Raw genomic sequence first — 144179 nt, forward strand, 5'->3', positions numbered from 1 at the left:
GTAGTTGTAATGGTTGGCATACAAAGAAGCTCTAAAGAGCTTGAAAGAAGCAAATGTTTCAGCCTTATGTCCTGGATTCTGCGGCCTATACTTGGAACAAATTTTGCATCCACTTCGCGGTTCACTCGTTTATTTCGGTTTCGCTGCCTCTGTCTCGTGGTCAGCAGATTATTTTATGGCATTTTTGTTTGTAGCTTCCAGTTATAAATTTAGTTTGAAGTGTAAAATATGCCAATTTGAATGGGTGTCTGCATTTGGAGTTAATTTAGCAAAGAGAATATCCTAGTTCATTTTTATTTCTATAGGTGACGCGACAACTGCTAACATGTTTTTTTAATATTGGGGGTAAATATTGTAAATAATATTTCCAAAACTACAGATTAAGCTAAAATAACAGTAAAATATATAAAATAGCCTTAAGTCGCAGTTTTAGCAAGAAAAATACAGCGCTTTTGATGTTTATTTTCGGTAGCGAACGTTTTGGTTTACCATCCATCGCGCACTCGCACGCACTGCATGTCGCCGCGCATGTCGTCTGCGTTGTGAGGGTTGTTTTGTGATCGACACTTTGTAGCCTTGAGCATTTATACCGCGAACAGTGTTCACAACTGGCTCCGTATCTTCAGATGTAGGCAGTCCTGTTTACCTTATCCTCTAGTTACCCTTGTTTCACGCGAAGCAACGTGCCACCGCCCGTAAACAAGGCCGAGGTTGCGCATCGCTCAGGTGCACTGATCGAGGTGTGTACAATCATCAAGCGCGCGCCTATCGAAGGTGTGGCCGTAAGCTAGCATCAGGTATCGTCTCATTTCTGCTGCAGTGGCCCGACTGAACCAAGCCGTTGGCGAACGCAGCCTTAACCATGGAATCGTCAGCCCCGTCCCAGGAGACATCCGATAAACCAACCGCCGAGCCGCTCCTGCCTCAACAGGACTCGCAGGAGCGTCCTCCGACTCCTCCGGTGCCGCAAGAGCGACCCGCATCGAAGCCACAGGAACCGGCGAAACAAGCTCGCGAGATATTGCGAACTACGTTGGGATCGCTGGTGTACAAATTCGCCAAAGGGATCGTGATCGCGGGGAGCTTGTACCTTATGGGCTGGCTGAACCTGAGCCCGGCGTGGCTCCTCATAGGGGTCGGCTCCTACGTTGCGCAGAAAAACTACATCGAGCAGAAGCGGATCCGCAGCGGCATCATCAGTGCGGCGCAAGAGAAGGCCAGCATCCTAGCCACGATCGAAGACCTGCCCGCATGGGTGAGTCAGTTTTGCTATTATTGCATGCATGCCTGCTCGCGTGCACCGTGCTGTCAGACGCCTTATACAGGGCTGCGCCGGTGGGCGTGTTTGTATGCTCCGATGCAAGGCAACCTGCGGGCGGCCGAGAGACAGATTGATGCTGCGTCAACAATAGCATGCTCTCTACTCGCCTGTCATATCCGCTGGCCCACGTTACCGGACGCATTGTTTATATAGCGCTGCGATACGTGCAGTTGCATCTGACGAAAGCGCACAGAGTGCGTCTTGAGTATAGTATATTGACGTGCACTTCTTTTCATCTTATTGGAGCTAGACCAAATCAGGGAGCTGTGGTGATCAGAATGCTGAAGAAAAATATTTTATTAAATAGCAGGTGAAATAGCATAGGATTCTTGGAAGCATTCATTAGTGGTATAAAATACCGAGAAAAATTATTTTTGAGATACCCTTCTATTGCACTTTTTTATTTTGCAGTCAAGCTAGGACCCTATTCAAGCATCGACATGCAGATGCAAAGGCTTAAACGATATTGCAAGGAATGAAAAATTACCTGACATATAAATTTGCATATCGTCATATGCCTGCATGCAGAGCAGGCCCTATCAGCTGCTTTCGTTTTCCAGGTTTTTCTCATTATGCCTTATGAACGTCGCGTGAATAAATAAAATTGATTGATTTCCAGATATTTCGCATAAAGGTAATGTTTGAGAACAAGAATCGTCAACCTGCATTCGATGCCATAATGCTTTCAGTGGTGAACTTTCTGATAAGGGTCTGAAACTTAACTACTACCTCACATTCTGCGCAGTGTCCAAATTTAGAAAGTTTCCGTACCTTTGGTCATGGCGTTTCGAAGGCATGTCTTTTATTTCCACGAGTGCTGTAATCTTTGCAGCTAAAGTGTATGCAGGATTTTCGCCAGGTAGTACATCCGGATCGTTTGAACATCGTCTGAGGGCACACCCCTCCTTATCCAACCTGGATAGCAGTCTTTAACAGATTCACAGCAGCCTTGCAGATCTTAAGGATTCACAGCAGTCAAACAGATCTGGAACACTGCTGTGAATCTTAGATGGCTATCCAGGTTGAATGGGGAGGGGTGTGCCCTGCATGTTTAGGCAATGCAGATGTATATGGAGAACTCGAGGGGTGTGGTCATGCATTATAGATAGTGCAGGCACTCTCAATAAGTGTGGGGTGTAGCTGTTGGAGTCACTCCTTTTCCTTAGAGAAGGCAAAATGTCTGGGAGTTCTTAATACTAGTGCACAGAAAAGGTCTGGTAATATGTTTGAGCTAAAGCAAATTTAGTTCCCATGAGTTACCGTGCGGTTAGCCAGTCGCAGACCTGCCTTTTTGGACATCGTATTAATACGATAGCATTAAGGGTCCCGTGCCGCACAAAACTCGGCACCGGCATCATTGGCTGTGGGGGAAAAATCCATGGAAAACCCTCAGAGATGCAACCTAGAGGCAGGTGGGCCACCTAGGTCACGACCCTGTGATGTCATCACAACCTGCACTCTGGATTGTGAGCAAACTGCCCACCATGGCAAGTGGCAGTTCAATTAATGATCGGTTACAAGAGGTTGCTTGGGAAGAGCAACCCAGGCCTCACAAGCCCTACCAGTGGCAGCACCTGCCATCGCAAGGCAGTGGCGCATTGCTTAGCCACTGCACCATTGCGCCAGGAGTGATACGAGGACTCCCAGGGATCTATGAACGTAGGGTAGAGAATGACCAATCCCGCATATATGAGCATTAACCATTCAGCGCTCTCGCGTCATACCCTTAACGTGGAGCTTAAGTGTCTCCTCCAGTTCAAAAACCATGGGGGCCTTCTTAACCACATTCTTAAATAAGAAAATGCGAAAGCAGTTGGTTGCCTGTCATGGTGTCTGCAATTAGTGTCTGATGATCTTATGATTTTCCCACCAAAACTCCATTTGGAACTGGTTCCATTGCCCTTATATGGTATGCATGAGTCATCACCTTCTACAATGTTCTAGAATACAACCAGCGAATCCACCCACTAATTTCCCTAATTCACCTTAATCCATTTTCAGCGGTGGGCCTACTTCCAAAATTTTGGGGGTCCCTTGGAATTTTTGGGGGTTGGCCAATTTCCAAATTTTGGGGGTCCTCAGATTTTAAAATTTGGCAGTGCCCTATGATTGGTCCACGGGTGGTTGCGTTTTATTGGTGACGTCATGGCCCTCTCAGTCTTATTCATAGATTGCGCGGAGTCCTCATACCACTACTGACGCATGGTGGGCAAGTGGCAATAGCATTGAATTTATTTGAATTAATTTTATTGCCACATGCCACGGTGGCCAGACTGATGACATAAGGTCATGTGACCTCTATGGACCAATCATTAACTGCCACCTGCCAGGGCGAGCAGTTGGCTCACAGTACGATGGGCCTGCCATGCAAAAGTGGGCAGGTGATTTCAAACTTGGTGGTGCTCCTTGATTGGTCAGTTGGAGTCACATGACCCTGATTGGTCAATCAGGGTCACATGACTCCAATTGACCAATCAGGGAATTTCCTTATCGTGAAAGCAGAAACTGCATGACGACAACCTAAATGCTATCGCATTAAAAGGTGATGGCATCATCGGCGTCATTGGCCGTGAGTGAAAAAACCACAAAAAATCCCCAGAGAAGCAACCTATAAGCAACCTATAGGTTGCAAGTGGGCCACATAGGTCACATGACCTTGTGACATCACAACCTGCCCACTTTTTCGGCAGCCTGTGGCTCCCCGCATTCCATGCAGTGGAAACATTCCATGTAGTAGAATTTTGTCTCTATCATTCAGTTTTTGAGTGCATGCACTGGCTGCAATTAAATTCATTGTCTTTCTGAGCTCCATTGTTTGGTGAAGTTTTGAAGCTTACTGTAAGTTTGCTGATTTTTGAATGGCAGACATTCTGCCTCTTAGAGTTAACATCCTGTGCATGGACAAGGCGCCATGAATTATTTTAAACAGAATGTATGCAGTCACCTCGCTTTTTCTCAGGAAGCAGATTAAGTGAATGGAAGTTATTGTGTTGTATAAATTAAAAGTATCGGAAACCTCATTTTTGAGAGTATCTCCTGATGCACAGTTATAGCTGAAAGTGTTTACGACACGCTAGCTTTATTGGAATTCATTCATAGTGCATATAGTTATTACAGATATTTTCATTGGTTGATTCAACATTCTTTTTCGCAGGTGTTCTTCCCTGACACGGAGCGAGCTGAATGGGTCAACAAGGTTGGTGTCGGCCTCATAACAGTATTCGGGAACTTTGTGTATTCATAACTGAAGCCATGCATGTTCACAGGTTGCACTGTCACTTGTGAAATCATCGTTTCTATTTGTGCTGTTTTTTTCATGTCAGGCTTAAACCTGTTTTGTCTTGCTGCAAATTTTCATGTGGGCTTTTTTTCATGAACAACTGTTGTCACTGACTCTCATGGTGAAAACTGATAAGGAATAAATATTGCCAGCACCACTTTTTTGACCTCATCCAAAGTGGAATGCAGTACAATTATGACTAAGCCGGTCACTGTCTGAATAAATTAAGATTAAAATTTCAGATTCTGTTGCCAGTGTACTTCAGGTTAAGTTATTTGCGCAATGCATCTGCATTCAGTATTCTTGCACTGGCTGGGAGCTTCTGTAATGTTGAAAAAAGTCTGTGTGATAAAGATGTAAATGGCACGGGAAAGTTTCTTAAGTTTATAATTTTGGTAAATGTTAACTGATCAGTATAGCAGTTTTCTTGTTCGCAGCACTGCTTATAATAAGGTCATTTTCTAATGTAGTTTTACTCCAGCTGTCTATAAAAAAAGTGCCATGTGTGGTATACCTGACATTTAAATGTGCGTTTAGTTTAGTTTTGGTGCAAGTGGTAGTTTAGTGAATTAGTTTGTTCTAATTGCATAAGGTCACAAGATATGCAAATGAGGACTTCCTGGACTGTTGACCTCTGTGCATGCATGACAGTGTCTGTCTACAGGTACTCTCGAAAACAGATGACTGTATTTTACCAAAACCTGCTAGCTCAATTCACTCTATTCATTGTCCTTCTTAGTCTTTTTCTTTCTCAAAAATAATACTTTGTTTGTTCAGGAGGCCAGACAAAGCAGTGGGTGTCATATTCTTTTTTGAATGTTATTATGGACCGTTTCTTGATATTAACATTGCAGAGGTTTCAGTTTTGCCATGGAACTATGTGACACGATGTAGTCTCACAGCCTTGCTGACATCATAAAGTTTATTATACAATCTACATTTTATCTCTTCCCTGGCACGGAGGTTATGATGGAAGTTGTGCTATGTGCCTTCATTTTTCGCAGTGTTGTATTATTCTGCTTGCTTCCGTTTTCATTTTTTGAGCGTGGAATTAATGAGTTGTTCGTTCAGGTGTTTATTAGTGCGAAAGCACTCATACACTCACCGACAACGACCAAGAAACTTATCATCTTTGGATCTCGTGATTTTTGGATATTGTGCTATTGCCTAGCAACAGCGACGCCACGTTAAGTTAAAAAGAAATCACATTAGTATCCATGACTGAGAGTCGAACCCGCGGCGGCGTGAACAGATCAGCTTCAAAGGCCGTTGCGCAAGAGCCCTAGACTATCGCTGCAGCCGAACACGCCTTGTGTTAAACTGCAGCACGCTCACACACTGTGCACTGCACATCATCATCTTCATCAACTTCTGTTGCAGCGCAAACAGATCAGATCAGCTTAACCTTAATCGGAGCTTAACCTGAGTCTAATATCGTCGCCAGGTGTGCCAACGACCCAGCAAAGCAAAATCATGAGCCAATCAGGATAAACACAGCACATCTACTCAGTATAACAATGTTAAAGCTTTTTTTTTTTTTCGGCACTTACCAACTGCAATAGTTTAGTGGCTGTGGCATTTGGCTGCTGAGCCAGAGTACATGGAATCAAGCTTTTGCCATGCCAGCTTATTTTGATAGAGGTGACATGAAAAAGTGCCTCTGTGCTGTGCAATGTCCATGTATTTTAAGGAACTGTAGATGACCAAAACTAATCTAGAGCCCTCCACTGCGGTGTATTTCATAGCCCGTGAATAGCTTTGGGACATGAAATCCTATGTTCCATAACATGCTGCAACTCTTTTTTTTTTTTTTAAAGGTTGATGATCCGAGTGCAATATTTTATTTTGGTGCCATCATCTATACACATTCTTATGTATCTCTTTTCAATCTTAAATTAATGAAGTAATTTTTGATCCACCATCAATAAGCAGATAATAAAATTGTTAATAATATTTTCATTACCCAGACTAATCCATATTTTCTTTTTGTTGTTTGTTGTATTGTATTGTTTTATCATTCTGTATTTATTTTGGTCAGTGCTCATCGTCTGTGTTGCTTTACCATTTGCCTTCCATTCTGTTTATTTACTGGTAACAACTTGTGACTTTAGTACATCTGTTTGATTATTGCAGAATTTCAAATGTCTACTAGTTTTATGACAACTTCAGCCTTTGTCTCACAAGCTTCTTGCACCTTTGACTGCCCATTTGTGGGCAGTACACAATAAATTATTTTCATTATTGTGTCCCATTCCACTAGAAAATGCATTGTATATATTTGCCAAACTCTTTGTTTTTCCAGATCTTGGGCCAGTTCTGGCCATTTGTCGGGGACTATGTGAAGGACCTCATTCTTGAAACTATTGAGCCGAGCGTGCGCTCATCTTTGCCTGCATATCTGAGCAGCTTCAAGTTCGAGAAGATTGATCTGGGTGATGTGGTGAGCATTTTTCTATGAACTCGCCTCAGGGTTTCTGGACAGTTTCTGTGCCTTTCAAACTTACATGCCTGCAGCTGTAAGAGCAGAAGGGCCTACATTTTAAGAACTCAGCTGAGCGGAGGTTTTTGGTGGCTTATTACATCTTTCTTGCTCTTTTGAAACTTTCTTGCTCTGTTTACAGTTTCCTGTCCTAGTAAGATATATAATGCTGGCTGAGTCAAACTGTAACCTTCTTCCTTTGACCATTCAGTGGAACTAGGTTTGCTGTCGTATAGCGCAAGAACTAGTTTGACACATCACACACCTCCTGCCTTTCAACGCAAGCATGAATGGTGCTATGGGTATACGTGCAGCAAAGCAGATGGTAGATATTATTGATGGAACCCATTGTAACAAGCAGCAGTAAATGTAAAAGGCATGTTCAGTTTTGTCATTTGTTGATTGTCGTGTGCCTTTAGTGCTTCAGGAAAAGTATTTTACCTGATCTTAAATATGTTTGTTTTGTCTAAAAGTTTTGGTCAATGAAGTATGCAGGTTGTTATTTCTTATTATTTAATAAGCACAGAGTCGAAAAAAGGTTGCAGCAATATTCAAGGTTTGCTCTGCAGGCACATTTTTGACTCAGGCATGGCGAAATGATTGCTTCTACCTCTGTGGTAACAATATGTAATGAATAATTTATGATACACTAAATGCTAATGCATGTCAACATGGTAATGTCAAAAAATCAGTGCGCAGCCAAACAGTTTAGCTGCTATAATGGAGGTTTTGTAAGTATCAAAGCTTTCTCAGACAAGACACTCTGCAGGGCAGCTTACATTCTTGGGCATTCTTTATATATAGCTTATCTGTCTGTGCACTGCCTGGTCACAGAAGACAAGGCTGGAAGCATCTTACTTTGTGCATTCTAACTGTGCACACAGTTAGAATGATAACAGGTCACGATAAGGGCACAACAGATAACAGTCACTGCGGGGTGTAACTGTCACTGAGCTCCAATTCTGGTGCATGGTTTCATGAGCACTATTTGAGCAATGGGATATAGTTTAGTAAAGTCAGAAATATATGTGCCAGGCTGTGAAATTCCACCTAAATGTAAGATTTACAAGAATTTTGATGATCTGTAATTGCATATATTTAAGTATTGCATGTATAGATACTGCCATTGTATTGCATTGTCTTTTGAGGTCAGCATGTAGCGAAATTTCGTATCTTTTCTTTATTGAATTTTTAATCACTCTTGTAAAGGCCCTTCCTTGGGCTGACAGAACAAGCAAACAATTTATTTATTTATTTATTTATTTATTTACCTTATTGGAATTTACCTTAGCCTTATCGGAATATTAATGTGAAGATATATCAGTTGATGTGATGTAATAGTGAGGGTCTGGGCGTGTTATACAGTCAGAGCTGCCCTTTAGTGATAAATATTCATGCAACCACTAGTTTTAATTTCTTAGCTTCAGACGTAAAGTGACCTCTGCTGACTTAATTTTATGCAGGGACAGCCTTTTCTTCAGTCATAATGCTTAAATATTTCTGCACCTTTGTGTTGCTTAAAGATTACCCCTTTATGCTGTTGTAGCTCCTCTAGTTTTAAAAGGCTCTTCACCTGCAGGGTTTCTGATCCTTGTTTTTTAGGGAAACGTGCATTATCCAGATGCAGTTCAGAAACCTATATGCAGTTGCAAAGGCTTTTTAACCTCTCTCACATCAGTATGGTAAGAGCAGTTACTTTGCCATGCTCGATAGTTTTTCCAGCTTGTGCAACACAAGATCCTTTCTGGCTTCTTCTTTACCTTCAATTTTTATTTTCTTTTTCTGACTTTTCCCAGCAGCTGCTGGCCTTAACACCTCCTTTCCATTGTGTTTGGGCTATGTAAATAATGTCGGCCACCTGCTTGTGCCAGCTGTCCCTGAATTTGTTCCTTTAAATAAATTATACAAACATGCTGCACTTGTTGGGGCCATCCACGTTAACTTTCGTGACTGTGACACGTGCTTTTTTTTAGGAAATTTGTCTCACTGCAATTCATAACACACGTGCAAACAGAGGAGAAATGTAGGAAAGCTAGCTTACAAATGTGGGATTAGGAGTAGGATTATTACAAGGTTTATTACGCTATTTTTTTTTTTTGTGAAGAACACATGAATGCAGCTATTATGTATCAATTTTGACACTGTGTTCACTTTCAGTGTCAGCTTGAGTGGTTACCTGATTAGTTGCAGATCTCTCTCAATATACTATGGTACCCCTCGCTTTGAATAAAATGTATGATGATGGGTATAAATAAGAAGCACCCAGATTTTGTGCTGCTTGGTTTGGGGATGGAAAGGTTTATGCCTGAATGTCAAAGAGCCACTATAGAATAACACATTTCTTTGTAGAGAGAGACCACTCTTTTTAATACCTGCATCCAATTTTCATCCAAACTTGACGTGTTTGCCTTAATTGGCAGCCCGCAACTGTAGTCAAAATGACGACCTCTGGGAGTGGTGATCATGTCACAATTCTCTAAAAATTAGCACAACTTAAAAACATTACAACATGAACATTTTATGTTGCACTAATTTTTATGCAAGAGAATGAAACACCAACTAGCCCAGCAAGAAGTTTTACTCATGTCACAAATTGCACTGTGATTGATTACTTATTTTAAAAGGGATTAAATGAAAGGAAGATTTATGTGGATGTGCTAGAAACACTGCTAGACTGTGTTCCACTTTTGGTAACAGTGGAGAGGTGTATCGGTGCAGTGAAAACAGGACGCCAATCCATAAGAGACGAGTACATTGTTATGGGTTTGAAAACTAGGGCAGTGGAGGATAGTATTCCCGGTGTCCACGGCTGCATCATGCAATACCTGTTGAGTGACCTTGTGATACATAGCAAAACAAATGGAAATGTCACATGGGCGTTAAGAGGCTGCTATCAACTCAGAGTTGCAAATGCGGAAGATTTTCACAAGATTGTTGCTATGAAACATGAAAGCGGAACAAAAGCAGGAAACACTAGGTAACGAACTGTTGCTGCTCACTGTAAGCATCTGCACACCATCTGGGATGTTTACTTTGGTTGTTCAGTCACCCAAGATGTGAATGCACCATTGGGACCCAGAAATTAGGTAACAGCTAAACAATAAAACATTCCTGTTCTCCACCACCATAAAAAAATCCATCAGCAGGTGTCTCTGGGAAAGGTGGCTTTTCGCTTCAGACACTGAAGGAGTCATGATTGTGTGTACCACCAGAAATGCTAGGCAGTCAATGCTAATTATTACTGGCACCTTATAGAAGAGTTGAAGGCAGCCGTTGGGAGGAAACATTGTTTAAACCTGAAGCACAACGTCATTATCATCTGAGATGGCACACCCTGCAACAAAGCTCGCCATTCCCTGGAAGCAACCAATGCCTGTGAATTTGAATTGTTACCACACTCTACTTATTCACCTCACTTTACACCATCAGACTTTCACTTGTTTTATGGCATGAAGAAAAGCCTGAAAGGAAAGCATTTTCTTAATGATGATGCAGTCGAGGCAGCTGTTGATAGGTAGTGCAACTCCTAAGAGGGAACTGTTTTCCTTAAAACCTTTGGGAAAAATTTGAGCGCATATGAGACACGTGCATGGGTATGCATGGAGGGGGAGTGCATGGAGGAGGTTTGGAACAGTCAAGTTTCATCACTACGAGAAAACCACTTGGCTTTTAGGTGCAGAACTCTTCATTTAACCCCCATATGCTTGTCTGCTTTTTGTTGACACCAAGTCTGCAGTTCGTTCTGTAAGGATGAATTCACTGAATAAATAGCTTATATAGTTTCTTTTCAAGCTCAGCAACCCTTAATTTTGCATCTGTAATCAGGTGCATGTGACAGTATAACAGGAACATGAATAGGGTAAGGAAAGCGCAAAATTTTGTACACACTTATTGTGTGGTTATTGCAGTAACACACTGTCAAACCAAGGAATTTTCTTTTCTACTGGGCTTTTATTCCCGCTCTTGTTGATATCATAAGAGCACATCAGAATTTCTCATCATTACAAATACTGGATTTTAAAATGGAGTTTAGGGTTGCTTTTTGTTGATTTTTTGCTTAAATGCCATATACTATCCTGGCTTGCTGCTGGTGCTTTGAGAGGAATTCTGACACGTTTGGTTGGACTTAAGTATGCAATCTGTGTGTAATCTCCCCTTTTCTGTGCTCCACAGCCTCCCAGGATTGGAGGAGTGAAAGTGTACAAGGAGAATGTGGCCAGAAGTGAGGTCATCATGGATATGGAGCTGTTGTAAGTTTTCCACTCTCGCTTCCTTTGTATGAAGTGTGGAAAGGTGATTTAATGTAACCAAATCGAACTTTGTGGCAAAATGAAAAGGTATGTTCCTCACTGGGGCTGGGAAAAAAACAAACTATGAGTGGTAAAGTTGAAGTAAAGAGTACAAACATAGTCTGTTAAATGGTTGAGCAATACAGAAACACAGCTGCGGGATGTCAGCTATTAACATGGTGAACTTTCTTTGCTCGGTAAGAGGTGGTGCTAGGCTGCAGTTCCAAAACATTTAATGTCTACACATGCTTTCAGCTACAGTATATAGACTTGCACTTTTTGTGTCTTTTTTTTTTTGTTCCTTAGAATGAATACCATGTGTCAGGCTATCCGATGGCTGCATCTGTCAAGTGCATCGTCAGAACTCCAGATGATATGCTCGGCTGTTTTCATAATTTTATGTTGCCCTTGTGGAAATATTCACATTGTGCTCACATAGACCGAAAGCCTTTTTTGCACAAGTGCAGTATTTTCGTGTGCACTTGTAACATAAAACTGCATAAATAAAGTACTCTATCAATACATGCCTGTGGAGCTGAGGCTTGAAGGCCAACAAAAAAACGAAGGGCACTGAGGATGGTTCACTGAGTAATGGAAGGAAAAATTGATGCATGTGAGGTTAGAGAGACAAGAAAGAGCTTGGTATGAGTTAGAAATCAAATTTGTGTTGATGATGTTGCAGCTGAAATTAAGATCAGGAAGTGTATTTGGACTGAATTATGTCATGTGTAAAACTGATAATCACCGGCTGTCAGAGTGAAGGGTGGATACTTCAAAAGAGAAGCAGAAATTGGGTTACCATGGTGCTAGAGGAGAGTTGTTAGAGCTCACTGGAGAGGCATCTTTCCTGTGGAAGTTTTCTACTGATAATCACTTGTCTAAACTGGATTGTTACCCCCTTCTAATTTCTGACCTGTTGGAACCATCTGAAACCAGCTGCAAAAAACTAGCAATGAACTATAGTAAACAAGCTCAGGTGGTCAGCTGTTTTCACCATGGTAGTAAAACAAAAAATTTTGCCAAGATGTTGACATTGCAAACAAAGATGTAAATGGCAGAGACATTTTGGTATTTTTCTAGTGTAATTGGTTGCTGCATACCCATAGAGCATTGCTTGGGAAAGTGCAGATAAGTAGAAAGTGTTTATACAGCCATACATGCAGATGAACTAAGGTGATTATGTAGCCTCCATGAAGTTCTAGGGGGGTTATAATGCTTTTTTGAGAATCTGGATCCCTTACCTTGCCTTTAAGTGTTAGCCCAGCTTGGAGCTCTTTGCTTTTGCATTTATATGCTCTCATGCCTCGTTAATATATAAACACTTTGGTTCCCGAGCCAAATGGTCTATAATGTGATTTGTTTACAGTAACGAACAGTGTAGAAAAAAATATTCATGAGTAACATTTAATGGTTACGATTTGCTTATGTGCATAACCATGAGCAGTGGATTGGGAATTTAACTATAATTTGGGAGTTGGGAGCATGAAACTTGCAGTACAGTTTGAATCCCTTAGTGGTGCTGGATACATGGCATGATGATATCTCTCTTACTGCAACTGTTTGCATCCCGCAAACCACTAGTACGTATCTGTACATAGTTGGCTGACAGTGGCTGCACATGGCTTTCAGTATGGCATATAAGCTGTAGAGAGAGCTTCCTTCGGAGTCATTTATTCAGTACGACAAATTGAAAGGCGTGTCAGCCATTCACCTCTGCACTAAAAAGCTTGAAACCAGGGCTTGGTGCATTTTCACCCTATCCATTGTTCGTACAGCAAGCTTCCATTTTAACGAGGTGTAAATACATTGGAAAAATTTGCTCCCCAGAAAAACTACCCATAATTCGTTGTCCATGAGGACAACGAGGCACGACTATAAAAATTTAAACTGCACGCCAGGATAGCAATAATCCAGAAGTTTCTGTACACCTATGCTCCATACTTTTGTAAGCTGCATTGAAAAAAGCGTCGGCTTACTGTTGGAGCCTGGAGTATCATGCCAGGCCGACAACCAGGCAGACCTCTCTTGTTCCATTAAAGTCCTCCTCCTTACTGTTGGAGCAAGCTGCAAAAATCATTGACATCTCAAACAGCTCTTGTACGAGCAGCAGTTCTTAGCAGTGCTAATGAACAAATTATCTTTCAAGTCATAAGTGACTGATAGATGTTTGTGGTCTAATGCAGAGATCGAATCAGTCCAGGGTACATGTGCTGACATTCATCCCTTTGCAGCAAAGCACTATTGCCGGAAGGCTACATTAGTAGGTTTCATGCTATTGTGCCATCAGAGGTTGACTTAATCCAAATCTTTGTTTTTGGTATCATGCTTCATATTTTTGCCTAACGCCTATTGTGCTATCTCGCCTCTCTTCCTCGTTGATATTACCTGGTCCCATGCCTAGTGCAAGTTTAATACCACTGACGTGTGCTGGTTTTTATATCAATTGATATATGGCCACAGCTAATTCATCTATATGAGATTATGTGTGCCTTTTTTCGCTTTGCTTGCAGCTACTCCGGTGACTGCAAGTTCAGCATTAAAGTGAAAGGGTTCAAGGCTGGGATTCGAGACCTTCAGGTATGCATGCACGCAGCAGATAACGTACATTTTTAACCTGTTCACGTTGCAGAAGTAATTGGAAGCCTATTTTTGCTTGCAAGAAACATTCTTAGTGACAATACATTAAAATAAATTTTTTAGAGTATGCGTTTAGCAGTGGTGCAAATTATTGTGCTTCACTAATTCTTTCATGCATAGTTCATGATGTCATCACCATATAGTGACAATTTGTTTCCTGAAGCAATAGGTATTGTCGTGAAACATTCTTTGTTCTATTTGTTCTTCTGTTATGTTCTCATTTATGTTCTCATTTTGTTTCTGCCAGCACGAGGCTTTATCATTTTTCTTGCCACATGAGATAAAACCAGATTTCAATGGAAAGATTGTAATCGTGCAAAAGTCCACAACATGTTTCCACATTATTCGAGATTGTTGTCGATGCTTCCTGTGCCTTGTTGTGAAAGTGTATCACCTTTAAATTGAGTGCGATCCAAGGCAAGAATGATTCTTAACTTTGGCGCCGCCAAGAGCACTTACTGCTGTCGCCTGTGCCAAATTGCTCAGTTCTTGGTTGGCACAAGTCAGGTCAATAAAGAGTTCGTTTCATTGTTATACCAGCCTGCCCCTCTTTTGTTCACATAATCCAGGACTGTAGTCATTCTACCCTTGACAATATTATAACATATTTGGCTAAACTGTGATGTGCGAAACTGTGCAGCATTAGTCTTTTTGTTGAGCACTGGGATATTCCTGGCTTTATAACAGAGCTGTGAAAACCTTCTTTTTTTACATTTCACTCTTTGAGTATGCATTAGCAGTCTGCAATTTCAGCTGAATGGCATAATTCAGGAAACGTCAGTAGTTGCATTTGCAGCTTTGCTGCTCTAAGTCACTAATAGCCACGCCTGTTAGCATTTCTGTGCTTGATGGGGATGAACTGTTTAGAACTTACATCTTCGTATCATGTAATAGTTTTCATATCGCTTTCCGGTATGTAAGGCGACCATATGCTGGAATCCATGTTTAAACACCTTGCTCCATCTTTGTCCTTTTTTCTCTCATCTTTCATCTAATTTTAAGTAGTTATTGTTTGCAGTCGCCCCCCAAAAATTTAATCAGTCATTTAAGTTATGATATATGACACGGGCAGCAGTTTTTCTTTCTAGACGCAGTTGATTGCTCACAAATTGCTTCAATTATAAATCATCAGTCAGGTGATTAAATTAGTCGATTATAAAATTAGTTTATGGGTATTTATTACTTTGAGTTGTGCTTTGTGCATGGTGAGTCATTCTTCAATCAAAAAAAGTGGCAGTGGCTGTAATGGAAACATCTTATTGTTGGGGTGTCAGACCTAGGCAGTGTAGGTGAACATGCTTTCTACACTAATGATGGCTTTGCACTCTGAGTGACTTTTATCTACCAGCATCTTATTTCCCTGTGCCTCCTAGATACATGGCCACTTGCGAGTTGTGATGCGGCCCCTTACCAAGCAGATTCCCCTGGTTGGCGGTGTCACAGTCTTTTTCCTCAGACCCCCCGTGAGTACAAAAAAAAAAAAAGCTGACCCATTCATCAAAGCGTACCTCTGTATTGCTTGTGCTGGGCTTTCTTTTTCATTTATGTGTTTATACTTGTTATTTCTAGCCGATATTGTTGGACGTGGCCCTCTTTTGAGGGCTGCATTCTGAAGCAATATTTTTCAGAAATCACTTTCAGGGAACGCTGTTTGGCTTCTGCGACGAAGCTTGACATGGCAAAATAATTTGTGGGTGGTCGCCATATCCTGGCAGTGGCAGTTTTAATAGTAGCAGACTGATTTTTTGGACTCCGGTAATTCGGACTAGTGCTATATTTTAGACTGCGGTGTGGAACTGTCATGCACCCCATAGGAACCTGCACATATCCATGACTAATATTTCGGGCTGTGTAGTCTGAAAGTTTGATTTTTCAGACTAAGGTTGCTAGTGGGCATCGCATTGAGGAATGCGTCATTCTGGATTGAATGTTTGGTAGGATTGGCTTGGATAGGCATGTTGATTTCTGTGCCCTATTGTTGCCACTCAAATTAACCACACACATTACAATTTTTCTTTAGACCGCGGGCACTGTGGCCTGGTGAAGCAGCAGCAGTGCAATAAACACAGCCTACAAAGATGAGCATGCGTTCATGCTGATAAAGCAATAGAGTGAGGGTCCATTGCGGTTGAGACACGCCACCACCCTTGGAACTTATGAGCGGGCAAATGGGTGGGGAGGGGTCTTCAGAGCTTTTTCCCGCATGTTACCTCTCTTGGTCTACACGATCATCGTTACCTGAAATTGAACTCTGCCCTTTCCACGCGCGGCGAGTGTCTCCTGAAGTCTCATGCAAAGTATGCGTGTGCAGAGCGGCGTCAAGGGGCATGCTGTACGGCGTTGTGGAGCAGAATTGCTCCTATGTTCATGTTGTGGTTCATGGAATGACCTGGAGGCCGTGGCAAACTGTCTTAGTATCATGCGGTGTGCTGTGGACACGTGAAGCTTGGAAATGATGGAAGCATGTCTCTAATATTATCACTTACGGGTTTAACATAGCAGAAAGCACAATTGACAATTTTTCGAAGCTGATTTTATCTTAGTAAAGGGATTTTTTGATGTTCACATATGTTTTGGACCGTTCTATTGGACTAACTATTTCTAGGGTCCCGCCAGGTCCAAAAAATCAGTCGGCGACTTTATGTAGATGACAGCATTGACATATGAATTGCAGAAAGGAACTGGTGTTCATTGAGTTCCTTTTGGAATAATCAAACAGCTGCCTTTCCACTGGTGATTAGTGCTGCTTTGTTGCTGCTTTGGCCTCATTAATGAGAAACAAAGTTGTCTATGCAACCCATTGCTCACGTGCAAGAACAGGATGTGAGGCTAATTCAAGACTGATTTCCCTGGAACATAGATCTTACATAGTGGAATGTAGATTGTGCATGTGCAATTAAAGACACGTGGTGTATCATGTGGAAGCAAATTTACTGCAGAAATGTGCTGATACATGTAAGTGGTGTTTCTTGCATCAGGGCACTTTGGCGGATGCTGCATCCGAATATTTTTAAGGGATCACCTAAAAATGCTGTGGCCGCTTACAGTAGCAGCAGTCAGTTTTGGAATTGACCTTGAAGAAAATTGACAGGAAACACAAGTAAGAACAAGGACAGGGTGGTTTGAGTGCTATAGGCAGTCAGGAAATATATTTCACAAAATTGCAGTAGTTGGTAGATTTAATCTTTGATTCATCTCTCATTTGGTTGGCACTTGTTTTGTGAACATGTTTTATGAGCTGTCCAGAAGTTCTTAATGGGCTTCTTGTATTCGTGCTTATTGCAGGCTATTGATTTCAACCTGACCAACCTAGGACAAGTCCTTGAAGTTCCAGGGCTCAAGTAAGCCTTTCTCAGTTTGCATTGTGCATGATTACACTATGTAGCAACGCCATTGCATCACACTTTCGATACATTTTGCTGAATCACAACACTCACCTTGTGTGGCACGTGTGCCCTTCTTATGCTGTAGTGACCTCCTGAAGAAGGCAGTTTCAGACCAGGTGGCAGCAATGATGGTGCTGCCAAACAAGTATTCAGTGAAACTTCAAGAGCATGTTTCGACCCAGTCGCTGCGGTACTCACTGCCCTGTGTAAGGAGTCAAAACTTTTCTTTCTTTTTTTTCACAAGATCCTCAAACTAGCGCGAAAATCTCATGGTTCATTTCTGCTGAAGCCTTCACTTTGACGTTGATTTGGTTGGTAGAAGCAAATAGTAGAGTAAAAAAAACATAATGTATTTTTTTTTATTTTTGTTACTTTTCTAGATGAGTGATTACCGTAGGGAGTGGTATATTTTGACCTGATTTTTTCTGCAGAGCGCTTGTGGGCCCAATTTCTTTTTTCTGATTGGCTAATTGAAAGTTGAAGCTTGAAATGCAAGTGCTTGTACAGTCAGGGACGAAAGTCTGTGGACCACGTGTTTCTCAGACAAAGCTGATAGCTTTATTACTAGCCTGCGGCTGGAGACAAGACTTGTGGAGATGAAAGAACATAATTTGACTTTCACCTCCACAAGTGTGGTCTCCAGCCGCTGGCTAATAGCAGAGCTATAGGCTTCATTTGAGTCACACATGGTCCACAGACTTTTGACCCCGACTGTACCTTACTTGTCATACCTGTTTCTTTAACCATAAAGTTTAAAGCATGAAGGCCATAGTAAACAAAGGCAGTGTTGCATTCGTGTTTGCATTTTTGTATAATACAGTGCAATGTTTGATTTCCTGCACTTAGGGGGTCCTTCGTCTTGAGGTCGTGGCAGCAAAGGACTTGATCAAGGCAGACGTTGGTATGCTGGGCTTGGGAAAGTCAGATCCTTATGCCATTATCACCAGTGAGTAAGCAGTTTCTAAATGTGTTTTTTTCTTTCTCATGTTCAGTAACCCATCTTGGTTTGTCATGTTCTGGCATTGTGTCTCTCACTCCATTTTCTTCTTTTATTTTCTTAATTGATGCCTCGAAGGCTCCAGTGTTACATGAGGAGTGGGTAGAGCATAACAGCTTGCAAATTTCTCTTCATTTCCTTGGGAGGTAGCCTCTCAGTTATATGTTCCACAATGGCTAATTCGAGGCTGCTACTGAGAATTTGTTTCCATTGAACTGCGCTAGGTTTATATTGTCAGTATTTTGAGGCACAAAAAGAACAGTCTCCCTTTTTCTTCAATGCAGGATTGTTTTTAATATTGCTATGCAGTGGCAAGTGAAAGAACAGGATGACTTCATGACAGGTTGAAATATGATTAAACTGGTGCTCCGTCTCACGCCATTCCCTGCTTCTCTGTGTCTGTCTGGTAGCTTTACCTCAGGGCTAAAAAAAAAAAATGTTATTTACAGTGAAGGAAGGAAAGGCATAATAGAGCTCAGGCTCTCCAGCTCAGTTGTGCTACAAGGGGGAGGTTGGAGGAGGGGAAGGGAAGGGGTGCTTGTGACTTGCGGTCACAAGCACACACAGAAGCAGTCACAAGCTTGCAGTCATGAATATGACTTCAAGCTTTTTTTCACGTTTTCACTTCTCTCAGGCCACTGGACTTTAGTGCCATTACGTGAAGTCTGAAATGAGTAGTGGAATAAAGGGCATGTTAAATTGAGGAACACCAGAGGCGTATGGTCGTTGACAACTAGGAAAGCACAAGAAGAGTTTGTGAATAAAAGCCCTGAAATGAAAGGTCGTTTTTGTACAAAGGCGATGTGGAGGAAAGTAGAGAAACATGCTACACACCAGTGGTGAGGACTGGTTTCCCACAAACTCTACCTGGTCATGTGCTGTGTTCTTCCAGTCAGAGTACTGTCATTGCTGCCTTCCCCACTATTTTTCTGATCATATACATGCATGTATTTGTAATGCTGTAATGAGGGTGTTGACCAGCGATAATGCTACTTAAAAAGCACGCTGATAATGTTTACTTGATCCCTACTGATCCCTACGGGTTAATGACGTCCTAGTCGAAATTGAGAGGAAGGAATGGACTTGGGCAAGGTATGTAATGCGAAGGAAAGATAACCGCTGGTCCTTAAGGCTAACTGGATTCCAAGGGAAGGGAAGCATGGCAGTGGGCGGCACAAAGTTAGGTGGGCTGGTGAGATTAAGAAGTTTGCAGGGATGGGGCGGCCGCAGCTGACATGGGACAGGGTTGATTGGAGAGGTACGGGAGAGGCCTTAGTCCTGCATTGGGCATAGTCAGGCTGATGATGACCGACGGTGGCCTTGAATTCCTTGCCATTGTTATGGCTTCTGGCGCATTAAAGGAGTACGGACACCAATTTTCGGTTATGTTTTCTTTCTTTGAAACAACGCGCAAGACATAAGTAAACAAATTGGCATGTAGAAATCACACACGCGTGGAAAACACTTCGAAACTTTCTTGTGCTTTGACTTCACGTCAGATGAGATGTAAAAAAACTATAATATTAAAGCTTTTTCTTTATTTAATGTAATCTGGCTCTTTTAACAGCTGGTGTAAGAGTTGGAGCGACTTAAAGTGACGAAGCAGTGAGTGTGTTGCAGCTTTTTGGGCCTCACCTGACCTGCATTAGACTGTTCCACTGTTCAAACTGGGATGGAAAGAGCGTTTGATAAGAAGTTCACTCATAAGATAAGTTCATTAAAAATTATTTACTTAGTGTGGGCAAATTCTATGTGATGTTTTATGTATACTAGAATCTTACACATCATTCGGAAGGAAAAAAAAAACGTAACTGGAAATTTGGTGTCTGTACTCCTTTAAGATGGACTTTGTTGTGTCACTGAAAATTAAATGTCGCCATTGACCTGCTTTTTTTTTTTTGTACGAGAGCGAAGGGTACTGTATTCAGATGTGCATTTTTAGAACATATATAAAGATTTAAATTGGAAATTGTGTATGCCGAGCTAAGCATAGTGGATGCCTAACATGATCCATTTGGCCTGCCCTTAGCTGTAGCTACCATCGACCATGCTGTTAGCACTAAGGAGGAGAGGCAGTGCCTCAGATACTAGGAAGAGAAAGGCACAACAGCTTTGATGCAGCACGACTGGAGGTGTTTCTGAAAAACAAAAGTCTGCAAGTGCTTTTTTGCGCATTAATATCTGCTGGCCTTCTTCGTTTTCACTGTGCATGTTTGCTACCTTTGGCTTTCAGTTGGGGCCCATGAATTTCGCACACAGGTCATTCCAAACACTGTGAACCCCAAGTGGAACTACTACTGCGAGGCAAGTCATACGTACTGTGAGCTTGGGCCAGGGGTGAACTGCTAGCTTAATTCAGTGCTGTCTCAAACACAATGAGCAGCATGCAAGCAAGATGACAAGAGGAGGGGACGTGCACAGACATTGTCCTCATTGGTGCCTGTGTTCATCTCCACCTTTTGCTGCCCTGTTTGTGTGTTGTTCACTGCATCTTAGCAACTTGCCAACTGGCCCCGCTCACCGCACTTCTCTTAATTGTTGCGACAGTAGTGTGAGTAGGTGTTTTTGTTTTGACTGATGATGAGATTGTTCTTTGGTTTCAGACTGTTGTCTACCAGATTCCTGGAGCCAGCTTGGATATTGAAGTGATGGATGAGGACCAAAGTAGCAAGGACGACTTCCTGGGCAGGTGTGCAAGGGTTTTGAAATAGAGAAGTGGGATTCTGTGGGTTTTTGGTTTTAAGGCATGGACGTAATGGAGCTGAAGCAGCGAAACTAAGTTGGCTGTTCAGCGGGATTTTTATGCTAGATTTAGGTCTCTCGCCTTGTATAATGCGAAATGCAGACACTGGGGGTTTAAGCCAGAGTGGAACGCAGGTTTGAGAGTTTCATCCGAAACCATTCAGTAATGTCAGTTATGACATAGTAAAGTGTTTGTTCACCGGAGACATTCTTTGTTTAGCATTATGTGGTGCTAATGGCTGCTGAGGGTCGACAGTGGTTTAAACTGAAATTTCATGTGCCTTACAGGCCTTGGTCAGCAGGCTTCGTGTTATGAGGTGAAGAGATGTGCTTTAGGTGTTACTTGCTACTCAGCGGTGAGATGTGCTGGAATCTGTAAAAGGGTTGACTTGACTGATTGTATGGCTGATATCTCTCACTTCAGGGTGTCTGTTGCTGTTAGCGACATCGAGAGCCAAGGGCAAGCAGATATGGCAAGTGTTCACCACACGTTTATCCTTTTTTTTATGGTTGCTCCATGCAGTGCCGTGCCATTTTTCAGTTGCACCTGGACACATTGAATGTGATGTGGATCTCAACTGGTGTTGTAAAATGTTAAAAAGTCATCAATAGGTGCATGTTAAGCGATGTGAGATTGTGTGTAAAATCTTGCACCTACGGTTGACTGGCATGGCTTGACTGCTATTTGAAATTAAAAATAAAATTTGTTGCCATGTTCTCAAAACAAAAAAGCTCCAAAAAAAATGGAACAAATTGGTTTTCCAGTTCCTTTTTATAATTTCCAGGTGCTTTTTTTGACAGGGTGTAACGCGGTAAATTCCATCTTGACTGAGACTGTACCAAGTCCACAGTTCTTTCTTGGCTGCAGGACAGCCATGCAGCCAGAGTTCCATGCAAGTGCAGTGCTGACATGTTGTTATGTGAGAGTGTTGTTGATGGTTTGCTGTGTTGAGTGCAGTGGTTGACCCTAAAAGACACCAAGTCGGGCAAGATCCGCCTGCGGACAACCTGGCTGAGCTTGTCAAGCAAAACGGACGACTTGGCTTTGGTCAGTTCCCTTCTCTAATCACTCATTTCTAAGTGTCTTGCAGTGAATCGGCATTTGTGAACGTACCATTCAGTATTGAGCGTGGCACCGTTTCCTTGTTGCGCATTTATCATACATCATGAGCTGAATGCCTGTCTTTACATTTTGCAGTTTAGTTATGCTGTGGGCTTCTGAACTCCACAGGGCCTAGCACAATAGGATGAACTGCCGGGAGGTTTTTAGCAAGATAGAAATAATGGACATGCATGGCCTGCTGGTTGCCAATGATCGCATTAGATTATATCTTCTTGGCTGGTGCAAATTAACAAGTACAAATTCCTCCTTCCTGCAGGCTTTCTTACTGATACTTATTGCCAACTCTCATTTAGATCGAGTGCATTAAAAGTGCTTGAGACTGGCTTTAACATTCTAGAGCTATGCCTGATCATCTCTTAAATGCTCGAGGTTGAAACATCGAGATTGAGCAATAAGCAGTCAGTGTTGCTTAACAACCAGTGTTATTTACTCATTCATTGCTTTAACATTGAAAGAATGGAGTCCTTTCATGATGCTACTACTGAGTACTGTTACTCGGATTAGTTGTATTCTTGGGTGTAGACTTTAAGGAAAACCCATGGCCTCTCCACATTGTATAATGTCTTTACTGTCAAACATAGTGTCAATGATTTTTCTGTTGAATATACTGCACAGCCGCCAAAAACACTAAGCACTCCTGACTTACTATAAGCCTTGAGCCCAGATAAATGCTGCTGCTATTTATTGTAAACATGGCTTACTGTATATTGGACTAAAAGTTAGCTTGGACAGACAATTATTCTAGCAATTCACTTTCCCCAGTAGCAAATCAATGAATTACTGCTTTACTGCTAATGGCTTTTCAGTGCCATAGAACAGTTTTTCTTGTTGAAGTTGAAAGAGTAAGTTCATTCTTATAGTGCAGCAGTTATGGCAGACTTTCTCATGTGTTTTAGAAATTCAGCGGTTTTCCTTTACTTTGCCTTGTGGATAATTTTATCTCGCTTGATTTCACAGACCTACACGGCAAAATTGGGATGTTTGGAAAGGTAAAGAGTTGAGTTGTTGTCAGCTACTGGTGGGGTTAACCTTGCAACCATTCTGCCGACAGTTGTTCCACTGTAGTGACATTTAAATATTGATTCCAAGAGTTCTGGCACAGATCTCTGACCTAGCACAGCTACCCCGACATGTGCGCAAACACCCAGAGTAGTCGATCAGTTGCGGCTGTCACCAAAAAGGCGGGAAGCTTCCCTATACATCTGGTTTTCGCGCGGTTAAATAATGTCTTGAAGTGAATCATGTCGCAGTCCTTGCGCTTTTGAGGAATGCAAGTACGACACACTACTCCTGCTTTGCAATCTGGGGAGCACATAAGGTAATAATCTAGATCCCTGCACACACCACATGATGTACATAGTGGTGACATTGCCAGACCACTTTTATGCATCCATGCTGGGGTGAGAGCAGAGCTCGTGCGAATTTGATGTAGCAGAGTGGCTTGAGGTCTTTTTAGTCCTTTGGTCACACGCAGTTGGTTTGGTGGGCAAATCACAGAGCCAAGGCATTTGGCTTTGCATGCACTGTATTGCTGTGGTGTTTCTGCGTGCAGCTTCAAGAAAACACACCCATCGATTTAATGCTCTTTGCATCTTTCTGCAGCAACTGGAAGAAGTCAGGGCCATCTCAACCAAGACACCGCTCTCATCAGCTGTGCTCATCGTATTCCTCGACTCAGCAAAGCATCTTCCGGTCAGTACGGCTATAGCAAAATTCATACACACTTAAGTGATTAAAATAGCTTTGCAGTGTGTTTAGCTGTGGCCACATTTTGACAAGCTATTTAGCTTGTTACAGCACAGCAGCATGTACTTCTGTAAAACGACTTCCATTCATGTGCACGCTGTAACAGTAGGTTTTTTTAAAGAGCCCTGACGACAAATTGAAGTTGAACTTATTGATAGATTACCAGATTCTAATGACGAAGTGACTACTGTCGCTAAAAAGAGCTTTTATGCACTAGAAAAGACCCATAAATGAAATACAGTTACCACCACCACCATCGGCAGCTTCCGCAAGCAAACTGTTGGGACACCTAGACAGTCTTTTTTTATCAGAAATCCCTGAGCCAAGGCTACACTGCAATCCACTTCCAGTTACTGGTCTTTGAGTTCCTTTCATCCATGACGTCATCAGTTTGAATCGTGTCGCAGGAATAAAGGTGTCCTATTTTTTATACTATTTTCTGAGCAATAAATTCTTCTTTTACTGCTAGACAAACATCAGCACAGCAGCAAGGAGCCATAGAGTCAATGTTTGCTAAGAAAGAAAATTGGATGGAGTTGGCATTGGTGCCCTATAACTTAGAAAATAGAAAAAATTGGAAGAGTGGAACATGCTATTGAAGGATGCTGCAAGTACTTAATTTTCCTGCACAGTTAAAAAGTACCTGTTGTTAAAAGATAACGTAGGCATGCTTTTAATAACAAGGATTGCTGCGTACGAGCTCATTAAGGGTCATTGAGCGCAGGGAATGTGTGTGATTTGAGTTGAGGTAGGCATAACACTGAGCGAGTAAGTAGCGTTACAATCCAGTACATATTTATTTATTTAGGAACATATATTACGGTCTTAAAAAGCAGGTGGACAATAAGCTTTCTAAACTGCTGATCTCATAGTGCAGCAGTTAATTTGCCTGTCACTTGTTTTGTGCACGTCATGCTGAATTCCTCTTCTAAGTTTTACCTTCATCCTGTATGCATGTTCTGCAGTTATATAGTTATATAACTTGTGATTCATCTAGCGTATTTGCTTGAAAATATCTGCATTCATGCATGAAAATTGATGGTGCAACTTGGGCAATATGGCTGTGATTTTTGCTGTGTAATTTTCAAAATTTTTTTCTTGCAATTCATATGGGCCTACTACTGCATCATTTGCTGCATGCTTTCTGTGGATGCACACATTATTGCTCACTACGTAATTTGTGATAGGCTCATTTGTCATGTTGCATGAGCTGGCAGATGACTTATCACAATACTAATTAAGGGGAGATCCTGCTTGTTAAAAAAGAAATTTATTAATGAAGTCACAATTCTGAAATCTTCAGGGAACATGTATTTTTGCATTTCAATTCCAAATATATAATTTAGTTTCATGTGCAGCAAGTCTTTGTGCACTTATGCAATATGTTATGCAATTTTTTGGAGAGAGCTTTTAAGAAGGCTCAGCGAACTTGCTGAAATGCATGCCATTAGTTTGTCTTGACACCTAGGGATGCAATAAGGGTAAAATTATCATCCTGCCTGTCGTAGAACTTGAGTTTGAAATTGCCTCTCCAATATCAGGGATGCCATCTTTTCTTCCCATTTCTGAAGTGGCAACTTCAGAACATGATAACTCAACTTCTATGACAGGCAGGATGATAATTTTACTGTTATTGGGCTCCTTATGTTAGGACAAACCAATGGACCAATGAATGCATTTCAAGAAGTTCCTTGCAGGGAAATTTCCTAAATGTTCTTTCCAAAAGACTTACATAACATATTGCATAAGTGCACAAGGACTCCTTTTGCATGAAATTAAATGGCATATTTAGAATCAGCTCACAAAAATACATGTTCCTTGAAAATTGCATAATTTTGACTTCATTACTAAAAAAATTTCTTCAGAGAGCAGGGTCGCCCTTGAATGCTTTTCTTGACATTAATATTGTGAGGCAGAAGAACGCACCAGCAAATTCACCTTTTTACTTCAGGTAGGCCGAAGCAGCAGCTACCGACTAGTCACAGCTTAGCAACACTTCGTCTTCTTCGCACGACCCGATGACCGATGATGATTACGCTGAGATGAAGATGAAGGTCACTCACAGTGCTTACAACATTCATGTCCTAGCTTGCACAGTAATTGTTCACATCCATACACCTGGCCATGCATTTTCTTAGGAGAAATATTGCATTCAGAATACAAGACGTTAGTAAATACCTTTAATACCGGAGCATCCATTGCCTGTGTCATGATGTTTGCCTTTATAATCTGGACTAGCAGGCTAGCTCTAGGGCTGCATACACCTGCAACATGTACTGTCAGTTATATTCTGGGATATATACAGGAGTAAATGTACTGTGTACAGTCAAGCCTCATTATGATAAGCACCGATGTAATGAATTATGAAATATAGCCGGATAGTTGTAAAATTTTTGTAGTCCCACTTTATGCTTTGTGGTGTTCTGCTGGAATGGAATGACAAAATCAATAATGTGAGAGCCATCATCACAAAGGTCAGAGAAAAGTAATTTTTACCTGTACAAAGTCTTTGCGATTTATAAATGCATCTATATGAACATCTTAGTTGTACAATATGCAAAAGTGTACAATGTGCATGCTTGCATTATTTTTGAAAGGCCACTTCACATTTCTCAATACCATTCAAGGTTGAGGGCAAGCATGTATGCTCTTGTACTGGGGAATGAGTTTCGCATCCTCGTGTGCAAATACCATGGCATGGTTCCCATTTAAATGTCTTTTGCATGGGCTGGTTTCATGTCAATTCTTGCATCTACTCTTGTAATGGACCTTTATTATGAGGTTGTGTTAAGTACAGCATTGATGTCTAATCCAGTATTTCATAGCTTCCATCATTTATCCAGTGACTGGTGGTGAGTACATAAAGAGTGCATGGAAACTGTGCAGAAAAGCTCTGGGAAACATTTTTTATTAGAACTTAGTAGTGTGTTGGGCTATATGTGTAGTCTTGTATGCAGTTTCGTAGTGCCTTGTACAGTTCAGTAGTGCCGTTGCCTGTGCCTGACTTAGCGTTTTCATTACCTAACTGTGCCTGTTGACTTTTGCACTGGTGTGCGTTTTCTGTTCACTTCAGTGTGACAGACAAGACTTCTGCTTGTGACAGCAGTGTTTGTGAATAACTGTCTTGGCCCTGCAGAGTGTCAGTATGATCCCTTCCAACCCTACTTACCCGAGGAATCGGTTTGCCAAGACACGTGTAAGTGTATGTCCAGGAAGTGAGTAAAGTCGTACTAGTAAGAGGAAAGGAATGCGTGCTTTGTGTTACCGTCGTTGCGGGGCTTTTGCGTGGGGTCGCTGGTACTGTACCTTGGTAGCCTTGCAGCACTGTGTTTGTATTGTGCTTGAGGTTGAGTGTGTTGTTGTGCGTGGTGCTGGCAGTATGGCTCAGGCGGGATGAATGCTGCTTCTCAGTTTATTTCATGCATTTCATTGTTCTTACTCTCAGACTCATCTCTCTCCTTTGCTATGCATATGTATCTTCTTTTTTTCTTCATTTGTTTAATTTTCTTGTGAGTGAGGCAGTTTTGACTAACTTATTTTAGTAACAAAAAAGCTAGTTTGATAATAGCCTTTAACCATTGCTTTTGTGCTAGATGCATGGACTTGCATGTTATTTTCATTTTGTCCTTCTTTTTGCTAATCCATTCTTCCTCTTTTTAAACGTAGGAGTAGGTGTCATGTACCTCAGAAGTAACTTATGTAGAGTGATCTTGGCTGTCAAGATTTAAATACAAGGTGCCATAACAGATTAAGGCATTTGGGTAGGCAGCCCAGTAGAGCCAAGGGCTGCTGTAATACCTATTTTCCACAACGATTTGCTGATAAAGGGCACAGTGCTGCCTGCACCAGTGATGAACAGTGGAAAGAATCAGAGTGGAATTTAATTGGGACTGAAATTTATATATCAGTTCGGCCAAGTAAGTCCAGAAGAGCCACAAAGTTTTATTTTCTTGTGTCACCTTGCTTCTTAGTTTCTACAAAGAAGGAAGGTGTACTCCAGTGCCCCTTTCACACACAATGCAAACAAGTATGAGTTACAAAAATTCATCAGCCAACTTAGCTTAGCTTATCTCATGACTGAGCACCTTGGCATTTAAAAGTTTAACGCTGTAGTTTTACTTTCGGAGAATAGCGATAAGCTTGTGCATTTGTAAAGCCGATGCAAGCAGAGGCATACTGCATTACTGTTTATCTATACCGTAAAGGCTGAATTGAAACCATAATTTAAAAAAAAATAACATGTTTTGTTCTTTGGGCATGGTTCTACATCATGATGCCAGCGAGTGACTTCGAAAAATGTTGGCTTATAGAAGTGCTATGACTTCATTGTAGGTAGGTGCGTGCAGATGCCAATGACAGGCATATTTATCCCAGGTGAAAATTTCTACCCAGTTCTAAATGGTCTGACTGGCTTATGGAAATTTCTTGTTTGATTTCAGCTGAAAACAGTTGATACCAGCTGGAATCTGGGAATTGTTCCATAAACCAGTGTTACCAGTGAAGATTTTTTTCGCCTGAATACAAACAGGAGCAGTGTGCTTTTCAGTCATGGCTACATATGATATATTACTTCTGGCCACTAGCATGTTGAAACTTCTCAGCTTTATGGAATTGTCGAAGCTGATGATCATTCTGGTTGGCAATTTCTTTGCTGTGCAGAGAAAGCTTTAGCGCTGTTATCACCTACCTTGCCCCTATTAAATAACAGAAAAGCCAATCTGCCTCTAAATTGATGAAAATGAAGCAGTCCTGCCATGTGCATTTGATTCTAAAAGCACATGAGCCACTTAAAGCATTATCAGGGCAGTGTTGAGACCATGATGTGGGGCTCATGAGTCTGTGCTGTTTACAAGCTGTATATAATGTTTAGTTTCAGAGCTTGCTTGCTATGTTTAGTTTCAGAGCTCCCCAGAAACACAATATAGGTGAAACGCAAATAAATTGCATTAATCTAGTGACAACTGCAGTCACTTGTTAAGTAGGCTGTGTGCCTATGGAGCACTAGGGCTGGAGGCAGTCAGTTGATGTTATCTTGTTATCACCATCACTGGCTGAGTTAAGTTCAGTGCAGCGAGACTAACATCATTTCTACCAGTGATCTCTCATAACTCCTGTCAGGTGCAAGCCAAGGAAGGCCACTGCATCCCAGAAAACTTCTTAACCTCATATTTCCTACCTGATTCTCTGTTGCCCTCGGCTAAGCTTTTCTTCCCTTGGTCGCCACTTCGTCAGCCTAATGGACCACCGGATTCTTATTCTGTGCATCTCATGTCCTTCCTAGGTCCTTTTGTCCTTCCTAACCTAAGCTAGGATTTCATCAATTCGCTTCTGTTCTCTCAACCACGCTCTTCTCTTGCTGTCCTTTAATGCTACACTTATCCTGCGATGAAGATCTGTGGCATGTTTGTGTGCAGCAACTGTGTTGCAATATGTTGTTACAAACTGAGCTGAACCGACCGGCTTCTCTCCTGGTGGTGGCCTTGGGTGCAGAATGCAAGCAGAGCGGCAGGTGAGCCCAGCCCCCAGGTGCAGCTGACGTTGGGTCACCAGGAGCGCTGGAGCTCCATCAAGCACAGCACTAACGACCCTGTCTGGGAGGAGATCTTCTACCTGCTTCTCAGCAACCCTGAGGTCCAGGAGATGGAGGTCAAGGTAGGCCAACAGCTTCTGGACATGGGCTACTGCAATTTTTGGAGCTTTTTACAGCATCACCTTCACTTTGCCATGCCTCATGGCCTTGAATTGCATGGCCTTTGCCGTGCAAAATTATTTCGCTGGTTTTGTTGAATTTCTTTTTTCCTCGCAGGTGATGGACAACAAATGTGGGCAGGTGTTGGGCCACTTGAGCTTCCGGCTGTCACGCCTTCTAAAAGAAGAAGGGCTCAAAGTAGATGAGCCCCTCATCCTGCTGGGCACAGGGCACCAGGCAAAGCTGCTGATCACCCTACAGCTACGCATTCTCGTCAGCAACAAGCGCAGGTACCTGAGGCGGCAGCACGCATTCATTCCATTAACCCTGAGGCAGTGTGGACGGCTGCTGCTCGAGCTGCTGCGCTCTGAACAGAGGATTGCTTCTGCACTAAGGAGCAGGCTTTGCAAGGGAGCTTGAAGGGGCTCCAAAGCATCATTGTCCCCTTTAAACCCCCTCACCAGAGTTTGTGGCTTCTGCTTTGCTGGAACGGCTTTTGTTGCTTCATCAAAAGTAACACATTGCCAGTGGCCGGTTTACTCAGGCAAGAAAAAAAAAAAAGTGTTAATGTGTTCATTCTTTGGAGAGAATGCAAAAAGGTGCAGAGTGGTGATGTATGATTGGACGAACGTGAGGAGCATCAGAACCTCTGTGCTGCCTTCCAGCATGCCAGCAGAGCCAGTAGAAGAGGGAGAAGCTGAGAGACAAAGAAACGGCAGCGTCAACACAAGGTATTTCAGTGCCCCTTTGAAGAAACCATCTGCTGGGTATTATGATGCTCCTTTGTAATAGTTCTTCTGTAATATGCGTGTTTCCTTGTTTTTATTAACCAGCAACATGTTAAAAGCATAATTTTATTCAAGGAGCTATGGAACAATTTTGAAGATTGCCAGTAAATGTGTTCAGTGCGTAAATGTGTTGAATGGAACGAATGCTTTTGAGCATTCACACTAAGTGTCAGTCCCTGAAATGAAACCGGCGATTTACTAGTAGTAGTACCCACCGCGGTGGCTCAGTGGTTAGGGCGCTCGGCTACTGATCCGGAGTTCCAGGGTTTGAACCCAACCGCGGCGGCTGCGTTTTTATGGAGGCAAAACGCTAAGGCGCCCATGTGCTGTGCGATGTCAGTGCAGGCTAAAGATCCCCAGGTGGTCGAAATTATTCCGGAGCCCTTCACTACGGCACCTCTCTCCTCGTTTCTTCTTTCACTGCCTCCTTTATCCCTTCCCTTACGGTGCGGTTCAGGTGTACAACGATATATGAGACAGATACTGTGCGATTTCCTTTTCCCAAAAACCAAATATTATTATTTACTAGTATTTTTTAAAAACCGTGAATTTTGAAACTCACGGGGTGATTGATCACCGCGTAGTGGCAGTTTTTGGAACTATTTTTCTACTAGAATGCATATGTCACGAATACCAGTAATGTCATGGTGAGCAACAGGGAGCCGTGCACTGCCATTGGCTGTAAGCATGATGTCATGACTACGCTGCCGGTAGGGAGACAGTCATCTGTTCAGTTGCCCATGCGTGTGCGCCGCCGCCTCCCATTGGCCCATGTTCTGGTCAAGTCCCATGAGCCCATTGTCGAATCGTTGCTTTGTCGCTGGCATCTGACAGCGGCTTTCTACATAGGGCATACTTGTAGTGTTTGATGCCTATCATGGTGGTCACTTGCAGAAGTCGCGCCTTGAGATCTGGGTCCATAATGCACTCGCAATGACAGCAGTGAAAGGTGCACAAGTGATTTCCCCACAGGGGAGTTAAGGGTGCGGCCACAGGAAGTAAACAAACCAAGTGTCGACGTGTAATGTATTCACGGAACGGAGCACAGTCCCAACCTGTTTTCTTTATATTTTTCAGGTGCACCTAAGTGTTCGAGTTAAGGGGGTAGAGGAGGAAAGCCATTTTTAATTGCCTATATCTTCGATAATGCAGCTAGCTCAAAAACACTTGCAGTGTGGTGACAAGTGCTGGAATACCTGTCACATGTCTGCTTTACTTAACCTCGGTAAATATTGTTTCATGGTTCCTTTAAATGTCGGGTTGAGAACATTAAGCTGCTTAGCCCTCAAGCCGAAAAATTAAGGCTGCCTTCAAGGTACGAGTTTTGTTGAATGGTTTGTGCTCACCTTTTTATACTACACGATTCCAAAAGCAAATTGCATGAATGTCATGAAGTAATCCTGCTGTGTGACATCACTGACAGATTTTATCGTCTGATAAGTGCAAGTCGCAATGCCTGAATTTCAGCCTGTTTGATTGATCATCTTGTGTTCATGCCATGTGCCTCCTATTCTTCATGTTAGCTATCAAGTAAACTAAAATAAGACATTCACATGTAACCTATCAGAAGTTACTCGTTTGTTTTGTCTTGTCATTTTCACTTAAAGCACATTCCTCATGATAACGTTGAGCCAGTTTATTTGAAGTGCTTGTATGCAAAGAGGATATGAGTGAAGTGAACTCGAGGTTAGTTTTATTGTGCTGCGGGGATGACATGACCTAGTTGGTTTCTTGTAAACCAATGGTTAACATGATGACATGTGTCACTGCCTTGTGGGCCTGCTGCAGCTGACAGGTCCAGAATGTTACAGCTGCAATCTATGGTCGCAAGTAGATAGCCATCAAAAATAAGGTCATTAATGGGCGCCATGTTTCATGATAAGGTTTATGGTGTGTACCCCCAATGTGTTCACTATGCGACATAAGAGATGATTTAAAACATCACATGCCAGAGTCTTAAACTGACCGTAAAGGCCTGATTAGGCATATAGTATGCAAAAAAGGCTGCTGATAGTGGCGTAATATAGAGAAAAGGTTGTGATGCTGAAGATGTGGTGACAAAATACAGTTGACTCTCAACAATTCGAACTCTAAGGGGATGGACCGAAAATTTGTTCAACATATGCGGAATTGGAATTAACAGCAGCATTTTTAATACACATGATGTTGATAGGACTAACAGTGTTAGTTTGTATAAACCTGATGTTCGATTAATGTCCAGTGTACATTTATATCTGAGGGAACTGTTTTGTTGGGATCAGGTTCAGCAAGCCTCCACATGCTAGCCTATAGTGTGCACTTGCATTCTCCTTGCAAAAATATTTTGGAATGGAAGCCAAACATAGGCTGAACAAATTGTTTCGATGTTTGCTAACAGGACGTCCACCTCGGAGCCTCTGTCCAGGCCAAGTCAGGGCAGCATGCGAATTCCAGATCATGAGGACGCCGCCCTGTCAGGCAGACCATCCGGCGAGGAACGGACCAGTCCCCAATCTCCCCGCAAGGTGATAGCTATGGCCTCTCTTCATTCAACTAGTGAAGCTGATGCATAATCTGCGCAAAAATTCACTTTTGGCTCTTCGTTGGTCATCAAATGATGGTGACTGGCAGGGCAAATGTGAGACCTTTGTGCTCAAAGCTCCAACATGGCTTCCATCGTGGATTCAGCACCACCACACAGTTAGCTGAGTTCTCATCACCTCTACCATTCTCTTGATGTGGGTGAATAGGTTGACTGCATATTCATACTTATCGAAGGCATTTGTACTGTTCCTCACTGCAAACTTGCAAAGCTTAATTCAATGCTGTTAAAGAACCATAAATTAATATCTGGTTTTCTTTCCCAACGCTCATAGTATGTATATTTCAATTCAACTATATGAGCAGTTATTGATGTTTCATAGGCATTCCACAGAGTTCCACTTTGGGTGCTCTTCTTTTTTCGTTATCCATCAGTGATCTATTCCTTCATGTATTTACAGGCCTGTATGCTGATGACTGTGTGTCCTGTAGTACAGTTAAGTCAACTCGCAATCACAACCTTCTTAACAAGTCTTTCTCAAGCTTTTGCCAATGGTGTGCTACGTGGTAAATGAACATTAACTTCTCCAAAACTGTCCTCACGTCATTCTTGAGGCGCACATCTAATGCCTTGTTTAGATATCCATTCAAATACAATTACCTAAGAAGAGTTGTGCAATACCAATACCTCGGCCTTTTATTCAAGCAAGGTGTTTAACGTTCTAAACACGTAGATCTGATTTCTGACAGAGCTGTCCAAAGATTTATGTACTTGTGCTGCACTTTGCCTGCTGCCTCACTAGATCCCAAGTTACTCACATACAAAATTCTGGTCCATCCGGTCCTATATAATATGACCGTGTCATTTGGAATCCCCATGATATCGTAAAGAAACAAACTAGAGTCAGTTAAAAAAAGGGAAGGCTGTCCATTTTATATTTCTCTGATATAACAGAGGCTTTCCGCCTTCTCATTTGTCTGATCTGGGATTCACTTCACTGTCATTACGTCATTGTATTGAAAGTTTAATGATCTAGCATATGTCAATTAACCCTTTTCATTTTCAGTCGCATGGCAAATATTTAAAATTTTTGAAGCTGTCATCATTAAGAACCTATCACAAACTGAATATTTCACCTTTCAATCCTCGTGCTAATGTATTGAAACACAGTTTTTTTTTTTTCGTGAACTATAGAAATTTGGAACTCTCTTCCTGGCCCTACTTATGGCCCTGCCTTCCAAAGAATTTCCAGATCCTGCAATTTTTAGCTGACATGTTCTTACATTGCGTTTCCTTGTGCGTTCATAATATTGCATATGCTCCTGATTTTTACGATTGTGCTTGTGGGTACTTGTGCATACTGCAGCCTCACCCGGGGCTGCAGTGTGTGGAAATTAAATGATAAATCATTAAATGCCCCCCTTACTGAGGCAACTGCTGCACATTTTTTGGTGGGAGCAGGGCTGCATTTAATGGCCAGCTATTACTGTTAAAATTACCTAATTTTGACTGCTCAGCAGTGTTTTGGGGCATGATGTACTACGAAGCTGAAGCTAGTTACAATAGAGCAAGTGTCCCATACTGTTATCACATTAAGGTTTTTTTTTGTTCTGAGCCTGATGCACTGACGTCTCAGCTGACATCAATATTACTTCCTGGCAGTACACGTGAGCAGTGTGGCATTTCATAGTTTGCTTATGTGTTGGCTAGGGCTTGCGCCTTTGACTCTGTTAGGCAGCAGGACACAGTGGTGATAAGCTTGGTAATGTCGGTCTGGAGACCTCTGCGGGAGAATTAGTGTTCAATTTAAACACTGTCTTGAACCAAACTTCTGCATGAATAGGACTCATTGTTGGGCTTAGTGCATTCTTTAAGACGTGGAAAAGTTGGTGCGAGTTACGCAAACACAAAGCAGGACATGGGACGAGCACAACTTTTGTGCATCTAAAAGTCATACAGTCTTGGAGCTGATTGCACATCTTACATGAGCTTTAAGATAATGAGGTTTTATATCAGCCATGATTGAAAACAACCCTAAAAGGGCAGCAGATGGGAACATTGGGCCATTGAAAGCAGGTGCAGTGAAGTAGTTTAAAGGTATTCTCAAATAAACATTTACCAACTCCTCTAGGAACCCATGCAAACATTACATTACCATAAGTTTATGAAATATGGAGGGAGGGGCCTCTTAAATTGTGACAGACACTTTTAGATTGCAAGTTGTACAAGTTTATGTCCTGCAATATTCAGTTTTCAATAGAACCCTTGGCCCAGAGTTTTGTAGGTCAGAGGTTGTATATATAGCATGATGATTCCCTGAGTGAGAAAAAGTGAAAATTTGTGCGACTGTCGGGACAACCTGTGCAAAAATGGCTGCTTCCTGCATGGTGCAGATGCAACCACCACAGGTGCCATCACTAGATGAGGTGGTGCATTCAACAGTGACACCTATCTTGGACAGCATGGCAATGGGAGAGAGACCACTTGAAGCTAGCCACAGAGATCCTCAGAGGTCAGCACAATTTATTGTTTATACTATACGGAAAAAAATTTTGGTTTTATGATTCTCATTCTCGCATGCATGATTTATTATAATGCGCTTGCTCGTTCCCTCCTTTTGATATGTTTGGTCCGAATCAGCCTCTTTGTTTGTGCACTTGTTCATATGTAATCTGTAATGTTTTGAAGTAAAATACAATGATGAAGTCATCTTGTATGTAATACTTAATACATGGTATGGTTCGCACTTTTTTGTCCCTAGGCAGCCTGCATAAAAATCACACTTGCTTACTGGTAAGAAAGCAGTCAAAACCAGCACTCTGGCTTCCAAATGATCTCTAAAATTTCCAAGAAATATTCGCGAATGAAACTTGAGGGCATGTTTGATTGGCTGACATGGCTTTGTTTGGTCTGCTTCTGCAGCACAAATTGTCTTTTGTGCTTCTGTGCTTCACATATTTCTGGTGTACATCACGTTTCGTGCTCTGCTCTGCTCTGATTTTAAGGTCAGAAAGGTGTTATTACTTATGCATATACTCAGTCAGCGAGAAAGTGCTTTGGCATTGTCTGGCACTACATTTCATTCTCACTTGCACCTTTTGCATAGGGAGGTGCTGGGAGACCCAGGTGCTGGCAAAATACAGCTGACCCTCCGCTACAGTGCACAAAGGAGTCGCATGGTGGTGGTTGTGCACAGAGCTGTGTAAGTGTGTTCCCTGCCGACCTGTGTTGCACTTGCATTCGTACGCTGCTTTTTCATCTATAGGTCTAGAATGAGTAGGTTAGAGCAAATATGTTTCATGCCATATTGTCATGCAACGGCGATGGCAGTCAGAGAGGGGCGTTGTAATGATGAAATACAAACTTAAATAATGTGAACAGTTGGGAGAGTTCATAGGTATCCATCTGAGAAGAGCGCGAGAAGACAAACACAAGACGAAAAAATTACGCAGGAGAGGTGCTACTCGCAACTAAGAATTTTATTGACGATAAATATGCAATCTTTTTTATTTGGCCGAACTTGTGCCCTCAAACAGAACTGAGCTCGGTAACAGCAACAGCAGTGTGTGCACTCTGCTGTCTCCACCATGCGTCAGACTGCTTGCCATTTTCATGTGGATTCAATTTAAAGGCAACATTGAACTTTGAAATAGGCCGCCTAAAACCGCTACAATAGTTTTGGCATTATAGAAACTGACACACGTTACCACTGCCATTTCAGAGTGCTCTGGTCACTTCTCGCGCAACAAAGTTGCTGATGATGCTCTGTGGCACGTGCGATAAACAAAGAACACGAGCAAAGAACAAAAAGGAGAACAAGCAGTGCTTCACGGCGATGTTGTTTTTGTAGCTGATGGTTCTATCAAGAACAAAAAAAGTGGATAATTCATTTCTAATGGTTATATTTGATTGCAGATTCTGGCATAAGTAAATAGATTGCTGGTTACTTCATAAGTTTATATTGAAATTATGGGGCAAGAATACATGGCATGGGAAACCCTCAGATGATGCAGCTGTGAGCAGGCAGACCAATAACCTTTGCATTAAAAAAAAGAAAAGAAGAGGTCTTGAGTGATGCGCTGGCTACTCCTGGCAGCATGAAGGCAAGCTTTCAGTACCATGCTTTGCTGTGGGATAAATGGCGAAATGGCACATGTACATTGAAGTGCCTGTACGTACTTAGAGTGCGTTGCAACGTTTCTCTTTTTTGGCTGCCTGATCTCACCAGCATACAAGGGGCTCCAAACTACCTGTGACTTTGTCAAGTCACACCACAGAGCAGAATTTCCAGTCCTGTATATCCCTACTTCATAATTGCAGCAGATGTCCGCTTATTGACAAAAACAAAAGCTCAGTAAAAGGAAAAGTCAAGGAGAATGCGGCTTGCTCAGCATACTATCTCTTTTTCTTTGCATGTTGTGCTTAGCCTCGCCAAAACAGATTCGTGTCTTCGGAAAGTTAATATCCTGTAATCTTTCAGGAATTTGGTTCACAAAGAAGGCGAAGACCTGCCAGACCCTTACGTGAAGCTGCAGCTGCTGCCTGACCGATCTAAGGAGAACAAGCGCAAAACCCAGGTCTGCAGGAACACGTGCAACCCTGTCTTTGATGAAACGTAAGCACCCTGTCCACCCGTGCAATCTGTAATTTTTAAACTGAACTTACCATTGTCAGAGAGCCTTTGGGAGATGGTTCGCTCATAATTTCCAGAATGCCATGTGCTGGGTTGTGAAAACTCATGCAAGATGTTGCCACACTGCATTGCTGCATTAGCGGGCTTCAGTGGAGTGAAGACCTGCTCACTTTTTTTTTAGTTAGCCAGGTATACAAAGTATCGAAGCTTGTGATATTGTGAGCTAACTAGATTTCAACAGGTATGATTACTGTTATCCTTAACGTCATCACCACGCCACCTAATTTAAGACAGCTGCGGGAAAGAGGGCTCTTCCTGTGATATCCACTCATCCCAGTCCTGTATCTGCTTTGGCCCTACAGATTTCAAGGCCTCATTATTCTACTTGATTCTCACCTGCCTCCAATGACACATGATGAATCCTGTTGTGTCTGTCAGCTAATGCCCTCTATATTTCTTCTGTTTATTTCGATGTTCATGAAAACAAACTTGTTTGCTTTTTTTCCATGCATGTGCACACCAGGATGGAGTATGAAGCTGCACTATCGGACCTAGATGGCAGCACGCTACAGGTGCTGGTCAACTCCAAGAGTGGCTCATCCATGTTTTCACGTGGCAAGACGCTGGGGCGCACTCAGGTCAGCTTGGCTAACTTGGACCTCACCAAGGCACTCACGGACTGGTATGTTGCACAGCTACCTTTATGATTCACACGTCTCTATGCTTCATGCATTCATCTAGAAAATGGTCAGTTTGATGGCAGAATCTTCTAACTGCACAGCTAATGCCAGCTAATGCTTGTACTTCTCTGCGACTTGTATTGTCGTCAGTGCGGTGTCAAGATTATATAACTATGCAAAAGCTGCTTGTTATGGGGGGTCACCATGCTGTAGACGATACAGATTTATAGTTTATTAATTCTGATCAAATCAGGTAAGTACATCATCCAGACTTGGCATTTAAAAAGTAAGACTGTCGTATGCTATCTCTGCGGAAAATTCCAGCGCGAATAAGCGAGCAGTTTAACCGAGAGAAGCATTTTACAGTGCACATTTAGCATTGCAACATTCTGTATAATACGGTGATGTGTGGGTTACTGTGCTGGATGTTGTGTAATGTATATAGAAAGGTCTGCGTTTATAAACATCACACATCAAGGATGTTGAGATGCAAAAACACTGCATTCTGTTGGTGCTATCAGTGTGTTACAGTCTGAATGCTTTTTCGTCCCGAAAATTTGCAAATATGCTAGTATAACCATTTGAAAGGAATATGCTGAAGACTGAATGAGGCAAGTGATCCTTTTCTGCTTTTTATCAAGCAGCTATAAAATAGCGCTGAACTGGGACAGGCATGAAGAATAATAAATGACAGCAGTGCTCAGTTGTCACTTGAAGCGTTCTGCCTTCAACAGGCTTGAGGCAGTTCTCTGACTAGCTTAAAAATACCTAAAACTCAATTTTAACTGTGTTTTCAGTGAGAGTTAGCTTTGTGCATTACTGGCCTTTTTCCAGGTACGAGTTGGAGCCGGATACATAAGCCAACAGTGTCCAGGCTATGATTCCAATGTCTGCCTTGAAAAGCTGAAGGCAGGGATCTGTTGCAGACTGAGACTAAGAAGCTCTCACGGATGAAAACTGTGTCTTCTCCATCGTGTTGATTTTTAGCACTTTTTTTTTTTTTTTGCTTACACTAGCTTGGCGCTGGAGCTTATGAATAGAAATCTGCAGTGACTTCTTAAAAGACACACTATTCGCTTATGATACAAGCAAAGCCCAAGCCTAGTAAACAGTAGTGCTTTTGAACTTGCCATGTGCTTTCATACAAATTGTAAGCAAGATGAGTATGCTTGACTGCTATGCGAAAGCTATACAGAGCTGACCGGAGAAATTGGATATTATGGCTGTAAATAATATGAGGCCTTTCATACTCACAATGAAACTTCAGCTCTTTGTCCTCTCTGTAAGGATAGCTTTTAAAAGTCTTTCACCAAGGTACAAAATTATGTGCTTCTTAAGAGCTTACACTGTATAAATATGGTTACACAAATATATAATGCAAGGAACACACAAAACCTGTATTTTCATTGTTTTTAAAGCGTTATTGCAGAATGTGTTTGCTGTGATTGTAAGGGGTCCTGAGGGAGGCAGACAGGGCAAGAATTCCACAGACTGTTTAAAAAACCTTTTAATGTGGTTTATATATTGCTCAGGAGGTTTTTAATTGCAGAGCTACTTAGTTATGAGACAAGAATTCTGAAAGGAAGGCCTTCAGCTTCTGCATTCTCTTAAGATTTGACCACATATTTTACTTTTTTTTTTTCTGTACTTAACGTCAGGCATGTTCAACTGTTCAGATCTAATTTAATCGTAGCTTGTACTTCTCCGCAACTTGTATCGTTGTTAGTGCAGCGGTCCTTTGCTTTCATTTTTCTTAGCATGCTGATTGTGTTTTAAATTGATTGTTGATTTGGCTGTGTGACTAGTAAGCCACAATGCACACTAAGCTCTTGTGCAATGGAGTGGATATAGTTCTTGTGGAATTTTGCTTCGCGTGCTTAGTTCAAGTAACTCAGTGAAGAATTGCTCTGAAGTTGGACCTGGTTCCTCATTGTGGTTCTGTATATTGTTGCATATAAGTCAATTTTTTTTTTTCTTAAACATCCATCTGAAATTGGGGGGATCAACCAATATGTGGCGTCAATCCATTTGTTGGGTCTAAGGTTTGGCAGAGTTGCGGGCAGCATGCTCAATTCCGGCAGAATGCATGCAGCTCCACGTGTAAAAAATAAAATAAAAAGGGGTCGTGAATTCGTGTGAAAATCATTTTCCCTACGAGAATACTCGGCTGACACTGGCGATTGCTTTCCCTGTTGAGTGGTAGACAGCGCGAGGGAAAACTTCCAGTAACTTCCGAAGTGTGCGTCGCGCTGGAATCCGAAACTACAGAGCCATTGGTAGTTAGGTGGTTCGATTTGCCACTAGTCGGCTGGCTGCATGAAAGTCTGGTAGGCAGGATGGAGCACTATTATCACCTTTGATTTTCATTTACCTCCGACTCCTGGCATTGTGACTGCATCATTGTGCATTTTTTTGCTTTGAGCTGTGCGTGTCGTGATGCCGTCTCGTGGAGAGAGGGCGGGTCTGTGTCAGCTTACAGTATTCAGAGTCAGCGAGAGCTATGACCTGGGGGGCTGACTTTTATTCGGAGTAGGCATATATGCAGCAATGTACGGTAATTTCTAACATTTTTAATTTTATTACTGTTGTGCTTTTTAAAGTCGTTTTTATTTGCGCACTGAATGTGTCTGGTACGGTCAGCTCGCATTATTCCATCCCTTTGTTACTACAGACTCTTGTCTGATTTATTAAAGGTTTGAATCATATCAGATTTTATAACTTTTTACACAGGCAGAAAATGATGGCTCAACGTGTGAAATAGTTCATATTTGTTAGTGGCACCTGGTTCGTATTCGTCTATGGTAGCCAGATTCTTTTTCATGAAGAGTGCTCCGTGTCGCCTGCAGATTAAGGTCACAAAGTAAATTTGGTAAGCCTGGACTGGATTTGGTGGCATATGTTGTTATGGCTTCAAATGTTTACCAATCAAATGGTCGGAAACTACTTGTCCTGGTTGCATTGTTAGAGCTGGAATGATGATATTGCTTCGCATCAGATTCTTACAAGTTCTATACGTGCTTAAATATGATAGCCTGACTTTTTCTTCAAATATGTTTACTTGGGTGGAACGGACAATGTCAAAGTCACATTGCTCAAGCACCATATCGCCTGAGGAAGCAAATGCCAGAAATGACTGGAAACACCGTTTCAATTAAGCAGTTCAGAATGCCCTCAAAGTACAGTGGTCCATCCAAAATATTGAAACTTTTCTTTCTGTCCTAAACAGAAGCACAAATCATCAGTGTGAATTAATACAAGCTGACTGTACCCGATTCATTCTTCTTTTTTTTTAACTTGCCATCATGAGCTGCCGAAGCAGTGGCTACTCTAATCCTGCTTTATGATCTTTTCTGCTTTTTAAGGATGTCGAGTTCTGGCATTTTTTTCTAGTCATTTGTTTTACAACTTTGTTTATTTGTTTGTGCTATGTTTGTTGTGTCTTTAACATGAAGTGACTCCAGCTTAAAGGCACAAACTAAGGAGGCATAAATGGTAGCAGATTGAATGTTGTTTGCTTTTAAAGCAAGTTGTGCATAAAGCCCATATGTGCAAAATGAAAAAGCACTGCTGTTTCTTTGATTTAAAGGACAGTGTTAAGTGGATGGACTCTCTACTTGTTTCAATTTTATTTTGCACACTTTTGCTGCTTTTTCAGCATTAGTGTCGGAAGTCGCACTGTACACATACCTCCTGAAGCAAATCTTGTTGTGGTGATTGTTATCACTTTATTATCATTGATATAATTTGATATGAAATGATGCATCACAGAAGTGCACAGCAAAGAAATGTGAAAAGGGGGAATGAGCAAATTTACCGAAAAGCTGAGAGGTTTTCTGCTAAATGATTTCATCAAGTGCTTGCCATTGGCTAAGAAAAACAAAAAGACAAGTAGAAAAGTAACAGCGATGACAGTCTTGTAGAGACAACGATTCATATGTGCACAAAGAACTGATTTTGTCCTTAGACTCTTAAAGGAGCTCTGTGACCTAAATCAAACATACAATGTTTATTCTTTGTTTGCCTAGTGTGGGGCATAGTGATTCATTGACTCCCAGTATGTATGGGCTTGAATTTATTGTGTAGTATTTTAACCTACTCCAGAAATGCTTGTTCTGGTTCAGTGGTGTCGAAAAATTGTACCAATTTCAGGTATATGTGAAGTGGCAAATGTCATTGGCCGATGCTTTGTTTTATTGGTTAGGAGTCAAGTTTGCACTCCATTTGTTTGTACTCGGCAAATTAACCTAAATAAAGAATGTAAATATGACAGCACTTCCACACAAAGCAAATTCAATAGAAGCAGTAAAGCTGTACAAAAATGATTACAAATTATGCTATCTGTGTTGTTTGCCACTTCACAGATTAAGGAGGTGCAGTATCTAATTTCATTGCTAGATAAGCTAAATTTAGTTTTTTGCCATCTTTTTTTCAATCTTGCACTTTTTGAGCAAGATAACGTATATTGTATGGGCCAATTCTGTATTCTTGCTGTGCCATCAGTAGTGAAAAAAAAGTGTCGTAGGACCCCTTCAAGTTCATACTGTCTTATGGAGTTGTGCTTTAGGTTCCCTAACCACGGTTACAGTTTCCTTCAGGACACTTTATGCTACATTTTCCTTAATATAAAAAAAGGATTTCCCCACCAATTGTCTGACACATTAATCCTGCTATTCCTTTGAAAGGTTGCATTTGCCTTTTGAGATTGCAAGGACAAGGCCCTTTGCTTCCTTTGTAAAAGTCCTCTTTGTTGTGCAAACATCCACAGCATGTACAGAACTTTTCACTGAAAGGTGTCAAAACTGCAGCTTTACTCAACAGGAGTGAAACCAAATTGTCTCTGAGAATGTGTGAGTTGGTACACCGTCCTGGCCAAGCAGCCCAGTGTCTGTTTCCGGTATCGTTCGCACAGCTGTAGCATACGTGCGCTGTATTGCCTTTGTAGGCTGAAAATGTTACCTCCATTTCTCTCGTGATCTTTGATGCCTAATGCGTGTTACACCATATACGTTATAATACTTCTAGAATAGGCGACTATTTACCCTAGACAGTTGTCACTGTTGCTATCCATGTAACTGCGCTTTCACCTAACATTTTAGCATGCCTTGGCTGTGCCTTTGTTTTTGTTGTTGCGCCACACTCTGAAATGATGCGGCCACTGCCACTACTGCTTTCTGCATGGCAACACATGCGCTGTGCTGCTTAAATCTGCTCTTGCCATGCGTGTGTGAGGAAGGAAGGACAGTCTTGTTGCTGTAGGGTTAGAATTACTCTGAATTAGCAGAGGATCAGACGGTTACAGGATGAAGTGAATTTTCCTCAGTAAGTGTGCTATCACTGAGGCTTGCCTATACATTAATGCTGCAGATAGAACACGTCTCTGACTTCCCCTGCAAATGACCCAACAGCAGCTTTGTTGGTCTGATCACTCTCAGTGTCATTCTTCTGGCCTTTATTTTTAAACTATATCTTCAGCAGTTGCGAGAAGGTTTCTAGTACACTGCGATTGCGGGGCTGTTTTGTTTTATGTTGGCTCTTGCCATAAAAGATTTTCCCTTGTTCGGAATGCTGGAACCGGGGAGGGCTGGGGGAGCGAGAGGTTTCCCAGCTTTCATATGGGGGGCTCAGCCTCCCACCAACTTCCTGTCCTATTTACATATTTGTAAATGTAAACATCCATCTAGATATGCTGAGCACCCCCCATAAGGAAACTTTGGGTGGGGCTCTGGCCTACCCAGCCCCCCAGTTTCCAACATCCCTGTCCCCACGTCTGCGGAACAAATAGAGAAAAAGGTGCTTCTTGACCCTCGTGCCACACATAGGATCAATTTGTATTGTGCTACGTTGCATGTCACCGTGAAATGTCCAAGCATTGTTTTTTGCAGCAAAAGCTTTTATAGCTTTGGCTTAGCCATAAAGCCCTGAATTCTACTGTGGTGTCTACAGTGTCAGCATTGAAACATTAATTATTCAGTTAATTTATTTAAATTCAGTTTAATGGCTGCCATTGTTGGCAGTGGGAAATGGGGAGAGGGAATCTCCCTTCACATTTAGGGGTAGGGAAGAGAGAGACAGGGTGAAAGGCGACATCTAGGTTTTTTTCTCTTATGACTGGTGATGTATATTCCACGGCCAAATGCAGGATTAAATGGTGAAACCAAAGCTTTAACAGCTTTTTCTGGTTATTTCGCTAAGCCAGTAAGTTTAGCTCTATAAATTTTTAAAACCATGAAAAGGGCCAGCTTGAGGCTTTCAATTTCATTTGAGAAGACTTTAGATAATGCAAGGTTGAGAACCTTATTTCCATACCTGCCACAGGATTTGAACGTGATAGGTTGAAGCCAGTTGACTGGAAACTTTAGACTGCAAAACGCAGTTGATGCTAGTAGTGGCTTAATGGAGCATTGCATGCATGGCGCACAGTTTTATTTGCTTTTAAGTTTACCTGTTCTTGAATCATGTTTTACATGTGAATTTACAGTCCGGTGTTCTTAACACGTGTCTGTTTTTTGAAGTTTTACCCATTATTTTGGGCTATGATGCAGCCCTGGTGATCTGTGCCATACTGGTTGCCTCAGCGAGCTGCAAGTCGGAACAGACTTGCAGTTAAAGCATGTTGATTGATGGTCGTCCTTTTTTGCCGCCGCTGTGGTATAGGAGGCTAACCTTCGTTGTTGTGCTTCATTGTTGTTACATTGCAGTGAGTGTAAACAAAAGCTGTTGCACAATCAAAATGCAAGAATTTATTGTAACCCACCTGAAGGCGGCCAATGGCTGCCATTGTTGGTTCACTGTTATTGTTCCTTGCCGGTGTTTCGCATGGCAAGCTTTGTTATTAATTTGGCTTTTGCTGCCAAATATTGGCTTTGAGTGTTTTCCAATAAAGACTGTTTAAAAGCTTGCTGATTTATTGTGTGTTGTGAATTTTCCATGCGATATTGGCCCAACTGTGCAACATATTGGTTGCATGGACCTAGATAAATGTAATCATTCAGAAAGGACCACTACTACACTGCTTGATGAAGTTGAATGCAGCCAAGTGGTTCAAACAACTTGTCTTTCTCTGACCACAAGTAGAGTGAATTGCAGATTTGAATGAATGCATCCAAGTATTTGAAGCGAGTGCCCCATCATTCACATTATATGGCAGACCATGGCATGCCTACTGTAATTCTAATGGCTTGAATGCATTTTTACTGTTGTGCATTTTTAGAGAAATGTAAAGAAAAATGGTATTGGTGGATGCCATGAACTGAGTGCGAGTAAGTGCAAACACTCGGTATGTATATATATCAAGATGTTGCTCACTTTTGTTGCTAAAATGCAGACATACCTGTTTAATAACGTGTAATGCATAACACATTGCTCATGATATTAGAATGGAAGTGCACGGTGCTAAAAAGGAAAGTAAGTGATTCTCCAAGATTAGCTGTGACTGCGGCTAGCCCATTTTTGAGAGTGGGCATTAACTTCAAAATAGTACTTGCTTACACCCTGCTTTGTATTCATGCACTTGGCAATTTGTGACAGGTGCAAAAAGAAAAGGAAAATGCAAGGTTAATGATGGAAAGGTAGTTTCTATGGATACTGTGGCCCACATTTATTCGCACTAGCTTTGGAGACATTGCTGGGATCCTTTGGTATATTTTTTTACTAGGCCCAAAACTTCCCTTGAAGTGGCCATTACAAGAGGTGCTGCCATCAATTAGGGGAAACAAAGTTCCTGCAAAATCATTCCAGCTTGGAGCATTTGCATAAGGAGAGAGATTGCTTTTATTTGGAAAGAAAAAAATTCAATTGGGAAGCTAATAGAACAGCAAATATTGAAGTGTAGTTTCCCAGTGAAGCCCATTTATCTTTTAGCACAAACAAGCACTAATTCAGAAACAAGTTCTGTGCTTTTGTGGTGCATTTGCACATGACGTACAGGAGAATGAAGGCGTATGTGATCCCTACCTTATGCCATATGCATATACAATGCCGGTTTCTCTTCGAACAGTACAAGGATAGTGCAAACGTATTAAATCAAGCATAACGGGAGATCATCAGCATCCAGACTACACCCACTACAGGACAAAGGGCTCTCCCATGTTTCTCTAATTCGTCCTGTACCAAGATCAGTGCTGTGAATTTTTCGCAATACCTTGGTGAATGCTTAAGGTTTAGGCATCTGAGAATAATGCTGCACTATAGGATAGCCATGCTACACACGCCAAGGTGTCAGAAGCAGTCTCGATGAAGAGTTTCACGGGTGCTTGTTCTGCTTACGGCAGTTAAAGCAGTGACTGCACCGAAGTATGTACAGTGTGCACGAAAAGAAACTGGCACAATTGGCCGATGGCTGAAGCAAGAAAATCGACATGCGCGGTGCTGCGATGTCATAGAAACACCGAGAGAGGCTGGGCCTTTTTTCTTTGTGGTGCTGGTTGGGGGGGGGGGGGGGGGGGGGCAGGGTTGCTGCGACAGGCAGCAGTCTTTTGCTTCACATTGATGTCAGCCCACATGTCGGAAAGTGCAAGCATTCCAGGTTAAGTAAACACACAGACATTCTGATGCTGCCCAAGATGTGCACTTGTGTGCACAATTGCACTCGGCTGGCGAAAACAGTGACAATACAATGCACGCTAGCCAGTGGCTGTTTTCTACAGATCTCCTCTGTGCTGCCATGTTGCGAACGGCCTAGCAACCTTGTTGCTGGTTCGATTGTGCAACTGGAGCACCTCTCGTTGCCCTCTTCCCATACCACCGGAACCTTGCTACTGGAAATTTCTTTACGTGCGCACTATAGACTTTTATGCTTGGTTGAAATTCTTTACTATGGGAATGTGTAATAAAGTTTCTCTGCAACTGCAGATAAGGTTCATTTTGAACTGACAGCTGTTTTTGCTTCTAGCAGGCAAATAAAGCGAGTGCACTGAGAGCGACAAAATCATTTATTTTGTTGCACAGACTAGAAGACATTACACACATCTTGAGGTAAGAAAAATTCAAATGTAACTTGAAAACAATACGGAAGGTGTAAAACGGGGCACAGATCAAAAGGAGCACTGAAGCCATTTCAAAAAAAGAAGTAAAAAGTGGTTCCACAACATTGTTTTAATGTTGTTCATGAATGCAAGACTTGTATGCTACCTGACGTGACACTGCACTGAATAAGCAACGCTGAATCCTGCATACAGGAGAGCAAAATGAAGGCACACACAATGCAGACAAGCTCCTTACACTTTAATGCTCCACTGTGCCTTCACATTTCACCTAACATCTTGCATCCCCAATTCCTTGGAACAATGTAGTGCTCCAAGACAACACTCTTTTCTGATAATGCAGCAAACACCAAATGTTCTTCTGTATGCCTCATCCAGACAGCTGCAAACCTCCGCTTCTTTCTTCAAATTATCCTAGCTGGCATTGCCAAGGTGTTTTCTAACACTAGCTCAGTGAAAACAATCGCTGGTCCCTAGCTATGTTTAACTGTATGTAGGCACCAGACAAAAAAAAAAAGTACAATGGAACACATGCCTCGATCAAGAGTAACGCCCGAAGCTGCACTGCTTGGTCTTGCCACACCCAAGCGATAACATCCTGCCAAAAAGAGAGCCAGGCATGGCACTATTCTTCACCCCTCTAACCCTGGCTGCTATGTGCTACCCATTCCGTGGTACATGATTGCGCGAGTGCCGATGCATCTCGCATAGTTCCACACGGTGTTTGAGAGCATCAGCACGAGAGGAGGGCATCGTGTGAACAGGCAATCTGGTTCTTTGCGGAGAGGAGCAGAGGATCCTCACTGAACAGTCTGTCCTCCCCCACACCTCCTACAATATGGCAGGTTCTGTGGCTCAAGATGAGTCCTAGCTGAACCCAGGGTGGACTGCAAAGCCTAGCCGTTCAGCCACTCGACCTTGCGCAGCGGCCGCATCGCGCAGGGAAAGCAGGTGGGCCAGCTCAGTTTCCGTCTGGGCAAGTGCTATCGCCCTCTCGAAGAGCTCGAGGCCTTCCTTCAGGTAGCCCCTGCAGACAGGTTCCAACCATACACTCATCACGTGCCATAAAACTGCTAGTTCACATCATTCCTATGAGTAGCTGTATGGACAAAATGCACTGCATCTGTAGTACCTTGTACAGTAGAGTCTCGATACAAAGCTCACGGGGTCGCACAAAATATTCATATCAATCAAGAACAAACTCCGCATGCAGAAGCACAGGAAACGCATTCACGCAGATCTGTTATGGCTGATGGCATCTATATGTAGCTATGCTCACAGTTCGTGGTGAATGGTGTTCGGAACACCCAAAATATTGCACATTGTACACAGTGCACTTCGGGCAAGGAATTTTATGTACCTGTGTCATCCTGAAATTCCTATCAGGCGTGATTGCATCATTGAGATTCTACTCTATCTACAACAGTACAGTAGAATCTCGACGATACAATTCCGGTTGATAGGAATTCTGGGATAATAAGAATTGGCGGAATTCCTTGGCCAGAGTGCATTGTGTGCTATGGGCAAAATTTTAGTTTAGATGTTCCAAACACTCTCTGCATGAGCCGCGACCGCACCCTCTAGCACTAAAGCGCTGCCCGCACATTGCCCACACTGCAAGTGCCAGTTGCGCAGTACACACAGCAAGCAGTGAGCAGTGGTGCGCCGCCTGCACATCACTGACATCAGAATCGCCATATGTGTGGCCGTAAATAAATCCTGTCAGCTGTAAACTGATCTGTGTAAATGCGTTTCCAATGCTTCTTTCGGATTTTGTTAGCGACCCCATGAGATTTCCACCATCATTGTGCACTGTAAGGAGCACAATGGATTGAAACATTGCTGTTCTATATTTAATGTTATTGCTACCCCCAGCAATACTCCTGTTAAAGCACCTGCAGAAACGTCCCTCCGTGCCTTGATTACCGTATATGCTCGCCTAATGAATGAGCCCCCCCCCTCCACCACTTTTGTCGTCCAGAATGTACTTTCTTTTAGCTTTTTGTAGCGGGTTCCTCAGTTTTCGCATTGTCCACAGCGCAGACCTTGGCAGCACAGCAAGATGCTGCCCACCGATAACATGTTATCCGCTTGTTTATCTTTTGAGGAGGGTTCCTGCCAGCGGGATGCGGGAGGGGCGTGCTCGGCGAACTTGGCAGAGTGCCAAGACGTTTTGAGCTCTAAGCTAAGACTTAAACATTCGCATTACGTGCTTGTAGCCATCCTGTGTGTTTTTTTAACCTCGCATAAAAAACGCGCACCTGACCTTCAGGGACGGTGTTCAGCCTGCTCGCATTATCTCCCTACGATTGGCCGGCACCGCCAGCTATCACAAAAATTCTTGGACGGAGGCATGATATGAAATTTCGACCGTTCCAAAAGAATCTCTAGAAACTTTTTTTCCCACATAATGAACCGTCCCCTCCTCCCAAAGTGATGTCTTTACATGCTACCAAATTGATGTCTCACTGGCCAAGCACTCTTTCATCAATGTGCCATCTGGAATCTAGGCAACGATGCTTTGTACGCAACTGTGTACATAGGAAGGTTACTTTGCACAAAAATCTGTGTGTAGCAAACCTGGAGCTTCTAAGTGCACTACACTTAAAAATTATTAGTACCAGATGAATTCAAACCCCATATTACAACTGGGGTGCCTTTCTTACATTAACGTCTACAAAATCTGTAAACAATTTTTTAAGGGCATCAATATCACATGCAGCTTCACAAAAGAATTAAAAAGCGACTGCATGATACAGTAAAACCTCGTTAATTCGAAATCGCTTAATTCGAACTTCCGGTTAATTCGAACTGACGGCCGGGTCCCGGCAAAGCCCTGTGTATTTCAATGGGTCAAAGCTCCCGATAATTCGAATATGCCGGTATCCACGTCGGTTAATTCGAACTAGGCGCCGATGGCTGGCATTGCTCCTCGCATATAGAAGTCACCTCGTAGCAAATACAATGCGCTGAAAATTAAAAAAAAAGCAGAATGATGAGAAAAAAAATAAGCCAGCACGCACGAGGTGAGACGTGAATTTCGTTGCCCGAACCAACCCTCCGGTGCATGCCGTACCAGGTTTTCACTGCCGGAGCGTCGAAGCATTGGCTTGTCTATTTTTGGCTGACGCGCGGTCACGCGGGTAGCCACCCTACCGCGGGCGCCGCCTATGCTCCGGCCACGGTCGCTCCGGCGCAAGCCGTTGCAGGTTTCCGCTGCGCCGAGGCGGTCGTGACCGTTGGCTGTGCTGCAGCCTATGGACCTTGGGGTTATTAAAAACCTCAAAACACTGTACAGGCGCCACCTCCTAGAGCGGATTCTTGTGTGTATGGACAGCGGCAAATCGTACGACGTCAATCTCCTCGGAGCCTGCGACATGCTGGCAACATCGTGGAATGCTGTCAAGGCGGACACAGTCGCGAACTGTTATCGAAAGTGCGGCTTCATTGAAGGCCCAGAAGCCTGCAGCACGGCAGAGCTGGATGCTCAGTGTGATGACTCCGTCGCGCTGCACCCTGCCTACGCTGCTTTATCGAAGGGTGTTGACTTCCAGAGCTTCGTAGACGTTGACAGCGGCGTGGAGACATCGGGGTCGTTAAGCGATGCCGAGATTATTGAAGCGGCCTGCGGTGACCAGATGCCGCACAACTCCGGCGCGGCGAGCACAGCTGACAGCGACGACGAGTCCGACGGAGGCGACGATCCATTGCCACCCCCGAGTGCATGTGAAACAGCGTCAGCACTCGATCTGGCTGCGCGCTACTTCTCCGCCGATAATTCGGACGCTGCGTTGGAGCTGTTGGGCAAGTTGCAGACGATGCTTGTCGAGTCACGGCAAAGAAAACGAAAACAAATGCGCATCACCGATTATTTTTCTCTTTGATATGCTTTGCCAATCTGCTGTTAATAAACATGTTTTTGAAGCATAGCGTCATATTTAATCATTAAGCTTGCTGCTTACGCGAATGCATTTTGATGTTAGCTCCAACCGCATAAACAAATTAACTTTATTTCCTTCGACATTCGGGCTCTATGATTTTAATTCGCGCAATCGCCCGCCGCAAATGTGTAGTAGCGCGTAGTAAGAGATAACGATCTCAGATATGCCTGTTTTAGCTTCGGCCCGTGCTGCCGGGCGTGATGGCCGCTTTTTTTAGCACCCGCTCGTTAATTCAAACTCCGCTTAATTCGAACAATTTTCCGGTCCCCCTCGAGTTCGAATTAACGAGGTTTTACTGTACCTTGAGTACTGATCTGACAAGTCCTAGTAATTTCAGCATTACAATTTGCAAGTAATATGGCATTTTGTTCACAATTGTGAACATGCCTGCAGAAAATTATTATACTACAGAGTTTTGTGTTGTATACTGGGCCAGTGTACAAGGAAGAATTTTCTTTTACATAGAAACAGCAGCATCTGAAGGGGTTAACGGCCATGTTAGCATCAAGAGCTTGAGCAAGCAATCTCACCTCTGCACTTGGATGGATCCAAGTGTCTCATAAGCAAACTGGCATTTGTCATCCATGCTGATAGCCTTGTTCATTAACTCCACTGCCTTGTCAGAGTCCTGCCTCCACTGCAGGTACAGAATGCTGCAAGCACAATTGAACAACAGTCTCAACAAATTAGCCTCTAAAAAACTATTTTGCACGGCTACCAAAAATTTGAGCTACACCTTCCAAAATGGCAATAAGGGCTGCTGCTTTGAGCTCTGTCATGTTTACCCAAAAGATGAAAAAAAGATTTTTTTTACACAAAAGCTGTGCCCTTTACCCTTCGACAAATTAAGTGCCAGATCAATTCATTTGGCTGTAATGAAATCTGAACACACTTCACATGCTACTACTTGAATCTGATATACATGCTCTATTCACACAGCTTGTGTTTTCTGCAACTAATCTCTGAAAACAAAATGACAAATTTTCAGTGCACAATGCAATGAAAACCAGCAGAGCTAATAAGAATTTCCTGTCTTTCAAAGATGAAACAAAACATTAAAAAAAATTCCAACTACAATGGTGGCTACCTTTAGCAAAAGAGCCAACCGTTAGATCACAGTCAAGGACCAAATTCAGTTTGGAAAGGGCCATTTTGGAGCTTAGTATGAAGATCTTCCTAAAACACTGGCCTTTATTGCTGTTGCAGTGAATATCGACAAGTGCACAAGCTAATTCTGAAGTATGGGCAAATTTTGTCCATAGGAAGAGCTAAGATTCTTTTGGAGCCAAAAAAAAAAAAAATGTGTGCGTTACATTGTGAAGAGTCTCCAAGTGTGAATGAAAGCTTCCAATGAAATTGATGCCCAAGATGTGCAGTTTTTTTGCTGTGAATTATAAAAATAAATCTGAACTTGAATTCAGCTAATGGCTCAAAATGAAAGAAAACCAACAGATCAGAAGCTCTAAATTTATGTCCTAAAGTTAACCAGCATGCACTATAGCTTCACATTTTGGCATAAGAAAAGAAGAATTCAGGTAAACAGCATAGATGTTTGGATGAGGGATGGTACCAGGTGTCATTACAAGCTTTTAGCTGCCACTCATGGATGGTCAGAAAAAACAATCCAAATCCACTGATGCATATAACAACTGGTAGGAGTCTCACCATCATTTCACAGCACAAACTGGCACCATTGCACTTAATCACCAAACCTTGCTCTTCTGGGCTACCGTGATTTTGAAAATTCGTAACAGCTGAGAGGAGCCAAATTTTTTACTTTATATGCCATACAAGAAACCACATCTTTATTCCGTTATCGATTCTTATGCGTGCAGCTTCAATGTAAACTATCGACGTGGCAGTGTACGAGGACAGTGTATCGGCAAAAAGAACTTATGCAGTAAACTGTCTGCTACAAACCAACAGCAGGCCTTCCCAAAGCGAATTCCACTGATGCCTTGGGTTTCTTTTATGGCTCTCTGGGAGTCCAAACCAATGTATTACTAAGCCAGAATGCAATGCGGCCACCTAGAAAACGGGCACTATCAAAAGTCCACTGCACCAACTTTCCAACACTTAGCCATGCTTTGGTTAATATTGTCTCTCCTGTAGGCAAATACCTGAAGTCTGTACACAAACAGCACACACTCACCCAAGATGGACAGAAACATTCGGGTCTGTTGGATCTGCTTTCTCAGCCTTGAGGAAGAACTCTTCGGCCTTTTCAAATTCTTTCATCTCTGAGAGGAGCTGTGAGGATAACATAAAACGACGTGAAACCATTAGCACAAGAGAGACGACAAGCACAATGGTGAAGCACAAACACTAAAGGTAGGCCAGAAGCAGCTGGTCCCGATCTGGCCAGCAATGTGGGGTTTGTCATAATCATCAAAATAAATGACCTACAGTCGGATACAGCTCAAGCCTGCCGTGACGCTCTGCCCACATTCAGGATCATTGAACAGAATTCCTCCGTGACAAAAAGTAGGCCAATGTTGAATCATTTCTTGTAACCTAGACAAGAAGCTAATCATGAGAATAAATTTATAAGCTCAATAATTTCGATGCATCTGGCTTATTTGATGCAGTCAAACATTATAACTTTATTTTCTTCACTGCTGTGATTGGTCAGCGGAGAGTAACACAGGACACCGCAAACTTTGGCCCACTGTTACCAACTTATGATTTTTTTAAAAGTTGTATCCTACTATAGTAGGGTAGCAATCCTTCAACTAATCCAATATAATAGCTCAAAATGCCTAAACCATGCTGCAAGGGCAAGTAAGAATTGGCAAAAAATAGGGCCAGTAAGATGGAACAGGGCTTGCAAAGGATGGCAAACAAGAGGTTGGGTATAAAAACAGAGGCGATTCGCAGACCAACAGCACAAGCTGGGTGTCTCATCGTAATGTGGCCCTCTGGGAAAGTTATGAAAATGTGAGTTAGTACATCTTTACATCATTTAGCGGCCAAAATTATTCATTTAAACATGCCGGCGCAGAATACCCGGCACAAAAAGCTGCCGCTAAAATGGCAGCAGAACGGGAGAGGAGAAGGAAGCAGTGCACCCAACCTGAGCATGAAGGAAGTAACATTCAGGGCAGTTCGGGAACCGCTTCTGCACTTCCTGGAAGCTGGAGAGCGCCTCCTGCTGCTGTTGGTTGTCCTTTGTGGCCAATCCACACCTGTACTGCACATAGCAGCGCTGAGCAGCAGCCGATGGGAAGTCTGGCCGCAGCTGCACGCTCCGCTCCATGTCCTGTGGGCCACAAGACCAAGATGGGCAGTCAGAAAAACAGGAAAATAGAGCAGCAGCAGTCTCCCGATTGGCATGGCTTTTCGCAATCCACTGTAGCTAGCCCCTCTTTTAGCGCACCCTGGCTCACAACCGTGCCTGAGAAATTTGAGTGGTGAAGCTTGCATGAAAAAAATGATGACCTATCTAGTGGCTTGGAGCGTTTACATATACAGCACACTCCTTTTGAAACGAATTCTGAGAATTAGATGGCTTAGTTGATTTCTTATAGACTCAATGTAAAAAAAATCCCCTTAAATGAATTGTTTCGCATGTCCTTCGGTTAAGTCGAATTTTTGTAACGACCGCGGAAATCGATGATTTTCTCAACGCATAGCACTCTCAAGGCAAGCAAATAAAGGAACGCTTCCCCACACACTTGCACAAATCTGTGGGGAAGTGTTCTTGTGGAGAAGTGTTCTTATAGAGAAGTGTTCTTGGGCAGGGCAGGGCTCTTTCTTGCAGGTGTGTGTGGTAGGCGGGGCGTCGTTATACCTGCCCGTGTGCAGCAGAGATCTGATATGGTCAGATCTCTGTGTCGCGAGCATGTGAAGTGCAGCAGGTTGCTCCTGGCAGATAAAAAGATGTGCAGGCGCGGAGTACATTTCCTCAGCGACTCTCGGCTAAAGCAGTTTTAAAGCAGGGAGGGGGGCAGTGGTTTTCTTCTAGAAACCTTTATTTCATGAAAAAAATCTACAATCGTCAAATGCTTCAGGTGAGAGATTTAAGCAGGAATAATTATTTTTTGCACTTCCGTCAAATGACACTGTGCGCGCACTATTGGCTGAGCCAACACACAAGCCAGGACAAGACGTCAACAGCCTCTCCCACGCGCATGCATGCACCCATGCACCTCGTAAAAATTAATAAAAAAAGATGTGATACGAAATGATTCTAGGCCAAACGATAACACAAAAAAAAAACACTCACAGCATAGTGGCTCCATTTGTTATTTTTGCCCAAAAACTGTGATGCAGTTCTCACTTATGTACTGCCAAGTTCATCCTCTCTGCAGGCTTAATACACAAAGCAGCCCATTTCTACCACACTTGAATAAGCAGCATTTGCCCATGTTTAGCGAGGTACAAAGCTCTTCAATGCATAACAGTTGTTATGCACACTATGTATAATGCAGAATCAGACCCACAACCCCGAAATTGAGATCTCATTGCAAACCCTCACACCTGTAAAAAAAAAAAAGATTATAAATTACTGCAAAGGCCAGGATGAGAACAAGACTGGTCATGTTGTCCGTCGTCTTTTTGCCCAGTCCTTTGCGCTAATTTATAGTCATGCAAAACCAACTAGCCCAGCTTCATGCTCTGCAAAAAAGAACTGAGGCTAACACACAAACAAAAAGCAAGACGTGCCTTGAGTGTGTCTTCAAGCCTGTCCAGCAGCAACAACACCTGGCCTCTGTGCAAAAATACATCAGCGTTGCTAGGGTCCAGCTGAGCGGCCTGCTCAAAGTCCTGAAGTGCTTCCTCCAGTTGTTCAGCGTGAACTTTCAGTGTCCCCAGCTTGATGAGAGCATTCACACGAACCTGCAAAAATAATATTAAGCACAGCAGGCGACTTACACAGGCAGCTCACCAACAAAGACTTCCGAATGGTACCATGTTTTTTCTGCAATATATAAAAAAGCTGAATATGACTGTGACGGAATTATCTGCACCTCTCTTAAAGGGTCCATGAAATGGTATTTACTGAGGCTAGGAACATCGCATGAACAATCTGTATTCCATTACTCGTCAGAGCCCCACAAATATTTTTAAGCTAACTTCATTAATACCAAAGACATTGGCAATTAAAAACGACGCTCCCCCTTTCCCCCACAAATCATACCCGCAATCACACGAAAAAAAAAATGAACAGGCTTGAAATGCTCTTCGTTGCACCCCATCCAATCCACGCCACTTGGGCACTCAGCATGTAGTGAAATTCAAAAATTAAGATTCTTTACTTCAAGCACTGTAACAAAGGTAGCTAACAAAATACTGCATCTGTTTTACTCATGAAACAATAAGATTACAAATACAATGTTACTGAATCACTGGTGGGATCATCTCAGCCAAATTTAATTATTCGGCTGGGGGTTTTTCTTGAACACTGGAGCGCTGAAAATAAAGTGGGGTGATTTTTAATCTTGTGGGTCCTTTTTTCAGATTTCCTATTTTTCCAGTAAACTGTGGAAAGCTTAGGATAACTAGCATTCTAATATTAATATTGTGGCTGGCTTTCTGAAGCGAAATTTTATGAGGAACACAACTGTGCCCCCAGTTTGTCTATTTTTTCTTTTTTTTTTCCGCACTGAGAAATGACTAAAAAAAAATGGTGCAAAATGAGAAACCAATGCCATTCTTCATATTGTAGCATTCTTCTAAAATATATCAAAATTAAGCAAAATAATTCCACAGTTCTGTGCTCTGAATATTCCAAAGGCCACATAACACACAAAATTGTGAAAAGCATCCTTATTTTCCGAACGATAGTTTTCCTATGCAAGCATTGTCATCCTTGTCATAAAGGCTGCATAACGTGCTTCATACTTATTCTAGAATAATGAAACTTGGCAAAGATGGTCCCACAAGTGAATAAAACTAACCCCACAAGTTTCAATGAAATCAAACTGTTCAAAAGTTCACTCTTTAGGTTAGTTCACCCTCTAAAATGAACTCAGGGAGGCAAGTGAATACTATATTAGCAAAACAAATGAGCTAAAATCAAGCTAGCACCTGAAGCTTAAAGCTGGGATGTTTTTCCATACAAATCTAAAATTTAAGCGTGACATTATAAATGTTATTGACCTTCTAAGCATGCTGCACATGCAGCGCTCCTTGATGTTCCCACTTGATAGCTATTGCCGAGCTGGCCTGATTAACGCCAGGTAGCGCTGCATGCACATGTAAAACAGTGGCAAAGAAATGGGTTCATAATCAAGAAGTGAACCAAAGCACTACCAGAAGTGTTCTAATTGTTTGTTTTGTTTAGGAGATTATCTGACAAAAACCTATTGGCTTTGACGAAGCTATAACAGGTCCCACCACAAACACGTGCAAAAAACCCTACTACTGGCCCATGAGCGTGGTCACCGTGTTTGCTGCCTAGGCAGGTGTGTGGTGGTTGCATGCCTATATTTGAAAAATCAAACTGCAATTGAAAAATCAATGATAATCTAAAATTTTATTGCTTTTGTAGAATATCTTACTGTATGTTTCATTTTTAGTTTCCATTTCACTGTTTCCTGAGCACGATGGTAGCAGCCTTCGACCAGAATCTAAGCATTAGATCATGAATCAGCTTAGGTTTGAACAAGATTGGACTAGATTATGACTGAACTGGCCATGTAGCAACGTCAAATCTGCATTGAGTTCAATCCTGATCCGACTTGATCACGGTCAAAAGTGCCCGTGCGACAGCATTATAGTACTAATTCCATGAATGATGACAAGAATTGAAAACAGCATGGGAAAATATCAAAGGCTGTCAGGACTGCCATAAGTGAAATCACAATTACAGCTATGTTGCTACAGGAAAGCAACTACACTGCTTGCAGTTACTTTGCTTTGCAGGCACGTTCCGCATCCATCCAGTTCTGACAAGCTCTAGTTGAAACCCTACCTTGACATCCACATTGTCCATGGAGAGTAGCCGATTGAGGTCATCTAGCGTAGCCTGTGCCAGTCCCTGCAGCATGTGCAGTGTACCTCGCAGCAAGAGAGCTTCCGGCACTGCTTCTCCTTCGCTGTCCACCTCCGCGTTGCAGTGTGGAATCACATCTTCGTACTGCTCGCGGGCTAAGCACTCCACGGCCAGTGCATATCCGGTTCTGCAAGCAAGCCAACCTACTAGTCAGTGCCCAGGAAGTAACACATATTCGTTTAAGGCCATGTTTCATAAAGAGGCGAGAGTAAGTCATGCAAACACCCCACAGAAAGCAGGCTGTTGGTTACTTGCACAGCATGCCACCATATCCTAACATTGCATGAGGGCTTTCTGACCTAATCTTTACATTATCCAGATTAAGGTGATCGGCCATGAACACCGACTTCAGTTGCAGGTCGCAAATGAGGAATGGTCGAAGGAGTGAGAATCTGTTCCCTCTCATGCCTTTCACTCAATTTCATTACGCGTTCTACCTTCAATTCATAGCGTTAGTAAATAATACTACTTCCAACACCACTGACTGCTTTCCAACAATAAACGCTTCGCTTCGACACACAGGGAAAATTATTATCAAGCTCTATACCCACACAGGTGGTAATGAGATAAGACACTTCACAAGAATTATGGATGCATACTAATGCTGAACGAAAAAGCAAATCAGCAGCACAAATCAGTGAACCACACATAGCAATACATTTATTGTGTTATCAACTGTTGCACTACAAACAACTTTATCTTTTTTACTCACTTTCAACTCAATTAGACAGGTAATGCTGGCGGCAAGATCCAGTGGCTAGATATAGGAGTACAGCATAAACCCAACACGGAACCAAGACTGGATTTTCCATTTGACAAGAACAGTTAGAAAAACTTTTTTGTTTGTTTGTTTCCACCAAAAGTGAGATTTGAGAAAAAGCTCACCTCGGCTTATCTATGTCACCTCCCTTGGGAAACGGCCTGTCTTCACGACATGCCTGAACAGCTTGAATGATGGGGTCTTCGCAGAAAGACACGAAGTAATTTCGAATGAAGTGCTTCGATGGCAGTGCTGGCTTTCGCTTCTAAAAGAAGAAGACCAGTGTTGAGAATGGGGTCACATGAAAGAAGTAAGCACATATAAAACACTCCGCAAGTACACAAAAAGGTTACCTTGATGTATTCCTTGGCACTTGCTTTCCCAATCTTCTTTAGAACCCTGTCGGTTATAAGCAGAGAGTTCTGGTTCTGGAATCCCTCGAGTATACACACAGCTGTGATGTCTGTGAAGAACCAAATAATCCATCTCAAAACCGTGCACCATACATGGATCACCTTGAACGAGTGCATTATGCTTTTATTCAGACCTCTCATAAGGTATCAAAAGTTTCTTTGCCTTTTTATCACATCGTAATTTAATTTATTTAGGGGGTTTAATGTCCCAAAGCGACTCAGGCTATAGGTGGGTTGCAGAAATCTGTAAGTCAGCTTCTCTGCACGAAAGAATTCCTTCGCCGTGGCTGCCGGACTGGTTTTTGGATAAGAAATTAGGTGCAACACTAGTGAGTTCTACAGTCTGCAAAATGCCACGAGTCTCCTTGACAGTTCTCCGAAGCAGGTGCTATGCGGTGCAGCCATTCCAAGCCTTCTGTGACTCTGCAGACAAGGCTAGCCCCGAAAGGGAAGGAGGTAGGCCTTTGTCTCCCTGTTGCAGAGCGTGGGTATTGGTTGTCCAGGAGTACAGGCGCACGCAGGGCGCAGGGGAGTTTACAACAGAAATCTCCAGCACCCAACTTCTGCCCGCAGGAGGAGCTGCGCCGCCATAGTGAAGTGTTTTTGCTTTGCAGGGAAGCCGACCTCTGTATTCTTCAACCCACCTATGGGGGACGTCGCATTGAAAGGCTCCGGCAATTTCGACCACCTGGCGTTTAACATGCACTGACATCACACAGTTCACGGGCCTCTAGAATTTCGCCTCCATCGAAGTTCGACCGCTGCGGCCAGGATCGAACCCATGTCTTTTGGGTCAGCAGTGGAGTGCCATAACAACCGAGCCACTGTGGCGGCTTTTTATCAAATCGTCTTAAGAAATCTAAAGCCTTCGTATAAACTGAACATTTAGTTAATTTGCAAAGGCCAGTGCTTGCTATTTTCAGTCACTGTCAAAAAGTGAGAGAAAAACATTTTTTTCAGTATCTTATGACAACCATGGTTCAGATTATAGTCAATAAATTTACTGCACTAGCTTTCATTTTTTGCTAAATTACACAAAAGACAAAATTGGTACACTTTATCATTAAGAATGGGTGTAGAAGACATGAAATGCTTTTATGTAATCCAGTTGGTGCATTTAGTCATAAAGTCACGATGATCCATGAAAGAATCAACCAAATTCTCTACTGCACATTTTCATAAACCACATGTAGTGTTGATGTCAAGAATATAGCAAAGTATATGGTTAAAACTAAAGCATTTTGTACAAGCCACATGTAGTACCAGTTTTCAAACTGACTACAAGAATAGGTAATTTGGATTTGCAGTACTACTACACTAACCATCTTTGATGTCATTTCCAAGGAGGCTCCTGTAATTAAAGCCTTACAGTGTGCATGCTGGAGCACTCTTGTTAGTCTCAGAGATTCACCACCAGATATTGTGCAATGTTACAGGCATCAAATTAGGCGCAGCACTAGAGTGTTCTATAGTTTGCAAAATGCCACGAGTCTCCATGCCACAGGCATCAAGTAGACATGCCCCTGACACTCTTGTTCCATGAAAGTAATGATTTTATTTTGTAATGGATAAAAAATGACAAAACTTTGTAATTCTTGACACAAATGACTAACGAATTGTCCAACAAAGCTGTACCGAGCCTAGGCATGAATTAATTTCTTCCGTTGGGAGATATACTAGCAAAGACCAGAGAATAGAGAAGTGTGTTTGCTAGCTCTGAGGTCAAATAAAAATCTCCGCAAAGTGAAGGACATACATTTTTGCACATTCTTAGTTTAACCACGGTATATCACGCTGAAACTCTGAGCACAGGGACTAGATGCCTTTTTTGTGTAATATGCAAGGATTTTAGATTGCTATTAAAAGCAGGCGATGAGAAGTACTATGGACAAGAGATTTATACTTCTGGCATGTCAGAACCTCGTTTTCATTCTCCTTTTCTGCAAAATGTGACCATTACAGTCAAAGATTACCTAATGGATGGAATCCATCTTGTCCAACAGATACCAGGAAGGGCTTTAACCCTCCCGCCTAGACCACGAAGAAAAAGTTGAGTCTCACAATTGGTTTTTCCCTAATGCCTGCCTTGATGCTTTGACAGCCATAGAAGATGCCATAAGTGCAGCACAGGGGTGAGTTAAGAGTTGACAAAAGCATTGATATTTCAGCACAAAACCGTAAAAAATCAATACAACATGATCCACTCTCTCACATTGTATTCTTATTTTTAATTTCTTTACCCAAACAAACGCGCTTGTTTTTTCTTTATTTTCACAAGGTACGGAGCTCACCTTCCAGACATTTCTTCAGTTCGTCCACAACCTCGTAAGCCTTTGCTCTTCGGTGAAGCGCTTTGATGTATATCTTGTTCAGTTCGATAGCTTTGGTACAGTCGGTAATAACTTCCGTGTAGTTTTTCTGCACAACAAATGAGCAATACTCAGACACTTGGTAACATGAGCTAGAGCTTACCAAGCGAACGTGAGCCAGAGCTTACCAAGTTTTCATAGGCAGCAGCACGATTTTGGTAGAAAGTAGCCAGTTCATTCGTGTTCTGCTGTGGACAAACGGCGATAGCCTCAGTATAACACTCGATAGCTTTATCAAATTTGCCCTCCTTGAAGTGCTTGTTCCCCTGGTTCTTGAAAGCCTTCGCTTTTTCAAACGGGTCCTGCGTAAATACAGAGATGTCCGTCAGTTGTCACAGCACGTGAAAACATAAGATGCGAATCACGTCTACCGGCCACGCTGCACATGCGCTGCGACGCGTGTGGAAAACGGAAACATGAGTGCTCCCATTACAACCAGGTGTCCCGCCCGCCCACGGCAGCAAGACGCAGGCATGCATTGCAACACGGGCACGCGTAGATTTTGGGCAGCTTGCCCGGCGCTGCAAGAAATGTTTGGCATCGGTTACTCACCCTGACATCGGCCGCACTACGCGAGTGATTAGGTTGAGACTTGTCCGCGGGCTTGGACTCTTTTTCTGCGCCGATGCTGGGACTCGGTGGTTTCTTCGCCTTGCCGCGGCCCTTTCTGTAGTACCAGTAGGCGAGACCGGCAGCGACTGGAGTGGCGAAAATCAACGCATACTGCCACTTAGAAAGGCCCGCTTCAGAAGCGGCCTCGCTGCCGGCACTTCTGGCCATCCCACTGGGAGCCATCTTGATTTGGAATGAGCCTTGAGGAGGTTGCCAAGCGATGAGAAAACTTTCGGACAAAGACAGCCCCGAGGTAGCCTAGTGGGCGAAGAGTGCTCGAACCGCTCACCAAAACAAAATTATGTAGAGTAAATATTTAATGTTAACAACCATTTATTGTAAGGCAAAGCGTTAAAAGAAACAACTAAAGTAAAGACAAAGGTTCCGAAGGACGCAGAGCCAGAGGCGTGCGGCCTGCGCATTCGCCGCAGAAGCAATGCGAGTTTTTCTCCAGGAGTTACGCCACCCGCCGCCGCTAGAGGCGCGACGACACTACCGCTGCTAGGGAGCCTACATGTCGCGCGCCTACGCAGCCTCCGCGCGACATGTAGACTTTGGTTTCATGCCTGTATCTGCGGCGGCGGTTGGCTTTTGCCTGGTTTCGCGCTGTAACCCGCTGGTTCATGGTGGTGAGCGTGGTGAGCGTAGCACCGAAATGAAAGAAAACAAAATGCAGACGCTTAAACTGCGTATCTTCAACAGAGCCCACATGTGCACAGATTCTTCGTCACAAACTTTGTTCGATGAAAACATTTAAAATGAGGAATCACTTTACCCCATTCCTCAGAACTATGTCGAGTGGCCACTTGATGGAGCTATAACCCCACACCATCTACTACTTTTGCCTACGAAAATAAAATTTTTCCCCCTCCTAAATCCAGAAGGGAATACTCTGATCACTTTCTCTCGTATGTCTCATGGTCCGTGATTAAATGACAAGTTAATGCTAAGTGGAAGACAATGAAAACTCAGAAAACGAAAGTTTTGCACTCGTCTCATAAAAATGTACTATATCGCGGAGAAAATTCTTTACGACGCGTGAGCTGTAAATACGATAGCGCCGTACCAGGTGGGATTGAGACTATACTAACACTGAACTGTCAAATAGATTGATTGCTGGGAAATGATATAGTAGTTAATTACGCCGATATTGCTTTTCGCATGTCCTGAATGTACTTATTTTTACCCTCATATACGTCACAACTTCCTTAAACGATTGAGGTCTGTATCGATAGCTCAAAAGAACACCGACTACTAATGTGCGAGCAATTAAGTGTCAAGAAGCATTGTAATGCATTGCTCTCTGCTCGAAGCCAACGGCATGCGCTGCATTTACGTTTTTGTTTGTCAATCGAAAGCCATCAGATTTCTCTGGAATGTCTGTATATAGCCGCGCGCATGTCTCTCTTCATGTTCAAAATTGTAGTAAGCGCATTAGGCGTCTAATGTTTCAAGTTCCTTGTTACCATTCAATTTTGCAAGGCCGAGAGCCATTGTCCTTCTGACCTTAGTTGACAGAGCACTTGTTTATCGCTGTGCCGCCGAACTGCTTTCTGTTTGACGACGTACGAGCTCGCCCGATAAAGTTTTCCAGTTGGACGCAAGCTTTCTTTTCTTCTTTCTGGCCTGACTAACGTTACCAGAACGTAAAAGAAACAACCAGTACAAGCTGCGTATGCTGCCACAGATACTGACGCGTACTGATTATTCCAATTTCAGAAATAATGTATGTTCAATGAGCGAGTTCAGCTATCACAAAGAGCGCCATTTTTTTTTTGTTGTCCACGTATATTCAACCTGCGGCGTGTCCTGATCGAAGCTGCCTAAAAATATTTGGTTTAAATCTCTTTGTAAAATATCTCAGATTATGCAATTGAATGACCAATGCCCTCTATTCTCTTAAATTCAGGGGCTTTTATTAACATGTAAGCATCGCAAAACTTAATTTTTAGCTCCTTAAATTGTAAGCTATGACAGCTGGTATATCGTGCATTGCTGTGAGGTTTAATGGAGCTCCATTATGTTGCGTAGAGCTTTCTTGGGGTGCTACTTCGTTTCCTGAATGACGTGAGGAAAGTTTATGCTATCTGGAGGTTTGTGGAAAGCGATGACGGGGCTGCGGAAATGCAGGAGAATAATGTAAACCTGGTAGTCATCGCCTCTCAGAGAAGTCTGGTCGCTCGTGAAGACCGATTTTATTGAGACAGAGCGCAATTCCGAACTAATTTGGCTTTGCTAGCAGTTAGTTCGTGCTTGCAGTTATTGTCAACAACTGACTTAATTTTTGCGTTGTCATCGGGTGAGACGGGAGGTCGGGAGACGCCGCCGAACTTCAAAATGTCATGCCAAGAGGAGATCTTGGACGTCGCGTGCGTGCAACGTGCTCTGCTCCTGTGGCCAGGGTTGGGTTCCGTCTATACCCGTTCCTTGCGCGGATGACATGATACGTAGTCCTGGGGAGCGCCACGAATTCTTGCTAATGCCGCTGTTATGCAAAACTAAACCAGCTGCGCTTAAATTTCAGGGGCTGTATTTACGCTGCAGAATCCTTTACTCTTTGAACCGGCCGGAATACGAACTACAGAGGCTGATAGCCTTGCTTTTTAGCCAAATATAAGGGTAGAACGTGTTGACGTCTGTGCTCGATGCATGCATTCGACCATACACAGTCGGGCTAAAGGAGAGAGCGCGCAAACGTTCATCCGTTGTTTCATACTACTCCCATGGCAAAGGGGCTGACTACGCGGTCTTTGCGTCAAGCGTAAGAGGTAACATATAAAGGCTTGACGGGGGCCGAACTGGGAGTGAGCGCGCGTTCTTCCGCGTGAACGGCGGTGGAGCGGTTAAAGGTAGCGGTGGGGCAGTGGCGGCCCCACTGAGGTGCGGCAGAAGGCGGAAACAGACCCCATTGCGAAGGCCATAAGAAGAAAAAAGCGCGCTCTCCTCGACACCGGCCGTGCCAAGTTCGGGTACAACGAGCGGGCACAACCGGTAGGTACCATGAAGCGCCGTGCCACGAAGGAAGAAAAGGAAAGCTTTTTCCTTCCTCGTTCCGGAAGTCAGCCCTTGGCAGTGTTCAAAATGGTCACCAGTACGGTTTTTCAGTTTGTTCTCTTTTTGTAGTTATATATATATATATATATATATATATATATATATATATATATATATATATATATATATATATATATATATATATATATATATATATATATATATATATATATATATATATATATAATTGGTTTTTGGTGGAAAGGAAATGGCGCAGTATCTGTCTCATATATCGTTGGACACCTGAACCGCGCCGTAAGGGAAGGGATAAAGGAGGGAGTGAAATAAGAGAGGAACAAATAGGTCCGTAGTGGAGGGCTCCGGAATAATTTCGACCACCTGGGGATCTTTAACGTGCACTGACATCGCACAGCACACGGGCGCCTTAGCGTTTTTTCTCCATAAAAACGCAGCTGCCGTGGTCGGGTTCCTCCAAAAGGTATGATACTGCTTTCCCAACTGATTGTATCATGTACTGCTTCGCATTTCTGAATGGGTTTTTATTCGTGATGCTTAATTGGTACGTGCAGTTTATTTAGATCTAACACTTGCCCCCCGTTCCTCGATCCTCCCCGTCCATGATTTCTCGCGGCGCGGCATTCGTCCTTCTCGCCAGTGGTTTCTCTCGCGCTGTGCATCGCTAAATATGCTAATGATCTAGCCCGAAAAACTATTCGGCGCGCTTCTTGTAGGTGCAGCTGTACAAACGTGATTTGCAATAGTTAGGTTAAAAGCACATGTGGTCGGTAAATTATGCCCTAAGGCAACATACCTCTTCACCCACCATCGACGAGACGAGATCTATCGGCTGCCTGCAACTTGAAAATTAATTTCATTACTACATTCGAGGGAGGAGTACGTGTGTCCAGATTTCCACAACCATTCGCGTTTTGTACGCCTCGACGAGGCCTGCCCTTCACATAGTCTTACATGGAGCACTAGTTTGCGTCATGTCAGATAACCCGAATGCAACGAACACTACAGGAGACGACGAGGCGCCAGTCAGGCGACAGAGCCTTGAAACGGGAGATCTACCCAGGTGCGGCGTCGTCAACGGCTCAGAGGAAGTGACGAAAGCATCGCCGGCTTCGCAATGGGTTCGGTTTACCGTTTCCCTGCGATGCGAATAAACATGTGAGCCGTTGACGACGCATACAAGGCGCACGACGGACGACCGGACACGCCGGCAGCACGATCCTTTTACATTTCCGCAGTCTGAGACACCGTGGCTGCCTGCGGAAGACAAGTGGGGTGTGTGTCTCAGTGACATACGTGCAGGAATCTGAGAGGCGGGTCTCTGTGGTGCCGTGTGCAAAAATGGCAGTTTGTGCTCTTCGACTGGCCCGTGCACAAGACAAGGAGGAAGACTATATAGGAGTGGAAACTCCCCCGTCTGCGGCGTCCAGAAAAGGTGACAAGCCCGCGGCTCCACTATCCTGCTGGCGGCGCCTGGCGGCCTGGAAAGAAACTACTGAAATACAACGTCACGGCGTGCCCGCTGAAGCAAACACCCGTGTCGTCTGCTTGTCGTCTGCTTTGAGCGCGCGCCGCCGGAGCCGCCTGCCCGGGCGCTGCATTATTTATTTATTTTTTCCCTGCTGCTTCTTTGTGTGCAAAGTGTTGTGCGCATGTGTTTTTATATTTATTTTTATAATTTTCTGTACACGCGCACGACCTGGACAACTTTATTTTGACTCTTTGTAAATAGTGTATATATGACCTCTCCCTATGTCCTTTCTTGCTGTCCCCTCACCTCTTTCATTTCCCTTCTTCATACTGCCTTCTATCCTTTATTTCCGCTGCCCCAGCTCAGGTGCCGCCGATACAGTGATGGCAGATGCCGGGGTGAGCAAAAATCTTTTACTTCCTTTTTATTATATTTTTGATTAAACACTTACTACTACCATTGCTGCTCCTACGAGGCGCCGCATGGCGCCGCCACTGCATGCGACCCCGTCGGCGCATACAATTGTGACTTTATCTGGTCGCCTGCGCTCGCTTTCACCTCCTATATAGTCTTGCTCCGTGGCCCAAGGACACCGGTTTCCGTGCCTAGGGACCTGTAGACACCACATACATAGCTTAACTCTTTCCTCCCTGTTCAAATCATATGCAGTTTGAACGATGGCGCGTTCTGTGCGATCCGGGCCTTTTCTTGACAAGTAACGCCATTCAATAAGTTTAAAAGAGCTGTACTTGCATTTATAATTCGGTTCTTTCGTCAGCCATACGAGGGAGTATTGTTGGACTTCTCACGAAACATGTCAACCCACAGCGATCACGGCGAGCATGGCGTCCAAAGTACGCGGCGTTTTTGTCTCGCACTGACCCTACTCAGCAACGCCGCTGTTGTCGCGAGTTCGCAGCATCGACACTTGACTCTGTAGGTGCAAGAGACAGCTTTTGTGCGAAAGGATGACGTCCATTCGTCAGATTTTAGTTCGGCAGAGACGACTGCTCCACTCTGCCCAGACTATTGACAGGTGCCCGTCTGTAACCTTAGTTTTCGCCGTTGCCGAATAGGTATACGCTGTTTTCCGAACCTAACTGAAGGTACCCCCATGTTCTAAACGATCCCGTGCCACCGCCGTGCCAATGAAGCGGATCGAGTTTTCTCCTAGACGGCACGAGGCAGACCTTGGCAAGGCACTGCGGAGTAGCTCAAAGGGCTTGGCGCGAGCAATAGAATTATTATTTTTTTACTGGTTCGAGAAAGTTTAGCATGAAGAGTTCTATAACTTAATACGTAGTGGCGCATAAAACGTATATTCTAGAGGTGTTACTATAGAGTTACAGCATAGCGTGATCTTGATCCTCGATCCGTTACCGTGAACCGCTCCCGCGGGGCACAGCTCCCGACGTGGCAGTCGCGCCCGCGCGCACGCAGATGACGGGCACGTGGCGCCATCTGGCGCCCTCATTGTGTTCTGTGCACGCGCAGTGGCACCTCTCAGTAGCTGATCACGATAGGCTGTAGCGGATGCCGGATCACGCTACCGGAGCGGCTAATCAGAGGAAGATTCACGCTACGCTCTGCGTCTTCTCGTCTTCGCTCTGCGCTGTTCTCAAGCGCGCGTCTCCCCGAGGCGAGGAAGCTGAAGCAAACAGCCGTTCGCCTCACCAAGCCTGCCGATCGGCAGTCTTGTGTCAGGTCTTTGTCCAGAAGTATTTTTTTACCCCTGACAATATTTGATACTCTTGTGAATGTCTGTGTGTCCCTCAATATTTGCCAATTAGAAACTTTTTTCCTCACAAAGATTATATCTTCTATTCTTTAAGATCATTAAAAAAGGACAGCTCTGTTTACTATGCTGTGATGTGGAGCAATAAAGAATATTTCATAAATGAATTGGCGAATACATTTTTTTACTCACACCCCCCTGAAATTGCCTGTTTTCCCGCGGTGAGACAAGAGAGAAAATCCGGGGTTTTAGCTTCGCAGTGGAGGATGACATTTTTATATCTCTAACAACATGTAAAGATGGAAATAAATCCATTGTAGTTCTACTCCAAAAGTTTTCTGCCTCCGTGGTTTCCCGACTCCTCGCTGGCGTTCGTTGCCCTCGGCTGTGGTCCTTCAATCTGCGTTTTCTGCTGTTCTACCATCCACGTTTCCTGCTGACCTGCTTCAACCTATCGACACTCATTTCTAACCCTTTTATTGGTTTGGTCTCGATCTCGTGGGCCTTTTCCCGATGTTCCTCTGAGGCAATATATGCGTTGATAATGTGACCATGTATGCTAAACACGTCCATTAGGATAGATTCACACGCCGAACCATTAGGCCGCGGACCAGGAGTCACGTAACATGTCACTTCTGCTGCATGAGGTTCGCGCCCAGAGCGCGATGCTGGTGCACGTACGACGGCGAAACGCCCTGCTCATGCCTGCCCTGTCCGCTTATCTCCACTTGCAAAGGCGAAGGTTGCATCAGAGGATAGCCGATAAGCGGAGACAAGCGAGCCCGGAGAAAAGTGGATCTCCCGATTCCGGCCATCGTAAACAGAACAAGAGATGCAGAACAAGAGATAAAAGGGAGAATAGCGGGCGCTGTCGTGGCGGAGAATTCTCGCTTCTTGGAGATGATGGACTGTGAGGTCGCTTTGTGCAGGGAGGAAAACGAGCGGATGATATCATCGAGGACTTTTGTCACAAAATAGAGGCTTCGGTGAGCGGTGAGTCAGTAATTGCAATAAGGCGCCACAGTGATTAGGCGAAGGATAACGCCTTGCGGAATAAAATCCTCGATATCCCTACCCCAGTACGTGCACGTAAAGGTGGATTCACACGCCGGACCATCGGCCCGTGGACAAGGGGTCACGTGACACCCCACTTCCACTTCGTAAGGCATGTGCCTGGCCCACGGTCTCGCCGCGTCAGACTTGCAGAAAAACTCCGCTCCCCGTAGACTGACCTTTGCCGTGTGCTCTGTCAGGTGACAGAGGGACCTACATGTCTACGACATTACCCCTCTGGATTCTCGGAAGTCGACCCCACGACTTATATGTCGTTCGTTAAGCAGTACTATGCAGCTGATCTGCCTCATGCAGAGCCCCGCGAGGGAGCTTTTGCCGCTCGAGTGTTATTGTGTCACGGCTCGTACTGGACGCCGCTTGCCATAGCTGGTCGTCTGTAGATACATATTTAAGAAATATTATTTTCGCAAAGTATATTTGTCAGCCCTAGCTGTTAATACGAAGCAAGTTTGTCCTTGTTGTCGTAGTTAAAAACTGTCCGCACAGCCGAGCGTGACTGGAATGAAATGGGCAGGCGTGGGCAAGGAGGTACCCCACATGGGGTACCACCCCACGGGTACGTGATCACGTCACCACCTTGTGAGCATCATCATCTGTGCTTTATGCTTCGCACTACCCAAAATAAACAGAGCTAAGGTTCCGGGCAAGACTTGGCTGGGTTCATAGTAATTTGGCATCCCTGCGGCCGAGCGTCACAGGCACTTCACAAATGCTATAGGCGGCGCTACAGCCGGTGGAAGTGACGTCATATTATGCGATTGGTTTCTGGATGCTGCCTGCTTGAATGCGCCGATGTGATATGATATGATCTGGCAATACGCCACTGGTTGAGGGGGGCAGGGACCCCGCATGGGCATTCACAGGGGCTTCATTTTTCTGTGCCTAATCCTTATTACCAGCTATATGTAATCGCCATTCAGTTTTTTTTCATATGATGTTTATATTATACAGATATATCTCTCGTACTGTGCAGAGCAAGCTCCTCCACAGCGATAGGGCATCAGGACATGTTGGGGGGGTGGGGGGGCGTGATGCGCAAGGCCGCCGTACGGGTGCCATTCACCCCGTATACACTGACGTTTCTGGCTTTGCTGAATATGTTCTGTGTCTGAAGTGACGCACGTGCCGACCCACGTGCAATAGATCTTGCGTATCCTTAAGAAAGGAGGGAAGAACGTTTTCGGCGGCCTTGTTCGGGACCTCTTCGACGGATGAAGCGTTTGCTGCACAGACAACAAATACTAAGCAGGCGCTTGCGACCAGGACACAGTTAAAGGCTACCCACTGTCTCTGCCGCGACGTTAGCCTGGCCACATTAATTGTACTCTCGATATAGCCGGCGCCCACCTTCGCAAAGAAGTGAAGAGGTAGCCTTGTCCACTAGCTATTTTTATAGCAAAGCTCGTGCAAAAAGAGATGCCAACTGGGGCGGTTAAATTGCCTAATTTTTGTTTTTCGTCCCCCACCGTTGTTATGGGTGCTGCACACGCATGACCTGATGCGCACACATGACCGCGACAACGATGCGGTCTGCTTGTGATTAGCACTCGCCTGGCTTTTCTCAGCGACGCAATGACTAATTATGATTCTGCCTGGCAACCGCAGAGTTAAACACTGAGTCTTTCCTGCAGTACAGCGGATTAAACACTTCACCCACCCTCACCTGTTCCACTGAAGTGTCTCCAATAAATTTGCTGTGCTTGGCGCATGATGGCCTTAGCTGCCTATGTGCCTTTAAACCCAACACAACACAATAAATTTGCTACCAACCAACATTGAGTCTGCTATGCATTCTCTTGCAGTGCCTTCTCGTTACTAAAGCGGAAATACACGACAGCCGTCATCATCAAAACCCTGTCCCTTCCTCACCCTCATCTTCATTCTGTCATATTTTCTGGCACTCTTCCGTCCTCACCCTGACTTTCTTTCGCCCTCCTCTACCTCCGCCTGGCAAAGATTTGTCTCGCTTTAGACATCCTCACCCTCGCTTTCAGCAGTATTCGCGTTCTAATTTCACACTATACTGGCATAAGCCAAAAATTATTGAGTAACAGATGTGCAACGCAAGACCTAAACGCGCTATTGGGAGAGAGAATTTTCAGTTGTCAAAAGATTTGTGCCAAGAATTAGGGCGGATTGTTTGGCAGCTTTCGCACCGGTAAGAGCGCCCCGAATGTTCTAGTTAGCTGGCATTCGACCCGTGCTTATTGCTTAACTGATGAATGTACTCAAGTCATTCACTGATGAGCCGATATAGGGAGCTCCTGCCAGCTGACACATTTTCCGGTTTTCCTTTTTTTTTCTTCTGGCAGTACAGATCCAAAACTCTGTTTGAGATTTCCATGAGTACCGCTATGTTCTGCATGACAAAATGTGGACCTCTCTATCTCCATGAGTCGGGTTTTTTCGAGGTAATTTTTTGCAACAATAAAATAAAGTTTACTATGAGCGCATGTTTTTGTGCGGGGCATAAATGCTCCCTGTCTTGGTAATTTTTTTTTCATAAAATGTATGAAAATATCGCATCCTATGCTAAAAACAGTTTACTGGATCATACATTCACTTTTTTTTTATTTATTGCAATGATTTCTTCGCGCACATTACCATCTCCTGCGTAGCACTTCCGCGTGCATGCAAGTACAGCCTACATTTTTCGCACCCTGCGAAAACATTCATTGCCACAGAGGCCATTTCAAGCGCACAAAGGCCTTTTATCAGGGCGTCATTAGCGTGGGTAGCGCTTTACACATATATGACAATAAAACGTCTGGTGCAGTTACCATGTTTTGGCCTTTCTCTTCTAAAACGTGATTATCGAACTTATCCTCATATTAAGTCGCATTATGAATCAAGCCGCCGTGGTGGCTGAGTGGTTATGGCGCTCGGCTGCCGGCCCGAAAGACGCGGGTTCGATCCCGGCCGCGGCGGTCGGATTTCGATGGGGGCGAAATTCTAGAGGCCCGTGTGCTGTGCGATGTCAGTGCACGTAAAAGAACCCCGGGTGGTCGAAATCTCCGGAGCCCTTCACTATGGCGTCCCTCATAGCCTGAGTCGCTTTGAAACGTTAAACCCCCACAAACCCGCAAACCCTCATTATGAATAACAAGCGTTAAAAAATGTTCAACATCATAAGTTAACTATAAACAGCCCTCAGGAATAAGTACAATATGTCTGCTCTTTTGTTGTGATGTCTTCAGCTTTGTGAACTAACTGTAGAAGTAAGTTTCCCAGAAGACGCATTTTCGAGTGGATATCAGGTTTAACTCGATTTTTAAGAAATTTGTTCAGGGTGCAAGAACTGGGGAAAAAGTGGCAGGGCTTTAATGCTGCAGTTCAACCGGACTGCTTTGGCTACTCAACGAAAGCAAAGCAATGGGGTTACATCGGAAACATTTGGCTATCTATGGAACCGGCCACTTCACTCATCTGGCAACCCGGCACTTCAACAGTGGGCATACATAAATGCCAACTGCCAGCAGTTTCATCTGGGGCCGGCAACGCGTGGAACATGGAATCACCGTTCTTTGCTGCCCAGGTTAGCTTGCTGGACATCTGTTCTTGCCTGCATACTTCTAACCGTTGTATTTTTGCGGTGTCATGCCCCATTGAAGTCAGAAAATTTTTGCTCAATACTTACTTGAAGTGTTACCTGTTTTTTCGTCACGTTGTTTTTGTACCTCTGCTCCTTTCTTTGTCTGGTGACGTTGAGGCCAATCCTGGCCTAACATATTGCCAGGTGGCGTTCGTGGCGCTCGGAAAGAAGACGACGCTCGTGGTGCTCTCGTTTTGAAAGACGTTGAAGTTCGCCGTCTCGCCAACTGAAGGACGTGCTGCCGAGCCCTGCCTTCTAACAGGTCCTCTCTTGTCACCAACACCGTGACAAATCTGGTGGAGGTCGGATCGATCTCATGTCCCGTACCCCAACCGTTAGTCGGAGCTCCAGTCCAATTCCCGTCACGACGCCTGTTCACCGTACTCGCCGCCGGATTCGAGGCTTACCCCCCGAGCCTGTTCCATCCGGTATGTCCACGGAGCAACCTGCCTTGAGCATCCCAATGCCTGGGGCGTCGACACCCTACTTCACGCTCCAGAACCCCCGCATCCCGAAGTCCTTCCACGGCGACATCTTTGAAGACGTGGAAGACTGGTTGCAGCACTACGAGCGCGTTGCCGCATTCAACCAGTGGGATGACGCCGCCCAGCTCCGGAACGTCTACTTTAGCCTGGAGGACGGCGCTCGGATTTGGTTCGAGAACCGCGAAGATCAGCTGGTCTCTTGGAGTGAGTTCCGGCGTCGGCTCCTAGACACATACGGCAGCTCGGATCGTCGCGAACGGGCAGAACGCGCTCTGCAATCTCGCGTTCAGCTGCCCAATGAAAATGTTGCAGCGTATGTCGAGGACATGACGCGCCTTTTCAGACGCGCGGACCCTGCAATGCCCGAGGACAAAAAACTGCGCCATCTCATGCGTGGCGTCAAGGAGCAACTTTTTGCCGGCCTTGTCCGCAGCCCTCCGAAGACTGTCGCCGAGTTCCTCACTGAGTCTTCCACGATCGAGAGGGTTCTTCAGCAAAGAGCATCCGCGTACGATCGACCCGTATCCGCCGCCTCCGTTTCCAGCGAGTTACCGTTCCACGGCACCGATGCCTCCCGGATACGCGATCTCATACGGTCGATTGTGCACGAAGAAATCCGGCAACTGTACGGGGCCCCTACCACAGCTCAAAGCTCCATGGCGACCTTTGTCCGCGAGGAGGTGCAGCAAGTGCTCCGGCCGTCCTTACCTGCCGGTGAGGCTCGTCCATCCCCTCCTCCTTTCGCGCCTGACCGTCGTCTCACCTACGCCGAAGCCCTGCAGTCCCCTGCTCCAGCACCGGCGTCCTTCGTTCCGGCTCCTGCTGAAGTGCCGGGGCCGCCTGCACCCGTGCTGCAGTACGTGGAAGCTCCCCGACCGTCCGCGCGCAAAGCCGACGTGTGGCGCACATCCGACAGACGCCCCCTATGCTTTCACTGCGGGGAACCAGGTCACCTGTATCGGCACTGCCCCTACCGCCGTCTGGGCCTCGAAGGGTTTCCCCCCGATTCTCCTCGACCCCGCTATGGCGAACGACCCAGGGCCGTCGCGGATTTTCTTGAAGACCAACGTTGGCAACAGTCTCGTCGCCAGCGGGCTCGATCCCCATCGCCCGGGAGTCGTCCTTCACCTTCTACCGCGAGTTTTTCCCGGGCGGCGCAAGGCCGGTCGCCCAGCCCACGGCGGGAAAACTGCAACCAGCGACCTTAGGGGGTGGGCTCGCTGGACGTCGTTCTGAGGGGGACCCCCCATCGCCGCGGGCACGACATGCCGACGCCTCGCGGGTTCCGAAGTCCGCGGTCACCATTCACTCCGACACAGCGACACTCCCTCGACATAACGACGCTTCGACGGTTCCGAGGTCCGCAGTACCCGTTCGCTTCGACACATCGACACTGACACATGACGGCGCCTCACCGATTCAGACGCCCGCATTCTCCGATACTTCCGACGCACTGACCCCATTAGAAAGCACACGCCACGCCGACGAACTACCGGTGGCACAGCCTGCAGACAACGACGCCTGTGCCCGATCATCCTCTCCGGAGCCTGCATCTCGTGAGCGGCTTTCCTTAGACATACCTGTGATGCTGGATGGTCGCCACGTTCGAGCGTTATTAGATACTGGTGCTGATTATTCGATTTTAAGCAGCCAGCTCGCCGCCGTCCTCAAAAAGGTTCTCACGCCATGGGCTGGCACACACGTTCGCACTGCGGGCGGTCATTTGATTGCACCTCTCGGCATGTGCACCGCCCGAGTTCAAATCCGGGAGTCCACATTTGTCGTCTGCTGTCTTGTTCTGAATAACTGTTCGCGCGACCTCATCTTAGGTGTCGACTTTCTGCGTGAATATGGGGCGATTATTGACCTACGCGATAACAAGGTCACGTTTTCAACTGAGAGTGCTGTCGCCCTCCCCAACGCGCCGCGACCAAGCCAGACACTTCGAGTTTCTACGGACACAGTCACCCTGCCGCCTCGAACCAGCGCCTTCATTACGGTTGAGTGCGAATCATTTCAAGACGGTGACGCCATCGCCGAAACCAACCTGTCATTACTGTTGACGCAAGGCGTGTGCGTGGCCCGCAGTCTGATCCATCTTCACAGTGGCCAATCACAGGTACTTGCTACCAATTTTTCGCACGAGCATCGGCATCTTTTTCGCGGCACTTCCGTAGCCTTTATCGAACGCATCTCCGATGTTTCCGAGTGCTTCTCTTCAGAACCAGTGCAGCCTCCTTTTCCCCTCGAGAGCCTCGATGTCAACTCCGCGCTGTCAACCAGCCAACGGGAGCAGCTGTGTGCACTATTGCTCGAATTCAGACAGTGTTTCGCCTCCTCGTCGAAAGTGCGTCAAACTACCATAGCCAAGCACCACATCGTGACGTACGATGACGTACACCCGATCCGTCAACACCCCTATCGGGTATCGTCTACAGAGCGCGAAGTCATTAAGTCCCAAGTTAAGGAGATGCTCGAAGATGACGTTATTCAGCCTTCCAACAGCCCATGGTCCTCGCCGGTCGTCCTCGTTAAAAAGAAAGACGGCACCCTCCGTTTCTGCGTCGATTACCGGAAGCTGAATGCAGTCACGAAGAAGGACGTTTACCCATTGCCACGTATTGACGACTCTCTCGACCGCCTTCGGCGCGCTCGTTATTTTTCGTCCATCGACCTAAAAAGTGGCTACTGGCAAATTGAGGTCGATGAGCGGGATCGTGAGAAGACGGCCTTTGTCACTCCCGACGGCCTTTATGAATTTAAAGTTCTACCTTTCGGTCTTTGTTCTGCGCCTGCCACATTTCAGCGGATGATGGACACTGTCCTTTCTGGTCTTAAATGGCAGTGTTGCCTAGTCTATCTCGACGACGTGGTGGTTTTCGCCGACTCATTTAGTCAACACCTTGATCGCCTGCGGACGGTCCTCGAAGCCCTTCGTTCAGCTAACCTGACATTGAAGCCCCAAAAATGCCACTTCGGTTACCAGGAGCTGAAATTTCTCGGCCATGTCGTCAGCGCCGCCGGCGTGAAGCCCGACCCCGACAAGCTGGCCGCGGTTGCGGAATTTCCACTGCCACGTGACAAGAAAGCTGTTCGGCGCTTCCTAGGGCTCTGCAGTTACTATCGGCGTTTTATCGAAAATTTCGCTGACCTCGCAGAACCGCTGACTCGCCTCACCCGTGACACCACACCTTTTGTTTGGTCCCACGAGCAAGAAATGGCTTTCGCCGAGCTCCGCTTGCGACTTCAAACGCCGCCCGTTCTTGCCCATTTTGATGAGCGAGGTGACACTGAGATACACACCGACGCCAGCAACATCGGCCTCGGCGCGGTTCTCGTGCAACGCCAGGATGGCGTTGAACGAGTCATCGCTTATGCAAGCCGCGCTCTGTCACGCGCAGAGATGAACTATTCGACGACAGAAAAAGAATGCCTCGCCATTATTTGGGCTGCTGCGAAATTTCGCCCCTATCTTTATGGACGCCCTTTCAAAGTGGTCACTGACCACCACTCCTTGTGTTGGTTGACCAACCTGCGTGCCCCGTCTGGACGCCTGGCGCGATGGAGCCTTCGCCTGCAGGAGTTTGACCTCACCATTGTTTATAAGTCCGGACATAAGCATGAAGACGCCGACACCCTCTCTCGTGCGCCTGTCGAACTCGCAACCCCCGACACGGACGACGACATCAGTTTCCTTGGGGCTATCAATTCTTCTGATTTCTCAACCCAACAACGCGCCGATCCAGTGCTACGACCCCTCATCGATTATTTGGAAGGCCAGCCAGCCACCGTTCCTAAATGTTTTTCTCGACACCTGTCGTCGTTTTCCCTGCAACGAGGCGTGCTCTATAAGAAGAACCCTGGTTCCAGTTCGCGCGCGTATCTCCTCGTCGTGCCGACAACACTTCAGGAGGAAATACTTTCTGCGTGCCATGACGAACCAACCTCCGGCCATTTAGGATACTCTCGCACGCTTTCCAGAATCCGCCAGCTGTTCTACTGGCCCAAACTCGCCACTGTTGTCAAACGCTATGTGCAGAGCTGTCGGCAATGTCAGCGCCGTAAGGCCCCGACCGCCAAGCCTCCGGGACTCCTCCAACCTATTGCACCACCACGCGCCCCATTCGATCAGGTCGGCATTGACCTTCTCGGTCCGTTCCCTTTGTCCTCGGGTGGCAACCGGTACATCATCATTGCCACAGACTACCTCACTCGATACGCCGAGGCCAAAGCCTTACCCCGTGGCACAGCGTCCGAGGTTGCGGATTTCTTCGTGCATCAGATCGTACTTCGGCACGGCGCCCCGACCTACGTCATTACCGACCGAGGAACCTCATTTACTTCCCAGATGATGGCCGAAATTTTTCAGCTAAGCGGGACGACCCACCGGAAAACTACTGCTTACCACCCGCAGGCAAATGGGCTGACAGAGCGGCTTAATAAGACTATGGCGGACATGCTGGCGATGTACGTCGATGTACAACACAGGAATTGGGATACGATCATACCGTACGTGATATTCGCCTACAACACAGCAGTTCAAGAGACGACCCGTTTCACACCGTTCCGCCTCCTCTACGGCAGGGAGGTTCAGACGATGCTCGACGCAATGCTCCCTTGCGCAACCGATGACCATCTTTCTGCTGACGCTGAGGAGTTTACCCACGAAGCCGAGCAGGCTCGTCAGCTAGCCCGTATTCACATCACCCAGCAACAAGACAAAGACTCGCGGCGATACAACCTCCGGCACAGACAAGTCTCCTACCATCCCGGCGACCAGGTTTGGGTATGGATACCTGTTCGACGACGCGGCTTGTCCGAAAAACTCATTTGCCGCTATTTCGGTCCCTACAAAGTCTTGCGGCGCGTCAGCGACGTTAATTACGAGGTAGAACCGGACGCTGAACTTTCTCAGCAGAGAACCCGTCGAAAGCCCCGTCCAGAGATCGTCCATGTTTTGCGCCTGAAGCCGTATTTGGCACGGTGACCCACCCAGAATCTTCGTGCCTCTCTTGTGTGATTAATTGTGCTTGTGTGTGCTTGTGTGTGTGCTTGTGTTCGCGCGCTCTTCTGCGCGTGTTTTTTTTTTTTTAAGAGGGGAGGAATGCCAGGTGGCGTTCGTGGCGCTCGGAAAGAAGACGACGCTCGTGGTGCTCTCGTTTTGAAAGACGTTGAAGTTCGCCGTCTCGCCAACTGAAGGACGTGCTGCCGAGCCCTGCCTTCTAACAGGTCCTCTCTTGTCACCAACACCGTGACAATATAGCTGTGAAAGTAGCCCGCACACTCACTGTTGGGATTATCATCGTTGTTTGAGACTGTCAGACGAATTGAGCAAGAGCAGCAGCAGCTGTTTTCCAGCTTGACCTGGCTTCAGGAGTGGTGGAACAGGATTGAAACTGAGTTTGCCAAATTTGAAGAAAGGCTAACATGCCCTGAAGAATCTTAGACACTGCATGCCCGTCCTTGCCCGTATCATTGGAACGCGGCAGAGAGAGAGAGAAACAACTTTATTGTAACACCAGTCAATGAACGCCAGGAGAGAAGTCCATCTCCCCTGTCGGCCCTAGCCGTCGGCCGGGATCTCTTGGGGTACAGCAGCAGCAAGGGCTTGACCGATGATGTCTTGCTGGACGTTGGGGTCTGGGCTGCGGAGCAAAGCCTCCCAGGATTCTATAGTGCGTGAGCTATCATATTTAGCCGGGCACGTCCACACCATGTGGACCAAATTTGCTGGCTGATCGCAAAATTTGCACTTTGACCTGAATACTGTAGGATGCCACTTGCTGTAGAGTACTGGGTTGGGAAAAACCCCTGTCTGTAATTTCCTCCAAAGAACCATATATTGGGAGCACATGACAATAACAGCATCCTCAGACTGTGCCCCCGTCTCTTATCGATTACCAGGTAACCCCCCCCCCAAAAAAAAAAAATGCAAGTTACATTTGCGTGACCTGTTTTCGGCATCTTCTGTTGCTGCCTTCAAGAATTAATTCAAATTACTGCCGCGTTCCAATTCTCTCCGGACTATGAAGGGGGAGAGAATTGGAACGCGGCAGTAATTTGAATTAATTCTTGAAGGCAGCAACAGAAGATGCCGAAAACAGGTCACGCAAATGTAACTTGCATTTTTGGGGGGGGTTACCTGGTAATCGATAAGAGACGGGGGCACAGTCTGAGGATGCTGTTATTGTCATGTGCTCCCAATATATGGAAGTAGCTGTCGACAGATCTGATATGGAAAGAGCTCGTATAGGATCGGCCGCTATCAGCCATATAAAAGCCGACTTATAGTTGTGAAATTCGGCAAATTCAAGGAGAAGGAAAGGCTTCTAGCTGTGGGACAGAAGTTGAAGAACACCGATTTTGCAGTTCGCGAGAATTTTTCATCCATTCGTCTTACCCGAAAAAAAATAAACTGATCGAACACGCAAAAGAAAGGAATTTATCCTACAAGTTCCGTTTAGACAAACTGTTGACCGGCGGTCAATGCTTTATCTATGATGCCGCCTCAGATGCTGTCATTCCGTCTGTCAAATAGCTGTATGATGGCAACTAAATTATTCAGTCGACTCGGTGCGAATCAGTTTCTCGTGCTAAATTATATGGCCGGTGTCACACTGCTACAGTGAACATTTCGTTACTTAACTGCCGCAGCGTAAAAAACAAGACAGATTCACTTGCCAGTTTAATCTACACTACAAAGGCCCAAGTAATCATAGGAACATAATCATAGCTATACGACAGTGTCAGTAACGTTGAAATCACCCCCCCCCCCCCCTTCCTTTGAAGTGTACAGAAAAGACCGCAGTACGCATGGCGGGGGTGTCTTTTTGTACTTGTTGACAAAACACTTGCGAGTGCTCCAATAGGCCATAGTCATAATGCATGCGTAAGTGTGTGGTCAACGCTCTTGCTTCATAGTGGCAAACACTTGGCGTTCGGCGTTTTTATCGAAGCCCTAGTAGTAGCACTGCGCAACTGGCCATGCTATCGAACATAACACACAACTTTTACTTGGTGGTGATTTCAACATGCCACAAGTCCGATGGATTGAAAATGCGCCTGTGACGTCAGGCAACTCTGCCCTCGATCTTGAATTCACCAACTTCACAAACAAGAATGGCCTTTATCAGTATGTAGACTTCCCAACGCGACAATACGGTGACAGTGTTTCCACACTTGACTTGATGGAAGTTGATGACTGCTATGTGCGATGCACAGCGCGAGAGTGTGTTGCAGTTTGCCACGAGGCGTGATCAGCTGATAGCATAATGCTCTCGTGCAGTGGAAGCTTATCTGTTCGCGCCGTCGCCAACTTTGAGTCCCAGTCGCGGTAATGTTTGTTTATTTATTTATTTATTTATTTATTTATTTATTTATTTATTTATTTATTTATTTATTTATTTATTTATTTATTCAAGGTCAAGGCTTCAGCGATGACCCGGCTTTTGCAGTTTTGGTCGTGAAGTAGAGTGTTCGTTCTAAGAACGAAGGGCCGTAACTTACATGCATCGGCACTGGATGCCCTTTTGTACGAATGCACTATTGACGAGGTCGAACCCAACCAAGAATCTTGTGGCGTCCCTAACCTTGAGGATGCAGAAATAAAATAAATATTGCCGCGACTGAGTTTCGAACCCGCGGCGGCGCGAGCAGATTAGCTTCGCTGGCCTCTGAACAAAAGCATTATGACATTGACATTGCCGCAGCCGATCACGCCTCGTGTTAAACTGCAACATACTCTCGCGCTGTGCATTGCACGTCGTCGTCTTCACCATCTTCCATCTGGGGCGCGAACAGATCAGACGAGCTTAACAAGCCGTCGCGGTGGCCCAGTGGTTACAGCGCTCGGCTGCTGACCCAAAAGACGCGGGTTCGATCCCGGCCGCGGCGGTCGAATTTCGATGGAGTCTAAATCCTAGAGGCCCGTGTACTGTGTGATGTTAGTGCACGTTAAAGAACGCCAGGTGGTCGAAATTTCCGGAGCCCTTGACTACGGAGTCCTTCATAGCCTGCGTAGTTTTGGGACGTGGGACCTCCAGAAATCAGATCAGCTTAACCTCTATTAGAGCTAAACCGGAGTCTAATATCGTCGTCAGACGTGCCGACGGCCCATAAAAGCAAAACCATGAGCCAGCCAGGCTAAACGCATGCTTTCGCACATCTACTTGATTTAACTGCGCTAAAATCTTACCAGTTTTTTTTTGCGACGACGTACTACGCCGCGGTCAGCGCGTTGACGGAGCGGCATGGCGGCTCCGTGCTTCTCTTCGTACCGGCGTTATCTGAGATTTTTGTGCGCGCCTTTCTTGAAAAAGATGGGGCACGTGAACCGTTACACCAGCAAAGGTGGTATCAGTTTCCGTACTTTATGAAGACACGGAGGCGCCCGCAAGGCAAGCGCTCTCAGCAGTAGCATCGTTCTCTGCTTTCCTTTTCTGCGTTAGTAGCCGGGCTTGCGTCATGTCCTGGACGTGGTTCGCGTATTGGTCGACCCCCGAGTTTGGAGAGTGAGATTTTTTTTAAAAAAAGAAGACAACAGTAATAAACAAGGCAGCTCGACCTATACGCCCGTAAATACGGTACCAGCCCACCTTACTTATTTCCGCTTCCAATGCTCGTTCCAATGCGCCTATCCCTTGCCCCTGTACCCTTAAATTTCTAATAAACAATTGCTAGTGATCCAGAAGAAGCAGTCAGTAGCCGTAATTCATAAAAGCGATTAATTTTTTACTGAAAAAAAAATTCTGAGGTGTAGGACAGAAGCCAAGGCCGGACGGCTGTACAATTAAAGAAAATGATCGAAGCGCACAATTAACATTCAACAGGTTTCCTTTCGTTGCGTGCTGTCATTCACATATGACACACAACATTCCGAAACCTTTGGTTCAGGTGCAGACTGACTCCACCCAGGCAATGGCTCTTAAACAACCAGTTTCACGAAGTTCTCAGGTGCCTTCCTTTTATTTCGCTTCTCTCGTCGTATGGCAGATAGACAGCTGATTTTGTCGTGTCGTCGACAAAGATTCCTCTTTGCATACGCTGCTTGGCATAATTAGTGACCGAGTCGCCGCCCGGGGACGTTTCTCTGCAACCGCCGGTCATATTTCGTCATGGTAAAGCGGCGGCGACCCCGTGGGCGGGTGTGGTGGCGTTGGGGCAGCCCAGTTCGCGGTCTGTGATCCAGTTCAGGTGGTGTCCCCGGAGCGTCTCTGGCGTGAAGCAGCGGTTGTGGCGCCAGTTCTTGATGTGGCCGCGGAGGAATCGCAGCTTGCAGTCACAGTGTAGGGGGTTGCCTACGAGGGAGAGAGAGAGAGAGAGAAAGCATATGACACTGTTTACAATTGATAGATTAAGCACTCAGAAGATACTGGGCATAGAGCACCAGAGGGCGCTGGTCGTCGAAATGGCTAGATCAGGGTGTTTTAGAACGCGCGGCTACAAAAATAAATTCAACGAAGATGACGCATGTACTGTGCGTGGTAAACCTGTAGAAACAATTTAGCACCTCATACTTGACTGTGATGAAATCCATGCGGATGCCGATGCAGGCACAGTCACTCTCCCTGAGGCCCGAGGGTTTAGAGATAACGACGGTCATGTAAATAAATCTGCGATGGAGGTTAGAAAAGAGCGATTGCAAGATTGGGGTCTTAAAAGTACAGAGGCGACATAAAACCAGGGACTGGGACTGAGAAGGAAAACAAAAATGGCGAATTTTAAGACCTGTTTGTGACACAGTTAAATAAAGATAAAGAAAAAAAGCCGAGCATGGCGGCAACTGCCACCGTCCAGATTCAGAGGGGACGCTCCTATCTTCCGCCCATCGACAACAGCCAGATAGTTCAAATGGAGAGAGATAATTTATCTGCAAAGAAATGCAGGGAGGTGCGCTTGTGCCGTGATCATCTGGCCTGCTGCGCTAAACCAGAAGAGAGGAAACTATGGAGAAAGGAAAGACGCTTTGACTGTCTCCCTCTAAATGGGCACGTTAACCGCACCGTGAGGGAAGTGAGTATAGGAGACGAGGAGCTATCCGAGCATTTTGTGGAAATTGATGCGTTCCATACCACTTGCACAAGTGACGGCAGCTACACGATACACAGAATCGTGCACAAGAAACAGTCAAGAGACTTAAGTATCGTACCTCTTATGGTAAGAAATAGCTGTTGCACTGTACTTTAACGACCACCATGATTTGAAGGCTGCCCCGGGAAATGCAATGCAATATTAACACGCGCTTTTTTGTTGTCCCGCGCTCAGTTTAAGATAACTTTACAGCGACAGATGCGCTGCGATGCCCAAATGTCTCGCTGCTATGCGCGTTATGCGATAACACATTTTCATTTTTTTTTAACAGAGAGATTTAGCATAGCGCGGTCCGCGTTTTGATATCGTGATCCATTTACGCGGCTACCCAGCTCCGCTTGCGCAATGGTAGGTGTGCGGCCTTTGGGGCCGTCAGCGCATGCGCAGATAGCTTTCCACGGAAGCAGATCACGGTAGCGGAACCCGTATCAGGCTATGTTAAACCTATCTAATATTTAAGTTACAGACCCCAGAAAACAGCTTATAATGTATTTCGTTAAAGCATTTTTATACAGCTACAACGATGCCGTCTGTACAGTAGTGTTTTGTACGATAGCGCTAAAGTCAATCTGCAGTGATGAAAATGACTTTTGAAAAATATTTGCTCATGCGTACCTGCAATTATTAGGTCATACAGTGGCTGCTTGAAGATTGGAGCGATGCTCTCTTCATCGAGTGTCCGGATCAAGTTGTCACCCAGGTCGATGGCGATTACCTTGGGCATGTCTTCGCAAAGGTCTTTCGGAACGCTGATCAGGCTGTTGTTGCTAAAATAAAAGTTAATACATGTCTGGTTCATTCACGGCTCCTGAAACTGAACAGCAAATCTCCAATCACTTTTTCTTCTCCAGGGTCGTTGCCTAAAGGCCGGTGTTATTCGCCGATTGCCTCATAGCTATAACACTCAGGCGGCAAACATATGACAGGCACATGTGGTTGTCTTGCTACTGATTGTTGTGGCAAAGCACTGTGCATGTCTGGCGAAATGCTGTCACTCTTTGACAAACTAAGGTGCTACCACCTCCTCCTCCTCCTCCTCCTCCTCCTCCTCCTCCTCCTCCTCCTCCTCCTCCTCCTCATCATCATCATCATCATCATCATCATCATCATAATCATCATAATCATCATCCTCCTCCTCCTCCTCCTCCTCCTCCTCCTCCTCCTCCTCCTCCTCCTCCTCCTCCTCCTCCTCCTCCTCCTTATCATAATCATCCTTCTCCATCCACCATCCGCAAACGTGCCTGCTTCGATTCGTAGATCGCACGGACGGCAGTACAAAAACAAGAGATCGCCACTGTAACGTTGTTTTCACCACAATTATGTTACGTTCACGGTGAAGCCAACTTTTTAGGCAGGCTTGTTTTTCACCATTGCAAACACGACGTGCACAAAAATCGTCTTTCACAATTTGAGAGGTGGAGTACAGGACCCACAGGAGATATATGAGGTCTCCCGAAAATACATACATTCAGTAATGTAACTAGGACGGAGATAAGGAGGAGAGTAAATGCAAGGAAAACAGGTATAGGACTATAATAATAATAATAATAATAATAATAATAATAATAATAATAATAATAATAATAATAATAATAATAATAATAATAATAATAATAATAATAATAATAATAATAATAATAATAAAGGCATGCGATATGGTGTTTGCATGGCACCCGCACAGCTTACTTGAACGAGTGTGAAATTAAGCTTATTGGACGAATAAAATTGTCACACCACTTGCCAAGTTACGAGTAACGCGTGTGGTCAGGTAAGATACACGGGTAAATAAAACAGCTGGTTAAAATATCGCGATACCCCAGAATCAAAGACGCCCATCAGAGCATAGTTTGCCTTGCTGACACTAACGACATTAGTGAAAACACTCGTTTAAATACTGTTTTCCACCTAACGAAAAAATTGGCTCGTAAATTTTGCGTTTTTCTTTATACTGTCTGCCGCGGAAATAAGGTTCAGGTACGGGTTACTTTCGGCCTGCTTTCGCCTGAGTCAGTTGGTGCGTAGCTGGAACTGTCAGCTGAGGGAACGGCTCGGTCAGGCAGGGCACCTAGGACATCTTAGTCCTGAGCCCTTTCCCCGCCAGTTCCTTTCCTTAAAGTTACTTTCGCCAGTCGTTTGCACTGTGCTTTACAGAAAAAAAATATAATAACAAACTTAGAGCATAACGCAAAACACAGAAATTAGATCGACAACCCAGGCACCCCAGTGAGGTAGAGGTTTTGCCAGTTATATACCGGATGGTTTTTTTAACGTCGACAGATTTTTATTTGAAAAGCTGTGAGAAATACGTCAGTGCAGTCTGTGCAGGTGAATTGTACAAGGCGGGCATCATGTGATAGATCTAATACTAGACAATAAATTAACTTAACTTGACTAATCAACCTTTTTATTTCTGATTTTAAGGGGCAAGGTTATATTGCGAAATTGAAGGCCTTCAATATCGGCGGTGAGGACAATTATAAAATTTTCTTAATCCGCAATGTGGGTCGAAATATCGAACGTCAAACATATGCATGTGAAGGCTCTTTGAGTTGGCTTTTTCGTGTTGCATCTTTTATCAAATGGTGTCGCTGCGCCTGATATTTTCGCCGAAATCAAGTTAATTTCATCTATAGCATCAAAGACACAAACGGTGTCTTTATCTGATGCATAAACAATGTGAGCGACGCAATTTTATAAATACGCAATGCGGAAAAGCTAATTCAACAAACTTCAAAAAAAAATTTTTTTTTGCTTCGATATTTGGAGCTACATTACCGTTTCAGAAAATTTTAAAACTAGGCTTTCTTTCGGCGCTGGGAGCTTTAAATTTCGCTATATAATCTTGCCACTGAAAAACTTCAAAAAAGTTGATTAGATACTTTGTCAATTCATCATTAGATACTTTGTCAATTCATCATCAAATAATTGAGCTTTATCCCATGCATAATATTCGCCTACAGTACAATCCACCTGCACAGACCACAGAGACGTATATCTCAGTTTTTGAAATCAAAAATTTGTAAACAATAAAAAATGTCGCCTGGTATATGCCACAGGATTTTCTGGGTTGGCATTCGGGCACGCTGAGAACTACGCCGCAAGAATAGACATTTCGGTGTGCTTTAAAGAACCCAGGATTGTAGAAATAAATTCGAACTCCTCCACTTACGTGCTTATATTGTGGTCATTACCTCGGCTGTGACGTGTAAAAGCTAGTAATTTTAAGGTTGCTTTGTGAAGCGAAGTTCACTATCCACATGTGGCGTTAAAGAAATAAAACTGATTGAGTAATCGACGTAACAAAACCTGGCAGCAATATATAATAGATACTTTCTTTGCTTTTGTCTCGCGATAATGAAATTGTCGAAAGTCATTTTAGGCCAAAATGTTGCAATTTAGATGAAAACGTAATGTAGTTCTTAACGAACTTCATGGACTTCGTGAATGCCGTGAAGTTATTCATGACATTTCAGGTTCATCTCATTTCATGCAGGTTTCTTCCGCGGCGTCGGAACGACTGTTTAAATATTTACTGCACCACTTAATGAGAATTCCGCGATATTCAAAGGATTCAAATCTGTATAGGCTGTAGGTAAAGCACGCCAAGTGTTTTTGCACTAGCATTTAAAATAGTGACGTAATCGACGAATGAGTTGTGCGCTTCTTCTCAAAGCATTAGAGAAGTGCGGAGAAGTTAACTGCGGCGTCACGGAAGGTATGATTTCAAATTACAGCTGTCGTCAGCCGCACCCCGCCATGCCTCGTTGGACGCCGCCAAACAACGCTCTGCAGGATTTGCCTTCGGCGGAGTTTTTTTTTTTTCCTTCAATCAGGCATTTATGCGTTGGAAATGTACCGATACCTTCGATGACGTCATCATGCGTCCCCCAACTTGGCGTTGTGCGCTGCGGAGAAGCTTGAAGGTCGTCACTATTTACATCACTATTTCAAACGCTAGCCCACAAATACTTCGCATGCTTTACCTGTAAGTTCGACACGTTCGACCCTTTTAATATCGTCGATTTCTAAAACCTATGCGGTTGCCTTTTAACGCAATTTCTGTTCGTGAATAGCTAATAATATTAGTCCGTGCTGGTGGTTTACTCTGCAGGCGCGCAGATTTTTTGGGCTTGGCGCAGAAACTATCACAATGCCTGAACTCACTGGAACATGAGCCGCCATAGGTTTGGCGCTGGTCGGGGCAGCATGGACCTCTTGAGGGAGGTCAGCGTCGTATCCCTCACCGCGACCACCTCGAGGTTGGTGAGCGGGGCGAGCCAGTCGTCGTCGACGTAATCGACATGCGACGAGGTGACGCCAATCACTCGCAGGCTCCTGGGCAGCATGTGGAAGTCCCTGGTGAGGTTTACCGAGCTCATGTCCGATATCGCCAGCACGCGCAGCGTGTGCAGCTCCTTCAGCACGGCCCAGGACTCGGGAAGAGTACTTTCATCGCTGAAGGTGATCTCGGTGAGCGTGTCTTCGAAGCCCTGCGTGAGTGTACGTCAGTTAAGGCGGCTGCACAGGTGTGGCCACCACGTTGAAAGCTCGGGTGAGGAGCCAGAGTAAATAGTCCCTATCATTCTTCCCGCCTGATATTTGCTCCGTCTGAATTACATCCGGAATAAATAGCTGTCTTCACCCTTCATTTGGTATGGAGTAAATGACCTCTCTTGCGACGCCTAGCAGACATACGGAGATTCTCAATAATTCTATTCTCTCGAACTTGCACATTCTATGTGCACACTATTCTGACGCTCCGTGACTGGCATCCCTCGGGAAATTTCGCATCGGTTGCTCAATATGCCAATTTGATGTCATGAATTCAATGTCTCGTGGACGACTGGAATACAGCTTCATCGTCAGCAAATTTTCTAAGTGATTGCAGTTCAGCGACGGAACTGATAAACTACAAGCTGTTTCTCGCACTCACATCTACATCTGTGTAATGCGAACACGAGACAGATAGAAAATTAGAGGCGATAAACTGGGTTGAAAGAAGGGGGGGGGGGTAAATGCGATAGCATTCTACTCTTCTATTTCAGTCTTGATTCTGTTCGAATTCTGCTTCTATTCCGATATGATACTATCCTGGTTTTGCTCGTTTTTTTAAAAAATTAGTTTTGCTGCGTCCGTCTTAGTTATTTTCATTTTAGCTGAGTCAGTCTAAGTCCTCCGTCTCCTATCTCTCCCCTACAAGTGGAGGGGGAGGAAAGAGAGGAGGACGGTTGGCAGGCATAGCAGGTAGCAGGTTTGACCACCTGCCAGGCGGCTGCCGGGTTTTCGTTCTAACGAGGCTTCTATGCTATCGCATGACAGCCATGTGCCATATTCTAGACATTTTGCTCCTTGGAAGTACCATTCACAAATCAGCATAACCTTACATGCCTGCGTTGAATGAAAGAATTTATGAAGCAGCAGCAGAGTACATACAACGGATACATTGGCTGAAGAGAAGCGCTGCGGATAGAAGTCCGTACAAGTTCCCCAGTTGCCGATGAATGTCGCTAAGAAAGGCACATTTCGCAACGTTGCTGCAGTGCCATTAAGGAGAAAACGCATAACTGAAGCGGCAACAGCCTTTGTTATTTTGCGAAATAGTGACAGATCACTGTTGCATGTGCGCCATACATAAGGAAGCAGACCATAGGGATTTGGAGTAAACTTGCCCTCCCATTTAGTTTTTCTGTGGTATTTTTTCGCTTGGTTTTCTTCCTAATTTATCTAACTGTGCAAACTCTAAGATGGCTGTAGTTTGCACTCGGTTTGGTCATCGGACATCTCAAAATGCAATTGAAGCCTGCTTAACTTTCACCTTGCGCGCAAAGCTGCGAGCACAGGTGGAGAGGGAAATAAAGAGGAAGAGTGAGAGAAAGCGGCTGACGGCCTGTTTTACACAAAGTGTTATATAAAAGGGAAGAAGTCATTTTTAAAAGTCGTTGCCTGCTCAGTTTGGGTCACAGACCTGAAACAAACGATCCTCACTCTTTGCCAGTGTGCTTGTCGTTGCTCTGTACACTTGCAGCCGAGCTGCCTCGTGGGGCGAGGGCACGTGTTTCACTTTTTCTTCCCCTCTTTGTGTATTGCTGCCAACTTTGTATTTTTCTCCGTCTCGGGTTTTAGAAGATATGTTAATGATTCCTACTAAAAATCCCAGCAAAATTTTCGAAATGATAGAGAAGAAATGCTCCAACCACCACTAAGAGGAACAATAAAAAATGGTTGCTTGCTTTGGATTCAGACAGTCACTTCATTCTAGCACGGAGTGTCTCAGATTCCTTGTCAATGCTGGTGGGGGGGTCTGAGAGCTCCAAATACCTTTTTGACTTTTAAGAACTGGTTTAATCGCCTTCTCCTGTGGGGGCCGAGCGACGGCGCCGGTAGATGAGACGCTAGACCCTGACGCGACGCCGAAGAAACGCTGCCTTGTGTTTCGGCCTTTAATCTCTTCGTTGATTTGCACAGAGAAAGTTCCAGCCGTCCTGGAGTATCAGTAACACGTATCCACCCGCCGTGCCACTATATAGTAGGCTGGTCTTCCCCTTTCTGATGCAATCATGGATCCAGCAAAAAAAAAAAAGAATTTTGGTGGTGCAGCCGAAATCTCCCCGCCTTCGCAGTGCCGCTGACCATGTGCACAGCGTCGGTTACCCTGAAAATGATGCTGCAATGCAATAAGCACATGGGTGTCCCTTAGTGTTATTCCTGCTAACTTGCACCTGTATTAATGTCCAAGTGAGCTCTGCGGTGTTAACGCGAAACTGTTGCCGCGAAGGGTGGACGCGAAATGGGAATGGAAAAACCTGGCGTTCAAGCCCTAAATGCGCTTCTGCATTTAAAAAATTACGGGCATGCTTAATTGACATTACGCGATAACAGTGCGTTAGCATTATTGTTTCTGCTTGCTTTAAATTATTTCTCTTGTACATGCTATCTACTCTTAATATTTTCTTAAATATTATTCTCATACGTATAATATACTTTATTAGTCATTATCAATTTTACAGAATATTTTTGTTTTGTTATTCCCGTGGTAGCCATCTTGCGGCATCTGCTTCCTCTCCTCTACAAGTGGATAGAGATATTTCTTTCTCTCTCCACATTGCCACGTACCAACGATGTCAGGTGGCTCTTCAATGGACCAGCCGCGGCAGGTGGTGGCAGGTGGCTAGTTTAGACCGCACAACTCCCTACGCCACCTTGTTGTTGTTGCGACTGAAGGAAGAATGGAAGGGAAAGTGCACGGGCCTGCCCACTGGCTCAAGCTGAGCCACAATCGCTTTCATGTGCTGACAGTATATAGAGGGTTGAAAGAGATTATAAGAGAGGAAAGATGGAAAGAAAAGACGCGCGTCGCAACAACCCGGTCATCTCAAGCGACGACGACGGTTTAGCAACAGATACCCCCGGTGACAAGGAGCTCTCGCCACATGTGCAGAGCCCCTAGATCCCAGCCCCGTAAGGCCAAGAAGTCACCCCTACCCCCCAACTTTCCTTTTTGATGAGGCTTCTAATGCAAACGCATTAAAAAGCAAAAAGTACCAAAAAGCAAGCAAAAATCGCGTGAACCCTGAATAAAGTGAGCCTGCTCGTGCTACCTGGAAGGGGTGCTGCTCGGCCAGCGTGAAGGTGTCCACCGTGACGTTGCTTAGCTCCAGCACGGACACGGTAAGGTGCGCGAAGGCGCTCGAGGGCAGGTGCTCCAGGCGACTGTCCTTGAGCGTGAGCCGGATGGGCGCACCGGCGCGCAGCAGCTGGATCTCCTCCTCCAGCTCGGAGGCGTTGCTGAAGCCGAAGCACGTGTAGTCGTGGTCCGTGAAGTGGCGCGGGTAGCGGCACGTGGGCAGTGCCACAGCACACGCCACCGCCACCCATGCCACCAGCAGCAGCGAAGCGATGCCCTCGGGCCTCCGCATTTGTCTGACCGTAGATCACGCCTTGGAGAGCAAGAGCTGCAGAGGCTTGCGGAGCAACTGTTGCGACAAGCGCGGAAGCGGGAGTCAAGTGCCCGAGCGCCCCTCTCTGCAAAGATCCTCGCTTTTAAACGGGTTGGCAGCGCTGGACTTTACTACTCTTCCGACATGTTGAGATAAGTTGCTGTGGAGTGTTTTTGAGGCTTCGTGGTGACTTCCAGTGGAAAAGTTGGTTCTGCGATTAGTTTCCTCGCTAACCTTTAAGGTCGTGAAAGATTTTGCTTCGTCATGGGCTTGGTTGTTCAACGGTACGTAAAATTTTACTTCTTCACGAACTCAGCAGTGGGGGTTTAATTCATTCTAGAATTTCGGGCCCGACAGGAATCCTGAGAGGAAAAAAGACCGAGATGTTTGACGAAATAGAATGTATCTGGCCTACCACTGCTTACAGAAGCGAAGAGGAACCGGGCAGTGAAGGGAATCAGTCAAAGGAGACTATAAGTCTTGATGAAAGATCATTTTTCTACGAATAAATTTTCAATATAAATGGTACTTTCTTTCAAACTGTTCAATCGCCTTACATTCCAAGTTTCATTCATTCATTCATTCATTCATTCATTCATTCATTCATTCATTCATTCATTCATTCATTTCGAAAGGGGCGCCCGGAAGGTTCAAAAACTGTCAGTTGGGTGCCAAACCGTTTTCGGAAGCTTAAATGTCAGCAAAAATCTTCGTAGCACTTTTAACTGTACGCGCCCTGAAAACACGTTAACAAATGCTCATCGTTGAAAGTACACACAAAAAATAGTATGTTGTAAGTTATCGGTTCAGCGATTAATATCCATCCTCTATTCGTATGGAAAAGCGTTGCGGAAAACATTTTGCAGCCATCGAAAACACCAACCGTTATGAATGAATTAGTTATAGGAGAAGGAGGCAGTTCAGTGATTCTGCAGATGTTAGTCTGGTAGCCTATACTTAGCTGGCTCACAGGATTATGATAAAGATGATAGAGTGAAATGCGCTCGCACAAAACTGATGCAAGAAAATACCGTGGGCAACCCTCGAAAAAGAAAAATCCTGGCTACGGGCCTGTACGCACGCAGGATTTTCACAGGGTGCGCACATAAGACTCGCGTCCCTGAGAATTAATAACAGAGCCTTCGCTGTAAGCAACGTTAGGATATATTACACTAGTGTCGAATTACAGTCACGGGCAGCACACATATATATATATATATATATATATATATATATATATATATATATATATATATATATATATATATATATAGACAATTACTCTGCTGCTTTATAAGTAATTTTCTTTGAAACCAATTGATTGGCACTAGAAATTAATATATATATATATATATATATATATATATATATATATATATATATATATATATATATATATATATATATATATATATATATATATATATATATATATATATATATATATATATATATATATATATATATATATATATATATAATAGTTCGCCTCGCTCGCCCAATTAGCTCGTATTTGCTCTAGCGGATGGAACACGCATGTCTTACTTATTTTATATGCTTTTAAGTTACCTGATTTGCCGGACCACGCAGAAATACTTTTTTTTTCTCGTGAATAAGCATCTCGAGAACTTTTGTCCATGACTGTACATTCCCCAGGTTCAGGAATTCCCCCGGCGTAGGCATAATTGAGTTGTCAAAGTCCTGTGCAGCAGGGACCCCGCAACAGGGGGGGGGGGGGGGGGCTGCCCCCCCCCCCCCGCCTTCCCAACATCTTTCCAGAGTAATGCTTTTGCATTACTCGCACATAAGTTCCTTAAGCTCCCCCGATAATTTTCATTAGTGCACCCAATTGATCAGGGCAGCTTAAGCGAAACATGCGCCTCCTGGCTTGGGCTAACGGTCATTGTTTCAACCAAAGCTTGGAGCATGCGCCATTTTTTATACAAAGTGTCTAGACTCTAAAGATACGTCCGACGTTGATAGTTGATTGCGATTAAAATACGGTGGATATGCCGCTTTAGGCCCGTGGCTAAAGTCACGTCCAACCTATGCCCGTCGTTCTGCATGCTATGGGTGTAACATGGGGCTCAGCCTTCGCGACTTTCGAGGAGCTGCTAAGAGAAGTTCGCCCATTCTTACATCTACACCCTACCTCAGATGAGATGACAGACATCGGCGTATTTGCACCCGGCTGCACGCCGCGAGCGCTGCTGCCACTCCCACCAGGCTGCTTGGAAACCACGGCGGCAGGCGACGCGACCCAGCAGAGATACGCATTCGCTGGGTGCCTTCACTTCGCACTTAGTAAACACTTCCGTAATCTGTCACTTAGGTCTGCTCATAATTTAAGCAGTCGGTTATCACTGTACAGAATTTGCGCTGTCTGCGCTTCTACACCCACCTCTGAATCGTGGGTATATGTTCTGGGAATCGGCACAATACGCATCGCATCGTGCAGAACAATCCGTAAGAAGCTATAGCTCCTATTTACCGGCAAACAAAACAAATAGTTCATCAATCATCTAACTTTTCAGAGTCTATCTCACAGCCATGGGTAAAGGCACGTGGAATCTATTTAATACCTACGCTGGTACAGCGGCGATAAACAGGCCGGTGAGCCTGCCGAGGTGAAGATGTGCTCCACCGCAATGCACAAAGGAACGACCGGAAAGCCAGATGCGTGAACGATCCGCTTCCGGATCAACATCGACGTTGTTAGGGTAGTTTAGAAAAGACTATTGGCAAACGCCCAGCGCAGAGCCAGGAGTAATTTTGCAGTTTGCACGCTGCAACCAAAGACGTGTGCAACATCCGGCAGCTTGTCCGCTCGTCGAGACGAAACCACTGACAAGCACGAAGAATCCGCAATAACAAATGCACACGATTATTTTATGACGTAGTGGAACACTCCCAGCGCTCTCAAAAATCTCACTGATTGTCTTCTTCACGCCCGGCTGTGCGCGGCGCGCCGTCACTCACCAGGTCGACGTCGCTCGCACCAGGGGCGCAAGGCGACGCAACGGCCAGATGAGATGTGTATTCGCTCGGTGCCTTCACAGTCCGGCTAGTAAACAGTCTCGTTATCTCTAACCTCGTTCTGTTTGTATTTCAGGCAAGTTATCACCAACACTTGTGCTGGCGGAAATTCTGCACCGGCCTTTGAAGCGCAGCGGTAGGCCTGCCAGTGATCGAACCCTCGTACCCGTAACATTACGCATCTAAACATGTTGAGCATCCTAAAGTATAACGTATGAAATATCAGATGCTAGCTCTCTCTTACGGGTAAATACAATGATCATCTTTCAAAATTTTAAGAATCTCCCGCACACCCATGGCAAAAGCACTAGTATGTCAAATTTTGGAAGCCTATGGTTACACGAACAACGGCGATGAGCAAGCCGACGCTCCTGCCGAGGCGAAGGCGTGCTCCACCGCAATACTTGAGGAAGGAGCAACCGCAAGGCCGGAAGCGTGTATGTTGCAAGCGTGGCTGGTCGGGCTAGTTGGTAATACATGACAGCTAAAAAACACAGCGCAACTTTGAGACAGGGACGAAGAAAAGACGGACACCACAGCGCTGTGGTGTCCGTCTTTTCTTCGCCTCTGTCTCAAAGTGGCGCTGCGTTTTTTAAACATGTATGAGCCCCTTCCGGGAAAACACCGACGTGAGGGGAAGGCGGGAAGAGTGCCCTGCTCGCAGCTTTTGCGAGATCTACCTTGGCTTGTCCCCGTGCATGGAGGTCAAACACCCGCGGATTGTCTCGCGCTGAGCTCGAATCCGAGCTCGATAAATAGTATCGTTTTTTGGATATGAGTCTTCGGCTCGAGCTCAGCGCGATCCGGAGACTGATAGCCAGAAAACGATGCCACTTATCAGTTCCTATATCGATGAGGGGGCTGATTAATGAGAAAGAAGTAGGGTGAACCGAGAAAATAACTGTAACGCCAGGAGGACATCGACAGTCAAGATATGGTCCATAGAAACGTAGTCAAGGTCTTGACTGTCGACGTCCTCCTGACGCCTTCTTCCAGTACGGCTCAGAGACGTCTCTTCCACGCAAAACAACTTGTGCGCCCTTGAAGCGCGCGGTACTCTAGTAAAGTTCGCCACATTCCATTACTTAAAGAGAGTAAAACAGTCGAGGCACAGACTTAAGTTAAAAATAAGACACGCAGCAATTCAGCACTATTTGCCCAATGTACTTGTCGGTAGTCTTCTCTGTTGCATTGCTGACTGCGGTCCTCAAGAAAACCTTTACGTCACGATCCGAGTTTAATATGGCCACAAATGATAATGCTAACGCAGCCTTGTTAGTTCCCTTTTATATACATCCTCAGCATTGTTTCGACCATTGTTTGAGAGCCCCTCTCACCAATGCGAGGATACACACACCAATGTCGAAGTGGACGGCGTCAAAATAACCGAACCGCGCGACCACGTAGGCCACATTCTTTACAGTCTTCAATACACATTCCATTTGAATAACATTCTAATCGAGTGCACCAATGATAGAGCGTGGACGTTTAGGGACTACGAAGGCATTAACGTTGAAGAAAGCCCCATAAACAGCTGTTGATGCAAACTATGACGAGAACTTGCATTTCCGGTGCAAGGAACCTTGCGTTTCCTCAGAGCTTAAACGTGCTGCCTCATAGCGTTAAAGTATTTCTACGTCTCCAACACCGCCAGAGTTTGACGAGAGGGACGTGGGACGTAGAGAAACTTTAGCGTTGTTCAAACCTATTGACTCAACTTCAGGGTCCTCTATTTTGTTCCGTGCTACTCCGTACCACGTCAGGACTGTGGAAATATAGACTTTCAGTAAGTGAAATCTGCAGCTAATCCAACAAAACCGGACAGTGTTAGAGTTCATGAGATGGCGTAGACATGCATGACTAACCTATAAAATTCATTTTAATACACATAGCAGAAGTTACAGGAAGTTAATTGATGGGACAGCACGAAAGAGTAGACAGGCAGGGTAGCGGAGTGAAGCAACACCATGGTTAGACAGCGGTGCTTTATATGATTGCTTTCAATGTCACAATTGTTGCCACTTGTAAAACAGAAGAGCTGATGTGTGTGTGCCGATTCAGATATGTTACCGATGTTAATGCCATATTCTCTCGGATTCGCTGATCATGCCGGACTTGTATAAGTTAAGCTCAAAAACAGCACGTAGTATCGAACAAAGCACTCCTGCACGCAGCGATCTCTATAGCTCCAAATGCTGGGCGCCCGTGGATCAGGGCTATGAGTGTCATTTATCCGAACTGACTGTGGCGCACCTGGCGCCAGCGGTGCTATTATATAAATCTGCAATGCGTTTCGACCAGCTCGCAGCCACACATGTTGCCCCCGTGAGGTGACCCTCGTGGCCTTGCTGAGCAAACGAGGCTGGGGTTTACTTGCCACCGCATTGATTCCTAATGTCGACGACTGAAGAAAAAAGAACAATAAAAAATAGATACAGTTTGGATGAAGGTCAAGCGCACCACGACCGCGCCATTCAGCTCGGGGCAAACTTATTTAATATTCCAGATCGTGGGCCAACTATATAGTGTCCGTGCCATTGCCCAGTGCACGCGCACCTTGATCCGGGTGTAGAAAAATGGAGAACAACGTTCGGTTACGCGGGTACTTTTGCCCGTTTGAACAATGAACGATTGTGCAAGAATAAATGAAAGCCCATTGTGCTCTTCATGACCCGCCTACGCAGAGAAAGAAGACACCGCGGGCGAAGTTTGCTCACTCAGGCAGGGAGAGCAAATAGAGAACCATTCATTTCTATGGCTCACCGCAAGCGTGAAATGAAGAACTGGAGGCGTGTATTAAATGACTCTGAAGAACGGAAAACACGACCCACCAATCAGACCTCCCTCTCACTCTCCCTTCCATCTCTCAGATTTCTTCTTGGGATACGAGCGGCAGCCATCGGCAAGACGGTTCCATACATCAGTTTTTGAAATGAAGAAACTGTATTTCTCTAAAGCGCTGCTACACAAGGAAGCCCGGTGCTTTTCCCCACACAAAACCGAAACTGAGCGCGTCAAGTGCGCAGGAAACCGTATGAGCACGCCTGTTGCTGATGGCAGGTGAACGGCGTAAGATATACGTTTGGCCACGCGCTCCGCTGTTCGCATTGCATTTGACGCTGAGAATACGTACTGCGGGTGCAAAAGTGGTGTACAAAACTAGCACTGCGGCTTGACTTGACTGCCGCGCCACCGTCGAGCAGTGCCTCTACTCGAGACAGTAGAGGAGCAGACCGTTTGCAGCCAGAGGCGCGTGATTTCGCTCGTTTCGGTGCGTGGCGCTCTAGCTTGGCACAGAGTCACTAGCTTGACGTAAATGCAGAATGACGCCTCAAGAAAACCGAGCCATGCAACCGCGAGTCTTATATGCCACTTTTGCACCCGATAGCATTTAAAAGCAGCCGTGTGACTGACAGCTGTACTATAAGAAGCACTGCAGGCGTCCAGGCGTAGACCGAGTGACCAGCTAAAAATGATAAGCGCCGATGCCTCGTTTGTGAACAACTCAACACCACGGCGCTCCAGAGCATTAGAGCGGTGACGACTAGGCGAGTTGGTACTGAATCATCTAGAGATGGTAGAAAGTAGTAAGGTAGTAAAGTGTAAAGTTGGGCGAGTTGAATTTGATTCGTGGTGAAAGGTAGCGCGAAAAGAAAGTTTTACGAAGTTTAAGAAGAAATTTTAAGTTTAAGAAGTAGAAAGTTTTAAGGTGGCCAGGAAGAGAAATCTGACTTCAGCTTATCTAAGTGCAAGGCTTGTCTTCATGTGATCTGTAAGTATGTTTGGTAGTACTCTGGGCGCGCGAACCACGAGCCGGAATCTATAAGGCTGCGGTTAGATGACAGTAAATCAGAAAAACTTCATTTCGGAATCACATTAAGGCCCCAGAAACTGGGTCGACGAGCTTATATCGCCTTCGAGAGGATCGCACGAGCCACCTGAGCAAGCCTGTCAATGAAGTCTAGGGCATATGATGGTATCCCGTCTGGACGGGGGTTAAATTATAATTAGTTAAAAAAAGGACGTTTCGGTACCCGGAACGGGGGCCTTGTTTACGGCGTCTTTGTTTTTTTTCTTCTGAGCCTGACACTCCTGTACTTGGGAACTAAGCAGCAGAATTAGCCGGTACTAAAGCGGAAGAGCTCATAGCGTCCCGATTTATCATTCCTAGATCCCTAGAGCGAAACTAATGTGAGTAATGGGTCTGCATATAGAATTGAGTGGTCCGTCCTCTGCGCGGCGCCGACCAATATGAGCTTATAAATCCTAACCTCACGTAGCTTGAAACGAACGGGCTGAGGGCTGATCGCGCGTTCGATAATTAATGTATCGTTGCTCGACATGCCTGACCTTCTCTGTGTGCGGTCTCAGCAACAAAGCGAGCAGCCATAGGCGCCGGTTGCTGTGACCACAGGCGCCGCTCACGTCTGCCGGCGTGAGATTGATAACTGGATGCAATCACCGTGCACGTCCGGCGCGCGGGAAAAGCGAGCTATGCTAGCGGGTGCAGTGACCCGTGATCTGACGCATGAAGCGTTTCAGACCATGCAAATGCGTAGTGTTAATTCGTCACATCTTTTCGCTGCAAGTAGAGGCGGCTGTCCATAATCGAGATAAACTAAGTTCGTTCACCGTGCTAACTAGAAATCATGCACTGCTTAGTTTTCAGCACCCCCGTTCTTTGTCGACCTTATTTATGAAAAAAAAAAAGCATGGCCACGCACCCTATCTCATTTCGAAGATACCCAATCAGAGCAAAACTAAAGGGAGGTTGGCAGAAAGGGGGGAGAAGAGTGGTTCAGCTAGCGGTGATAAGGTATTGCAATTTGTTTTTCGCCTAGTGAACATTGTGACTTCAAAACGAAGGTCAATTTTTTTATATATATAGGATCGAGACGTGTTAAGTACCAACATGCATGCCTTCTTTCATTGCGGTGGGTTAAAGGGACACTGCAGGACAACTCCATCCATCGTTGTACTTAGTGAAAACTGATTAAACGGATCTTATTGGGTATGCTGATGCTTGTTCGGCAGCAAGAGACGCATTTATCGCCGAGGAAATTTGATTGCAAATTTTCCCGCCGCTTCGTTGAAACTCATGACGTCTAGGCCGAAAAGGACTCCATGGTCACCGTTTTGGAGTGAATTGCTGAGAAGTCTAGCCTCTCTTATTCGTACCCAAGAAACTGTGAACTTGGCCAGTGGTGGTGACACCAGTATTTATTAGTCTTCCTCTGATAGCTTATGAATACTCCATTCTCAGTCAGAATGTGGTAACCTGTTAGGGAGTAATTACTAATTGGCACCTGCTTGAGCGCACCTAGACTACTCAAGGCGTAAGCTTGCGCTCAGGTGGACGTTAATGATAATTGCTTTTCAACTGAAATAAACTCCAGATTGAGGCTCTCCCAAAACACAATGGAATGAGGTAATCAATGTATACAGGTAAGCTTCAGTTCAACCTCAATGTATCTTTGACTTTATTACAGGAAGGCTAATTATGCCGGAAGTCCACACGTTTGGATTTTCCCCACGAGTTTGCAGTGAGTAAATGGACCTGAAGAAAAATAGCAGAACCATTTTTTTTAGTGCGCCGGCAAAATGTGTTCCATTTCTACCGAAAAGAACTTCCTATTACGTCGTGCTCGTTCGTTCGTTTGCTATTACGTGCTATTACGCGTGTCCGGCAACGGAAACGCGTTGTTTGCACGAGAAGCTAAGAATCTTACGTACTCAGTGTCTGGTTACGAACTCCACTTAATTAATTAATTAAATAATTTATTTATTTATTCATTTATTTAGTTATTTATTTATTTATTCAATACTGTCAGCCTTGGTAAGCCAGGGCAGGAGGGGCAATACAACGAGATACAAGACATGGTAACATTTAGCACACAAATTAAAAGATAAACAAACCAAAGACAACACATGCATGATTAGAACAAAAATACATAAATTCAACACAATTTCTTTTCGCCAGAACTGTACTTACAACATTCAAACGTCTTTATAAAAAATTGACAATGCTCTCAGTGCTTGTTAGTTTACTCAAAGGAAGCTGGTTCCACTCAGTGACACATCAGCCTGCGCTCTGAAGATAGATCACATTTCACTTGCGACATATATTCCCAGTGCAGTGACACCACAACAGCCTGTTCACGAACCATCTACGCATCGGTGAGGCACCCAGTCGTTTCGACTCGTCTCAGAGCCGTCTCGACAGCTCTGCTTCAGATAGCGTGCGTGTTTAGCGATCGTGAAAGGCCTGTGCAAGCGTAGGACAGCGCTTCACTCGCCGAAGTTAAGCGATGCCAGATGAGCCAAGCTTTTCGCAATACACGCCATCAACTTATAAGACTCTGCAGCGCGCGCCTTGAGCGTCGCCTTCGGTGCCAAGTGGCTCCGAGAGATATACCGCAGCTCGTCACTGTGTCTTCTAAACGCGGAGAAGCCACGATCGGCGAGGCACCCCGGTCAACCTCGCCGAACGCTCGGCCGAAGCCGCAAACTGGGACAATGGAAAAAAACCAGACTCCGCTCTCCAACTCGGCTGGCGCTTTCGTGATACGAAGACGAGGAGCCCGATACCATCGCGCCTCTTCACGGGGTGCTCTTGTGCAAGTGGCCCGTGGTCAGCGCGTTTAGCGCTGGCGCTGGTGCGCATGAGGGCATCGCAAGGGAGGCGGAGGAGGATAGCAGATCGTTGTCTGACGGCGTGATTTAGTGGGCACTGTGCCGCGGCTTTCACGGAGAATTCCGCGCTGTATGGCAAATGATAGATAAAAACGCCGCGGCGTCATAACGTAAGAGCCTCGCGTGCCGGCTGGACGTGACCCGGGGCTTGACACTTGCCCTTGTTTGACGTGTACTCACGCGAAAGCGATCTGGGTGGCACGGATGAAAAAGCAATGGAAGCTTCACAGGGGGGTTCAGTGCTGCCTTCGGACTGCGACACGTGGAGCTTGATTAATTAGCTCGTGTCCGGTCCCCGAATGAAATTGGACACCCCTCGCTACATTTCGCGGCTCCCCTTAGTTCCTTCACGCAGACAACTATGTGACGAGACTCGAAGTGGCACAGTGTCCCGAACCACCACTGATGGATGGCTGGGCTTCGGCTTCATTTCGGATCAGCCTGAATCGCATAAGTTTCCTGAAGCATACCAAGCCTCATAGAGAACGCGACAACATTTTCTCACAGTACTGAGTACATGACGTATACAGTCGTGACCTGGAAAATACAGAGAACGGCCAGCGTTTCTTCACTTATTATAAGTTATGTAGAGGAAATATGAGGGTTTCTAGCATTTTTGCGCGAGCGCATCCACGGCATTTCTTAGCAGGCGCGTCAAGTTCCTCCTAATTTTCAACTACGCGAGGTATGAAAGAAGTTTGACTGTTGAAGCGTGCTCGATATCATTAGGACCGCGTCTGTACATATATCAAGTGGGGAGAGAGAGATAAAGAGAGAGGAGGAGGAGAAAATAGCGCAGATTGGGTTTTGGGTTGAGCTATCGGGCTTCAAACCAAAGGGCGGTAATGAAGTCAACATGTAAGAAGTGTGCCCAGAAAGCATCCGACAAGATTTAACATCTTTGAAACCTGTGTTCTGTCTTACAGCTCCTTTGGCCTCCCGCCAATTGAGACCGGGCTGGCTTTGCTGGAGTCGCAACTCACGTTTCCGTCTTTCGTCTGCTGAATCGCCACTGAGACTGCTCCCAAGGAGGCGGATAGCGGCACCGGCGACGCAATCAGATTAGTGGAGTGACTTTATCAGTGCATTTGCATTAAACTCCGACTCTTGTTTGGGCGCTCCTCCTCCATAACATCTCAATTCGCTCACAATGCTTTGTGCCACTGCTTCATTAGGGAAGCGCAAATTAAATTCTGGCGCAAACACTTATGGCTAGAGTGGTGCTGAAACTGATGCACGTTGCAGGTCGCCATCCAATCCTGGAACCCCCGAAAATAAAGAATGTGTGAGGGATGCGATGAGCGGAAACCGCCGATTGACATAGAGAGAATCAGACGGCGATTCAATAAAGAAAGTCCACTCAAGGCTGTGAAAGTTACCGACGTCTCCACGTCAGAAAGCGGCACGTGACGAGAATCATGTTGGGATTTTTCGTCCGTCAGGCCGGCGTTGATCCTTATAAACACGACTCTTCAGGCCAAGCAATAAGCAAGGAGATAAACACGCAGTTATTTTAATGCCTTAAGGGTACAATGAAAACCAGAGTTTTGAGAATCTGGTCAGTGGCAACTTCACTACGAATGTGCACCTGATCGCGCATTGCGTCTCAAGCAGGGTTTTTTTTTTCGGGGGGGGGGGGGGGGGGGGAGGGGGGGGGGAGTGACAGTACATAGGATGTACACAGTCATGGGACAGTTTAAAAAAAATTCTTAGCGGTGGCACCACACAGGTCGTCCAGGCAACCCATAGCACGGATGTCTTCATACGTGCGACTTCTGGCTATTTAGAAAAATGAGACCACATTTGAAAAACAAAGGATTTCAAAACACCGAAGTGAGAAAAGACAGCGTGACTCGGCAGTTGATTACCATCCTAAACATGGAAATTAAAGCCGGCTTACAAATGTGGTGGGAACGTTGAGTTAAGCGTTCTGTCTCTGCAGCGGGCGAACATTGAAGATAGGTAAGATGTCTTTGTGCTATATATGCTTACAACTGATCTCACAAAAAAATGCCAGGTGCTTTCCGGGAAAATATCGCACTGTTTACTAAGGATATTACCGCCAGATGAAACTACGGAATAAATGCTTGCTACCGCAATAATGACGACGAGAGCGACAACAGCAGCATCTGCTGAACGTCACGTCATCGACCCACTTCAGCTGAATGAGACTGCACGCGGTTTCCGTTTCTAAGCATTTAGGCCTACTACGCTGAAAAGAAGGCAGAAACTATGAAAATGCGCTAATGACTTTGGTCGTTACCACGCACTTGAGGAGCGCACAATGCACAACGTTTCATATGAGACTCGTTATTTAATAATAATAAAAGACTCGTTATTTACGCAGTATTCTTATTCCACCCGTATCATTAACATACGCAGGTCTAAAGTGGCATAAAAGGCTTTTCATGTCTGATCACAAAATAAATAAGCAAGAGCTTCGGTGTTTTGTTTCAGCGCATTCAAATAAGTGAGCCTGTATACGCTTAAAAAAAAAAAAACATTGCTTCTGAGTCGCCGACCTCGACTATGGCTTAATAATAAAGGCCTTGTCCTGTCATGTCCGAATAAAGAATAACATGAGTCTAGTGACCATCAACAACGAAATCGCCTGCCGGCTATTGTGAACGCTCATGTGCTTAAGCGCAGCAGTTAGTCCTCCTCATTACCGGAGAGATACACCGCGGCACACTGCCAAGTATTCATCCACTCTTCCTATATAACGACCAGTCGCTGCCCTTATCCAGCGTGTTTTTGTTCTAGCGCAGGTGCAACTCTGACCTTCCTTCAGCGGCCACCATCAAACGCTGGCCGGCATACGCGTGACTTCGCGCCTCTCAGTGTAAGAAGAGGCGAAGAAAGGGGGCTGGACAAGGGAGATTTCACCGCGAACGTGCGAAACCCGCACGCGTTCTGGCATCGCGCTCCTGCGCGTTCCATGCAAGGCTGGCTCCCTGCTTCACACGCAGGCGTGAGCGAATCGTTCCTCGCTGTCCGTGCCTTTCAGCGCGACGCGTAGCTTGTCGGCCGCGCGGTGCTAGCTTCGATCGAGCTCGTTCCCTGAGCACAGAGCAGCGCATTAAGCCGTTCTCTCAGAAGCCGCAGCGCAGGAGCTGCGAGGCCGTTCCGGTTGCGACATGGCGCCTCATCTCTCCGCCCCCAACCCGACGTGCCTCTCGGTGCCTACGAAGCGCGGTAACAGGACTATACTTTGACGTTTCTTTCTGATTTGTTGTTGTTGTTTTCATTCAGTCGAGGATCCATGGGAGCCTCGGGAACCTGCACGCAGTAGGAGTGTCAAGGGAGAGAGCGGGAGGTGATCGGGTAATCCGAAATCCGTGAGACGTCCACAATGGCTTGAGCCCATTGTCGCGTGAGACCCCTAAACTGGAGCGCTCTCTCTCTCTCTCTCGTCGAAAGGGACAGTGGTTCCGAAGCATAGCGGAGACAAGGCATCACCCATCTCTGCCGTGGCTCGGCTGTGCGCGGGGCGGCTTTGTCCGCCCGGTCCGCACGCGAGGAAGGTCCCAGGGTCAAGCCCTCGCGCGAGGCCAGCAGTGCGACCCGCAGAGTTGCCGCGGGAGGAGGGGAAGGGGCGAAGAACTGTGTCAGGGCGGTCAATCGCTCGCCGTGGTTCGTTCGCTCTTGCCCCTTTCTCCGATCAGAGATTCCGCTCCAACTGCATGCACTCCAGTGGCTGCTTTGGCGCTCTGGGTGCCTCGCCATTTCTTACGCTCCATCTCTTGTTTACATCTACCTTTGGTCAGGTTGTTTAAACGGCACCATGGGAGGCCCCCCACGGGAACAGTTGCGCACGCCCCCTGTTGTGGGTTACGTCATCGTCTAGAGGTACATCCGAGCGTGGCGTGTCTTCGCTCACTGAGAGGTTCTCTGCTTAGGGATGACTGGAAGGATTGTGCCATTACACAGGACAGGCTCCTGGATGAACACTGTCTTTAAGAACGCATTGTCTTAATATATTCGCGTTCGCTTCAAGTTTGATTTGCCAATAGAAAAACAATAAGCACTCGGCAGTGCCTTTAGCGCACGGCTTCGAGCCAACAGAATCACTCAAATGAAACTCTATGCATGCGCGTGCACTGACACGGTTGCTTGTCGGGATGGATGAAAGGCTGACGCGCTTGAACAATTGCTCTTTGTTCGTAAAATGTCCAGTGCGGGGCATCTTGCCCAACTCTTTCTCTAGCTCAATGTCGTACGGCTGCTGTACTTGTAGTTTTATGCTATCTTTTGAATAACGGCACGTTCTCGCTCCGACTGAGCCTGCAGAACGTTATAGACGTCGGCATTAAAAAAAAAGCTCGAAACTCATTAAAAGTTATGACTGCAGGAATAAGACAAGGAGACGAGACATATTACTATTTTAATGAAATGAGCCAACTATCCCGCAAGAGCGTTCTACTAAAGCCCAAAACTTCTTGTGATGAATTAACTGCTCATTGCGAATCTAAATAGAGAATTAAAACAAAGAGGTCGTGCCTTTCTGCAAGGAAGCATTTCAAAATTCAAAACAAAAATATGAATCGAATTTTCAAGCAATGTAAAGCCAGCAGTAAAAGTTTACAGGACACGCATGCTAGGAAACAATTGCACTACAGAGATGCCTGGCGACCGACTAGATTGGTATATACCAGCTTTTGCAGCACGCCCGTCATCCGGTACTAGCAGGAACTTTAGGCGATTGGCTTGCATGGCTGTGACGAAATAAGTTTTCTCCCTCAGATCTGCATCCCGTCACTGTTGGCCGTCGACCGTACAAATGTTTCAATCGCTGTAGCGCAGTGCAGTGATGCAGTGAGACGAATGGCAAGCGTCAGTAAACTTTTATTTGAGCTTCTCACGTGAACTTTCAACTGGCATATTTTAAATTCGTACAATAAACGTAAAAGAAGGGTAAATTTATTTTGCGATAGCACCTTGTGCAGGTTCAACCTACACTTCTTCAGTTCCAATTAGCACAGGCTTGCCATTTGAAGTAGCATTTTCATCCATTCAATTCCGCTCATAGTGCTGATCACTTCATGTGCAAACGTGTAATATATCTTGTACAATATATAATCTCTTGAACAGGTAGCAAAATAAGAATAAGAAAATGAAAGTAGGACCATGGAATGGCTTTTCAGGTGTTCTTGCTCTTACCTTCGCGCAACGATTTCTTTCTTCGCGGCCTGTAATGACATGATGACACGTAGTGGTGACGGCAGTCGAAGCAGCGATGAAGACGGACGAAAGGGTCTTCTAAAAGAACTGTTTATTGGGCTGACTTGCACCCAAAATGGACTGAATCAGTCGGCGGCGGCGAAGCGACAAGCGTGCTCGGCGGTCGTCGAACAGAATGCCGGCCGCTGTCGGCCGTGCTCAATTTAAAGCTGATAGCGAACTTTCGAGATAAAGAGCGCAAAGTTACTAGAACATTCCGGAACAACGTAGAATCAGCTCTGCCTGGCTGCGATCAATCGAGATAAATTAGTCGCGTCTTGCGTAGCAAACAAAGCGATAAAGTGGTGTGGCGGCAGATTTGAAAAACGAACACACTGCAAATATTCGCGGCATTACTCCCCTCTCAAAGAAGCATGAACCCTATGCATTGAAACAACTAGTAAGGAAAAAAAACGGATCTTGCGAAAATAGAGCATGGAAATGCAGCGGCCTTTAGCGCGCATAATACGGCTTCAGACGGACTACATGGACAACTTCTGGTCGTACGCGGCGTCGCTGGGATGCAGTCATTGCGTCAGGAATGACTTCATAATCCAGGTCACCCAGCCGACGAAGAACCTTGTACGGGCCGAAATAGCGGCGCAAAAGCTTTTCACTCAATCCACGGCGGCGAATGGGCGTCCACAACCAGACTTGGTCTCCTGGCTTGTATTCCGCATTGCGTCTTCGTAGGTTGTAGCGTCTGGCGTCGGAGCGCTGCTGATGTTTGATCCGTAATCGGGCAAGCCTTCGAGCTTCTGCGCGTTGAAGGTAGGCGGCAACGTCGACGTTCTCTTCTTCTGTAACGTTGGGCAGCATGGCGTCTAGCGTGGTCGTGGCCTCCCTGCCATGGACGAGCCTAAAAGGCGTCATCTGGGTGGTCTCCTGCACTGCGGTGTTGTAGGTGAAGACGACGTAAGGCAGGATGGCATCCCACGTTTTGTGTTCGGCATCGACATACATAGCGAGCATATCGGCGATGGTTTTGTTCAGGCGCTCGGTCAGTCCGTTGGTCTGCGGATGGTATGCAGTTGTCCTCCGGTGGCTGGTTTGGCTGTAGCGCAGGATGGCTTGCGTTAGTTCCGCCGTGAATGCTGTTCCTCTGTCCGTGATGAGCACATCGGGGGCGCCGTGTCGAAGAAGAATGCACTCCACGAAAAATTTGGCGACTTCTGCTGCTGTTCCGTTCGGTAGGGCTTTCGCCTCGGCGTAGCGGGTCAGGTAGTCGGTCGCTATGATGATCCACTTATTTCCAGATGTTGACGTTGGAAAAGGGCCAAGCAAGTCCATGCCAATCTGCTGAAATGGCCTTGAGGGAGGTTCAATGGGGCTCAGAAATCCTGCTGGTCGTGTGGGAGGAGCCTTTCGTCGCTGACAATCTCGGCAGGTTTTCACATAGTGTGCGACATCGGCAGACAGTCGGGGCCAGTAATACTTGTCTTGAATGCGGCGGAGGGTGCGAGTAAACCCGAGATGTCCAGCTGTCGGCTCGTCGTGTGAAGCCTGTAGAACTTCTTCGCGGAGACAAGGTACAACAAGGAGGTAGGCTGTTTTGTTCGCTGTAAAGTTCTTCACGAGGACCTCATTCTGCACACAGAAGGAAGACAGTCCTCGCTTGAATGAAGCGGGGGGTGAAGAAACCTTGCCTTCCAGGTACTCGATGAGGCCTTTTATGTTGTGGTCCGAGCGTTGCTGCTGAGCAAAAGAGCTGGGGCTGATGGGTCCCAGGAAGGCGTCCTCATCGTCGTCCGGCGGCGGTGCATCTACAGGGGCTCGTGAGAGGCAATCGGCGTCAGAGTGCTTGCGTCCGGACTTGTAAACGACGGTGACGTCAAACTCCTGAAGACGCAGACTCCATCGAGCGAGTCGGCCAGAGGGGTCCTTCAAATTGGCAAGCCAGCAGAGCGCGTGGTGGTCGCTGACCACCTTGAACGGTCGTCCGTAAAGGTAGGGGCGGAATTTCGACGTAGCCCAGATGATGGCAAGGCACTCCTTCTCAGATGTCGAATAGTTAGCCTCGGCCTTGGAAAGGGAACGGATAGCGTATGCGATGACTTTCTCCAGCCTGTCACTTTTTTGAACGAGGACGGCGCCTAGTCCCACGCTGCTTGCGTCGGTATGAACTTCAGTATCGGCGTTTTCATCAAAATGCGCAAGGATCGGTGGGGACTGTGAACGACGCTGAAGTTCCTTGAAGGCTTCTGCTTGCGGCGCTTCCCATTTAAACGGCACGTCTGCCTTCGTCAGTTGGGTCAGGGGCTCGGCGATGCGCGAAAAGTTTTTCACAAATCGTCGGTAATATGCGCATAGTCCGAGAAATCTGCGCACTGCTTTCTTATCGGCCGGCGGTTGACACTGTTCAATAGCAGCTGTTTTTTGCGGGTCTGGGCGTACTCCTTCCTTGCTAACGATGTGGCCTAGAAACAGCAGCTCTTCGTAGGCAAAGTGGCATTTCTCTGCTTTCAAGGTTAGGCCAACGACTTGATTGCGTCTAGTACTGTTCGAAGTCTTTTGAGGTGCTCTTAAAAGTTCGAGGCGAAGACAACGACGTCATCTAAATATACCAGACAAATTTGCCACTTCAGGCCTGCCAGCACTGTATCCATTACTCGCTGAAACGTCGCTGGTGCGGAACAGAGACCAAATGGCATCACCTTGAACTCAAACAGCCCATCTGGAGTGATGAATGCTGTCTTCTCGCGATCTCTTTCGTCGACCTCAATTTGCCAGTAGCCGCTCTTGAGGTCCATCGATGAGAAATATTTTGGCGTTGCAGAGGCGGTCCAGTGTGTCGTCGATGCGGGGGAGGGGGTAGACGTCCTTCTTTGTTATGTTGTTCAAGCGGCGGTAATCCACGCAGAATCGAAGTGCGCCGTCTTTCTTTCTCACTAGAACATTCGGTGCCGCCCACGGGCTGTTTGAAGGCTGGATGACGTCGTCGCGAAGCATTTCTTCGACTTGGTCTCGGATGGCTTGTCGTTCTCGCGGTGACACACGGTAGCGGCTTTGACGGAGAGGTCGGAGGTGTTGATTCGTTATAATGCGATGCTTGGCAATTGGCGTCTGTCGCACCTTCGGCGATGTCGAAAAACACTCACTGTAGCTTTGAAGAAGATTGCGGATCTGGTCTTGTCTGTTCCGGTGCAGGGCTGGGTTGATGTCGAAAGTGGGCGAGTTCTCTTGGTCAGGCGAATCTTCTGCGGAGGGGTCGGAGAGGGCGAAGGAGTCTCGTACGTCAGATATTTCGTCGAAGAAAGCAATCGTCGTTCCTCTGTTAATGTGCCGGTATTCTTCGCTGAAGTTAGTCAGCAGTACTTCGGCCTGGCCATAGCGCAAATGTGCGATGCCTCTTGCGATGCTGATTCCTCGGTCTAGAAGCAACTGCATGTTCCCCTCGATGATGGCTTCAGCGTTAATGGCTTTCGTGGCGCCTACGGTCACGATAACGCTTGCACGGGGTGGGACGCTCACTTCTTCCTCCAGGACACTTAGCGCAACGAGATTTTCCCGAGTTTTCATCGAAGCGATGGCTTCGTCCGTCGAAAGCGTGATCAGCTTGGATCGCAGGTCGATTATCGCCTGATGCTCATTAAGGAAATCCATACCCAAGATCACTTCGCGGGAGCATTGCGGTGGCACAACAAAGGTCGCAGGATAGGTATGTCCTTTGACAGTCACTCGCGCTGTGCATCGTCCTGATGGCGTAATGAGGTGGCCCCCTGCGGTGCGAATTTGTGGGCCGTCCCAAGCCGTTGTAACTTTTCTCAGCTGCGCAGCGAATGTTCCATTCATCACCGAGTAATCGGCTCCTGTGTCGACTAGAGCGGTAACTTTCCGGCCGTCGATCGTCACTTCTATGTCAGAGGTCCTGGCTCTTGCATTGCACGTCGCTCTTGGCGTCGGGTCACGGCTTCGTCGCGTATGCGAGTTGCGGGTGGGGCGTGTGGTCGAAGCTCTTCTTGGTGGCGGCGTCGTTTTCAAGGCAGCCTGCGTCGTGGTCGGGGTTCTCATTGTGTGCGGCGTCGGTGCAGCGAGTGCCGGTTCTTCATGCGGCGTCGCGGGTGCATCGTCTTCATGGGGCGTGGTCGGTGGAGGATCTTCGGCGTTTCGCTCTTGAGCAACCTCACCTCAGAGGTTGCTGCCTTCAGTTTCCCCTACGGGGGCTGGGAGACCTTCCTCGTACCGCGGCTGCGTAGCTGCGGCGTGGCGACCCAAAGCGCGAGGTTGACGGCGATGGTGAGCGCGAAAAGCGGTTCGGCGTGTACTCTTCTCGCCGCAGGTACTCGTCGATTTCCTGCGGACGTTACCCGAAGCGTGGTCGTGGGGCGTTAACGGCAAATCCTCGAAGACCGATACGTTGGTACGGGCAGTGACGAAGAATATGGCCGGCCTCACCGCGATGGAAGCACAACGGCCGGTTGTCGGAAGTCCTCCAGGCGTCGCATTTCCTGGGGCTTGAGCGTCGGTCATAGGCTGGGCGGGCGGGGGCTGGGAGGCGGCGTTGTGGAACAAGTGGCTCATCTCAGGGAGGACGTGGGGGTTGTCGTTGGGGCTGGGCAGTCCTTACTGCAGCGGCGTAGGTCATGGCCTGGGGTTCTGTGGCCGTCGGGGTGCCAAGTGCCTGTTGCACTTCTTCCCGTACCACGTCCATCAGAGTCGCTGCTTGTGGCTGTGGGGAGGATGGCAGTAATCGGCGTAGCTCCTCTCGGACGATTTCGCGGATAACTTCCCGCAAGCTATCGCTAGTGGTGGCCGGCGTGTCCGAACAGATTGCACAGGCAGAGGAAGGACGATTGTACTGCCGCGCTCGGACGTCGAGGGTCTTCTCAATCGTGCAGGCTTCTTGCATGAATTCCGCGATGGTTTTTGGCGGCTGGCGGACGAGGCTTGCAAAGAGTTGTTCTTTTACGCCGCGCATTAAAAACTGAACTTTCTTTTCCTCGGTCATCCCGGGGTCGGCGCGGCGAAATAGGCGCTTCATCTCCTCGACGTAACTGCCGACGGGCTCATTCGGAAGCTATATCCTGGACTCGAGGAGTCGTTCGGCTCTTTCTTTCCTCACGACACTGGTGAATACCTTCAATAGTTCTCTCTTGAATAGCTCCCATGTCGTAAGGGACGACTCGTAGTTTTCGTACCACGTGCGTGCGGAGCCATCCAATGAGAAGAACACGTGTCCAATTTTTGCCGCATCATCCCACTTGTTGAATGACGCCACGCGCTCAAATTGATCCAACCATTCTTCAGGGTCTTCGCCTAGGGATCCATTGAAAGTTGGCGGCACCCGCGGCTGCTGCAGTATGATCGGTGTCGACATCTTCGGCGAGGTTTCGGTGCTCGTAGCCGCGTCTTTTCGCTGTCTTGTGCGGTCCCGCAGTTTCCGTAACTCAGGCTCCTCTCCCTGGAGACGTCGGCTGGCTCGCTGAGCTGCTGGCTCGTACTCGGGTGCGAAGCGCTCAGGGCTGGCTTCACGACTTGAAGGGGGCGTCCGGAACATGGAAGGCTACCCCGCACCTCCACCAGATGTCACGTAGTGGTGACGGCAGTCGAAGCAGCGATGAAGACGAACGAAAGGGTCTTCTAAAAACTGTTTATTGGTCTGACTTGCACCCAAAATGGACTTAATCACTCGGCGGCGGCGAAACGACAAGCGTGCTCGGCGGACGTCGAACAGAATGCCGGCCGCTGTCGGCCGTGCTCAATTTAAAGCTGATAGCGAACTTTCGAGATAAAGAGCGCAAAGTTACTAGAACATTCCGGAACAACGTAGGATCAGCTCTGCCTGGCTGCGATCAATCTAGATAAATCTAGTCGCGTCTTGCGTAGCAAACAAAGCGATAAAGTGATGTGGCGGCAGATTTGAAAAACGACACACTGCAAATATTCGCGGCAATATCTTCACCTGCGAAGTCACGCGTTGCACATATATAAATCACAATTTGTTCATTTAACGTACTGATCACTCATCTAAGGTTAGAATTCGTCTATGGGCTACTCTGCACAACTTGGGAGGCGATAAAAATAAACAATAAAACGTCCGCAAAAAAGCAAACGCTTTTCATGTGGGCATTTTTTTACTTGCGCGGCACGCCCCACGGGGAGTTGCCAGGAGAAGTCCACTACCTTCCGCTATCATCATTATATTTTAGTATGCGCCACTCTGCAGTTCTGTTCCAACTTAAGGGAAACTGAGGAGAACTGCGTACTATTTTTTTCTTTCTTTTAAGCCGCCGCGGTGGCTCAGTGGTTATGGCGCTCGGCTGCTGACCCGGAAGACGCGGGTTCGATCCCGGCCGCGGCGGTCGAATTTCGATGCAGGCGAAGTTCTAGAGGCCCGTGTGCTGTGTGATGTCAGTGCACATTAAAGATCGCCAGGTGGTCTAAATTTCCGGAGCCCTTCACTACGGCGTCTCCATAGCCTGAGTCGCTTTGGGACGTTAAAACCCATATGAACGAAAACAAAATTTTTGTTCTTAGTAAATATACATTCTACTACTCTTTCTAAGAATGTTGATGTTTTTCCGGCAGCAGATGACTGATTAGTGGCTGGGAAAAATGTAGTTAAAAATTTCCCCGCCAGCTTTCTTCAAACTCGCGGCATCCATACTGAAACCGACTCCGTGATCGTGGTTGGAAAGTGAATGGCGTTATAAACTAGTCCCTGGGATCCGCGAAAAAACTGTGTCAACGCGCCGTACTTTACTTGCAAGATATGTAGATGGTGCTGATGCGTATATTTCAAGTTTTGGCCTTTTCTGGCTTATAAAACCTCCGTGTTTAGTGGAAGTAGTGTTTTTGTCGATGAGAAGTGACGCCGACAAGACGGCTGGGAAGAGCATCACTTCAGCTCGTCTGTTTGCGGATCTTTAATTCGTTGATCTTGAATTCGTGGCGTGCGCGCTCCCCAGACATTGTTGCTGAAAGATTTAAAGCTACAGGAATTTGAGATGAAATGCATGTAACCAAAGGTGACTTGATTTACATGGCTAGTGAAGAGCCGAGTCCGAACAGCGGTGATAGCGATAGCAATGAAGAACTTATCTGCAACTAGGGGCCAGAAATAGCGTCATAGTGTATGGTACCATAAAGCAGTTCTCTTAGAATATATTTGAAAAACTAAATTGGAAATTGTTGCTTTCGTGTAAAAGTCGCACACAGCCAAAACTGCGTTAAAACGTGCGGATTTCAATCGAATGCACACAGAATTTTCTTTTAGTCAGCACTCCTTTCGCAGTACCATAGAATAATAATAATTAAAAAAAACGGGTCCTTAGGCGTTTGAACGGATGTGATGGGATGAGATAAGATGTGAGGAGAGCTTTGTGAGATCGGATGAGTATTAACTGCGCGTTTACATTTCTCAGGCTAGCAAACTACAAATAGCAGCAACTAAAAGTGAAGAATCCTCGTTCCTTCGGTGGCGTTCAATTACGATCGCGAAAATTGAGTAGGAGCTGCCACCCAACAATAGAATTTTCGGCTCTTCCTTAAACTAGGCCTAAAATACGTGTGCCGCTACAGCAGTTGATTTTTAGCACCTTTTGTCGGCGATAACGCCTTTTTTTGAAACTAACTGAGGTAACATCGTTAAATCCTCGTTTCCGCAGGCTTAAACCGAATAAGAATTCCTCTCTCTTCAGCCACGCACTAAACAAGCCGGTTTGCTCGTCAAGGCAGAAGTCGCAATCCAGCCGGCTTTGTGCTCAGTGTCTCCTTGACAACGCCTCGGCCTTCGCTCGTCACTTATGCGTTTGGCATCGCGACCTGTGTGAACCACGCTGAGGACTTCTGCCAGGCTCCCACTGGACACCGCTGGGAACATTTCTGAGCTAATCAGGCGTGTTGCATTGGAGGACGCTCACACGTGGCCCGTGCCATATGCAGCAATTTTCTCGGTGATGATCGATCAAAGCGGAGTGTCCTTGCCGTTGGCTAGTCAGTGCCTGTAATCCTACGTAGCCCTCTGGGTGCGCTACAAAGAACATTGGGTCGACAACATGCGCTTGCTAAACTCTCATCCTTAAACCATTTCAGCGTTGCCACTTGCTATATTTCTGGCTTTTCGGCGCTTTGTATTATTGCGCGAACACCTGTGCTGCCTTTTTTAGTGTCAGTGCTTGCTAAAGACGCTGTGTTATCGCCTGAGACTGCATTATGCTTACACAGGAAAAACTCACGAAGGAAGTTGTCGCATTTGCTTTTCCATGACGAGAGTGCCGTTGTAACAGGCTAACTACTCTAAGGAACTTCACCCCCTTCCAGCTACTTCCTTTACCGCTTAAAGTGCGCAAGACGCGATTCGCGCTCACTTGCTCATTCTTGGAGGCTTTGCACACGTGCGAATAATTCCCCTTATAGAAACAAAAACAAAAACAAACAAAAAAAGAAAGAAAAGAAAGAAGTTACCCTGCAACTCGAAGGCTTAGAGCTGGGCCAGAGAGCGTTAAACAAACCAGGCGAGTGCGAACAGAAGAAAAAGAAGAATAACAAGAAGAAAAGAAAAGAAAAGAACAGCTCTACTGTCTTCCTTCCGTTGGAGCTGCATGCGGTTGCGAGGCTTGAGCACCGCGCATGGGCCACGACGTAACAGGGGACCTACAAAGCGGCACAGTGTTGCACCACCGAGATCACGACGCGAGTCGCGTGACGGACTTCGCGGCGGCAGCCGGAATGACGTGCTACTACTACAGGCGGGGATCGTGCCTCTGCGCTTACACGGGGCAAAGCAAACAGGGAGACGAGGGAGAGAGAGAGGGGGAAGAAGAATAGAAAGAAATGAAAGAAAGCACGAAGAGACGCGGCACGGAATGTGACGAAAAAGAACAGCAGCGTGGGAGGCGGACGCCAAGAATAAAGATGACGAAAGAATGTGGCATCCCGGACAGGCGGTGAGAGCTGTACAACCGGTGTGTCTATCGTGCTCACGCGAAGGTGCCCCAACGGAAGCGGGCGTGTGCAGAAACGTTGACGGGGGAAAGTGTTCATTCTTCGTCTTAGGCGCCTTCTATTAAGTGGAAGCCTCATTGCGGATTATGCGCTCGAACAAATGCGAAATATATAGATAAAGCGTCATTTGTTGACACTGAAGAAGAAGTTGGGGATAGTGCCAGCAAATCTGCACCGAACCCTGGCCAATCCCCCACCGTGGGTATGTGCCATCGTATTTGTGGCAACAACAACAACATCTTCAAATCAAGGGCCGAACCATTAAACAATTTCGCACTCAGGAAACATCCATGACTGGCTCGAGTTAATCACTTTGGCAGTCGTGATAGCTCATGGTGTACAAGAGCTATGGTACCTGCCAATCACGAACAGTTATTTAGCACGAAGAACCTGGAGAATTGAGTCTTTGATTTGTTGGCACCAAGTGCGTTTCTATTTTCAGGGCCAAGGAATTAGAACGAGGAGTGAAGGCTATGTCCAACAGATCCAGAGGTCGCTTTTCAAAATATACTTATCTTTCGTTTGTCCGTTCTATGATTGGTCTGTTTGTTCCTGGTCGGCTTTCATGTTATAGGACAGCCAATAGCCAACATCATGATACCGCATCCATGAAAGTCCCATAGAAACGGATCAAATAACAATAAAGCCACAGAAGTTTTTTCTGAACCTGTCTTCGGATTTGAAAATGTGTTGCAAGCGTGAAATTTAAACACGCTTTCTTGGCGTACAGGAGCAGAAGCTAGGTGGCTGCTAAACATTTTGAGTCGTGTGTAATGCTGACCACAGCACACAGCTTTAAGAAGCCTATAGTTGGATACAACTCGAGAACGAAGGAGAAAATATTGTTACAAGTGGACGAATCATGAACGAAGAAGAAAAAAAAAAAGAAGAAGACGAAGACCTAGTGGGTGGATACGTGTCTGCTTCTAGGTCTGTGTTTTCGCTTTTCGCTGTCTTCTCGTGTGTGGCGTGGGTCGGACAGTGCCCTCCGTGCGACCGAATGCTGACGACGCCCCTACGGAGAAATTCCCGGCACGGCGGGCGCATTCTCAAGTGAGAAAACCCAACCGGAACCCTCAGGGGCAAGCTAGGCTTAGCTCGGCGCTGCCGAGCGAGGCCGCGCTACGCGTCTGCATGGATTCTGCGTTGTCGACGACGGCTACGCGGATGCCCGCTGTGTTGCCACCTGACGCAGCCTCCACGTCCACGCAATCGTCAGCGCCTCTAGGCCTCCAGCCTGCGCCGTCTTCCGATGCTACGACTTTGGCCTGTGACATGGACTGCTCTACCGCCTCCGTGCCCGTGGCACTCCCTCAAGAAACTGTGCCCGTCGCGCCAGTTCAGTATTCCCACCAAGGGCCGTCACCAGCGTCTGAGCCTCCTCCACAGATGCCTCCCGTGAGTCAAGGCTCTCTTCCGCCTGCTGCGAACTCGTTCCGCGTTACCATCAAGCCTACATTGCGCTTTGATATGACTGCCATCCCTGCCCGGAATGTTCAAGCCACAATTGACCATGCCCTTGGCTCTTCGAACTACTGCGGGTTTGTCGTCCATCGCCCATCGAACACCATCACGGTAAACTTGTCATCCTTGATGGACGCCCAGAAACTTTGCGCAGTTACGCGGATCCCCCTGGATGACAGCAAGCATGTCCCGGTGCAAATATATTTTGCATCTGGTCCTGACACACTCCGCTGCATGGTTTATCATGTCGACAGCACGAGCCCTCCCGAGGAGGTGCGCGCAAATATTCGCTGCTCAACTCATGTTGTACTGCAAGCACGGCCTATGGGTCGCCGGGGCTCATACCTGCTCATCCTGCAAGGCCCGTTGACTCTCCCGAAGTACCTTACCTACTACGGTGCGATCGTCAAACCACAGCCCTTCCGACCTCGTCGTATTTTTTGCTATCACTGCCACAAAGAAGGACATATGCAAAATACCTGCCCTAATCCAGCAGCTGTGGCCGACATGAATGAACCAACAGCTCATTGTGCCCTGTGCAAATCGCCGGACCATGACATTCGCTCCCCCGCTTGTCCAAAGAAGAAGCAAGCGAAGAAGTTTCACAAGTCGCCTGCAAAAATGGATGTTCCTACAAGTAATCGCTTTGCAGCTCTCGCATGTGACGACAACGACTTCCCTGAACTTCCTTTATCTGAGCCTGCTGCTCACCATATGTCTCCTCGCCAGCGTACATATGCACAAGCGGCTCACCTTCCCGGATCAAATGGTACGCCCAAACGTCCAGTGCATCCATCACATGTGGATACTACAGATGAAGACACAGCTTTAGACAATGCAATCGCGGAGGCTCGCCGCCGACTAGACGAACTCACCCAGCGCCGGGAACAGCGTCGTTCTCAATCCTCTCGACGAATTCTCATAACTCGGGAGCAATCATCAGAGGAATCACCTAGGGTAAGCACTGGCCCACAATCAGGTGCCGACCACCTGTTAGCCGTGACTACCCCGACAGTGGACAAGATATTAGCGCTGATGAAGCAGGTGACATCCCTCATCGTGGAAGCTCTTCGGCCTCGTCATGGATAGCGCATCATCATCGGTGGTGGTGCAGTGGAACTGTCGCGGTTTCGCTAATAAGGCCTCTGAAGTGAACATCCGCCTTCGCGACGGAAAGCTGAGGGCATGGGCGTTCCTACTGCAAGAGCATAATGCACTCCCACGCCTTTCAGGTTTCTGCGCATACCATTCACCATCTATCCCTGATCGCCGTTGCACCGCCTCCTCCCTCAGCCCAGGTAAATCTGCTATTTATATTCACAGTTCAGTTCCGCACACACCGCTCGACCTTTCACGGTGGTGTAACACACGCCAAGAGGTTGTCGCCCTTCTCGTAAAACCTGCACGCACACCCCTTATTCTAGTTTCTTTTTATAGTCGTCCTGGCTCCGCATCTCCCAATCTGGGATGGGTTCGTTTTCTACGTTCTACCAACTCGGGTATCCCTATTCTAGTTGGCGGTGACTTCAACGGCGCACACACTGCGTGGGGTTACCCATCGGATTCCTCAAGGGGTTCACACATCCAAGGGAGCTTTTCAGATCATTCCTTTTAACTTTTAAACCACCCGAATACTTCTACCCGCCCACGAGGTGGCCCGTATTCACCTGATTTGACTTGGTGGTTAGGCCCCGGTAACCCTCGTCGGGCTGTTGATTCTGATACTTGGGGTAGCGATCACAGCCCTATTTTTATCTCCCTCACGCATACGCGTCTACGGAAAATACGCCGCACTGTACGAATAACATCATGGGATTCTGTACGCGCAGACAATCATTTATCTACATTCAACCCCTCTTCAGCATTGTCTACTCTATCTGATGTTCTCGCTACTCACACTATTACCACTACTGTAAATGAAGATGACCCAAACCCGGACATACATCTCTTGAATCTGTGGGCTCTTCGTCGCCAGGCGGATCTTTACGCTACTCGTCACCCCGATGACCCTTCGGCTCTTCCTACTCTTCACCGCGCTACCGCACGGGCGCGGCGCTATGCAAAGCGGCTAGGCAGGCAACGCTGGGCTGCATGGTGTGCCCGCCTGTCCTCTACACAGGGCAATCGACATCTTTGGAGAGTGTTTCACGCCATGGAGCGCCCTTCTCAGGTTGCAGATTACACAGAGAGCATTCGCCTCGCGCTAAATGTGGATGAGGACACATTTGCACAACAAGCGGCCCGTCAATTTTTTCCAAACCATGACTGCACCGCTACGTCTCCACCTGACTTATCGGTAACAGAGCCCCCCGATGGGATTACTTCTGACCTCACCATGGCAGAGCTGCTGGCCTCCATTGACCGTTTAAAAACTACTACTACTCCCGGGCACGACGGCATACCTAACTCCTTATTCCGTAACTTGGAAGGGAGGGCTTTGGAAACCCTACTTGATACTTTTAACGAAGTGTGGCTTTCTGGCGTCATGCCGGGAGACTGGAAGCATTCTATTGTGGTTCCAATCCCCAAGTCAGGTCAGCCTCCAGTATCTCTCTCGGCCCTTCGTCCAATTTCCCTTACCCCTACCATCTGCAAGCTTTATGAAAACATTCTAGCCGCACGCTTATCATGGTGGCTGGAATCCCATGATTGTTACCCAGATTCCCAAATTGGTTTCCGCCCACATATTGGAACGGAGGACGGCCTTGCTACTTTGGCTGCTGACGTGCTTGACCACTCTCCACAGAGTCACCTTGTACGAACCGTAATCGCTACAGACATAACAAAGGCATATGATAACATCCTTCACTCTGCCATTCTTGCCTCCCTTCAAACTCTTGGTCTCCCTCACCGGTTCCTCCTCTCCATTCACGCCTTTTTAGCAAATCGAACCTTCAGCGTGCGTGTCCACGGAAAGCCCTTTGGTAATTTCACTTCCAATAGAGGAGTGCCGCAGGGCTCCGTTCTCGCCCCCACATTATTTAATGTGGGTTTAATTCCTCTGGTTCGAGCCCTAGAGACCATCCCTTCTATCCGCGTGCTTGCATATGCCGATGATATCACCTTGTGGTGCTGTCATCCAGATGCGTCTATTCATCAGTCGGTCCTTCAACACGCGCTGGATGTATTGACATCTCGCCTCCCACCTTTGGGTCTAACACTCTCTCCTACTAAATCATGTTTCATTCGAATTGGAAATAAAGCCGCCTTACGGAAAGCTCCCCCTTTAAATTTTACGGTACATAATTCTCTGATTCCTCAGGTAGAAACTGTTCGTATTCTTGGTCTTCTCCTCCATACATCTGGGACTGGCACCCCGTGGCTGACAGCCACCCGTAAATCGGCTCACGCTACTCTAGGTCTGATTCGTCGCATAGCTATGCGCTCTGGTGGCGCACGTGCTCATACGGCCCGCCAGCTTGTGCGCTCTATCCTTCAGCCACGGATAGTATATCAGGCTCAATTTCAACGTCTCACCCGCAGACAGTGGGACTCCCTTGAAGCTATCAATCGTGAGGCTATGCGCGTCATAACATATCTGCCTCGTTTAACACCCATACCTGTGCTACAGGAGTTCGCCCAACTTAATACGCTCAGTGAGATCATCGACCAACGGGTGGCAAATAGAGCTCGAAAACAGTCTCTCAAACTTCATCGTTTAAAGACACTTCCACCGTGGTCCTATTGCCAGCTCACTGACAATCGCCCCACTGTTTCCCCGTCGGTATCAGCAGCGTATCTGCCTGAAGGGTGCATATTATACACGGATGCATCTCATTCTGCAGAGAGGGGAGTTACTGCTGTGTATAGTCCATCTCATCCGCATCTCAACTCTCGCGCGACGTATACTGCGGATACGTGCACTCCCCTGGCATTGGAACTTCAAGCCATTTACAATGCCATTGCTTCCCTTCCGCTCGTTCCAACATTCAATACAGTTCACATTTACACCGACTCCCGCGCCGCCCTTAAACAGCTGAAGGCTGTTCGACGAACGTTCCAGATTTCACAATCTATTCATGTGCTCTGCGCAAAGTATCCATGTCCTGTGCGCATACACTGGATTCGCGGCCATGCCCAGGATCCACATAACATTCAAGCGGATGCTATGACTCATCTTCATACATTAGACGATCCGCCACCTTCCCCTCTTCCCCCAGATCCGTTCCTGTCCCACGTTTCCGATTCCGAAGTTCTGCGCCAGCGAACACGCGCTCTAATTCCTTCGTGTTCGCACCCTCTCCCCCGTAGTCTTACTCGGCAGGAGGAGGTATCCGTGCGCCGGATTCGGGCAGGGGCGGCTCTGACACCATCTGTCCGTCATCGGTGGCGTGCCAAAGATCTGCCACTACCTGACAGGTGCCCTCACTGTGGCGCTGCACCGGACATATGTGATGTGCGGCACTTGTTGTGGACGTGCCCAGCGACGGCTGCTATCAGAAAACGGCTCCTCAGGGAGGTGGGCCTGCGGTGGAACCGCGAAAGTGACTTCGTGAAGTGGACAATGGACAACCGTTTCATTAACAACCTCTGCGACTACCTCAGCGCAACGGTTCTTCACTCCTTCTTTTAACTTTCAATCCCGTGCATTCCTTCCCCCCTTTCCTTTTTCAACTTATGCCTCATGGCACACTTCTCGAATAAAAAAAAAAAAGAGTGCTGGCCTTCTCAGAGCAGCCGCCATAAAACTTACCGCCGTAACATCCCCGTAACAATATTGCCCAAAGAAGAGCCTCAGCTCGCGCAAGCATTTATGCTTGCTTGCGTAAAACACACTACAAAAAGAAACGCCGCAGTTACTCCTTCTCACCTTTCTCAAAATTCTCACCTTAATACAATATAAAGGGGACAATTTCTATCGCTGATTATAATAAGGGAGTAATTACTCCTACCCGCCGCGGTGGCTCAGTGGTTAGGGCGCTCGACTACTGATCCGGAGTTCCAGGGTTCGAACCCGACCGCGGCGGCTGCGTTTTTATGGAGGAAAAACGCTAAGGTGCCCGTGTGCTGTGCGATGTCAGCGCACGTTAAAGATCTCCAGGTGGTCGAAATTATTCCGGAGCCCTCCACTACGGCACCTATTTCTTCCTTTCTTCTTTCACTCCCTCCTTTATCCCTTCCCTTACGACGCGGTTCAGGTGTCCAACGATATATGAGACAGATACTGCGTCATTTCCTTTCCCCAAAATCCAATTATTATTATTAATATTAATTACTCCCTGGGGCATACCCAAGCGCAGCCATACGGCTACAAAGGAAAGCTATATAGGTTTCTCGGAAACTTCGTAGTTAAGGAAAAATTCGTCCAGTTCCGGGACGCGTCACGGAGGTCACTTCGCATCAGTGACCTCGGTGAAAAATACTAGAAGAGATTCAATAACATTTTTTTTACGGCGTCGTTTAGGGCAAAACGTTTGCGTGAGAGAATTGCGAGAGGAATTTTAGAATGCTTCTTCATTAAATGCGACTCAGAGGTATTGGGCATCCTTGCATCTACCCGTGTTGAGGCCGCGAGCTACATTTGCAGGTCGAAAGTAACAAATAGATCAATCGATTCTCATGTGAAAGCTATTGTTTCAAACAGTCGGAAGCGCACTGTAGATGAACGCAGGGGAGTGGGCCATGGTCGCGGTGGGGTCAAGGATGACAGGTCAATTGCAGGGAAAATTTATTGCGTTGTTACGCTGGGCATTCACCGCCCGTATCGCATCAGCGCTTCCCAGCATCGCGACCGATACACAGCCAGAAAGCTTAAACTAAACACTTGTAAACACTTTGCTTTTCCTACGTGTTCCAAGTGAGGAAAGCGTTGGTAGACGCAAAGAGTACCTTCTTTTCAAGCCGAATAAGATTCAGATGGGAAATGCGTACCGGAGCTGGAATTTATTTAGATCAACAACATTTTTCATCCTCTACATTTAGTTCGAGGCTTAGCGCTGATTTTTAAAATTAACTGAACAGTAGGCGCCCAGGAAGCTGCTACTTCTCGTCAGAGGGGCTGTCGATGAAAGCGGTCATCTCACGCATTTATCGCTGGGTTGGGCCTCACGGCGTTGAGGCCAGATCAAAGAAGTCACAGGAATGCAGCGAAAGATCTATATGACAAGTGTCGCGTTGATAGACACTCGAAGATAAGAATAATTTTTGACTTGAAAGTGCCCGCGAGAATAATTTGTTTCGGCATCCTTATAACCACTAATAAAAATGAAATAAGTCGCGTATTTTTGTCCATTTAGATTACTTACTTTTTTATCTCTTAATTTTTCCGGCAATCGATGAAATGTTAAACATACATGAGGAGAGTAGCAATCAGCTGTTAAGCCTCAATCGTTCGCGACGCAGCCATTTTGCATTAAGAATTGGACGTATATTGGTAGAATAAGCAAAATGCTCGGAAGTATAGAACTGCAGAACTGCACCGTATTGCGTGTTCAATGAGCGACTATTTACGCCTTTAACGAACGCAGAAACTTTTAGTAGGAATTTTTTTATTCTACTGCAGCCTGTTAACATCAACGTTTATTTTGTGCCCATTAATATACCACCAAAATCCCTTGACGCCGTCAACATGACTTCAAGTAAAAATTGTCTTTCACAGCAAAATTAAAATTTTACTCAAACGATGGCGCAGAAGAGCTGCCTTCATTACTTCATCTAAGAAATACGCAGATATCACAGCTCCCCCTTCTTTCTTGTTCTGCATGTTCTTAGAAGAAAATAAAAATGTAATTATGGTTAATAGGTAACGATGTAGCCTCAAGGAACGGGCGCAGATCACCCCAGTAGAAGAAAGAAGAGCGGAGTTCAATAGTAACCCGCACAGGCGCTATCTCTCGCAGCGATAAAAGAAAGAACATGGGAAAACCGACACCCACTCGCATTTTACAGAGCGATGTTTCGGTCGGCCGGCCCGTTAAACCGACCACTGCGCAGATCTCGGACAGAGCGGAGACGATCCGGACTATCTTGCAGGGCGGCCTTATACGTGGCAGGAAGAACGCGTTCGAGTGTCTTTTACGAGGCGCCGCAAGGAAAGCGCCTCGCTTGTGTTTCCCTTCGCCCATGCACTGCCAGCGCACAACAAGCGCCGCTGTTAAACGCGCATACATGAATATTGACGAAGGGAAGCGAACCCGCACAGGTGCGGCCGTTCGCTCGCCGTGACCGCGTGCCCCACAGAGAAGAGCGGCTGCAGAGCAACTTCGCCCTTTGTTTCCTGGCTGCCCTTAAGGCGCCGGCGTGGCGCCGGACAGTGGGGGAGGAGGGGGAGAGATGCAAATGCGAGTCAGAGGTTGCTTGCGACAGAAAGGGTGCGCTTCCGAGAGCTTAAGCGCTCTGCAAGTTTCGCTACCTTATGAAAAGAAGTCTGCCTATTGATATTCACTTGGCGCTAAAAGGTTATTTAAGGACGGGTCCCTTTGGTGCGGGACCCGTTCGTAGGCGCATTTGGCGAGGTCTCAGAAAACGCTCTCGCAGAGTTTTGACAAAACGCTGTCCGTCCCCGATTATAACGTAACAAAATCCAAGCATATAAGCTCGCCCCGCCAGGTATCGAACCACGCTGACCTCTCGATTCCAGGACGCGAGTGGTAATGCAAGGGGAAGTGGTTTTTATCTTGCGCTGGATTTGGACGCCGGCGTAAAATGGACGTGTAGGTCACCTAAGGAAGGAAGGAAGGGAGGAAGAAAGGAAGAAAAAAGGAAGAAAGGAAGAAAGGAAGGAAGAAAGGAAAGAAGGACCAAAGAAAGGAAGGAAGAGAGGGAGAAAGGAAGAGAGAGAAAGGGAGGGAAAGGGGAGAAGGAAGAGAAAGGGGAGAAAGTGGGAGAAAGGGGAGAAAGACAGAAAGTGAAAAAGAGAAAGAAAGATAGAGAGACAGAGAGAGAGAGAAAGAGAGAGAAAGAGAGATAGAGAGAGAGAAAAAGAGGAAGGAAGGAAGGAAGGAAGGAAGGAAGGAAGTAAGGAAGGAAGGAAGGAAGGAAGGAAGGAAGGAAGGAAGGAAGGAAGGAAGGAGCGAAAGGAAACAAACGGCCTCTAGCTGCACTAACAGAAACGAGCATTGCGTTTTTGAAGCGAAAAGTGGCTGGGCGCGCTCAGTGTGATAAGCGTGAGATATATTGGCGAATATAGGGCATGCAGGCCTCAAGACTGCTACTACAAGTTCTTTCCTTGCGCCTCTCTCAGCCAAGAGCGAGAGAGAAGGATGTTGTGAAAAGACAAGCAGATCATCATTATCATTAGGTCGCCATGAGAGGCAGTGATGTTCCATTCATGGAATTTTGTGATCTTGAGGGAATGCAAAATCTGACGAAAAAGTAATTCTTGAGGAATTTCAGGATATTTTAAGATCCGAAGTTGTCTCACTTGTTCCAAACATTCGGAGTTTTCTTCAAGCAGCTGCAGGAGAAAAAATGACCTGAAATAGCGTTTGCTAATTGTGGTTTAACTGAGGCAATTTTCGGTTATCAAATGTAATATCCACTGATATGGACAACTCTACTGCCTTTAACTCTACTCGAACAGTAGCAGGAGCGAAATAAAACTGGTTCTAATGGGTGCCGATGAAGCGTTTCAATGGTGTCCTATTGAGGACTCGCTTATGCACACCGCCGCGTTCGGCTTCACGTGTTTGATGATGATATCCGTTTATCAAGAGGACAGGACCTACATATGCTCAAATACATGTGGTAGTTCACGCAGATCCTCCCGGTAGTCGCCATCACTACAAGGTATGTAAAATTAGTTAACGGCAGTTTCCCCATCATCATAAAATGTGGGGCCAGGAAGCCACGCCGCTTTATAATAATCAATCTTTCTCAAGGTTCCTCGCTAATCTAGCTTTACACGCGAAGTAGCACCTCTCGCTACGCCAACACACACTCACACTCGCGGAACTACGCTTTAATGTCTCCTCAATTCAGATGAAGGAATGCAGTCCCACAAAAGTCCCGCGGGCGTATGTAAAACGCGCGCAGCGCAGTCGCATCCGACACGGACGACGCGGGCTTGGCCCAAGGGCTTCCTGCGCACTGCGAGGCTGGCCGGCCAGCTTCGTCGCCAAGGTCATGAACGCGCGGCGCGCGACTCTGGCATGCGTCCGTCCATGCACGCGCAGGGACGACCAACTCAGGTATGCAAACCGACGGCACAGCGCCGGAGGGTCGCCTCTTCTTCCACGCGTTTCCCCCTGAATACCGCGCCGTCCTTCGTGGGGATTACAGAGGCCGGCGTAAACATGTAAATTTGACGCAAGCGGCAGGAGGACGTGGCGTGTCCGGTGGTCAGCTGCATGCGCACGCCGTGATGTGTAGTACCTGCCTCATGCTACGCCGCTGCTTCTTCTGGTTCCGCCGCTGCTCCAGTGTGCGCGCGGCAGGTGTTTTCTGGAGGCGTTTTTTTTCGCGCGCCGCCCCGAGCGTCGGAGATCGCACCGCTCGCGCGTCGATCCTTGGCCCCGATGCGGCGCCGTAAACTCCGGCGCGGAACCGAGACGCATGGTAATAAGGGCGCGGGAGAGCAGTCACTGGGAATCCTAAAGTCCGGGAGTTATTGAGACGGACGCGGTGATTCCGTGACCCCATCGCGTGCTGGCGAAGGAAAAATACGCGGGGACTCGGTGGAAAAGTGGAATCTTTTGAAACTGCATGCGTAGTATGCGTGGTTTCGTACCGGTTTGTACGGCTTCATTTGGTAGGCGCTCTGAGCCAAGTAATGAATAGAGGTTTAGCGATATCCTTCGAAATAAGCGCATATAACACTTGTGTCCTCTCAATGTGTCCAGCTGTGGGATGGAATCTTTCTGACTAACGAAAAGCTCGAAATTGAATTAAGAGCACAGCAGCAGGGTATGAAAATAAAAATTATGAGTAGCATTAAGAGGCCGACAGAACTGCGTACGTGGACTCCAATGATATTGTAGATGAAATCAAAAAGGGCAATTTGACTGGGACAGGGCATACAATTTGGAGAACAGATAACTGTTGATCCTTTAGAACAACGAAGTGAGGTCCATAGAAGGTGAAACGTAGCAGGAGTTGGGAAGGAATAAAATGCTGAGGTGACATGAAGCGATACGGGTATAGGGCGGTCGCGACTGGGACCAACAGGGGAATTTGGAGATCAATTGGAGAGTAACAGATTGAGACGTCTTTCATGAAGCAAATTAGTGTTTTTTCAGTGGGAAAACGTGAATATGAGAAATTTTTAAATCGCGAACTCGGCAAACGAACAGAATTAGGAATTTTAAAAAGTTCGAATTTTTGAGTATATCGAACAGTACACTAAAAACTTGAATATAGTTTTCGAATACTGTGCATGAAGCCTTGCTCAAGAGCAGTCTTTGGAATAATTTTTCTCTCTCGCATACTAGCACTTTCCTGTGTTTACTTGTGAGAAAATCGGAGGTTATTTTTCGACATTTTTTTTAAATCGGTGTATTTTGGCTGGGTGTACAGTACAAACGCTAAAAGCGATGATTATCGGCCAAAAAATTCTCAAAGTTTACCAAAGGGGTCATAGAAGCAAAGAGCAGCAATATTTTTACCTAACTGGCGCACACGCTATGCACAGCTGGCTTTAGTAGTAGGCTTGTTGATCTTGTTGACTTGACTGTGTCAGCATACTTGCGTTGGTTGCACTCAACGGCAGAAATGATCGTTCCTCAATACCACTTGAGCAGTTGAAACACGCTCAGCAAACAAAATACCGGCTAGTCGCACGCATATGGTTTCTAAAACCAAGGAGCGATGACGACAGCACTGACAATATACGGCGGCAAGTTTTGACCCCCGGCTGAATCTTCCTCACGTTGAATTCGTCCCGTACAAGTCTATTGGTTTGTTCATAATGTTCAAATTCCTCCGACAACTTCGTTTTCCGCAAGGGTCAGCAACTTGGACGTCAATAGATGGGTCATCTGCAAACTGCTAGTCATAGCGGGTACTCACTGTGCAGTGAACCGCTTGGAATGAACAACCAATAAGGCCATTTCTTCTCTTGTTGGTTCATAGTGGGTTTTTGGTTGGATGCCTTTAAGTAACTTGTCTAAGAACCTTGTAAAATGCTGTAAAAATGCTGACAGCTACATTCCTCGTCTTCATCTACCATGTCCTTTAGGCTTTCCACACTTCACAGGCTTGCTACTGGCGCCTTTAGCAGGGCGACAAGTTCCACACTAAAGAGAGGACACATCCGTACGATGTTCTCCCATTAACACATCATCATAACCACGAGTAATGAGACAGGTGTCCCGTATAGAAAGGCCATTTTCGGAAGTTTTTCCAAATATTCTAGACTTTAGAGGAGTGCTTTGAACTTTTGGCCGCTGTCTCTGAGGACGTCAGTGCTCTTGAGAAAAGACATAATTGTCCGCGAATTCTTCACAACATCGGCGAGAGCCTGATAGATAACCATCATAAGCATGTTGAAAGTCTCTTCTATTGAAATAAAGTAAGCAATAGCATGAGCGTTGAAATTACGCCGTGGTTACAGCTCTTCGTGATAGCCGTGATGCAGTACTCTGCTTTGATAGAGCTAATCTTTTTGTAAATGAAATCTGCCGAACTCGAGCTTTGTTCGCCTTATACAAAAAGAAATGTTGGCACGCGCCGACCCAGCAAATTCGCTGCTAATGACAAAAAAAAAATTGCTACAATCGAGTCATGTGCCTGTGCTTAGGTGCTCGGTAGTGCCCATTGCGCTCTTTCTTTACCCTATGAGGCTTCTAATGGTATCGCGGTAAAATAATCATGGGCAAACATGCTACGCTGATTGAACCAGGAGATAAATGCATGCCATTAGATTAGCTACAAGGAAAAAAGGAAAGCTTTAGTGATTCAGTTGTGTGGCGACATTTTGTGGCTTGCATGACTACAGGCATGTGAATGCTACAGGTATTTCTTGTTTGTACTCTACTTCACCACTGTAGATTCTCCTGAACCACCCAACTATTCACACATTTGGACCCTTTCAGACGCAGCTCGCAGTTTTTACTAAAAACTTTTTTTTTCGCCTAAATATTCTACGCAGGTCAAATACCACCAAATATTCTGTTTTGAAAAGTGTTGATTTTCTGCAGGTACGAATAGAACTGAGTAAAAATTGCAATGATGGCTGCAAAATCGAATGTACATCCGACGAATGAAGGGAATTAGCGTCTAAGAGACCGTGCAGTCACTTATTTTTCGGGAAGCAGACAGCGCGACAAACCCAGAATAACATGAGAGGAGCAAATCGGTCTGCTCGTGGTGCCAAACTCGCTTTCTTGAGAAACACGATTTAACGCATGCACTAGCTAAGAAAAAAAAGTAGGGTTTTAACGTAGTTAAATCAAGTAAAGACGTGTGAAAGCATGTGTTAATTTTTCGCCTCTTATTTTTGGCATCTGCATGTGCACGCTATACCGCGTTTCTCGCTCTTCATCTTCGCACCCTCTCTCCACTCGGCGGCAGCTAGTGCTACGCTCTCCTCCCATTGGCTGCAGCTGGCGCGACGCTCCTCCGAACTAACCCGAGCTTACCCGAGTTACTCCGAGGCTGCACACAAGATTTTTGTTTGGAACCGTGTTACGTAGTGATTTAATACTTAAATCGTTTACTTGTACCCCAATAACATGCTAATATTTAACCCGGTTAAACCTCATAGTTGCCACCATACTAGTGGCTAAAAGCGTTCGTCTGCGCGCCATTGCATGGGAGGCTGCGTGCTGCGATCTTGGTGGGTGATCAGAAAACGATTGCCAGGTTGTGACGACGTCACATCCGGACGCGAAAAAAGACACCTCCGGATCCAAACACGGAGTCGATGGGATTGCGTAATCAAGCCCAGGTTGGCGGCCTTATATACGAAGGTGAGGGTTGGGACCCGGTCCTGTGGCCTGGTCAACTTGGCAGACTAACCTGGTTACGTCTGCTTGTGTTGGCCAGTATGCGTATATGCCCTGTGCTTATACATGCCGGTCTCTGCTACAGTGCTAACACTGGCGTCACTTCCAAAGAAATGGCTGAGACCGAGCCGCTGGACTCACCCTGTGCATTCACAGATTCCCACAGGTCTGTCACTGTCCAAGTGAAGAGCTTGGGTGCCTTCCTTCGGCGTCAATGGCAGACACTCTGGGAAGGCGAGACTTTCGGGAGTCTCTGGTGAACCTCTGCCAGGCTGATCGGACACACCTCTGCATAGAAATATACAGTAAAGCCGAGAGGGCGGGAACCACGCGTCCCATTTTGTGCCATCGTGGAACGCAACGATGGAGTCCACTAAGGACCGTATTTTTTTTGAAGGAATGCCTTGTCTTCAACTTGTGCATTGTTGTGTAGTAAAGAAGGACGGCAGTCAGTAATGTAAAAAAGAAAGCTGCACTACCGGGTACAACACGAGGAAAAAAAGCGGTAGAGTTTAACGTAGTTAAACCAAGCAGATGTGCGAAAGCATGTGTTCCTTCTTCGCTTGGAGGGGTCATCTAAGCTCCGCCTTCAGGGTTTGACGCGAAAGCGTTAGTGGGTTAATGCCCACATATGCAGAATTAGTCATGCTGTAGTTAACATTCAAAGATCGGGTCACTGCCATTACCAGCGCAGGGGTGCAGCGGTTAAGCGATGCACCACTGCACTGGCAGGTGGCTGTTTCCATCACACCCACCGATAAGAATTTTACTACCAATCATTGTTCTTCCCGAGCTTCCTCCCATTGGCTGCAGCTGGCGCGGAGCTCCTCCGAACTAACCCGAGCTTACCCGAGTTACTCAGAGGCTGCACACAAGATTCTTGGTAGGGTTTGACCCCGTTAAGTAGTGATTTCGCACTGAAATATCATAGATCCTAGTTCTTTTGTAACAAAGAAATCACTGCGATAGCCATAGCACATCTCTTCGGACAAAAAATGCAGCGAGTTCATTATTACACAGCTGTGCGCATAGCGTCTGAAATAGTCAAGAGTCACGTCAAATCCAATTATGAAATTCAAAATATGCTAGATTATTCACAATATGCATATGCGCATATTTGCATAGGCATATGCGCATATTTTGTATAGCGTGCATATGCAAAATATGCATATGCATGAAATAACCACAGGCAGTCAACCTAAGTGTGATCTGCATTTCTTTATGTGCATGTTGTGCAAGTTACTGCTCAGCACTATTACCTAAGAAAGACGAAACTAAATAAGGGAACTTAACGAGGCATCCCGCTTATTCAGTTTAAAGAGAGACTGGTCACTTATTGGAAAACTCTGCTCGTTTTACCTCGCGGATCCAAAGAAGCTTTCGAGTCTATAGAGGTCTTGATTTTGTGGGGACCTGCCCTGCAGCCCCTGAGTTTGCTTTCCCGCGAGGCACCGTGCAGCGGCGGTCTCACCTCGAGGCTGAGCGGATTCCCTTGTCAGTTACATTAACTGGCAAGAGAGGGCGCCAGCGTCGCTGCGCGGGAGACTGCTGAAGCCTGCCCGCGGGAGATGGGGTCTCTTGGGGCCGGGATAATCACCCTGAGCGGACGCGTCGCTCGGGTCTCCGCTCTTCGCCGACGGGGCGAAGAAGCGACGGGGAGACAGGCTCCCGTACTCGTCCCGTCCGGCCTGCGGAGTTTATATCCCTTGCCCTAGCGCGGGCGAACATTCGCTCGGAACCTTGCTGGTGAGTCGGACGTGCTCAAGAAGTACTTTGATTTGGGCTAGTTGGTTCATATCTTGAAAGAAGTTAGGACGGCGCTAAAACGACAAAGACAAAGAGGCACGAACACAACAGGACGGGCGCCAACTTTTTATTACGAAAGCGGGAAGCGCATGTGTTAGTAGGCCGTCCATTTCAATTAGTGACGCTGAGGTGGCGTTTCTCGAAGGCTGTCTTTAGGTTTCAACGTTTGCAAGTTTTCTGCATACATTGTTTTTCATCGATGTGTTTTATCGACCGAAAAGACGTTTGTGTAGAAACCAATATTGTAGCACTTTGACGCTGAGGGTTTTCTCAAAGGTTTTTAATTTTTGACGATAATTATAGTACATTGACGCTGGGAGGTTCCCCCGAAGGTTTAAGTTTTCATGTCCACCAAATTTTCCGCGTTTGTTGTTGGTCATTCTTTCATTTTCACTCTTTGTGTTAAATCACGATTGTTGAGTTTGCGCGCTGGTTTCCTTGCCCAAGCGTGTGTGTATCATTTGGATGATCAATTGCTTTCATGTGGGTTGCGCAATCATTTAATCTGGGGACTTATAAAGTAAGAATAATGCTGTTATCAAGTGGATAGTGCAGAAGGCGTCTCTGGTCTGTAAAAGTAGCGCCTACTTCCGATGTTCTGACTATTGAAGAAATTGCGTTTTGTTGTGTGATAAGCTTGTTGTGATACGGCTCAGTTGATGCATAAAATGTAGGTGTTTGGTGCAATAAACTTCAGTTGCAAGTTGGCGCCCGTCCTGTTGTGTTCGTGCCTCTTTGTCTTTGTCGTTTTAGCGCCGTCCTAACTTCTTTCAAGAGTCGGACGTCCTTGATTCATTAGCGTACCTTGTTGCTAGCTGGCGTTATTGTTTCTGTAGCAATAAATGCCTGTTTGTGTCAGCCAATGTGTCGTTCCTTTGTTCCCCCAGAGCAAGGCCCGCCGTGGTCGGCGTGCGCTCGGTAGCGTACGCGATCACGGGGTGGGGTCCGGGCGGCTTTGAACCGTGTCAGCCGCGATTGAGTGGGGAGAAAGTACTTATCTCCCCATGTCAAACCCCACATCTGGCGCCCAACGTGGGGCCTGCTCTTGGAACATTGGACGACTGTCGGTTCGGTTCGAGGAACGCTCTTTGTCCGGACTTGACAAGTGCTAGGCCTAGAGTGAATTTTGATCGCTAGGACCTGCGGCATGCTTTCTTGAGTGCGAGGTGTATTGCGCTGCAGCATGTTTGAACTTTTCGACATGCTCAGCACATTTTTTTTCCCTGGAGTTTCTTCGTGAGAATGACTTGGTCCGCATCGAGGGAGTTCGAGGCCTAGCGCCCGCGGAGTCGCCGAGCCCGAAGCGAGTGAGTACGGAAGCCGCGTGGGTGGTCCGAGTTTCTGTATATATTTTCTCTACTATCTCTTTTTCGACTCTGGGAGTCGCGGCTCCGGGAGCCGGGTGGCCTGGGGCCACGGGTGCCGCTACGAGCTCGCTGGTATTGCAGCTCGGCACCGGGCGCTCCGACACCGTCCGATACGGTGGGCGCCGACCGCTCAGAAGCTGCTTTGTGCAGTGAGCGGGGTAGGACCACCCCACAAAGCTGATGTCTCCTCGCGGCTGCGCGCACAAAACCCGTTTCGGGTCTTTGTTGTGGTCACGGTCGTTGTCGGAGTGGTCGTTAGGCCTGAGGCTTTTCGGAGCTGCCTGCACCACATTAAAAGAGACATGACCACCGGACCGTGACGTTGAGAGGGGGCGCACTTTGCTGCCCGTCCGTTTTTTTTGTAACCTCGCACGAACTGAGCAGTCTCGTTCAACTCAAGAAAGGGCTTTGTTCACTCGAACTTTGCGTTTGCACAGCCGCCGACACGTTTTGCTAGCGAGTTAGGCATTGTGCCACGAGGCCCTTGCGGATGCCGTTTCCCCTCCCGTGACCTACGTTAAAGGCACGCCGAGAGCGTTTCGACAATTTTGCAGATCCGGTGGAGCCACCCAGGCTTGCTGCGACGGAGCGGCCTGTATCCTGTTCGCCGCATCCATCCGGGGCAGCTGTGGCGAGACCAGTCAGCAGTCACCTCCGGCTGCTGCTGCCCTGGCGACTACTGCAGGATCCTGGCCTGCAGTTTTCCCACCGGCCTTCGATTCGCGGGCCTGCGGACACGGTAGTCCGCGGGCCATACGAGTCGTCCCAGCGGAGACCTTCACGCCGCCTTCGGAATACCGCGGAAGTCTGCGTGGACGCTGTCGGCGTCACCTCCGCTGCAAGACGTGCCTCAAAGACATGAAGACCAGGAGACTCCTCCATAGCATGTACTTTCAGGCGCGTGGGTCTATTTAAGGTTGAGGGGATGTGGGGACCTGCCCTGCAGCCCCTGAGTTTGCTTTCCCGCGAGGCACCGTGCAGCGGCGGTCTCACCTCGAGGCTGAGCGGATTCCCTTGTCAGTTACATTAACTGGCAAGAGAGGGCGCCAGCGTCGCTGCGCGGGAGACTGCTGAAGCCTGCCCGCGGGAGATGGGGTCTCTTCGGCCGGGATAATGATCCTGAGCGGACGCGTCGCTCGGGGCTCCGCTCTTCGCCGACGGGGCGAAGAAGCGACGGGGAGACAGGCTCCCGTACTCGTCCCGTCCGGCCTGCGGAGTTTATATCCCTTGCCCTAGCGCGGGCGAACATTCGCTCGGAACCTTGCTGGTGAGTCGGACGCCCTCGATTCATTAGCGTACCTTGTTGCTAGCTGGCGTTATTGTTTCTGTAGCAATAAATGCCTGTTTGTGTCAGCCAATGTGTCGTTCCTTTGTTCCCCCAGAGCAAGGCCCGCCGTGGTCGGCGAGCGCTCGGTAGCGTACGCGATCACGGGGTGGGGTCCGGGCGGCTTTGAACCGTGTCAGCCGCGATTGAGTGGGGAGAAAGTACTTATCTCCCCATGTCAACCCCACAATTTACATGTTAACTTCGTGGTCTATACACATTTATTCTGATGTTGTTACCGCTACAAAGAGATGTGGCCGACGGCAGACGTGAAAGCTCTCGAACAAATATTTTCAGTTTTTTCCGGCATACGTTACTGCATATTTGTTATCGAAAAAGTGTAATCTTTCTGCGTGCACGGCACCCGTACACGAGCGTGTGTCACGGAGGAGTGGGCGTAACGTACTCTTTTCGCAGTGCCCGGGGGGGTCAGCCGCGAGTGGTCAGTGAGCACGTGACAGGCGCGCCACTGTGCGAAGTGCGCTCGTAGGCGGGGCTAGCGCTTTTTTCAACCGTGTGGTTTCGGGTTTCCCTGTACGCGGCCCTAAAATTCCTTGCTCCGCAGCTGCGAAGAGATTGGCATTTTCAAAAATATAAAAACTGATATCCATATTACTAACGGGGATAAGCTGCAAGCCTATCGCTAAATGAGGTGGGCCTGAGTGCGATAGCAAAAGTTCAATCAATCAATTATTCAATCAATCAAGCAAGAAATCAAGCAATAAATCAATCAATCAAGCAAGCAAGCAGTCAATCAATCAATAAATCAATCAACTATTTATATTAATTAGATCATCAGCTAGTTAGCACATCTTAGCAGTATTCTGGTGTACACCACCGCTGACAATGCTATGCACAAGAAAGTGGCCTGTTAACTCAAAAACCCTGTTAAAAATTCCTGTCAGCCTTATGTTTAAGACCCAGTATGTTATAATGCTTTCGATACTTAAGCCGGAGTCTGTCTGGTGAATAAAATTGAAGTGAATGAATTGAATTGACTATGCGACGATGCTAGGGAAGAAAACTTCGACATGAAAGTATTTTCTCTTTTTAAAAAAAGGTGGGGGGGGGGGGGGGATTCTGATATGTTTGCCAGGACCTGTATACCAAGGTTCAGACTATATTTAGTTCGCGACGCAGCACTGTTGCGGCGAGCCCGAAACGGAAAAATTCCTCCAAGTCGTGCAATGAATATGCAAATTCTCGCCCGACACGCTCATTACGCTGATCGCGATCGCTGGCAACGGAAACAGGAAATACTGGCGCAACGCGAGCAGTAACTAAGTGGTGTACGCAGTGAGAAGCCAAAAAGATCACGCCAAATTCTTCGTTCCATCCCGTCTTCCTACTTTGGCAGTGGAAGAAATACTAACGAGAAGAAGATACTACGTGGGTTCTTTAGCGTTTCATTTTGTATTCCTTACTTTTGTGTTTACGTTGTTTTTATTACCCGGAAGTACCCTCGCAGTAGTAACAAGGGCAACGGTGGATATCTGTATACGCGAACACTCGGCACAGTTCCTCTTCTCTGCTCGCCTCTTAAATAGCCTGTAATTTATTAGCCTGCAAAGTTGTTATGACTGGCGATATGCGCAGTCTACAACGCTTCAACCGTTCTGCCCACTCCGAGTGCCTTTTTGCGGAGTGATTAACGACGACCTGCGCAACAGAGCGCAGAGGGCCTCCTCCTTTCCGGGGTTAATTAAAGGCGAAACTTCGAGTATACGCATGCATAACACCGGCCGCCGGAAGGGTAACGGCTCTGCTCGTCGCTGACAGCGTGAAAGCGGCCAAAGTCGCTTTCCTTGGAAGACTCGCGGCCCTGAAGCCCTCATGGGCGATACATGCATGTCTTGCCCGGCGGCTCGCGCGCGCGTTTTGTGCGTACGAGCAACGCATGCATTCGCGCGTGCCTCTCGAAGGCATGTACGAGGGTGGCAGTAATCCTTTAGCGTCAAAATCGCCTCGCACGACTATCAGTAGTTGGAGAAGACGTGGCCTGGAAAAGAAAGGAAAAAGGAATGGTTTCGCGCGGGGTTAATTGAAACATGTTGCTGGAAAAAAAAAAACTGACCGTATTAATCATCGGCGCCGACGTGCGCCTGTAATGATGTTTTGTTACAGACAGCGAACATCTGCAATCAGCGCGGCGGACTTGTTGAGCCGAAAATCAAGTATATTAGTTTAGAAATAAGAACGTGTAGCTTCTGCGGCACTTAAACTTGTTAAGCGCAAAATAATGTGGCAACTGAGAGAACCTTTCTATGGTGCGCACCATTCGTAAACATAATTAAGACCTATATCATGGCGCTTCAGAAACATGCCCGGTACAACGCTGAAACCTTGCATATGTGAAGCAAACAACCCGGGCTCAGGAGTAAATATAATTAAAAGAAAACTGAGGCAAGGACACGGGAATCTATTATAGTCGTTAAGAAATTTGGGAAACAAATTAATAAATTATTGGATATGCGATGAATATAATACAATACCGATGACAATCCAGTTGCAGTTCTCCCTTTGGCACTTATCCGTGCGATTTGCAGCACACCATTTTTGGCCTAGCTCAGCATTCTCACTGCTTTTTTTTTTCAGAAATTGGCTTCTTGGGGTAAAAATATGGCTTTTGCGGCATATTATTACTAGTGTTGGCGGACAGCGGAAAGGCGATGATATGTCTTAGGTAGTAAGCTGGTCAACTAATTTCTGATAATTAACTTTTTAAATGTCAAAGCTAGTCAACTGGTTGCAACTTTAAATTTTGCAGCCGGTCGTTAGTAATAGCCATGTCAGTTTTTAGAATTTCGAAAACGGGATTAGCCTCGGCGCTGTGCCTCGACACAATATGCCTTCATCGTGCCAAAACACATGTGCTTTTGAAAAGCATGCAGGCAAAGCAAACTTTCCAGTGCACGTAACTAATCAAAAAAGCCAAATTTTGTCGAGCCACAGCGCCAAGGGTAATCGCGTTTTCAAATTCTAAAAATTAATACGGCTATTAATAATGACCGGCTACAAATCCCTAATTGCAGCTAGGCGCCTGACTCCGGTAGTTAAAAAGTTAATTATTAAAAGTTAGTTAACCAGCTAACTATTTAAGACGATTCACCGGCTTTCTAGTGTCTGTCAGCACTGGTAATACTATACTGAAAAAGCCGTAGTTCTACCTCAAAAATGCATATTTTCGAGAATTACTTAGTCTTCCCTGAAAAACGTGGTATATGTGTGGGTAATGACGTTTACGTTTCCAGCATTCCAAAAAAAAAAAACAGTGGTATTTCTCTTACAGCAAAGTTCGTGCAAGACGTGCAATACTTTAAAATGAAAGTGGCGAAGGCTAGAGTATAACCACAAGAAAATTTTTATATCTTATGACTGAACTGTCGAATAATTCTTGAGTAGAAGTTGTTCACGTAAGGAATAGTAAACTGAATTCACTTTATTGACTTACCCACGTTTGTAGCTTAATGCAGGCACTGCGCAGTGCTTCAATTTTCGTGCTATTTTAAACAGTCTACTATAAACATGTTCGAACAGTTTTCCGCATTTGTCATTGGCCAACTTCGTAGTGCACTTTGCTTTTTAACGATTTTTCCATTCACTGCGTTTGAAGCGTGTGTTGAACCACCGTCAAAGACAGCAATATTATTTCTACCTTGTTTACACCTCACTCAAACGTTGTTCCCGTAGTTTTCGCTTAAATAGCTTCGTGAGGTTGTGTGAGAGCGGGGAACGGGGGCGTGGTGTTATAAACGGTGCTTCTATGTCGTAACTAATAACACTCGCGTAAACGAGAGAGTTCAGCCTGATCTTCTATTAATTTTATATAATTTCCAGGAAAGCAGCCTTAGAAATACGACCACATTTAACTTCAAAAAAAAGAAAGAAAGAAAGAAAGAAGGAAAGAAAGAAAGAAAGAAAGAAAGAAAGAAAGAAAGAAAGAAAGAAGGAAAGCAAGAAAGAAAGGAAGAAGGAAAGAAAGAACGAAGGAAAGAAAGAAGGAAAGAAAGAACGAAGGAAAGAAAGAAGGAAGGAAAGAAAGAAGGAAAGAAAGAAAGAAAGGAAGAGACAGCGGACTGGCATGACCCTTCTTTCGCTGCTGCTGACCTGGTGCCCTTTTAAACGCGCTGACGCAAGACGCTCCCCCGACCCCGCGGTGTCCACGTGCAGGCTTTCAGCGGACCGGCGAGCGTGAACACAGAGGTTGCCTTGCGCGCCCGTTGCAATGCCCGCCGCCGGTACCAGCTGTTGTGCCGCGCGAGACCGTCTATTTACTTGTCGACTTTGACGCGAGGCTCTGCTCCCAGGAAGCAGCGTGGAACAGCGCTAAACAGACTCGCAAGCAACGGGTGGGTGGGTTCGGCGACGACGTTTCTCGTCCCCTTGGGTGCCACCCATCAGTGGCTATCGCGTATATTACGCTTCATAAGGCGCGCGCGTTCTGTACGAACGCTTCGCGCATACTTTATTTCCTGCGTATCACGGGCTTGATTTGCTGTGCAAGGAACTTCGTTGCTACTTCGTGCAACAGCGTCTTCTGATGGCTAATTAACATAGGTTATATTCTTATCTTATTGTTCCTTTTAGAAACGTCGACGATTTATGTTCTTTTGAATTGCTGTCGCAGTTTTTAATCTTTAGCCTACTGTATGTATTTCCGCATATTTATCTGTAAATGAGTCCGCATGACACAGAGATGTATCGACTGTATGTATTTATGGCCATGCATTGACTTTGCCTACAAAAGGTGTATTTCTGAATTTTACTGTAATGCTGCCGAAACTGTATGCGAAGAGAAGGCCTGGTCAGGCTCGAAGCCTTTAGCTTTCAGTTTTGTTTTTCCTGTATGTGCAAACAGGAAAGCAACCAATAAACTATCAAACTGTCTCTATAGATTTTGTAGTGGAAAAGTGATTTTCTTGAAGGTATTATCACGTTGTGGCTTTAGCGCTCGGTGCTCATGGTTCCTAAATGTCGTTTTCCTTTCTTCCTTTTTTTTTTGGATACAGCAGAAAACTTTTTTTCTTTTACATTAGTTACAGTGAGGAAAGCGCCCGTGATATAAAGCACAGAATGGCGTCATAGCAGCAACGATTGTGTAGCAAAAAAGTTGCTGCAGGAGCATTTATCTGAACCGCCACGTGCGTGAACCAGCTTGGGCATTAGCAATGGTTTTTACTGGCTGGTTTTTCAGAGGTGAGAGGTACTGCAGCGGCGGCCTAGTGACTTGGGCATTCGCCTCGTACGCTGGAAGGTGCGATGTTCGACCCCTAGTGCCGCCCTGCACTCATCGGTAGTTGTAGATGTAGACTGCCTCGATACTCGGCTGAGTTCCACCTGCGACGAAGTGAATCTTTGCAGGAAAACTACGCGCCTCATCGCGAACTTACCCCAGCGTGAGAGATAAATTCACGTGATTAATTGTTATCTTTGGTGGACTAACCGGCCGAGTGGTAGCACTGACGGAAGTTGGGTAGATCGATCGAGTTAGGCTGTTTAAAACTTCGTTGCAGGGCGGTGTAAACAATTCAATGATTTTAGGCATTAGCTGCTCACCGTAATGCACGGCTTTCGATCACTGTATTAGAGTCTGTGCTTCTAGTGGCCGGAAGAGAAAAAATAACGAAAGAAGGAAGGAAGTAAAGCAAACGAAAGAAAGAAAAGACAGGCGAAGTGCTAGAGGCCCGTGTACACTGCGGTGTCAGTGCACGTTAAAGAACCCCAGGTGGTCCAAATTTCTGGAACCCTTCACTATGGTATCCTTCATAGCCTTAGCCACTTTGGGACGTTAAACCCTATGAAACTAAACTGAGTAAGGAGAAAGAGAAAGAAGTAAGGAAAGGAAGGAAACAAGGGATGGTTTGGTTCATGGGGGTTTAACGTCCCAAAGCGACTCAGGCTATGAGAGACGCCGTAGTGAAGGGCTCCGGGAATTTCGACCACCTCGGGTTCTTTAACGTGCACTGACATCGCACAGGACACGGGCCTCTAGGATTTCGCCTCCATGGAAATTCGACCGCCGCGGCCGGGGTCGAACCCGCGTCTTTCGGGCCAGCAGCCGAGCGCCATAACCACTCAGCCACCACGGCGGCGGAAACAAAGGAAAGGAGTGATTGAAGGAATAGAGGGAGAAAGTAAGAAAGAAATACAGAAAGAAGAAAGGAAGGAAGGAAAGAAGAATGAAGGAAGGAATGAAAGAAGAAATGAAAGAAGGAAAGGGAGAGGGGAAAAGAGGAAATGTCAAACAAGTGAAGCACTTTTCTTCCAATAACTTATATCGTTTCTAGTACGAAACAACGGGATCCTTCCGGCTCAAGATCACATGCGTGTTCTTGCCCGGAAAACGCGGCATACAGTACAAGCACGCTCATTCGTTAGACAACGCAGAGGGTCCAAACATGTGGCGCGAGTGCACTCAATCAAGCGAACAAAGACCGTGCGCATCACGAAAAATAGTGTCTTTGTGTCGTATTTTTCTTTACTATTATTAACGTTTTTGCTCGCTGCTTTTCGTGAAACACTGCATCCGACAGCACCGACACATGCATCATTGGTATATGCAGGTTGCACTGCGATTTTTGTTGCTTGTTCTTCGTATTTAGGAGTTTAAAAATAATTCCATCGGTTTATTTTTAGCTGGTACTTATTTTTTCAAAGTGAAGAGTATTTTCTGTCCCTTTCTGCCAGATTTTTTTTCCAGATTACGTTTCAGTGCTGGTAGATATCGGGTAATAGACAGGAAGTTTACAGCTACCGCCTACCGCTACCACCAGCTGCCGGATCCGCATGAGCAGGCCTTAATAAGACGATTGCAATCATAGCAGTGTCTTTTTTTTTCTGCGAATTCTGCACGTATAGCTTCTATAACCAATAATCACCACTCAGTTCCCTGCGCGTTCAAATAAAATTGCTTTAAAAACGCCAACACACAGAAGCTCGAAATTGGTGCTGTGATGCAATTCATACTGTCAGCTCTGACCACCCCAACAGCGCGTTGGTTTTGGTTCATGAAGTTAGGCTTAAGGTGACGGCCATGCGGTCCTTATTTCGCTCTGTTTGCACCGACACATCGACACGCTTTTAGGCGGTCGCGCGAGGCGCACCCTGGCACTTTACACATCGATCAACCTGGCCTGATGGAGTTGTCGGGCCCCTGACCCGCCCCCTCCGATGACTGACAACGGTTGGGCACGTCGCTTGGTTTTTGGGCTGAACTCTCGTTGACCGGAAGCCAGCGAGTAGATTGACCTCGGGCGACCTTATTTTTCAGCGCCGCATGTCTGCTGATATACAGGCGATGTGCCGGTACTGCATACATCATGAACTGTTAAATCGTTAAGTGAATTTCCGGTTTCTCAATATTTTAATGTAACAACTTTGAACTTCTCCGAAAGTTGGTGCGATATTTTAACGCGATAGTGTATAACTCCCGTCGGCGTCGTCAGCGTTGTGAGAGAAAAATCCCAGGAGAAGCGAACGGGTAGGCCACCTAGGTCACGTGACCTCGTGGCGTCATCACAACCTTCCCGCCGGGTTGTGAGCAAACTGACGACAGTGGCAGGTGGCAGTTAAATTAATGATATGCCGCTCGGAAAGAGTAACATGTGTCCCACAAGCGCCACCGGTGGCAGCACCTGCCACCGCAGGACACTGACCCATCGCTTAACCACTGCACCACTGCGCCTGGAGGGGTATGCTGGCTCCCAGGGATCTGTGAATGTGAAGTCGAGAATGGTCAATTTCGCATGTGTGGGCATTAATTAACCCATTACGCTATCGCGACTTGCCAGCATTTCCATTTCTGCTCTTCACTGTCTACCGGTCGGCGTTTCAATTGAGTCTTTTTGAATTAGGTCTCGCTGGGAAGGGTGGAGGCGAGTGTGTGGTTTTGGGAGGAGCGTTTGGAGGGTGGAGATGAGAGGTGGGTAGGGAAGGTGAAGGTTCGAACGTGGGAAATGCACTTTTACTAATAGGCGCAACCTGGGGGGAAGAGGGCCATACTGGTAACGCAGTAAAAATAATCGAGCCCAAATATCGCGTCACGCTTTGGGAGCAGTGGTTTTATGTTATCGAAAATGCTGCGACCTTGAGACAGAAAGAAATAATGCGGACAGAAGGAAGGAAGGAAAAAGAAAAACGAAAGAAAGAGTGGGAGGAAGAAAGAAAGAAAGACGAGAAGAAGGAAAGAAAGAAAGAAGGAAGGAAAGAAAGAAAGAACGAAAGAAAGAAGAAAGAAAGAAGGAAAGGAAGAAAGAAAGAAAGAACGAAAGAAGGAAAGAAAGAAAGAAGGAAAGAAAGCAAACAAGCAAGCAAGCAAGCAAGAAAGAAAGAAAGAAAGAAAGAAAGAGAGAAAGGAAGAAAGAAAGAAAGAAGGAAAGAAAGAAAGAAAGAGAGAAGAAAGGAAAGAAAGAAAGAAGGAAAGGAAGAAAGCAAGCAAGAAAGAAAGAATGAAAGAAAGAGAGTGGGAGAGAAAGGAAGAGAGAAAGGAAGAAAGAAAGAAAGAAAGAAGGAAAGAAAGGAAGAAAGAAAGAAGGAAGGAAGGAAAGAAAGAACGAAAGAAGGAAAGAAAGAAAGAAAGGAAGAAAGAAAGAAAGAAAGAACGAAAGAAGGAAAGAAAGGAAGAAAGAAAGAAAGAAAGAAGGAAGGAAGGAAATAAAGAACGAAAGAAAGAAGAAAGAAAGAAGGAAAGGAAGAAAGAAAGAAAAGAAGAGAGAAAGAAAGAACGAAAGAAGGAAAGAAAGGAAGAAGGAAAGAAAGGAAGAAAGGAAGGAAAGAAAGAACGAAAGAAAGAAGAAAGAAAGAAGGAAAGGAAGAAAGAAAGGAAGGAAGAAAGAAAGAACGAAAGAAGGAAAGAAAGAAAGAAGGAAAGAAAGCAAACAAGCAAGCAAGCAAGAAAGAAAGAAAGAGAGAAAGGAAGAAAGAAAGAAAGAAGGAAAGGAAGAAAGAAAGAAAGAAAGAGAGAAGAAAGGAAAGAAAGAAGGAAAGAAAGAAAGCAAGCAAGAAAGAAAGAATGAAAGAGAGTGGGAGAGAAAGGAAGAGAGAAAGAAAGAAAGAAAGAAGGAAAGAAAGGAATAAAGAAAAAAAGAAAGAAAGAAGGAAGGAAAGAAAGAACGAAAGAAGGAAAGAAAGAAAGAAGGAAAGGAAGAAAGAAAGAAAGGAAGAAAGAAAGAACGAAAGAAGGAAAGAAAGAAAGAAGGAAAGAAAGCAAACAAGCAAGCAAGCAAGAAAGAAAGAAAGAAAGGAAAGAAAGAAAGAAAGAAAGAAGGAAAGAAGGAAAGAAAGAAAGAGAGAAGAAAGGAAAGAAAGAAAGAAGGAAAGAAAGAAAGCAAGCAAGAAAGAAAGAATGGAAGAGAGTGGGAGAGAAAGGAAGAGAGAAAGGAAGAAAGAAGGAAAGAAAGGAAGAAAGAAAGAAAGAAAGAAGGAAGGAAAGAAAGAACGAAAGAAGGAAAGAAAGAAAGAAGGAAAGGAAGAAAGAAAGGAAGGAAGAAAGAAAGAACGAAAGAAGGAAAGAAGCAAAGAAGGAAAGAAAGGAAGAAAGAAAGAAAGAAGGAAGGAAGGAAGGAAGGAAAGAACGAAAGAAAGAAGAAAGAAAGAAGGAAACGAAGAAAGAAAGAAAGGAAGAAAGAAAGAAAGAACGAAAGAAGG

At 46.0% G+C, this 144179-nt stretch overlaps 3 protein-coding genes across 6 annotated transcripts; 1 reads left to right on the forward strand and 2 right to left on the reverse strand.

Moving 5' to 3' along the window:
• Nucleotides 1-490: 490 nt before the first annotated feature.
• On the forward strand, nt 491-45214 carry Esyt2 (extended synaptotagmin-like protein 2). Of its 4 annotated transcripts, XM_077627324.1 has the most exons (25): nt 491-740; nt 821-1255; nt 4476-4517; nt 6904-7041; nt 11254-11330; nt 13880-13946; nt 15380-15469; nt 17292-17347; nt 17478-17598; nt 18239-18338; nt 20623-20693; nt 20993-21078; nt 21556-21604; nt 22090-22179; nt 23857-23946; nt 27137-27196; nt 29491-29652; nt 29807-29979; nt 30355-30420; nt 32855-32981; nt 35392-35510; nt 36105-36200; nt 37479-37613; nt 38155-38313; nt 39146-45214. In XM_077627324.1, exons 2-25 carry the CDS (start codon nt 863-865, stop codon nt 39168-39170), a joined length of 2592 nt encoding a protein of 863 aa, XP_077483450.1. In that variant the 5' UTR covers nt 491-740; nt 821-862; the 3' UTR covers nt 39171-45214. The 4 variants fall into 4 exon arrangements, with proteins under 4 accessions (XP_077483450.1, XP_077483452.1, XP_077483451.1 ...); XM_077627326.1 differs by lacking the exon at nt 30355-30420; XM_077627325.1 differs by lacking the exon at nt 27137-27196.
• Nucleotides 45215-47223: 2009 nt separating this feature from the next.
• Nucleotides 47224-62660, reverse strand: LOC144093713 (mitochondrial import receptor subunit TOM70-like). The gene is made up of 11 exons (XM_077627322.1): nt 62325-62660; nt 61901-62074; nt 61695-61821; nt 59344-59453; nt 59116-59255; nt 58150-58357; nt 55899-56072; nt 54307-54492; nt 53386-53483; nt 51764-51886; nt 47224-48319 (listed from the first exon to the last, which is right to left on the reverse strand). The coding sequence occupies exons 1-11, from the start codon at nt 62565-62567 to the stop codon at nt 48160-48162; spliced, it is 1743 nt and encodes a 580-aa protein (XP_077483448.1). The 5' UTR covers nt 62568-62660; the 3' UTR covers nt 47224-48159.
• A 20131-nt stretch (nt 62661-82791) lies between these two features.
• Nucleotides 82792-91776, reverse strand: LOC144095330 (uncharacterized). The gene is made up of 4 exons (XM_077629098.1): nt 91459-91776; nt 88025-88350; nt 84476-84627; nt 82792-83067 (listed from the first exon to the last, which is right to left on the reverse strand). Exons 1-4 carry the CDS (start codon nt 91774-91776, stop codon nt 82883-82885), a joined length of 981 nt encoding a protein of 326 aa, XP_077485224.1. The 3' UTR covers nt 82792-82882.
• Nucleotides 91777-144179: the final 52403 nt, after the last annotated feature.

The sequence above is a fragment of the Amblyomma americanum genome, chromosome 6 (assembly GCF_052857255.1).
Source record: "Amblyomma americanum isolate KBUSLIRL-KWMA chromosome 6, ASM5285725v1, whole genome shotgun sequence".
NCBI lineage: Eukaryota > Metazoa > Arthropoda > Arachnida > Ixodida > Ixodidae > Amblyomma > Amblyomma americanum.

Excerpts from the sequence above, each read along its gene's own strand:
- Esyt2 (XM_077627324.1), top strand. The coding sequence starts at position 863 with ATGGAATCGTCAGCCCCGTCCCAGGAGACATCCGATAAACCAACCGCC. Across the intron at positions 1,256-4,475 it reads TCGAAGACCTGCCCGCATGG|GTGTTCTTCCCTGACACGGA; the intron begins GTGAGTCAGTTT and ends TCTTTTTCGCAG. Across the intron at positions 13,947-15,379 it reads CTGGGATTCGAGACCTTCAG|ATACATGGCCACTTGCGAGT; the intron begins GTATGCATGCAC and ends TGTGCCTCCTAG.
- LOC144093713 (XM_077627322.1), bottom strand. The coding sequence starts at position 62,567 with ATGGCTCCCAGTGGGATGGCCAGAAGTGCCGGCAGCGAGGCCGCTTCT. Across the intron at positions 62,075-62,324 it reads GTAGTGCGGCCGATGTCAGG|GACCCGTTTGAAAAAGCGAA; the intron begins GTGAGTAACCGA and ends GTATTTACGCAG. Across the intron at positions 53,484-54,306 it reads GTTACTTCCTTCATGCTCAG|CTCCTCTCAGAGATGAAAGA; the intron begins GTTGGGTGCACT and ends TTATCCTCACAG.
- LOC144095330 (XM_077629098.1), bottom strand. The coding sequence starts at position 91,776 with ATGCGGAGGCCCGAGGGCATCGCTTCGCTGCTGCTGGTGGCATGGGTG. Across the intron at positions 84,628-88,024 it reads CTATGGCGGCTCATGTTCCA|CAACAACAGCCTGATCAGCG; the intron begins GTGAGTTCAGGC and ends CTTTTATTTTAG. Across the intron at positions 83,068-84,475 it reads GTATGACCTAATAATTGCAG|GCAACCCCCTACACTGTGAC; the intron begins GTACGCATGAGC and ends TCTCCCTCGTAG.